The 142,158-nt window shown below is 40.4% G+C and overlaps 2 protein-coding genes, 1 long non-coding RNA gene and 1 other non-coding gene across 6 annotated transcripts in view; 1 reads left to right on the plus strand and 3 right to left on the minus strand.

Moving 5' to 3' along the window:
- The window catches only part of GSK3B (glycogen synthase kinase 3 beta), a 207,709-nt gene extending 201,235 nt beyond the window's left edge, over positions 1–6,474 (minus strand). For both annotated transcript variants that reach the window (XM_021692732.1, XM_021692731.1), the window contains exon 1: positions 5,528–6,474. In XM_021692732.1, coding sequence (XP_021548407.1) covers positions 5,528–5,615 — 88 coding nt within the window. In that variant the 5' untranslated portion in view covers positions 5,616–6,474. The remainder of the gene's footprint in view (positions 1–5,527) is intronic.
- Positions 6,475–53,297: 46,823 nt separating this feature from the next.
- LOC110582577 lies at positions 53,298–66,661 on the minus strand. The gene is made up of 3 exons (XR_002480454.1): positions 66,639–66,661; positions 55,508–55,567; positions 53,298–53,314 (listed from the first exon to the last, which is right to left on the minus strand). It is a non-coding gene; the product is annotated as an uncharacterized LOC110582577 (long non-coding RNA).
- A 72-nt stretch (positions 66,662–66,733) lies between these two features.
- On the minus strand, positions 66,734–121,490 carry GPR156 (G protein-coupled receptor 156). Of its 2 annotated transcripts, none has more exons than XM_021692560.1 (9): positions 121,398–121,490; positions 120,996–121,132; positions 88,852–88,987; positions 88,491–88,601; positions 83,346–83,459; positions 82,233–82,328; positions 78,697–78,933; positions 72,501–72,659; positions 66,734–68,086 (listed from the first exon to the last, which is right to left on the minus strand). In XM_021692560.1, the coding sequence occupies exons 1-9, from the start codon at positions 121,488–121,490 to the stop codon at positions 66,734–66,736; spliced, it is 2,436 nt and encodes an 811-aa protein (XP_021548235.1). The 2 variants fall into 2 exon arrangements, with proteins under 2 accessions (XP_021548235.1, XP_021548234.1); XM_021692559.1 differs by having other exon boundaries at positions 83,334–83,459.
- Positions 121,491–135,182: 13,692 nt separating this feature from the next.
- Positions 135,183–135,313, plus strand: LOC123327012. Its single transcript, XR_006539262.1, has one exon. It is a non-coding gene; the product is annotated as a small nucleolar RNA SNORA63 (small nucleolar RNA).
- The last annotated feature ends 6,845 nt before the right edge of the window (positions 135,314–142,158 follow it).

Genomic DNA, 142,158 nt, shown 5'->3' on the forward strand with positions numbered 1-142,158 from the left:
ATACTGAAATAATTTTCTGAATGTCCATTATGTGCTGGGTATTAACTCATTTTTAAAAACAGAAAACTCAGTAATAAACCGAATAGAATAAATGTCCCCTTTTAAAATTAATTTAATGGTAGAAATTTTTGGAAAAACAAATTGTTCTCCTTTAACTCTACTGTCAGTTTTTCCTTGTACTATTCACACAGGTCTTTATATGAATATACATTTCTACATCACATTCAACCAATTTCAAATACAATTCACATAACCAAGGAAGATTTGTACAATCCAAGATAGAAGCAAAGACTGCAACCTCTACTCTGAAACCAGTAAACCATAAAAATACCTCTACTCTTGAAATCATTGTTAAGATTCCCTTTCCACCACATCCCTAACCTAAAAATATGATAGAAAATGATGCTAAATGTTCCAACAAATTCATTTACTTATAGTGATTATGTTTTTAGAACAGTATCTGGGAAATCAGGTTGGTCCTGTTAGTACCAGCATATACTCCAGTCACACCCACGTGCTGTCCCTCCATTCTCCATTGCAGGGTGGAGCATCACAAGAGACACCACAGACTTACAGTCTGCCCATCCCCATCCCTATCCCACAATCCCACGAGTCTTAATAAAAAATATGAAACTGTGGCATCAGGTTAGCATATGCCTGTTTCACAGCATTCTCTATAGAGCACACAAAAACAGAGCTCCCCCAGTCTCAGAATCTGCTGCTGACACTTAAAAAACCCTGGCTTCACCAGCCTTGCTGTTTCTCCAAAACAGTATCTCACACCTGCAACTTAAGTCCAAAACAAGGGGCAGACGGCACAGAGTGCAAGAACTGATTTTCATGTGAACTATGCCAGTGAAATGAATGTCACCTCATTTTCTCAATGACATTCCCAATCAGCCATAAATTGATTTGTGAATCTCTGGGTTCCCTTAAAGTTTGTCCTAGTACCTGTGCCTTAAAATCATTTCACAATTAGCATTCTACAGATGCATGCAACAAGAAAGCATGCAATTCTTATATGAAACTATTAGTGTTTTAACAACTCTGGAAAGGTGTGGTCGGGAAAGGAATGAAAACTTAATGAAAGTAAGGCTTTCAGCCTCATACATGAGCTCTCATCCACATAAACATGGATGATCTAGAAACTGGCTAAATTCTAATAACCGAATTTTTAGATGTCATAAGGAAATGAAACTCCCCTGGGAACAGGATAACTCTAAGTTGCCACGTAGTTTTTGGTTTTAATACAATATAACTAAACACTGCACAATAATATGCAACTACTATTAATTATTCTCTCTTCACTAAAAAAAAATTGATGTAAAAAGTTTTATATGAGGAAATAAATGATACTGATTTACTTTCCTCTTTCTAAATCTTATATTTAAAACTTAAACCTAGCCAATTAGCTAAATTTTTGCCAACAGTATACCAAAAGGACTTATTACTAATATTTTAACCAAAATCACCATAGAAAGTCCTTTACCTTCTCTTTTTTGAGTAAAATATTATGCAATTCTACATACAGGAGGAACTGTATAGCTGCTAACATTTACTTAACAACACTTGCATCTGAATGTGAACCAAAAAGAAACACTGGTTTCACCGCAGTAAGTAAAAAAAAAAATACCTGAAATATACAAATATACAGGCATCTGTTAAGCGCCTGACTCTTGGTTTGGGCTCAGGTCCTGATCTCAGGGTCATGAGATTGAGCCCCATTTCAGGCTCTGCCCTCAACATGGAGTCTGCTTGAGTTTCTCTCTCCCTGTCCCTCTGCCCCTCCTGCTCGTGCTCTCGCTCTCTCTAAATAAATCTTTAAAATAAATAAACAAACAAACAAACTTGGGATGAATGCTTAACTCAACCAAAAAGGCAAAAAATATCTATTATAAAATCAACTTTTAATTTCTGCTGGAGCCTCCACAAACCAAATAAAGACTGCTATTATTACTATTACTATCATTATTTTAAGTTTACCTAAGAATAATCATTATTTATGAAAAACAGGTTTTAAACGTACCAAAGATTAAATTAAAGGCTATTTAAAATATCTAGTTTTGGGGCGACCTGGGTGGCTCAGTTGGTTAAGTGTCTGCCTTTGACTCAGGTCATGATCCCAGAGTCCTGGGATAGAGCCCCATGTCGGGCACCCTGCTCCCCAGGAAGCCTGCTTCTCCCTCTCCCTCAGCCCTGCAACTCCCCCTGCTTGTGCTCTCTCTCTCTCCCTCTCTCTGTCAAATAAATAAATAAAATCTTTATTTAAAAAAAAAAAATCTAAAGTTTCTACGTCACAGTTTAATCCAAAAAATATTTCCACTGTTTTTTGATAAATTACCATGGAACTGCTATAACTAGGGTCAAGGGTGAGGCTTTTGAATCTACATAAAAAATTTCTTTTTTAAGACTTTAATAGAAAGCATTTAAATAAAAACCATTAGTTTACTGCTCCCAAAAACAAATCTAACATTTTTAGGTGAAGAAAAATTAGAAACTGTGCATTTAATAGACTGTAAAGTTAAATATCATTGCCAGTAACCAAATGCTGTCTGCTAAACTTCAAGGGGACCTATAGTACGTTAAATTTTTAAAAAGTGAACTCATCTACCTTCTCATCTCAGCACTTTCTCAACTTTCCCATTACAATCGACAATATAACTCAGCAGTCAAGTCTTCCAGACCAACAACATAAGAATTTATTTTTAACTCCTGACTCCTTCCCAAATACTCCCCTTCCATCCAATCCAAAATCCTGCCAGTTCATTATTCACACTATCTCTCAAATGTGTTATTTTCATAACATTTTCACATTTTATTTAATACTTCTTCATGTTCACAACATACCCTACTATCTCCGTGAAAGGGCTCTAATGTCTACTGTAATCCATTAACCCAGCTGCCCAAATCACCTTCCAATATCTGTTCACCAATCTACAGTAAATCCCAATCTCTCTTGAATGACAACCAAACTCTTACAGGCCCCCTCTGCCCTCCATCAGCTATGGTTAACACATTTCCCAAACTATCTCTTCTTATTATCCTACTTAGGCCCCTTTAACTCAGATTTACCAACTTGCTTGGTAAGTACAAAAATCATCTAACTGCCACACAAAAATCACCATCTCTGTGCTTCTGTTCATTCCTTCCATCTAGAAACCTTTATGCTTCTCAATTCAAGCGACTGCCTCCTTTAACACCTGTCTTAAAACACATCTCTGCAGGAAGTCCTTCCTCTCCAACCCAGAGGCCTCACCCCTGTATTCTTCATCCCTCTGAACAAAGCTTTCTACTTGTATTTATACTCTTGCATTCATCATGATATTGTTTTCATAGTTTGTCCCATAACCTGCCTCTACGACTAAATGATAAGCTTTTGAGACCAAGGACTTTAATTTCTTTATATATTTCTCTCTTGAACAGGGGTCCCTTAGAACAGCAGCACTGTAACAAATGTTTAATGATACCCTTTTTCTTCTAAAATGTCCTTAAAGTCAAGGTTGTCAAAAACACAAAATTTGCACTGAACTCCAATTTTTTAAATGTTAAGTTGATCTATATGAGAATAGAAAATTAAACACTTTAACCTAACTTTACAAGAGTTACTCCGTCCTCAGTCAACAACCCCATTACCAAGAATTAAGGAATCATTTTCAAAGAAAATATCAGAAACAAAATGAAAAGTCCAAAAACTTAACATTATAAGCTATTCTATTTTGCTCTCTGAAATTGATCTAATAAAATAATTGCCTAAAATTGATTTCAAGTGGTTTTTAAACTATATTACCAAGATGAAAAACATACAAACACTCCAGTACCACAAGAGGCTCTTAAGTAGCTATTATAAGATTTGCCTCATCATAGCTGAAAATTACCCCAGAATTTTAAAATATTCCTTTCAAATGACCCCATGAAGTGCTTAGAAAGCTTGACTCTTCTCTGAAAAATGCATCATCAGCTCCCCTCTTCACATACCCAGCATTCTGTACTAGTCACAAAAATAAATAATAAATAACTTTTAAAACTGATCTGCCATTCAGCTACTACCTTAGACTACCCTGTTTCAGGCAAGCCCAAAAGCAAACATGAATTGAAATCCTGAGCTCAATTAAAAATGATAATTTTAGGTTGCTTAAGGATATAATCAATGTCACATTAACAGCATGTATATATTTTTTAAAAATAGTTCTTCAGTTCTCTCCTTCTCCTAGGCAACAAAATAGTTTTTCTTTGCCTTCACTGTGCCCCTTTCTCGAGGAATAAGGAAACAATGTAGATAGTTTTGTCAAATTCTGCAAGTATGGTTTAAATAAGCTGTCACTAAATACCACATAAACATATCTACAAATACAGATACTTTGGAAGAGTAGATACTTAGTATACCAAACACCTCAAGAACACAGGCTATTTAGCACAAATCTGGTACAGAAGTACATTCTAGCAACAACCCTAAACACAAGCTCAAATATCCCTATTATATTCAGGACTACAGCCTTCTGCAAAAGCTATGACAGAAAGGTCTAAATCCATATTGTTATAACTAAACCCATAGTTTTATCTCAATGTGGCAGGAAACCAATGCAAGAGTATTTTAAATAGTCCTAAGAAGGGACCCTTGAATAGATCATTTAACAAGTGCTGAATGCGATGGCACCCCAAAACTGAACTTAATGATGAGTCAGTGACAATTAACCTTCAACTTAGTATCTGGCAACATGACAATACAAACCTCAATCAAAACTTGGACCTACTTCCAAGTTACCTTTTGATTATACATAAATTATATAGTGGTAAATTGGTAATGTCAAAACGGGAAGGTTAAGAGATAACATTAAATCATGTGTCCAATTAAAACAATGCCTGTAGCGATACTACTGCTACTGGGTCTCTACCAGCTCCCACCGACCCTTTCTAAAGGGAGAACTCAAGGCTCTCCTCCAAACGTGAATGCTAGGTACTGTGCAAGTTCATCTCTGGATTAAGAACAAATACTTTGTAATCATACAGGCAAGAAACAAATGTTAGGAGACTGTGACATTTAGCCTTTCTAGCAAGTATACAAAACTATGATAACCCCTGAGACCTGAGCCAAATAAAATAACCCTCATTTCAAAAGACACATACTCTGCAAATGTACATAACGATTTGAATCGTCTTGTCCTTCTCTTTATTCGAAAGGATGAGCAAGGAAATACTTTCATCACTATTTTAACATGGAAATACTCAAGCACTTGATAAAGCTGACTACCAACAGCACAAAAAGTATAAGAAAAGAAACAAGTTTCAAATCAAATCATCCAAACAAAAAGCATATTCTCTCAATTCAAGGTTAATGAGACCGGGGGAGGTGATATGGGAGGAGGAAAGAGGGAGCTGCCTCATCCTTGACTGAGACAGGTTTTTGCCCTTTTCCACCACCTCTGATTATTATTAGCAGGAGGTTTAATATTTTAAGATCCTGGTTAGTAAAGGCTTTTTATCTTAAGGGTGAGGTGGAGAAGGGGTGTAAAATAAAATCAATACTCACTGCTAACTTTCATGCTGCCAAAAGCTGAAGGCTGCTGCACTGGCTTGCAGCTCTCCGCAAAGGAGGTGGTTCTGGGCCGCCCTGACATGATCACTCTCTTCCCGGATCACCCTCTTTTCCTTCCTTCCTCCTTGTCTTCCTTTTGTTTTATGTTGGGGTGTTAGGTTAATGATAAATGCAGCATTAAGTTCTCCCACAAGAAGATTTAAAAAAAAAAAAAAAGACTTCGTCCTCTTGGCTTTTCACTCCTTTTGTACAGCTATAAAAAAAAAACGAGCGATGTATTTCTCCTTCAAGACAGATCAGTATGGATATTTAACATATAGATGATTTGGGGCTGGAAAAAAAAATACAATTCTTTCCCCTCCCCTTCCTTGGAGGGGAAAAAGGAAGGGGGGAGTCTTAAAAAAAATATATCACGTGAAACGGGGGCAAATACTTGATTGAAAATAAGTACTTTGAATATTATATTTTCCTCGGGGATTTTTTTTCCGAGTCAATGAAGAAGGGAAGCGGCGGAAGGATCACGAGTCTCACGCTTGAAAAGAAGGGGGATGGGAAGGAGGGAGGGAGAGGGAGGGGGTGGCTTGGAGATGCGACGGGAAACGCTGCGGCTCCGGCAGCGGCGGGATCCGGCGGGCTGACGGCGGGGGCCCGGCGAACTGGAGGGAGGCAGAGTCGCGAGTCAGTCAGAGGCGGGCGGTGACGGCGGCTCCTCTTCTCATTGCGCCAGGAGCAGCTGCAGGCGGCGGCTGGATCCAGCGGCCATGGCGGCGGCTGTGGCGGAGGCAGCTCCCTTCAGACCCCAGGCAGCGGATCCTCGACTGCTCCCCATACGCCGGGGACATGGGAACCCGGCAACCGCTTCCGTCCCTTGGGGCCCCCTCCCCCGTCCGCGGCACCAGCGCGGCCGCCCTCCCGCCCCTCGCCTCTGCTCGGTGCCCGCTCAGGAAGTGTCCGCGCTTTGCCCCCAGCCCGGAGCCCTGTCAGCGGCTGCGGGGCCGGCTCCTCCTCGCTTCCTTCCTTCCTTTGTCACTCGGCCCGGGCGGCGGCGGCGGTGGTGGCGGCGGCAGCACAAGCCTGCATTCGCCCGGGTCGGGGGCTGCTCTGTGTGAGGAGCGCCGTCTGCGCAGCCGCCTAGCTCTTCCCCACTCCCCCTCCCCCCTCCTACTCGTCCTCCGCCTCCTTCCTCCCCCACCCAGCCTTACACCGCCCAGCGCCCCGCTACCCGCGTAACAGGCGTCTGGGAATCGCCGGCCGAGGTCCGCGCCCGCCCGCTTCGGCTGGGTAGCCGAAGCCGGAGAAGAGCCAATCACGGACGTCGATTGTTTGCGACTCCTCCCGGAAAAAGCCGATCGACCCGAGAAACCAATTAGAAAGTGTCCCTAGAAATCCACGCCCAAAAAAGCGGAAAATGCCGAAGATAGCCGAACGAGAAGAAGGTGGGTTCTCATTCCATGGCTGGCTAGAGGAGAAATTCGACAATGGCAGCAGTGGCCAATCACAGTGGCCGGACCTCACGAAAAAGCTTGAAGAGTTAAGGACAGTGAAACCCGGAGTCACTGGTGAAACAGCACGGCTGGGCGCCGCGGCCGCCTTGTAATTGGCCGAAAACTCCGCTGGGAGTGTACCTCCCTCAGTGATTGGTGAAGCGAGGGGGGCTTCCGAGGACTGGATGGCCAGTTAGAACGTCTCCTCCCTCGCCAAGGTGGGGAGAAGAAGAAAGAAAAGGGAGGGCGTCTATAAAGCGCCTTTTCATTGGCTTGAAGCTTTGGAACTGGAGTGGGGGCAAAAGGGAAAAGGAGGGAGGCCGAAACCCGTAGCGGCAGCCAATCAGCACTCAGTGCCGTCCAATCGCAAGACCTAGATGCGGTGTGATTGGCCTTCCCCCTCCGGCGGCGGTCCCAAGAGCGGAGAACCTCGCTAGTGGGGTCGTGGCGGGCCGTGTGATGGGCTTGTCTGCGGCTTATGTCAGCCGTTGTGGAAACCGCAGATAGGGAGCGCGGGCACTCTGCGCAGCCGGTCCGAAACTGCTGCGGTCAGCGGCGCTGGGCTCGGAGCGCTCAAGCGAACAGAGAGTTTAGAGGGGCTCTCCCCACCCACCAAGAGTCTCTCGGCCCGACGCGGCTAAAATTGCGCGCTGGAGCATTCCCTCCGCCCGGGATAGCGCGTCGGAAGAACCAGCGTCTTCCCCGAAAGGGCCTGACGGGTCCAGAGCCGCCTACCCAGTCGGGTGCGAACTCTCAGACGCTAAAGTAGGAACAAAGCTTCTAGAGAGGCAGCGCCTACGGGCGCTCGCGCGCTGCCCAGCAGCGGTGGCCATTGACAAAGTGAGGCCGATTGCGCCTGGTGTGCGCAGCCAGGCCGGGCCTTCTGGAAACGCCCCTGAGAAATGAGCTCATGCTGGATGCGCGCGCTCCTTGGGCGCGACTGCCCAGCGCAAAGCGAGCCCCGAAAACAGGTATGGGGAAATGCCGCCAGGCCGGATATCCTGAAGCCTCCGAGGAAACGGGGAGTCAGAATAGACCATAGCTTTCGGTCCTTTGGAACTAGGACAGTCTATAAATAAAAGTACTAGTTAAGCAGGTTTCTCACATAGGCCGGTGTTCATTGTTCTACTGAGAACCAATTCCTTAGGTTTGCCTGAGGACAGTGAGGTATGGATAAGCCAGGATAGCAGAAAAAGTAGAATGGACAGTTGCCATCCTGACTGTAATCCCGTGGTGCCTGTAATTTCCACCTGCAGAGTCATCCTTTTTATGAAGATACTATCTCCAGAAAGCACATGTAAAAATACTCATAGTTGATCAGATTACTTAGCTATTGCTTTGAAAAACTTGTGAGGGACTTGGAACAAGTAAGCTTTGATGGGAGACAGGAAAAGTCTAGGTAGGGTTTGCAGACTCAAATCTACGGGGAGCGGGCGGGCAGAAAAATAAAGCAAATGAATGAAACTGGCCTGGTGTAAAACAATGGAGAATAATAAGAAATGTGACAAATTAGTGTCCATGCTGTAACTGAAAGGAGCAGCTGTTAAGCACTAGCAGGTTGTTGCTCACAAGAATGTGGGTCCATTGTTCTGAGATATATGGTTTTTTCCCCCCAAGAGAAACCCTAAAGCTGGATTTTTGTGTGAAATCTTCGGATTTTTAAGTATTGGCAACCGATATTCAGAACCCTGCAGGCCAAACTAAAAACAACCAGGAATAGACATGGCCGGCATGCAATTTGTAATGTCAAACCTGAGCATAGGTTTTATAGCCAATAGAGGCTCTTGTTCTTTGCAGTTAAAAGAAAACATAAGGTCTCTGGATGTCACAGAAATGGATAAAGAATGTTAAAAGCAAACTCAGTGCATGGCAACTTTGTCAGGTAATGTCTCTCCGTGGCATTATGAAAGACCTTTGCCTCTAGCACCTAAAATGTTGTGAAGCAAAGCTTTAAATCCTGCCTTCCTCTTTACTCCATACCCCTACTTCCAGTTATACCAGCAGGAAAAGTGAATAACAAATGTTTAGGTTATACAAATTGGAAACATGGCTGTTCTTCTATATACAATAAAGTAGAAAAATAGACTTAAGCTTGATTAGTAGCCTTACTGTTACTGCCTTCAAATATTTTGAACTGATGCTGTTAAAAAAATCTGACTCAGGGAAATTTTAAGGAAAAGAAGTATTTCAGTCTAGAAGGGCTTAAGAAGGGAGAAGTTAATGAGAAAATACAGAACTGCTGAAATTAACATTCAGTGTATCTCTGAACTTCCAAACTCTTGCTTTACCTTCCACCTGTTGTCAACCACTGATCAGTTTATAATAATTATAATAGTTGATATTTACTGAGTGTTTACAATGTGCCAGGCACTGTTCTTAAGTGCTTCACACATATTATCTCAAATTTATAATACTATGATGTAAGTACTGTTACCACCTCCACTTTTCAGATGGGAAAATGTAGGGCCAGAAAGGTTTACTAACTTACCTGAAGTCAATTAGCTAAAGTAACAGAGCCAGGAATCAGATCTCCTGTTCCTAGCCTCTACTCCATACTTCTCTCAAATGCGGTCCTCACCTCTGCTGGTCTGTTTTGCTTTATCTTGAAGTCTAAGCCTTACATCTTGAACTGTGCGTGACTTGTTGTGAACATATCTCTAGTTTGGTTTCCTCTAGGGCTCATCAAATGCTCCCTTGCAGAGATCAGTGATTCTGAGCCACAGTAACAATAAACCAAAGGATTAGAAAAAGTTAAATGTAGGAAAGCTGGGTGGTACAGAACAGGTAGTATAGTAGGGAAAAAAAGAGGTTGATGAGTGTGTCCCCAAGATAATAATTATGAATTAAAATGCACAATGAGCTAACTTCTGTAGTAACAAATTTGTATAGCAGTTTGCAGTTAGGAAGTACTATCATGTTTATGAAGTTTAGGAAGTACTAGTATGAAACTATTATTCTGTTTTTATAAATGAGGAAACTGTACACTACAGTAAGTGACTTGCTTAAAATCACTTAGCTGCATTTTTTTTTTTTTTAAGATTTATTTATTTATTAGGGAGAGAGTGCCTGCATGAGCAGGGGGAGGGGCAAAGGGAGAGGGAGAAAGAATCTCAAGCAGGCTTCCTGCTGAGTGCAGAGCTCAACTTGGGGCTGGATCTCATGACCATGAACCAAGCCAAAATCAAGAATTAAACGCTTAGGGGCACCGGGGTTGCTCAGTTGTTTAATAGTCTGCCTTTGGCTAAGGTCATGATTCTGCAGTCCCAGGATTGAGCCCCATGTTGGGCTCCCTGCTCAGTGGGGAGTCTGCTTCTCCCTCTTCCTCTGCCCCTCCCCATTGTGTTCTCTCTCTCTGTCTCTCTCTCAAATAAATAAAATTTTTTAAAATAAAAAATAATAAAATTCTTTAAAAAAAATAATCAGACGCTTAACCAACTGAGCCACCCAGGCACCCCGATTTAGCTGCATTTTTAATTGAAACTAGGAGAAAATATAGGCAAGCTTAAGAATAAAGATGGCAAATAGGATATGAGATGCAGTTTAATTAAATGAACCCAGAGTCACCCATTCCAAATAGAAATCCACAGGGAAACTCTTCTTTGAGGACCTCATTTATTTAGCAAACATATATTAAACCCCTAAAGTTTGGGTGCTGGTCGTCAAAATTTAATAAGATATGGTCTCTTTGCTCCTTGTAGATACTTGTAGTCAAATACTATGAGGTAAACAAGAGTTGTTTAGTAATGAACTCTAGGAAAGCCCTCCAATATCAAGGTCAAAGATTAAGAAAAAAGGGAAAATAAACACATTTATTGAGTACTTACTTAATTTCTCTCAAAACCCCAAGAGATAGGTATTATTAGCCCTTCTTTTAATACACAGAGGGAAAGATAAGTACACGCTCAAGGTCTCATGATCAGTGAAGGCAGAGCGGGAGGGGCACCTGGGTGACTCAGTTGGTTGAGCATACAACTCTCGGTTTCTGCTCAGGTCATGATCTCATGGGTCGTGGGATCAAGCCCTGCATCAGATTCCATGGTCAGCAGGGAATCTGCTTGAAGATTCTCTCTCTCTGCCCCTCTCCCCACTTGCATTTGTGCATGTGCACGCACTCTCTTTTTCTCTCTAAAATAAATAAATTCTTAAAAATAAAAGAGCTGGGATGGGATTTACACCTGAGTGTCTTTCTGCTAGATTACTCTGCCTTCCATCAAAAATAACATTGTTTATCTCATTTACATAAAATTATCTGGCAAGCACACACAGATGTCTGGAAATACTCATTTTGATGGCATTTTGGATGATCTTTATTGTCTCCATGCTTTCCAGTAACATCTTCATTTTCCACTTTTACATAAGAAACAAAACACTTAAGAAAACACAAAGGTAGGATTGCAGAAGAACCAAAGAAAAAAGTGAAATTGCTCAATTTTATTAGGAATTAATAAACTGACACAGAGGCACCCTTAGTCAATAATTTTGATAAATGTTCCACAGGAAAATAATCTAACAGGAAAGGTAAGTAATTTTTTTTGGATGTTGACTTGTGTAAGTTCTTTACAGATTTTGGAGGCTAACCCTTTATCCAATATGTCATTTGCAAATATCTTCTTCCATTCTGTAGACTGCCTTTTAATTTCACTGATTGTTTCTTTTTTTGTGCAAAAACTTTTTATTTTGATGAAGTCCCAATTGTTTTTGCTTTTGTTTCCCTTTCCTCAGGAGACATGACTAGAAAGGAGTTGCTGTAGCCGATGTCAAAGAAGTTACTGCTTATATTCTCTTCTAGGATTGTTATGGTTTCAGGTCTCACATTTAGGTCTTTAATATTTGAATTTATTTTTGTGTTTGGTGTAAGAAAGTCCAGTTTCATTCTTCTACATGGTGCTCTCCAGTTTTCCCAACACCATTTGTTGAAGAGACTGTCTTTTTCCCATTGGGTATTCTTTCCTGCTTTGTCGAGGATTAATTGACCATATAGTTGAAGTTCATTTCTGGGTTTTCTGTTCTGTTGATCTATATGTCTATTTTTGTGCCAGTACCATACTGTTTTGATCACTATAGCTTTGAAGTATAACTTAAAGTCTGGAACTGTGATGCCCCCAGCTTTGCTTTTCAAGTTTGCTTTGGCTATTTGGGGTCTTTTGTGGTCCCTACAAATTTTAGGATTATTTGTTCTGGCTCTGTGAAAAATGCTGGTGGTATTTTGATAGGGATTGCATTAAATGTGGAGATTGCTTTGGGTAGTATAGACATTTCAGCAATATTCTTCTGATCCATGAGCATGGGATGTCTTCCTTTTCTTTGTGTCATCTTCAGTTTTTTTCCTCAGGGTTTTATAGTTTTCAGAGTACAGAGTACAGGTCTTTCTCTTTGGTTAGGTTTAATCCTAGGTATCTTATTGTTTTTGGTGCAGTTGTAAATGGGATTGATTTCTTAATTCCTCTTGCTGCTGCTTCATTATTAGTGTATAGGAATGCAATGCAATTATCGGTGTATAGAAATGCAACAGTTTCTGTATATTGATTTTGTATCCTGTGACTTTACTGAATTTATTTATCAGTTCTAGCAGGTTTTTCTTAGTGGAATCTTTTGGGTTTTCTATATGTTGGTATCATGTCATCTGCAAATAATGAAAGTTTTAGTTCTTCCTTGCCAATGTGGATGCCTTTTATTTCTTTTTGCTATCTGATTGCTGTGGCTAGGACTTCCAGTGCTGTGTTAAATAACAGTGGTGAGAGTGGACATCCCTGCTTATTCCTGACCATAGAGGAAAAGCTCTCACTTGTTCCCCATTTAGTATGATATTAGCTGTGGGTTTTTCACATATGGCCTTTATTGTGTTGAGGTATGTTCCCTCTAAACCTACTTTATTGAGAGTTTTTATCACAAATGAATGTTGTACTTTGCCAAATGCTTTTTCTGCATCTATTAAAATGATCATATGGTTCTCCTTTCCTTTATTAATGTGGTGTGTCATATTGATTGATTTGTGAATATTGAACCACACTTGCAACCCAGGAATAAATCCCACTTAATCATGGTGAGTGATTTTTTTAATGTATTGTTGGATTTGGTTTGCTAGTATTTTATTGAGAATTTTTGCATCCATGTTCATCAGAAATACTGGCTTGTAGTTCTCTGTTTTTTAGGGGAGTCTTTATCTGGTTTTGGTATCAGGGTAATGCTGGCTTCATAAAATGAATACAGAACTTTTCCTTCCTTTTCTGTGTTTTTGAACAATTTCAGAAGACTAGGTATTAACTCTTTTTAAATGTTTGGTAGAATTCACCTGTGCCATCTGGTCCTGGACTTTTGTTTGTTGGGAGTTTTTTGATTACTGATTCAATTTCTTTGCTTGTTATCAGGCTATTGAAGTTTTCTATTTCTTCCTATTTCAGTTTTGGTAGTTTTTATGTTTCTAGGAATTTATCCATTTCTTCTACGTTGTCCAATTTGTTGGCATATAATTTTTCATAATATTCTCTCATAATTGTTTGTATTTCTGTGATGTTGGTTGTGATTTCTCCTTTCTCGTTTGTGATTTTATTTATGTGGGTCTTTTTTCTTTTTTGACAAGTCTGGCTAGACGTTTCTCAATTTGATTATTTTTTTCAAAGAACCAGCTCCTGTTTTCATTGATCTGTTCTCTTGTTTTTTTAGTTTCTGTATCATTCATTTCTGCCCTGATCCGTATTATTTCCTTCCTTCTGCTGGCGTTAGGCTTCATTTCTTGTTCTTTTCCTAGCTCTTGTAGGTGTAAGGTTGGGTTGTTTGAGATTTTTCTTGCTTCTTGAGATAGGCCCGTTTTGCTATACACTTCCCTCTTAGGATCGCTTTTGCTGTATCCCAAAGGTCTCAGACTTTTGTGTTCTTATTTTCATTTGTTTCCACATATTTTTTTTTTAATTTCTTCTTTGATCTCCTGGTTGACTCTTTCATTGTTTAGTAGCATGGTGTTTAACCTCCATGTATTTTTGGTCTTTCCAGATTTTTTTCTTGTGGTTGACTTCTGGTTTTATAGTGTTGTAGTCAGAAAAGGTACATGTTATGACTTCAGTCTTTGTATTTGTTGAGGCCTGTTTTCTGACGTGGTATGTGATCTATTCTGGAGAATGTTCCATGTGCACTTGCAAAAAATGTGTATTCTGCTGTTTTAGGAATGGAATGTTCTGAATATATCTGTTAAGTCCATCTGGTCCAGTCTATCATTCAAAGCCATTGTTTCCTTGTGGATTCTCTGCTTAGATGATCTGTCCATTGCTGTAAGTGGGGTGTTAAAGTCCCCCAATATTATAGTATTATTATCAATTAGTTCCTTTATGTTTATTATTGATTCTTTTATATATTTGGGTGCTCCCATGTTGGGTGCATAAATATTTACAATTGGATTGTCTCCCTTATGATTATATAGTGCCCTTCTTTGTCTCTTCTTACAGTCTTTGTTTGTTTATTTATTGAGAGAGCAGGAGGGGAGGGGCAGAGGGAGAAGGAGAGAGAGAATCTCAAGGAGGGTCCACACCCAGGGTGGAGCCGACACAGGGCTCCATCTCACAACCCGGAGATCATGACCTGAGCCAAAATCAAGAGTTGGATGCTTAACTGACTGAGCTACCCAGCACCCCACAGTCTTTGTTTTAAAGCCTAGTTTGTCCAATATAAGTATTGCTACTCCCGGTTTCTTTAGACATCCATTTGCATGATAAATGTTTCTCCATCTCCTCACTTTCAATCTGCAAGTGTCCTTAGGTCTAAAATGAGTCTCTTGTAGGCAGCATATAGATGGGTCTTGTTTTTTATCCGTTCTGACACCCTATGTCTTTTTTTTTTTTAATTTTTTTTTCAAAGATTTATTTATTTGTCAGAGAGAGAGAGAGCAAGCGTGCGCACAAGCAGGGGGCACAGCAGGCAGAGGGAGAAGCAGGCTCCCCGCTGAGCAGAGAGCTGGATGTGGGGCTCAATCCCAGGACCCTGGGATCATGACCTGAGCCGAAGGCAGACGCTTAATGGACTGAGCCACCCAGGCATCCCCACCCTATGTCTTTTGATTGGCATGTTTAATCCATTTACATTCAAAGTAATTATTAATCGACACATATTTATTGCCATTTTAATACTTGTTTTGTTGTTTCTGGAGATTTTCTGATCCTTTCTTGTCTTTGTCACTTTTGGTCTCTCCTTTCCACTCAAAGAGTCCCCTTTAATGAAAATTATACCCTTTACCAACAATAAAAGTTAACTCATCTGAGGACCATGGTAGGTGTTTGGGGCACTAAGCCCTTATATAGTAGATGAAATTTTTCTTTATTTGACTGATGAGAAAACTGAGGAACAAGAGAAGTAACTTGTTCAAGTTTACACAACTAGAAAGTAGTTTTCAAACCTATAGCTTAATTCTTGTGCCCTTGCCCTGGGAATATCTCCTTAGAGAATCATCCAAAAGAAACAATCCAGAAGAAGCTTCACTCAAATCTATTTAGTGATCATTTATTCAGCTCCTGATCTCTCTGTAGGGCACTGTGCCAGGGCTAAGAATACAGAAGTATTAAGATAAAGCCATTCAGAGAGGACTACTGTCTTGTTCCAGTTTTAGAGGAGCTTTTGTGGAGTGGAGACATGTAAACAGACAACATCGTAGTCATTTGGGCATCTATGGACTAGCATGGGGGAGAGATGTCCCAGAGATCATTTTCTAAGCTGTGTTTAAACTACTGGTCTCCAAAATTGAGTGTATGCACCCAGAGGGTGTACAGGATAAACTTTTGTGGTGTTAGAACGATTAAAACTTATTTCTTTAAAAAGTAAGAAATTACCTTTCTAATGATTAATTAACTGGTAGATACTGGCATCGTTCTCAGACCCTGTGTCAGAGGAAGGGGTATCACATGGTTCACACTACAGCTATCCTAAAAGAAGAGGAGGAATCCACAGCCTTGAAGGAGTTGTGAATACAAGGCACCCTCCTGCTTTTTTAGGTCTTCAGCAATATATGGCACTTTATTTGTGCTTAATTAAGTGGATTTTCAGTCATATTTGGCTTTTAACTAAATCAGCCCTCACAGGTTGAAATGATTCCTACAAATATAGATGACATAGTTTACCAACAACACAAGAGTAAGTGAACAAACAAAATAGAAAAGTTGATGTTCTCCTACTCTTGGTAGGAACTCTTCATCATTCACATCGTTAGGTAAAAACAGTATGAGCTAATCAAATTTGACAAGAAATGGGCCCGAACATTTTGAAATTCTTGGGAAGAATTTTGGAAACAAGAAGTTATCATCTACTATAGGTAAAGACAAAGCTTACCCTAAATTTAAGTATGATTACAATGTAACTAATGGCAGTGTGAAGTCTTCACAGTTACCAAAATGTTTAAAGACTTTGCATCTGGGACAGTGTTACTGGTTTTGAGGGGGGTGAGGGGTGAGAACAAAAATGTTTGAGGCCTTAAATAAAAATCAATTTTTAAATATTGTTTATTATACCTTATCCTTTTTTATTCTTGTATATGTCTTATATGTGCATATCACATTAGGTCAAGAGTATATGTTTTATAAATATGCAGATTATATTGGAGCTGATATTAAAACGTTCTTTACTAGTAGGGTATAAGATCAAAAACGTTTGTAGACAACTATTTTAAACAAAGGTCAGTTTTTCAGATGGGTAAAGGGAAAAACACACAGGCAAAGAGAAGAGGTGATGTAATGCCAGAAATGTATGTAGCAAAGTGTTCAGAGAACTGGAGGTAGTTTGAAATTATGCATATAAGATTAGCTTATAGGATACAGACCTAGAGAAAAATAAGAGAAAACAGTATCAAATAATAGAGGTGTAGTTAGGTAAATTATATTAAGTCCATATTATGCAGCCGGTAATAGTGTAAAGACTAATAGCAACTCAGAAACAATACTAATTGAAAAATATAGAACTGTAGATTGTTACCATATTTCCAATTCTGCTAAATATACGTACATTTTGATCAAGATTGAAAAGGAAGACAAAAATTGGAATAATTTTGTTAATATAGTAGCATATTGGGGCACCTGGGTGGCTCAGTCGTTAAGCGTCTGCCTTTGGCTCAGGTCATGATCCCAGGGTCCAGGGATCGAGCCCCGCATCAGGCTCTCTGCTCAGCAGGAAGCCTGCTTCTCCCCCTCCCAACTCCCCCTGCTTTTGTTCCCTCTCTCACTGTCTCTCTCTCTCTGTCAAATAAATAAATAAAAAATCTTAAAAAAAAAATAATATAGTAGCATATTTAATTATAGATGAAAATATTAACTTTAAATGTTTTCATTTAATATTTTTGCAATAAATTCATTTGGTTTTAAAGGAAATTCATCCCCAAACTAATTCATTTCTTCACTGTGATTCACATATTCCTCAGAAAGCCTCTGATTGCATGGGACTCTTAACAAAGACTCCAAATTTCTCAGCAAAGCTATCCAACATTTTGGATAACATTTTTATTGATAATCTTTTGTAATGTGAGTTAAATTAATAAAACTAGCCAATATCTACTAAGTACATACTGTATGCAAGACATCTGTTAGACACCTGATATAAAGAGGTTCATGAGCCACATGAATGGTTCTGTGCCCTTGGGGAGCTTATCTTCTAGGGAAACAAACACATGGAAAGTTAAATAAATAATTATTTAAAATCACATTTTGAATCCATAAAAGATGTATGAGGCAGAACATAATTTGCTCAAACTAACTGTTCATGCTGTCCTACTTATAATAGGTGAGTGGAAAACACTTCAACCTAAAGTGGATCTTAAAGGATGAGTACTAGGATTTGAAGATGAAGAAAAGAGAGAGGAAGTAAATTATTTTCCACCACTTCATTTCCAATCCACCAAACAAACCCCCTTCTTAGTAAACTCTGAGGTGGGTGGAGCTATCAGAGCAACTAAGGGCAATGTGAGTCTGTTCTTCTGACTTCAGAAAAACCAGTTCGGCTAGAACAGAAAGTTGATAGAGAAGACTAATGGAAGATAAGGTTTAAAAGGTAGTTTGAGGCCAGATTTGACAGAGCTTTGAATGTTACACCAAGAAATCTGGGCTCTGTCTTGTAGACAGTAGAGAATTATGGGAGATATTTTAGCAGATATAAGAAATTGTCACTGTAAGAAAGCCTCTGAGGGAACACACTTGTGTGGTTGCTGAAATGTGCCCAGAGTCAAAAGACACAGCATACTTGGACATGCTTGTTCCAACCAATGAGGTATGCCCAAATGGGAAAGTAATGGGTGACTACCCAAAAAGAAAAAGGACTGTGTTTGAAATATTGCCACTGTGAAGTAGACTCTGGTTGTATTAAAAGTTTCATATCAAGCCTTTGACAGGTCATATATAAATACTCTAATCTTACTATCCAAAGGAGTGTACAATCTAAGATAAAAGGAAAACGAACCCATGATGAATCCTTTCGGTGTTTTATGCTTGTAACATATGCCCTCCTAAGAGAGCATAATTGTGTTGTTAATATATTACTGGGATTAGATTATTTTGAAATGTTTTGAAAATATTATTTTAGCCCATTTCTATTCACATTTTTTGAGAAGAGCTTTTTAGACCAGTGTGAGTATATTCACATGAATTGAATTAAAATAGTATGTGTTGATTGAATACTTTGACTTAAGCATACTTCTTTACAACAAATTTTAGGTAATTCAGCCTTGTTTTATGTGCATTAAAATGTAATAGACATATGCCTGAGAAGTTCTCAGTCAGAACAAAAGTTTGGGAACTCATTGGCCGGAACCAAATTAGAAATGGTCAAAATTTTCTTCACATGGAAATAGGACTCACATTTCAAATAGAATAAAAATCTTTAGGTCTTATGTATCATATGATCTCACTGATATGAGGAATTCTTAATTGCAGGAAACAAACTGAGGGTTGCTGGAGTGGGGGTGGGAGGGATGGGGTGACTGGGTGATAGATACTGGGGAGGGTATGTGCTCTGGTAAGCGCTGTGAATTGTGCAAGACTGTTGAATCTCAGATCTGTACCTCTGAAACAAATAATGCAATATATGTTAAGAAAAAAAAAAAAGAAGAAGAAGAAGGTAGCAGGAGGGGAAGAATGAAGCGGGGGACATCGGAGGGGTAGACGAACCATGAGAGACGATGGACTCTGAAAAACAAACAGGGTTCTAGAGGGGAGGGGGGTGGGAGGATGGGTTAGCCTGGTGGTGGGTATTGAGGAGGGCACATTCTGCATGGAGCACTGGGTGTTATGCACAAACAATGAATCATGGAACACTTCATCTAAAACTAATGATGTAATGTATGGGGATTAACATAAGAATAAAAAATTTTAAAAAAAATCTTTAGGTCTTTATATAATGTTGATGGTAAATGTGAAAGCTACAGTGGTGAGCGCTGTGAATTGTGTAAGACTGATAAATCACAGACCTGTACCCCTGAAACAAATAATACATTATATGTTAATTAAAAAATTAAGAAAAAAATGTGGAAGCTACAAGAAAAATGGCATTCTGTTTCTTAGCTATTGAATATCTTAACTCGGAAGGGGAAAAACTTGAAAAACAAAATATTAAAGTCCCATGGATTATCCAAAAAGAAATTCCAGAATGCAGAGAGGGCCTGTCTCCCTCATTTGGTTGTGGCCATTAGGATGGCCATCATTGCTCTGACTTCACTGCTGTACCTGTAAGATGGAATTCTGAAAGGGAATGGGAGAGAAAGCACAAGGCCCCATGGAATGTGTGTTCCTGTATAACATCCCAACCAGACGGTAGTAGAAAGTACCAGATATCAGACCAGGAAGGATTTTTGTGGGAGAGGATTTATAGCTCAGTTTTGTAAATCCATTAATATCTCACCATGTCTGTTGTCATTACTTTTATAATTTGTATTGTGTATTCATTAGTAGTGTCTAGTACTTGAAGATAAAAGTAATAATTTAGGAAAAATAACCACTATTTCCCTAAATAACTCTCACTACTCTTTTAGGAGCATTTGGGAGTCTGAGGAAAGTACTAACTCAGACAGTTTGTTAGACAACTATTTTAAACAAAGGTCAGTTTTCCAGATGGGTAAAGGGAAGAACATACAGACAAAGAGAAGAGGTTATGCAATGCCAGAAATGTATGTAGCAAAGTGTTCAGAGAACTGGAGGTAGTTTAAATTATGCATATAAGATTAGCGTATAATGGGGCTCAGTCAGTTAAGCATCTGCCTTCAGCTCAGGCATGATCCTGGACTCCCAGGATCAAGCCCTGCATCTGGCTTCCTGCTCAGCAGGGAGTCTGCTTCTCCCTCTGTCCCTCACCCTGTGTTCTCTCTCTCTCTCTCTCTGTCTCTTTCTTAAATAAATAAAATCTTATAAAAAAAAAAAGATTAGCATGTAAGATACAGACCTAGAGAAAATAAGGGAAAACAGTATCAGATAATAGAGGTGTAGTTAGGTAAATTATATTAAGTCCATATTATGGAGCCAGTAAAAACTTGGGTTTTTTTTTTTTTTCCTTTTTGAGGAATTAACAAGTCTGAGACAGTTGAGCACATCCTCCCATCAGTATTCTACTTTCTCTAGCCATTTTCTGAGAATTTGAATACAGTTTTCCCATTTAATCTTTTTATCAAAAGTGATCTAATTATCCTAATTTTTATCATTAAACTCTTTCGCTGTGATTCTATAAATTTAATAAATGTTGCTGGTGTGTGTTGGAAAACACACGAAAAGACCCAATATTGAATATCCTCATTCCAGTAGGAAGTGCTTATTGTGTGTCTGCTGTGTGCCCAGAACTATGCCAGATACGGTGGGAAACACATTTGCTTGCAGCAGATTGAGAAAACTGCTGTATATGTTTTAAAACCTAACTATGGTCTGTTTATCTGCATTTTTAAAATATTTTCAAGGTCAAAAGGGCATGGGCCCTTTTAGAATTACAAATAAATCTCTTACAGAGCCAAGTCAGCTGGAACTCTAAGTAAGTAAACTATTCTGTGGAGGTTAGGCTTTTAATCTGGCATGAGAGGAGTTAAAGTAAAGTACTTCTCAGCACCACAGAAGCCATCAAGTGAAAAAAAATCAACAGGAGTCACCCAAAGAGGACATCCTTATGGTTTGCCTTTATAGCTAACTTTCTTCCCATGTAAATGAAACTACATGGAGATGTAAAGCATTTCTCTTGATCTCAGTTGATGTTGTACACATAGTAGGAACTCAAAAAAATGTTGGCAAAATGAGCTATACGATTGCATTTGAAAAGTGAAACTTAATTATAATTATTAAAATTACAATTTTATAAAATATTTGCGTATGGACAAGGACTCAGCAGAAATGTCTAAAAATAAAAACAGTTTGACTCATTTGTTGGTTTTCTGAATTTTTTTCCTTACATTTGAAGTGTTTCCATTGCTGTCGCTACAATATAATTTGAGTATCTTTTTTTTAATTAAATGCATTCAAATATAACAGAGAAGCACAGTAGGACAAAGCTTTGTCCACCACTGGGGTTCAAACATGTCTTGGCATATCTAGCAAATCGGTGGGTTTAGGCAGCCAAGAGGTGATTTGCATAAGGGTTTTGGCAGAAAGACTCACATTCAAGTCAAGAAATTTGGGTATCACTGACAAGGGAGTTTGGCTAGGCTACTCTTTAGTCCGTTTGCACTGCTAGATTGCACTAGGCCAGTGTCTCAATTGGTCAGTGCCCATGTCATGCTATATCTTGGATGTCACTCTTGGATTGAGGGGACAATGTCTTACCTATCTGGAAGATTCATTCTTTAATGCAGCTTCATGGACTCCTCTTGGAAAGCACCATAAGCAGAAATAGGAGTGCATTAAAGTCTTTATTATGTCACAAAGTATAAGCCATAGGTGAGTGATTAGGGCTTGTTTCCACTTCTGCAGGAAATATGACATAATTTTGCAGTATTGAAGTCTCCAGAAAACACAGAAGCATTTTAAGTCCTTGAGGGCCATAATGGAGCTCATGAAAATGTCCAGTAGAAGGTGGTGGTGACCTGGTTTAATGGGACTGGCTCAACGATTAGTACCAGAAGTGTTCAAAGACAACAGAAATTTTAGCAACAGATATCCATGTGGCCACAGATAAGTCTTATTCTTGAACCCGTGTAAAACACTGTCTCAGGGCTCTTAGAAATTATGGGCAGAAGATTTTGCAAGGAGCTAGAGGTCCTATATCAGCAGGCAAAGGTAGGAGCCAATGAAATATGCATTATAAAACCATTTGTAAGAAGTTCATAATTATGGGTTTTAGTTCATGAAGAATATGAGATGTGAGAAGTGAATCTGCTATTCCTTCACTCAGTGGTCCCCATTCCCACATGCTTATTATTTGTGTGAGCATTTCAGGGAACTGAGGGTACTGATAGTTCTCTAGGGCATATTTTTTGTGTAACATGACCCATAAATGGAAATTAAATACAATTCTTCATTTGGTGTTCAAAGAAACAGTGATATCTTCCAATCCTGGGAAAAAAATAGCTGGGCTGAATTTATTGATATTTCAGTTCTTTTAAAGGGTAATTTTGGATGTATGTGATTTGCACCTAAAATACTGTTCTTAGAACCTAAACCTTGCCAAAAAGGCAACTCCAGGGTTTCACCTTTCATATAGTGCTTAATAGTTTATAAAGAACACTATAGTATTGGGTATGTAACAAAACCTATAAGGTAGATAAGACAGCTAATTCTCCTCCTGTTTTACAGATTTAAAAAATGGAGGCAAAGAGAACTGCAATTAGCTCTTCTGGCTCAACTTTACCACATTGATCAATAATTGTTCATTGTACAGCCATAGATATATGACATCCACTACATTCTCAGAATAATATTTTAAAAGATATGAAGGTATGCTCTGAACAGGCAAGAGAAGTCTCTCATGAAACAAGGGTAGTTTATAAGGTGATATCCTTTTTTAAAAAAATTTTCATGGGCCTTCTTTTTCTCTTCAGCCTATTCCCTTATGTGTTGTAGTGACTGGTGTTTAATAATTGCATAAAAATAAATAGATGCCTTGGAAACCAATACACTCAGAGTGTAGAGCAATGTTTATGGCATCTGATATATGAATTGGAGATTTTTTTTAAAGGAAAAATGTACACACAGGGTCCCACCAGATTTGACATATGGTTACAAATGGAATTTAATTAGTGAACAAACACTGAGCATCTATTATGTGCAAAGTATTGTTCTTAATGAAAGTGAATCAAAAAAGAACACAAGACATGATCAGTGCCCTTAATAATTTTTAATCTGGGGCACCTGGGTGGCTCAGTTGGTTAAGCGACTGCCTTCGGCTCAGGTCATGATCCTGGAGTCCCGGGATCGAGTCCCGCATCGGGCTCCCTGCTCAGCGGGGAGTCTGCTTCTCCCTCTGACCCTCCTCCCTCTCATGCTCTCTGTCTCTCATTCTCTCTCTCTCAAATAAATAAATCTTTAAAAAAATAATAATTTTTAATCTGCCTAGAAAGGGATAAGATCTAGACTAGGTGTATTGAAGGTCCTCAACAGATATTTAATGAATGATCAGATGGATGACTATAAGAGATTACTACTGGTCCAAGGTAGCATGTGATATATATCAAGAAAATGAGGGAATATGCGTATATGTCTGTATTAAAAAAAAAAAAAAGACTGCAGGGGCGCCTGGGTGGCTCAGTCATTAGGCGTCTGCCTTTGGCTCAGGTCATGGTCCCAGGGTCCTGGGATCGAGCCCCACATTGGGCTCCCTGCTCGGCAGGAAGCCTGCTTCTCCCTCCCCCACCCCCCTGCTTGTGTTCCTTCCCTCGCTGTGTCTCTCTCTGTCAAATAAATAAAATCTTTTTTTAAAAAAGACTGCAAAATGATATTTTATCTTTAAGAAGTCATTAGAGGCCTCTCTATATGTGGAGTCATAATTATGAAGGTGAGGTCAGGTTACAAAGCAATTTTGAATAGTTAAAAAAAATAATTAAGCAAAGGAAATCAGGGATTAGTAGTAGGTAAGAGTACACTATGAAGATATGGGCATACTAATGTTTATCTTAGAGGCAAAACTGTCCTGACTCCAGTGGTATCTTGGAGGAGCAACTTGAGCATGATGATCACTCAGGAAGCTAAAAGCTGGCTCAGAGACAAGTATTCCTCTAAGTTAAGATTCGCATTACTTGCTAATACAATGGGAAATTGAGCAGTAGTTTGGAATTTCCCTGATGAAGAAAGTACAAACTAAACTGAGATCATTCACACTGAGATTTTGTGCATTTGCAGGGACAGTGGTAATCCTGTAGGATTTTGGCAAAGATACATGAAAATTTATCTCCAAAGTGAATGAGTCAAAACTTGCAAATTTTAGAGACTGGCTGAAACCTCATCAAGCAATCAAATAGATTTTTTTTTTCCTTTGGAAAGTAGTCCGGAACCCAGTGAATTTGGGGACAAACTTCAGTGCTCTTGCCAGGTGGCCATTTAGAAGACCGGTCCCTTGCCTTGAACTTTACTGTTGAGGCTATAACCTATTGGCATCCAAATGACAACTTATGAAAGAGGCCTCATCATGCTCCCAAAAGAAACAATTTGTTCCCTGCCAAAATTAGGATTACCTTGCTTTAGGAAGAGGATGCATACTATGCTGGCAGCCAAATCATGATTTGCCAAAAATATCACTCCATCGTGAACGGCAAAGAAGCCTCACATAACCCAGAAGGGAGAGAGTATTAGAGATGGCCTTCCAGACAGTTGATGAGGGACCTGCTGAAGGCAATAGTAGTAACTGGGCATTGTACTAACTTAATGACCGGGCAAATTAGAAAACACCTTGGTGAAGGTAAATCCATGGGTGGGGTTATTAAGCCCTAAGGATAGGCACAGCAAAAACGAGTACCTGTGACACCATTTATTCCATTTCTATACCCATGGCCAACATGGATAACAGAGACTGAGTTCAGTCTTAGGGTCCTAATCAACTAACACCACACTTTAAGTAGACACACTTATCAATAGGAATTGTCAGGTTATTTAAAACCTATTTCCTTGCCTTTGGATTGCTCCCATGTGACAGATGCCTACTCCATCTTCAGATGAGAAGATAATGGCCCTGAAACGCACCAGGCTGTGGAAGAGGCTCTCATCTCCCAAGAGGTTGGGGCGCATAACTGAGTCAATATACACTCAAGAGGATGTCTAGGAGGTCAGGGATCCCATCTACCATTCAGCTGACCCCAGGAGGTAGACTTCCATGCGTCACTGCTCGTGGCTCACTGCCCAAGAGTACCTCTGAGTAGCCATCAGCTGAGCGAACCTTTCCATAATGAAATTCTAAAGCAGCCAGGTTGCCTAAAAGAGTCTGGTTAGTTGCTTCTTGGCCTTGGCTTAGGACTGTTTTCATTGTTGGAAAATACTTGGGTTTTGAGGGGGATGAAATGAGACAGCACCTGTGAAAACTGTTTGGAAATTTTAAAGGCCTGTACTCACGCAGGGGTATGGGTGAGGATGACTACTGGAGGATTCCAAGAAGTCAAGCCCTGCATTTTTCCTCAGGCTTACAATTTTTTATTTAATTGGCTCTTTTCAGTAAGACCAGAGTTAATCTTTTCCCTCATGGGAGGCAAAAATAATAAGATATTTGTCTGGACTTTCCTATCATTGTGTATGTGTGACATCCCTGAATCCAGTCCCACCCACTAGTCGGATTGATCTAACTCTCACACCACTTCCATTACTTCTCCCAGCTTCTCAGGAACCTGAACTGATTCCCCTGTCTGTTGTAGAAAATTCAAGCTCTTCAGTCATGCATTCAGAGGCTTCCTTCAACTACCCACCCCTGCCACTCACCGGTTGCCACCACCTTTCCAATCTCACCTCTTCCTGCTTCACAACGTAGAAGCAGGTACCACTGGAGCGGGCAGTCATCAAAAAGACGATGCTTATCCAATCCTTGCATTTCATAGTTAGGGAAACTAAAGTCCAGAGAGGGGAGGTGATATTTCCCATGCCACACACAGCTCTCCCGCTGTGGCCAAGATAACATGTTTTCCATTCCCCACGCAACTTGTTCCTTTGGTCCGAAGCACCAGGACAGGAGGTGTAGAACTGGTGCCGAGGGAACAGTGTGGTATGGGATAAATGATGCATGAAGCAATAATGAGAATTAAAAACTCAATGCTCTTGCAACATACTGTGTTTGCAGCAAATGACCTTTACATAGAATGTGCCACCTTCTTAACAGGGAATTCATTAAAGTTGGGAATTAATCTGTAAACTTTTGTTCTACTGACTTTGGAAGGGAAATTTGTGACAATTGTCTTCTATCTAAATAGAATAAATGGTTCAGGGCTAGAAATGATTAATATCATTTCTAGGCATGTCAGGGTTTCCCTGGGGAATGGCCCATTGGGTTACTGTTTGCCGAGATTTTCCTCTGAATTGAAGCTAACAAGGTCATTCCAAGGGTAACCGTATTGGGAAACCTTAGTACAATGACCCTGTTACAACTCGCCCCACTAGAAGCTAGGAAACCACACCTTCTTTAGAAGGTTTATGTGGTAGAAAATGGGAGGTGGTTAGTGATTTAAAACCTTAGTGATTATCACGAATGACAGGAAGGAAAAAAAAGTGAAGGAAAAGCCTTGATTATAAGAATATTGTTAAAGAAAATGAAAGGAAGTTTTGTAAAAGTTCAAATACATAATGCAATTCAAAATGAGACTGATCAACTTTCCACATCTACTTTGATGAGGAGAGAAGAATACTTAAAATTTGTGTATTAAGTATTTGAATATAAAGTACTCCTTATAGAGTGAGGGTGTTTTTAATAAGTTTTCTTTAGTATTTAAATCATCACCATGGAACTTAAAAAAATAAATATCATTTTTATATATACATAGACTATAGCACTTAATCAGATTATTAAAAATAATCTGCTTCTGCTTTTTAAACTACCAGTTCCCTTTCCTGGGGATAGCATCCCAGTGTCTTAAGCAAAAACTCAATAAATGTTTGTTAAATTGAATTTGTTGATTATTGAAATAATAACTCTTTGTAACTGAAAAGGTCTATACAAATATAATGTATTAATAATATAAAGATCAATATTAGTCATTCAATCCATTTGGTATGTAATTCTTTAAAGCCCAAGGCTCAAGAAAAGCAGCAAAATGTGCTTTGACCACCTCCTCTTCCTCTCATGTGGCCTTCAGTTTGTTTTCTCTAACCTCTGCAGTGAATATCATTCTTTTGCTTGAGATCAAAGTAACTCTGCCTCCTTTCAATTCTTTGTTAACATCACACCAATTCTCAAAGAGCAAGGGGCTGAGAGAACTATCCCTTCCTGATTTTTGCTTCTTCCTCTAAAAGATTGAAAATCCTTTTGCTTGTCTTGACATCTGGGTGTCACTTGATACATTCTTGGATTTGTCTTCCTGGGCATACTAGATGTAGAACCATGTAGTGTTCTCTTACTTCTTCTGGGTTAAATACACATCAGCTAGGCCTCAGACTCTCCATGTTTATCATGGCCCCAGCCTTTCACAGATGGAGCCCCACATAACCTCCACCTGCGGGCCCCAGCCTGTCTGAGCCGTGAGTCAGTTCTCCCTAAGGCTAGGGGAGTATCAGCAGCCTCAGCCCAATCAGTCTGAAATTAGGCTTGCTGCCCACAGAGTGCTAGCAATGAAGAACTGGGGCCTGCGAGGCTTTGGAGTAAGAGCATCTCGATTCTGGCCTCAGCCATGTAACTGGGAGGCAGTAGGGTGCAGTGGAAAGAGCAACAGCTAAGGAGCCAGGCAGACCTGGAAAGTTGTGAGTCTCCTCATTCTGACCTTAGCTGTATGACCTTGGGTGAGTCACTGAACTTTTCCAAACCATCTGTTTCTTTACCTGTAAAGGAGAGGTTGTCTTTAATGCCCATCACCTACAGGAGTTCTTGCTGGTAGCCATATTCAGTCTTTCTATCATTACACTATTTTCCAATTCAATACAAATAGAGGTTTCTTTCTTAAGTTATATCTCAAATTAATTTTGCCTGATAGGCAAACTTTGCCTGACTGAAACTTTACCAAATATAAAATCAATCATCTGTCTTCTTTTGTAATTTCTGTTTTTTCATACCCTTAAATGATACATTTAAACCAAAAATCTTTTGGAGGGGAGGAATGTCTAATCATAATCATAATAATTGCTAATTTATAGTGAGGATTAACTATATGGTAGATACTGACCTAGGTGCTTGACATGGATTGTTTTGTACTTAATCCTTGCAACAATATTAGGAAATAGATACTATTTTTTTTTTAAGATTTATTTATTTGACACAGAGAGACACAGTGAGAGAGGGAACACAAGCAGGGGGAGTGGGAGAGGGAGAAGCAGGCTTCCCGCCGAACAGGGACCCCGATGCGGGGCTCGATCCCAGGACCCTGGGATCATGACCTGAGCCGAAGGCAGACGCTTAACTGACTGAGCCAGCCAGGTGCCCCAGAAGTAGATATTATTATTATTGCTATTTTCTAGATGAAGAAACCGAGGCATGAAGATGCTAGGCAACATGTCCAGGGTCACATAGCTAGTGAGTAGAGAAGGATAGAGCAGAGCCTGGAAGAGAGGGTTCTTAGTTAAACCAATAGGTTATTCTTTTTCCTACTTCAAGCAGTGGTCATATCTAATTCCCTCCTGATAATAATGAGTACAGGTATTACTTGGTGCCATATTCATTTAATTGTTGAATATCTGCTGGGTGCAAAGCAAGACTAAGAGATTTGCACCTTAAAGCATTATAGAAGAAGGAAGCTATGGTTCCTGCCCTCAAGAAAATCAAAAGCTAGTAGGGAAGCCGACTGAGAAATAGTGAATGCCAGTATGAGTAAAATACAGTAAGTGTTTTAATAGTGCTACAAACTAAATGCCACTGGGCCCAGAGAGGGAACAACATAGTTCAATGCTTTCCAGAAAGCTTGATTTCCAAATTTATCTTTGAGTTGAGCCTTGATGAACAAGGAGGATTTTGAGAGGCGGAGAAGTGAGAGAAAGACATTCCAGGCACAGGAACCACATGGGTAAATACTCATACTGAGTCACTATTGACTCACTAACCTCAGTGCAGGGCTTGTTCCTGGAATAGCAAGGAGTTTGGGGCTTCTAAACCTTAGGATATTTGCAAGGAAGTCCTAATTTGGTAGATGATAGTAGAATGGCAGAGTCATAGAATCTTGGGGTTGAAGAGTTCCTTTAGGTCATCTAAGCCAATAACCCATCCTATACCTAAATCTCTTCTAAAACCTTCCTGCCAAGTGATCATCAAAGTGAGGCTAACATGTTCCTAGTAACAGATTTGCTATTATCTTCCAGGGTAGCTAATCTCATCACTTTCTGAAATTATATTACTCATTTATTTATTTGTTTATTCAATTATTGTCTTTATCAGACTAGAACCCAAGTTCCACAAGGGTAGGGACTATCTTACCTGCCAGGGATCCTCAGTGCCTAGCACAGAGAGGGCATACAATAAATATTCATTGAAATGAATGCATTCCATCTCAGGATAACTCCATCTATAAAATTCTTAAGTGATTTCCACACAATAGTCTTACATATGCGGAGACATCTGTAAAATCCCCCTTGCATTTTCTCCAAGTTACATATCTCCAGTTGGTTAACAATTCTTCATGAGATATAACTTTGGGATCCTTCACTATCCTGATTACTCTCTCAAATTCCCTTTTGTCTCTATCTCTTTTAATGTTCTTCCGCAATAACAGAAGGCGGTATTCCAACTTCGTGGCATCCTTCAACTAGAGAGGTCTGATCATTTCTCTTGTTCTGGGTCTCACAGTGTGACCCAAGATGGCGTTTTGTTGAGGCCTACTTTACTTTGTTGCCTCCTGTGTCTCTAATTGTCAGATAAATACCTTCCTTCCCACTCCCTCTACCCCCTGCTATGTTCTCCTGCTTGGAACATCTCTCCTGTCTTGACTTGTACAGATAGAGTTTGAAAACCAAGCCCAAGACCTCACATTTAGGGGGCGATTAAAATAATCCAGGACAAAAGACACAAGGTACTGAACTAGCACAGTGTGGCCAGAAAGGAAGAAACAAAACGAGAGACACACTCAAGGCATCATCAACAGAACTTGCAACTCATGGATTTAGTGACTGAGAGCTCACTGTCTCAATGGATGCCTCTCTCTACAGACTGCTTGTGAATTAGGAGTCAATTCCCAGCTTCTCCCTACCTCAAGGCCTCTGAAGCAAGCATACCACAGTCTTTTTAGTCTTTTATATGTATTTTTCCTAGTTCCAATATAAGCACATACTGGAAAAAATCAAAGGTAGCAAGATTTCGACCTAGATGATGGAGACAATGGTGGTCCCATTAACTGAGTTAGGAAATCCAGGGATAGACTTTAAGGTGATAATGAAGCATTTGGTTTGGGACATGTTGAATTTGAGGGTGTCTATGGATGACTTTTTTTAGTACTATGGATTTGGAACACAAAGCTGAAATACGGATTTGTGAGTAACCAGTGAAGATACTTGCAGCTTTCCCAGACAGTGAGAATGTTGAAGATCACCTGGACTGAAAAACAGACATGGCTAAGAACAAAACCTTTCACACTGGCCTCCTATAATGGGTATTTGGAGGAAGAATCTCCCAGAAAGAGAGAGAGGTATGCTCAGAGGGTATGAGGAAAACTTGATGAATTTAATGTTGGGTCAGCCAAAGCTGCACATGATTGCAGAAAGAAGATAACATCAGTCACATCAAAAAGAGTAGAAGGCTCCCAGAGAACAAAAATTCTTAAGATGTTACTGAGTTTGCCAATGAAGAGGTAGTCTGATAACCTTGAGGAGAATAATTCCAGTGAAGTTGGAGCCTGGGTGCAAGTTGCTAAGAAATAAGTTGAATAAATTGTAACAATGAAGTCAAAGCAGTAAATCTAGATTATTTTGAGAAGCTGTTATACAATACATGTAAAATAAAAAGAAATAAATCCATATAAGATTCATATGATCCATATAATCTCGGATATAATATGAGGTTAACTACCATTTCACTGTAATTTCCAACTGGCTTCAAAATTAGGCACTTTACAGGCCTTCTGACTGTATCAGGGATTCAGCAGATCTCATTATATTAAAAAGAAAAATGGAAATAGATTTTTATGGATAGATTTCATTGAATTTGAATGGGGTTACAGGTAGGGACACCTGGGTGGCTCAGTTGGCTAAGTGTCTGTCTTCGGCTCAGGTCATGATCTCAGGGCCCTGGGATCAAGCCCCACATCGGGCTCCCTGCTCAGCGGGGAGCCTGCTTCTCCCTCTGCTTGCCACTCTGCCTACTTGCGCTCTCTCTCTGTCAAATAAATAAATAAAATCTTTTTAAAAATGGGGTTACATGTATTTTCTTGGTTCCCTCTTAAGTGTCCAATTATTAGATGTCTAATAAATTTCTTTGAGTTCAGTTCTCACCTAATTCTGCTCAGGCTGGATGGCAGGTCAAGCTCTTTGGAATTTAACCCAATGCAGATTCTGTTGGAATTACCACTAGGTCTAATGAATTTCTGGATCCCTTCTATATTGTCTTCTAATGCCATGGGGTGTGAACCTCTGGGAAGACTGTTTCGCCCCAGCCCTGATCTCCACTGCACATAGACTCGCAGGATGTCAACTCTGGAAATGGCTTTATAGTTCTCCTTGTTCATCTCCCTCTATTTCATAGGTGAATAAACTGAGGCCCACAGTGGGGAAATGACTTGTTCAGGTGAAGATTATTACAGCATGACTGTAGCATGATCTTTAGAGTCAGAGCTAGGATTGAATCCTGGATTCATTATTACCTAATTTTATGACATTAGGCTAGGCTCTTCACTTCCTGAGCCTCAGTTTTCCCATCTGAAAATGGGGCTAATGATCATCACACCTGCTTCAGACGGTTGCTGTGTGACTGAATAACATGTGGAACATCTAGTCAGTACCTGGCACATGGTAGAAGCCCATAAAATGTTGATTCCCTCCCCGTTGTGCAAGTTTCCATAGCCAATGTGACAGAAACAAAACTCAAGCAAACCCAGGTCTTCTAACTTCCAGGCCAGCACCCTTTTCATACATAGGGGTCTTCAAACTGAGGTACCCCTGGAGGTATGGGAAGATTTTCTGAGGGATACAAGGGCAGGGACAGTTTCCAGAGAGCTGACTTCCAGGTCTTCCAGTTCCATACGAACTGTTCCCTAAAATTGCTCTGATTATGCACCTGCAGTTGAGAGTCTCATATTCCTCCTCATATTTCACAATGATTTTTCTACTTTGTAGAAGATATTTCAAACCGAAGTTGCACATCGCCCCAAGGTGTTGAATCTCCTAAACAAAAAAAAACAAACCAAAACAAAAAGAGACTTTGTGGCAATTCCTTTGGTCAGGACACTATAAACTGCAACTCAATCTCATTTAGAGGTGCAGTTCCAATGAAATTTTACTTTTAGGTTTAGGAAGATTATTAAAATTTGTGATAATGTAGTCTCTTTGCTCAATTGAGTGATTCCAATAATTGTTTCAGTGCTCAGTGTAAAAGAAAATTTTAAACACTTAGACCTTTATGGTCACAAGAAATTTTTTAAACTTTAGTTCACACACATGTATATTTTTGTTGGAGAATGTATAGGGTGGCCGATAAAAGACTTCCGAATATAGAAATATGTTACATTAGATTAAAATCTGTGGAGGAAATGGAATGGAAATACAAGTTCAAGGAGAAAAAGGCCATATAAAATATTCAACTGTCAAAAAAGAGCTTGTTAGAAACTTTTAAAATGGATGAGGTGGGTAGCAAGATACCCTCATATCTAAATGATATCATTGGCAAAACTTAAAAGAGTGATGAGATGGACTTATTTATAATATGCTAGAAATTATATTTTTTGACTTCTATTTTTATGGAAAAATTTAAATGTCACCTTAAAAATGAATTAGAAAGAACATAATTTTTCAAAATTTTTTTAGGGTGTATGCCTAGACTACCCTGGAGAGGTCCACAGCCATTTCAGAGTTTTTCCCTTATTGAGGGAGATCTTTCCTTTTTCTGATTTTCAAAAAGATAAACACACACACACACACACACACACACACACAAGCAACATATCCCCAGGGCTCCAGGTCTTCTTCCTTTAACCCCAAGTCCTCTCCTTTGCCCTTTAGGGGTATGTCTTTTGCTCCCAGCCCTATAACTTTACACTTTACCCTTTTCGGCCCCATGCTTCCCCACCCACCCAATTCCATACACACACACTTGCCAATTTTCTTCTGAACTTTCTATTTCCCGTAAAGCTGTTGAAGTTGCTCTAGCCGCTAGGAAACTGTTGGCTCCTTCCTTCATCCGTTGCTCCAACAATAATTCTGAACTTTCAGCATGCATCAGAATCACCTAGAGGGCTTGTTAAAACACAGATTACTGGGTTCCACCTCTAGAGTTTCAGATCTAGTATTTTGGGAAGGAGGCCAGAAAATTTGCGTTTTTAACACTGCCAGGTGTTGCTGATGCTGTTGGTTTGGGGACCTCACTTTGAGAACCACTGCTCTATGCTAATGTCTGGTCAGCTCCCCAGACATCATGTCCAAAGCTAAGAGTGACACCAAAAGAGATATACCAGACAGAAGTGTATGAGGTTTCTCAAGCAGATTTCTCATACAATCTAAAATTTCTTCAGGATTGGACTGATTTTGAGTAAAATTCAGAGCAAAAATGCCACAAATAGGAAAATATTGACAAAGTTTCATAGCATACACCAAAAAAAAAAAAAAAAAATAGAGGAATTTGCATTCATGGTGGATCTTCTATATCCCAGGCATTTTTCTAGGCACATTCTCACATCCTATCTCATTTAATCCTCACACCATTTTTTGCAATCTGATTATTAGTATTTATCAAGTATTATACTATTTATATACTGTATATTATACATAAATAACATTTATTACTTTTCTCTTTACCCATAAGAAAACTGAAGAGCTGAAAGGTTAAATCCATTAGAAATTGTCCTTTAAACTATTCACTAATTTCAGGTGACCATACAGAAGAATGAAACATCATCAGTTTGTCAACCTGCTACTATAAGCAAGTAAATACTTCAAGAAAATTATGTGAAATCATTTAAAGAGTCAATAAAAAGAACAGGCAGATTTTATTAAAGGATAAATGGTGGGTCCTACCCAGATCATTCATCAATCAACAGAGAACAGAAGAGAATCTTCTGGCATCTTTTACCACCCACTAGCCTTTATTGATTTTAAAAAAGAGGCACTGGATTCCATCAACCATAACTCAGTTTTTCCAACACTATTGGCAAAAATAAACCACCAATAATAGTGTATTATTTTAAAACCCAACATATATAAAACACAAAAGAGCATTAGATTATAGAATATTCTAGTATCCTAGAGAATGGGTTGATAAAGACTAATAATTAAAGAATGTTTTCCATTGCATGGAGAATTTGTATAGTGGTTGTGTGTGTGTGTGTGTGTGTGTGTGTGGTGTGTTCTCCTATCATTATAATTCTCAATTTCTGGAATCCAATACAAAATTACCAGGCATGCAAAAAGGCAGGATACCTTAACCCCTAAATAACCCCCTGTATTTATCAAAAGATATATAAATCAAAACCAACCCAGAACTGACATAGATTTTATAATTATTGGATAGAAATATTAAAAAGGCATTCCATAGGTTCAAAAATTTAAGTAGAGATATGGAAGTTATATATTAAGAAAGATCAAATCAAACTTTTATTTTTTTATTTTTTTAAAGATTTTATTTACTTATTTGAGAGAGTGAGCAAGCACAGATGGGGGGAGGGGCAGAGAGAGGGAGAAGCAGACTCCCCACTGAGCAGGAAGCCCCATGTGGGGCTCTATCCCAGGACCCTGGGATCATGACTTGAGCTGAAGGCAGATGCTTAACCAACTGAGCCACCCAGGCGCCCCCAAATCAAAATTGTAAAGATTGAAAGTATAATGTGTGAGATGAAAAATACAATGGATGTGACTAAAAGCTGATTAGATATTGCCAAAGAAAAGATTAGTGAATTTGAAGACATAGCAATAGCAACTGCCCAAAATTAAACAAAGAGAGAAAAGAGAACTGAAAAAATATGATGGAGCATCAGTGGGCTGTGGACAATTTAACAGTAATTGGACTTCCTGAAGGAGAGAAGTGGGATGAACAGAAAAATATTTGAAGAAATAATGGCCAAAATTGCTCCAAATTTGATGAAAACTATAAACCCACTGGTCCAAAAAGCATGGCAAATCCTAAGCACATAAAAACTCATAATAAATTGTTCAAAACCAGTGATTAAGAGAAAAACTTAAAAGACATCAGACATGTTATAGAAACAAAGATAATAATTCCAAATTTCTTGTTGGAAACAATACAGGTGAAAAGAAAGTGTAACAACATCTTTAAGGTACTAAAAGGGAAAAAAATAACTGTTAGCCTAGAATTCTCTATCAGGGAAAATATCTTCCAAAAACAAAGGTGGACTTACACTCTTGGTGGGAATGCAAACTGGTGCAGCCACTCTGGAAAACAGTATGGAGTGTCCTTAAAATTTAAAAATAGAACTACCCTATGATCCAGCAATTGCACTACTAGGTATTTACCCAAAGGATACAAAAGTACTGATTCGAAGGGGTACATGCACCCTGATGTTTATAGCAGCATTAGCAACAATAGCCAAATTATGGAAAGAGCCCAAATGTCCATCGACTGATGAATGAATAAAGATGTGGTATATATGTACAATAGAATATTACTCAGCCATCAGAAAGTATGAAATCTTGCCATTTGCAATGACATGGATGGAACTAGAGGGTATTATGCTAAGTGAAATAAGTCAGTCAGAAAAAGAAAAAATACCATATGATTTCACTCATGTGGAATTTAAGAAACAAAACAAATGAATATGTGGGGGAAAAAGAGAGAGGGGCAAACCAGGAAACAGACTCTTAGCTATAGAGAACAAACTGAAGATTGCTGGAGGGGCAGTGGATGGAGCAGGGCAGATGGAGGATGGGTTAAATGGGTGATAGGTTAAGGAGGGCACCTATTGTGATGAGCACTGGGTGTTGTATGTAAGTGATGAATCACTAAATCCTACATCTGAAACAAATACTACACCGTATGTTAACTAACTTGAATTTAAATAAAAACTTGACCACAAAAACAACGGTGGAATAAAGAATTTTTCAGACATACAAAAGCTGGAGTTGGAAGAATTCATCATTGGCACACACTCACTATAAGAAATAAGATTTCTATTTCTACCTTTCCAATCCAGAAGCCTTTTATTTCTTTTTCTTGTTTTATTGCGCTGGGTAGAAACTCCAGAACAGACATCCTTGTCTTGTTCCTGATCTTTGTAAATAGTCCTTTTATCCGATTCTCTTTAGTCATGCATTTTGAATGTACTATTTCGTGTAAGGATCATACCATTTTTTTTTCCCTAGGTGGAAGGCAAATAAGAATCTGAGGATAGAAACTGCAGAAGACAAAACATGACTTGACATTAAAAAACAGAATAAAAACAAAAACAAAAATATACTTTCTAACATGAGAACCATTAAGAAATGGAAATGGTTGAAATGGAGAAAATACCTTTCTTGAAGTTCCAGAGGACCACATGCTATAAATAGTGTCGTAGTGGTTTTCATCCTACATGGGAAAAGAAACCAGTTGCCTTCTGCAGTTTCTGCTGTTTCCTTATGGGTTGTGATGATCCTGTGATAATCTGAGGCCATGTGATGTTGTCTCAAAGAAGGAAAATTATAAACAAACTACGTATTTCAATGCTTATGTACATTGTGTACTTATGTACAGTGTTACGTATAAACAATCCAATATACCACTATTTTTTCCCGAGTTTCTCTATAGTTTATTAAAGGCAAAAATTTCTGTAACTAGATTCCATCTTTCTTTTAAAAGACGTTATTTTTTATAGAGCAGTTTAGGTTCGCAGTAAAATTGACAGGAAGATTTAGAGAATTTCCATATCCTCCCTCCCTCCACACATGTATAGGCCCCCCCTTCCCCATTATCAACATCCCCCAGCAGAGTGGTACATTTGTTACAATTGATGAGCCTACACCGACACATCATACTCACCCCAAGTCCATAGTTTTACATTAGGGTGCACTCTTGGTGTTGTATGATCTATGCATTTGGATATACCACTAGTTTTTACAAAAATATGTTCAAACTGTGTTTATTTTTTTTCTTTATTTTTTTATTTTATTATGTGATGTTAATCACCAGACATTGGGCAAACTGTTTAAAATGCCCTCTTGAAATTATTTTCAGGGAGTCTTTAGCAGCTAATTCATTATAAATTCTCAGTGTGTCACTGCTCAATAAAGAAGTTCCATTGCACAGTGTTGTACCTGCTAGGATTCATGAAGCTGCTGGAAGAAATTCTGGTGTTCTGATGGTGCTGGGTATGTTTGTTTATTTGCTTTGGTGGGTGTCTCTCTGACCTCTTTAGGTCAGTGGGAAAAGAACAAAGGCCTCTCCTCTTCCTGATTACACCACCAGGAAGCCCCAGGTAGCTGAAATGAGCATGCTTCAAGATACAGGAATAGATACATTCCCATAGAGAAAATAGGACAAACAACCAATTAAGCTCTGAACACCGGAGGAAAGACCAACCTAACAGCCCTGGAAACCAAGCCAGTAAAGTGAACGAGGCCTGCAAAAGATTTGTAGTGAGTGTCAAACTTAAATCTGGGTTGACATCCCAGATAATTTGGTAATAATTAATAATGGATGAAATTTAGGTAGATTGGGATTCCATTTGTACCTACTTGTTCATATTTTCTTCTTTAAGAATTAATACATGCAAAGGTGCATAATTAAAAGTCAATCTCCCCTTTTACTTAATCACTGTAACCTTAATCAACCAAGGCTGGTACCCAGAGGCAACTATCGTCACCAGTTTCTGACGTCTCCTTCCCGAGATAACCTATGAATATACAAGATGGGGGTGGTGGGCGGTGGGGTGGGGGCATAACTGCAACACAGTGGACACACTGTTCTCTACTTCACATTTATCTTTTAACAATGTATCTCTGAGAAATGTCCTATTTGTACATAGAGTTCTGCTCCATTTTTTTTAAACAGCAGCATGGTTTCCATTGTGTGGAAATACAATTATTTATTGACCAGTCTGAAAATGATGGATATTTAGATCCTTTCTAGTCTGTTGCTAGCTTTTTTCCGCTTTTTAAAAAAGTGTGCACCTTAATGATGCCTTTTAATGAATGTGCTCAATAAAATGGATCAGCTAGGAAATAATACTTCATACCTACCAAATTAGCTCAAATAGAAGGTTAGAATACTTTATTAAAGGGACTATGGAAAAACAGGCAAACTGATTGGTTCTAAGAATATATACATATTTGTTGAAGTATCATTGCGATTATTCTCAAACATTGCCGTTCATCAGAATTTCTTTAGTTTTCTCTCAAAACACAGATGCTTGGGTTCCTTCTCAGAAATTCTGATTTAGAAAGACCGAGTTAAGTTCTCTGTACCTAGAAGCAGAGTTGAAAGAACCACTCTACTATCCTAACCCCAGACTCAGATGTGCACATATTGGCAGCTACCCACACTCCAAAATTAGTTCCTAGAAAAAAATGGCCTTTATAGACCTTGCCTCATGAATTCAGTCTTATTAAGGGATGATATACTTCACTCTCTTGTTATCACACATTAAAAAATTTTTATGGAAAAAAAACACAAAGAGTTGATCTATTTACATAAATCTTGATTGTTAATTATCTTTGCCAAAGTATAATATATAGTTTTAATGCCTATGTACATAATAGCTTGGTTCTTTTTCCACTTAGCTTTATTGCAGATGCACATTTGGATACACAAATAGATCATGAAGTTATTATTTTAGTAGTTCTGTGCTTACGTTGTTTTACCTTATATTTTGCAAAACTGGTCCTTGAGACAAGGCATTTGGGTTATGCCCAGTTTTTCCCTATTATAAATGGTACAGATTTAAAATCATTATTCACAAACTTTTTAAAATTATTTCCTTATGTGTTACTAAAAAAAGCAGTTGTACATGAAAGGCATAAACAGTTTTAATACTTTTGCCTGTAGAGATTGCTGTACAGAAAGATTCTAAGTCACTGTGTTCTGCAGAATGGACCAGTATGCCTGCCTTCCCATAAGCCCCTCCAGTAAGGGCTCTTATTCCTTTCATTTTAATCTAATAAGTATTGTTTTATTTCATACCTAAAGAATTTATTGAATGTATTTATAAAAATGGTTTTATTTCTTTCTCATAAATTTGTTAAATGGATTTGTTTGTTTGTTTGTTTGTTTACTATAATGGTTTAAGTCGACTGTGGCACCAGACCTGCCTGGGCTCAAATTCTTGCTCTGACATATGACCTTCAGTAAGTTACTTACTTTCTTTGTGCCTCAGTACTTTATGTTAAAAAATGGCAACAACAAGGGGCACCTGGGTGGCTCAGTTGGTTAAGCGCCTGCCTTTGGCTCAGGTCATGATCCCGGGGTCCTGGGATTGAGCCTCATATTAGGCTTTCTGCTCAGTGGGGAGCCTGCTTCTCCTTCTTCCTCTGCCACTCCCCCGGCTTGTGCTCTCTCTCTCTGTCAAATAAATAAATAAAATTTTTTTTAAATGGCTACAAAAGCACTTTGTGAAGATTAAATAAGTTAGATCCTGGGACACCTGGGTGGCTCAGTCAGTTGGGTGTCTGCCTTTGGCTCAAGTCATGATCCCGGGGTCCTGGGATAGAGCCCCGCACTGGGCTCCTTGCTCAGCGGGAAGCCTGCTTCTCCCTCTGCCTGCCGCTTCCCCTGCTTGTGCTCTCTCTGACAAATAAATGAATAAAATCTTCTAAAATAAATAAATAAATAAATAAGTAATACCACTGTTGCTGGTATTTGATAAGCACCATTTAACAGCAGACCATTGTGAGTGTCCATGAATGCCAGGAACAGTGTTAGACTCCAGAAAGAAACCTGTAAATGCCCCAGATACAGAAACAGTTTCTAGCTCACAAAGCTCACAGACTACTGGGGATACAGGCAATTCCAATATGGATAACAGGCATGTGAGAAGGGAACATGGGAAATTCTTCTAACCTTTGATTAGATTTGATTTTTGCATTAGAGGAGCTAAGCTACACAAATAGTCTGAAAGGTTGGTGTGAGGTTATATTTTTTCTCATGTGAACTATTTAGTCACTGTCATAGTCTCCTTGCCCATGGAGTCTAAGTATTTATTACTGATGTGTAGATCTATGTTTTTAATTTATAAAAGCAATGCTTATCCTGCTCAAGACACGCTGGCATGCTCCATCCTCAGAGACACTGATGTGTTGTTCTCTCTGTCTGGAAAGCTCTTCTCCCAGGATCCACGTGGCGTGTTCCCTCTCCTCTCTCAAGTCTGCTCAAATGCCACCTTCTGTGGCAGGTCTTCCCTATCACCCTACTTAAAATTGCAAACTTCGTCTCCCAGACTCTGTTCTCCTTCCCTGATTTATTTTTATCCTTCATACATTTCACTTCTGTACTAGAAAACTTATTTTATTTTCAGTCTCCACCATTAGAGCTTAAGACCCACAGAGTTAGTTTTGTCTATTTTATTCTTCACTAGATCCCCAATATTTAAAATAGTGTCCAGCACTGAGTAGGTGCTCAACAAATATTTGTTGAGTAGATAAATTGCCATTTACACAAATGACATTAATATCATAATATATGTATCATTCTGGAACTTATGTTCTCACTGGACGATACATCTTAAGTAACTTTTCATGTAAGTACCTATAGATATGACTGTGTAATTGTCCAAAGTAGCATAAACCATAGTTTTTTTTAGCTTTTCATTAATAGACATTTGAATCATTTCCAATTTGTTGCTATCACAAACCCTGCTGTAATAAATAATATATATGTATACAAGTGTGGTTTTCTTGTAGGAGTTGAATATTGAGTTTTTGTCCATTATATTTATTGCAAATATTTTTCTATTGCTTACATTTTTATGTTCCTCATGTGGTAAAAACTTCAAACTGAAAATGAAAATAAATCTCCCTCTCCATTCCCCCAGTTCTCACATATCTCAGCCATAGTGCATATAACAAGTTATGTAACTGAAGCAAAAGTTTTTGTGAAAAATATTTTCCTTACTACATTCAGTATACTTTGATACCTTCTGTTCTGTTCTATTAATTTCATTAGAAAAATGCTTATAGAGACCTTTTAAATTGATTTTAAATCATGAGTTCATTGAGACCCACAGTATGAGAAGCTCTGTCCTCTTCTCCCCTACCCTGTGTTGAGCTAGCCTATGGAAGCAGGCACCTGTTTGAGTTTCCCTGTTTGGCAAGCTGGTAGCCTATCAGAACTGAGACCTCCCTTGAACCCCTGCCCAATTAAGGTCTAGCTTACTTTTCCCAAGAGTTGAGACCCAGCCACCCTACCTGCCAAAAATGAACAGATGGTCTCGGACTAAGCTGCTGTTACAGATGGCAACTGCCTGACTTTGAAAGTCACTGTCTGTCACCATGCCTTGTCCACCAGATTGATATTAGCTCTACTCATACCCAATCTCCCTTGATAAACAGGGATATCATTTTAAGACTGTTGGCTCATTTCCATGTTGATACTTAAGGGAGTTCACTCTGTAGGATGGAACTGTTTCCAGGTATTGCTAATACTTAAAGTCAGGAAGGGACAGAATCATAACTTTCAAAGTTCTGTTTATTCAAATCCCTGCCCAGCCTGAGTTTGGAGGTACAGGGGAAAAATGGAAAAATGCTGCTAGGATCTAAATAGAGTTGGGGTTCTGGTGAAATGGACTAAATTCAGGACAGAACTCTGGGCAAGCAGGACGAGGTCAAGTACAGATGGGTACACGTGGTATGTTGGAGTATGCAGTAGCAGAGTGGACACTTGGGTTGCTCATGCCCACCTGAGACTCACAACAAATGACAAGACTGTGTTTAGGCCCCTCTAGCTGATGGGGCTAGTCTCCTGTCTTGGTCAAGATCAGCTCAAGAACAGGGTGACTCTAAGCCTATAGATTAGGAGCATCCATGCCTATAGCTGAGAGTGCTAGGTCATGCAGGGACTCATAGGAAATAATCAAGAAGAAAGACTCCTTAACTCCTATATTCAATCCAGCAGAGAGCACAATTCCTCTCCTTGACATTTGACTCGGGACCTGTGGGGAGATCATATTGGGTAAATGATTTAAATGCAAATTGATATGACCAGCACTTGAGCAGATCAGATCAGACAAGCAGATTTTTCTCAATTAGTAAAAAAAAGAAACATGTTCTATTCCTGGAAAGGGTTTCCTGAAGGGTGGGCTTATTCGCTCACTCACCCAATCATTCATTCATGTATTACGTGGGACGCGCTTCCTCACAGCTGTCTGTCTTGTGTCACTCCTGAGCGGTCAGATGCGCGCATTCCCCTATTATCTGTCTCTTTGGCTATTACAGGCAGAGAGGCAGGGTTAAGGTACTTGTACAACTGAAATACACAATTTCTTAGGCAAAATTGTTTGACTTTAGTGTCAGTGGGGCCCTGATGACCAGTGAAAAGTGTTCTAGAAGTCAGTTCTACATGACAAGTTTGTTAATTATGCTTTTCTCTGTTGGCTAGGTGACTCCCTATGTGGCAGCACAATACAGATAGAGATAATGACAAGCTCCTGAAAAAGGAGATTGTAGGAGGTGAAAATATTCAATACCTAAACCCAGATGCCAGCAAAGATGACTGTCCTTCTAGATTTAAGAACTATCTGACCCCACACCCTGCTTCCTGCCTACATTCTATGGAAGCAGCTCTGCCCTCTGCCATCCTGGGGTACCAGGGGCAGGGAGCTCATATTGTCATGGTCACCTGGCTTCAGTCTGATTTCTAATGTCTCAATTTCATCTCACCTTTGGCAGCTCTCCCTTCCCTGTGTTCTGTCTGACCCAATGTGGAGCTCAGTTCTGTCTCTCTCTCTCTTTTGTGATATCTTCCTTCTCTCCCCCACCTCCCCAAATCTCACATGAGACATTTGAGTATGCAGTAGAATCCTTTGAAGATTTGGGGTGAAATGGAGGCTTATACAGATACTAGATATTCCTTATCCTACTCCCTTATTCTCTCCCTTTGGCTCCCCAACCCAAACTCAAGGATCCTCAGCCTGGGGGTAGGGGAGATGTTGGTGCTTATTTAAGCTCATCAAAGCTGCCTAAAAGCTAAAGCAAAGGGTCCCTTTCTGCAATTAGCAGCACCCAACAACTGATAGAGGTTTGGCCTTTCAATCTTTCTTTCTATCCTTCCTTTATGAATTGGAACAGTTCATGCCACCCTGTAAAAGGGGAAAAAAACGGTCAGTTGGGTATATTTTTTAAAAATCATGCTAATATGGATAAACCATATTTAGTTGTTAATGGATTACATATGGTCATAGTTATTACACTTAAAAAATATAAATTTTTGTGTAGACAACTGCAAAGAGGAAAACTAAAATTGGCTCATAATTTTCCCAGATTGTCTCTGTTGATATAATACCCAGATTTTGATGATTTCATTTTCTGCTACTTTCTTTTTCCAAGCTTGCCAGAATTATAGGGTATTCATTGGTACAAGGAGAAATGGTACCTTGACCCAATTCTTGGCACGAGGTTCAGGGACCACAGATCCTGAGCTGGATCGGCAGTAGGACCCAAAACAACAAAGTGCAAACCAGGAGCTGGCTAAGGTAAGGCAATGGAACAATTAAAGGTGGAAATTCTGTGAGAAAAGGGTGGAATTTAAATGTGGTGCTGGGGAGTTTGGGTGGCTCAGTTGGTTAAGTGTCCGACTTTGATTTTGGCTCAGGTTATGGTCTCAGGGTTGTGAGATAAAGCCCCGTGTTGGGCTCTGTGCTGGGCATGGAGCTTGCTTAAGATTCTCTCTCTCCCTTTGCCCTCCCCGCCGCTAAAAAAAATGGTGGTCCAGGGACAGAATTTAAGACAATCGTAGAAGATGTCAGGCCCAAGAAAGGACAAGCTATGGGAATCAAGATCGGAGGGAAACTCTTAGATCTAAGCAGGAAGGGTGCAAAGAGACCAGGGAGGAGAACCAGAGTGGGTGTCATAGAACCAGATGACATGGTCCAAGGAGGGGTTTGCCATGACAGAGTTCATCCTCCAGAGGGTGGATATTTGTTGGTCCAGATAGCCTGGGGCTTTGTGGGCAACTGCTGGTACCACACTCAGTCAGGTGGTAGTCACTGTGGTTACTGGAATCCAGGACCCCCTGACTCTATGAAATGATATTGGTAGACTCCTAATAGGCAAGCTAGGATCATTAAGGATGTCTAGGAGGTCAGTATGTATTCTTCAGTCTCTGAGGCCTAGGTAAGTTTAAAGGCCAGGATGCCAAGAATAGCAGCTGGGTTATAAACAATTTGAGTTGAGTTTTCTGTTACTTGCATCCAAAGCACCCAAACTAACTCTCTCTATGTGTGTTAATGTATATAGGTGTATAAAACAAATTCTGGATGGTTATAGAAGCAATGTTAAAAGTCGTTATCATAAAGGAAATTATGAATGATTTTATTTTTTGCCTTGTCCATATTTTCTCTTCTTTTTAAATTTGAACAGTGAGTTTGTCTGGGGCGCCTGGGTGGCTCAGTTGTTAAGCATCTGCCTTTGGCTCAGGTCGTGATCCCAGCGTCCTGGGATCGAGCCCCGCATCGGGCTCTCTGCTCTCTGCTCTCTGCTCGGCGGGAGGCCTGCTTCTCCCTCTCCCACTCCCCCTGTTTGTGTTTCCTCTCTTGCTGTGTCTCTCTCTGTCAAATAAACAAATAAAATCTTAAAAAAAAAAAAAATCTGTTGCTGTTTTAAAAAAAAAAAACAAAAAAAAACCAGTGAGTTTGTCATATCAGCCAAAGTTCTTGTAAGCTTGAAGCTGACCAAGGCTGATTTAGATGGAAGAGGAACTCATTGAGAAGATATTTGGAACTCAAAAAACCATTCGGCAACCTGTAAAGACAAGTTTGAAAGGAAGGCAGTTACCAGGGAGCCCAAAGCACACCTTGTCCTTACCAGAACCATTCTGGTAAGGACACTGCTGTTGCATTAACCCCTGGCCACCACAGCTCACAGTGCTGTCCAGTTTTAATTGCTGGAAGCTCTCTGCCTTCTCCTATCTCCAAAATGGATACCTGACTCTTTTTGACGATAGTCCCTGCTTCAAAGTTCAGGGAGTTCACACCTGTTTGACCAAGCTTAGGATACTTTCGCATGCCCAAGGACGAAGGAGTTAGAAAGTGAGGATCTTAACTTACAGCTTCTATAGTGAAAGGCACATTATGCTCCTGCCAAGACTCGTAGGTAGGCAAGGGGTGCCTGGGTGGCTCAGTTGTTGGGCGTCTGCCTTCGGCTTGGGTCATGATCCCAGGGTCCTTGGATTAGGCCCCGCGTTGGGCTCCCTGCTCAGTGGGAGGCCTTCTTCTCCCTCTCCTGCTCCCCCTGCTAGTGTTCCCTCTCTTGCTGTGTCTCTCTCTGTCAAATAAATAAATAAAATCTTTAAAAAAATGTATAAGACTCATAGGTAGGCAAAATAAAAATTAAAAAATTCCTTTACTTTTGTAAAATTTTTGAAAAAGTAATAAAGTAAAACAAAAGAGCCCAGTGTATACCCAACCAAATCAAACCAAACCAAACCAAAATAAAAGTTTAACATAAATGTAAGTTCTTTAATAAAGATCACTAATTTTTTAAATAGGAAAAATGGATGCACACATATTTGACACATCTGAGGACAAAAAAATTTTATGAAGCCATCTGAATTTATGTACCTTTCATATTTGAAACACATTTATCTCATATTTTATGGTTTCCTAGCCAAAAGTTCCATTCAGAATACCTGTCATTTTGTCAATCTTTTTGATGAATTTAATGTTACTAGAAGCTATTTATTCTAATGTACCAACAGGTAAATTAGATACAGTAAATTACATATAGTCTAATAGTCTGGTAAATTAGACATAGTCTGATGTTTTAAGCAGCTGAGCTTCCTATAAACATCGTTAGTGGAATAACAAAGAGTGCTTCTTCATGCATATATCTTTTGTTACCAAATATAGAATTTTTTAGATTGTCAAGAATAATATGTACTCAATGACACATTTACTAGCATTAGCAATAACTATATTTAAACAAGCAATTTAAAGCAAGGCTCGAAGAAATCCAAAGACTTAGGTACAATTAAATATATTTGTCTTTATCTCCTTCGGATTTTCTCTCCTCTATTTTCTGAATACAAGCACCAGAACAATTTTCTTTAAATGCCAATTCCATCATGTTATTTATATGTATAAAGTATTTCAGTATTTCTCTGTGCCTTCAACAAAAATCCAGATTCCTGAGCTGGCATTGAGATTTCTCTTCAGTGTGGCAGCCCCAAATCTATCCTTCCCCAGTTGCATCTACTACCGTTTCCCCATGTGAACCTATAGTTAAAGCCACATGGGTCACTGACAAGCTTTGTACTTTCTTGCCTCTGTGCCTGTGTTTATATACCATCTTCCTCACAAAAAAACTTTCACCAGTTTTTCTTACCCATAATCAATTTTACTTCTCTCTAATAATGAGTTCTCATGTTCTGTATGAAAAGCCTGTTTTCCTAGCCCGGTTGAGTCAATCATTTGAATTCCTATAGCAAAAACAATCCAACTTTCCAGTTCTTAATGGAGATGTCAGGTTGTGAGGGGTGTCACCCTTTGTTACCACTAATCATTAAAGCAGGAGATCATAAATCTTAAAATAACCAATTAGAAGAGGCAAGTTTATGATTCTCTCCCACATTAACACCACCGTCCATCACTTGAGTCTTCATAGGCTTTCTGGATGGGGAGCTACTTCTATAGGACTGGTGATTAGACACAACCAAGGGTCTGCCTAGGAGTGTATCCACTTGTATGATTCTAAGTGCAGAACCTCATCATTCACTCAGCCTGTCCTTTAGCCTGATACTTATGGATCATGTTAGAGAACCAGAGTCTTGTGAGAACATTGAGAGCTCATGCAGGGATGAAGGGGAGGGGAGGATCTTTGAGATGACTCTAAATCTATAATGAGCCTGGTAGGGCCCTATGGGGTGGAGATGTTAGGGAATTAATTACAGTTTGGGTGTGCAGGCATGTAGGAAGTTAACACAAACCTTCCAGAACACGGACGGGTGGAGGGATGGTACAGATCACTTTGTAACTAAAAAAACCTTGTTTAGGAAAACACAAGAGGTCATCCTCATCTCCATTCCTGGTTAGTTAGGGACTCCCAGAAATAGTTGGGTGGAATTTGAGAGTGGTCAGATTTCCCAAAATTGAAGGTGACAGCAGAGCCAGAGAAATGCCATTTTTACCATTATTGACTATTCTATTTCAGACAGGTGTGGCCTGGGACAACATGGGTTATATTCAGATGTGTTTGTCATTTTCAGGCACACAAAAATGACAGATAAAAATGGTTGTATTTAGGTGAAGGGGTTATGGGTAATTTTTGTGGTAATAGTTTAATAAATATTGTTATTAATCTGTTACCACAAAATTAAGAAATATTAAAAATATGAAAATGTTATTAAACTGTTATCATAAAATTTATGTATAATAGATATTTATATATATGTATATATATATGTATAGTTACACATGTGTTCCCATTGGTCCAGGACCAATTTCTGACTGGTCACTCCATGGGTCAATGACAGCTTCCACACTAGGGACAGTTGGCCCCCTTCAGATTCTGTTAGGAAAAGCCAATGTGGTTGGAGACTGAGGAAGAAAGGGTTCTGTTAGGACCTGAGTTGGGAGAAGAGAGGCAAGGAGTCACAGCCTGCACACCAAGGTAAAGATAAACAAGAAACTAAAGGATACAAACTTTCTAGAGACCGAGGTCAACACGTGATAAGATCGAGCTGCAGATGGAATAGTTTTCAGTTCCAACCCCATCCTATGTTTTCCTCCTTTGACCTCGTTTTCTTCCATTTCTACTTTTTATCTTTATTAAAGTTTATGAAAGCACGTTTCATTTCTTTGCCTTACTTAGTTCTGTGTTTTGGAACTTTCTTAGCACAGCTCATTTTCTGCCTGTATCCTGAGCGTCAGTTCTTGCTTTATTGTCAGGTGCTAACTGGCCATGAACACACTGGCTGCCTATCCCCCAGGCTGCCACCTGCTGTCTTGCCTTGTGGTTGTTCATCTCTCAGGCGTACACTTTGGTACAAACACTGGCTATGTACAGTTTCATAAATGGCATGGCCTCCCTTCCCAGATGGATTCCATTCCTATCATCCCTGAGAACATGCTCTGCTCTGACCCATAAGTCATCTGAACTTAGGAAGACCTGGGAACAGTGTCCTGCTCCAAATACAGAAGGCAGAGTGTGGCTGAAGTCAAGCCCAGGCCATCCTCCCTGGACTTACTGCACTGTGGAGGATTTCTGGCATTTACCATAATTTAGTCAGGGGCCTCTTCAGACTTCATGAGTGTGAAGCAAGCCCAGTCAGTATCAAATGACTCCTTCACTCCCACCCCAAGTGGCTTGCTAATTCTCAGACTTGTCTGCTATAGCTACTAAGAAAACCTCACCTGGACTGTGGTGGTTCTTCAGAGCCTATGAGAAAGCCTTCATTTTGTCTCTATCTGGTCTATACACTACCCCAGGTGACCTAGTTACTGTGGGGGAATCTTTGGAGAGCCTGACAAAGACCTTGGTCTGGGGTCCAGGTTTCCATCAGTGGGGGCTTTATGTTTTGTTTTGTTTTTAAGATTTTATTTATTTGACAGAGAGAGACACAGCGAGAGAGGGAACACAAGCAGGGGAGTGGGAGAGGGAGAAGCAGGCTTCCCGCGGAGCAGGGAGCCCGATGTGGGGCTCGATCCCAGGACCCTGGGATCATGACCTGAGCCGAAGGCAGACGCTTAACAACTGAGCCACCCAGGCACCCCTGGGGGCTTTATGTTTAACTCCCAGTATGTTGAGGAAGTGTCAGGGCTGTTTAATGCCCCAGCATTGCCAAATAATGGACTTTCTGTTAAACTCTCAAGGCGTGAAGAATTTGACCGATCCCACTGTGACCCTGACTTTTTGGGACAAGCCAGAGTGCTTCAGAGTTTACCAAGATACCACGCTCCCATGAAATACTGTGGCCTTAAGGTATGTTATAGATCAGTCTGCTCACACTTTAATGTGCATGTGAGTCACCTAGGGATTTTGTAAAAATGTAGACTGTGACTCAGCAGATCTGGGTGGGGTCTGAGATTCTGCATTTCTAGCAAGTTCCCAGGTAATGCTCATACTGCTGGTCCGAGGACTACACTTTTGCTGCATGACTTTGAAGGATGCAGAGCAGAGGAAAAACATTCCAGGACATCATTCCAAATTATGACCTTCTGTGGATATAAGTTTCTTGCTGCTGGAAGGGAAGTCACCTTTAAGACAAATGAAAATGGCCTTAATCCACTTGGCCTTTGTAATCTCCTCCCAGACCAATAACATTTCTTTGTGAGCAAGCAGAGATAAGGGACCTGGTTAGTGTCCAAGAGGAATCCAGACATCTGTCAGTATTTGTACCCCACTGCACATATACTTCCTCAAATACCCACCTAAACACACACATTCCTCACCCACCCACCTAATGATGCCGACAGTGATTCAGCTCTTCAGGTCCTAGGACAGGGCAGAAGAGATGATGTGAAATTTCTCAATGACTGGATAATGGTTAGTTTTGGACAGCTGGGCCTTTCAGAGAAGGTAACAGGTTCTTTTATCTCTACCTGCTGTCTAGGTGGTAGTTGGCAGCTTGCTTGGCTGGGCACTGTGGGAATCAGAAATAAATACATAAAACCTTATCCCTGCTCTCTAGACACTTGCCATCTAATGAGGAAGACACATGTGGGCAAATAACAATGGAATGATGTATTAACCCTTTAGTAGTTGTATGACAAATATGGTTTGAACATAGGTGGTAAGAGGGTGGGGCTAAGGTTTGGGAAAAGACATAGGAAAGAAGAGTGGCATGGGAGCGAGGACTTTTCCAGCTGAAGGAGGCATGACAGGGTAGTCTAACCAGAGTATCCTCACAGGCTTTCTTGAGGGAAAAGCTGGGAAGAAAAAGCACCTCCAAAGAGGAGTTCCCAGGACCAAGGTTTTCCAAAGCACACAACATGAGAAAGGTGATTGAAAGTGGGGCAAAGGCTCTTGCTTAATATTAGATAAATATTTGGTCAGATGGAGCTCCTGCTGAGGTATGAGGGAAAACCCTCTTATCACTTTTAATGTTTCTCTGAGTTTTTTATAAGTATCCCTAGTAACGTTAAAGGTAGATAAGAAAGAGTTGTTGCTGTAATGAAAGGGGTTATTTATGAGCTTGTCAAAGATCTTTGCACCAGAAAGACATCAAAGTGCTCCAGGGACAGGCCTGTTGTCTAGGGTCAGCTGCAACAGGGCAAAGGGCATAATTGCCATCTAGTGGCTCAGACCCACAAGTGGGAGCTCCCTTCTAGGCATCCATAGTTTCTTTCTTTTTTTGCACTTTTAGAAAAACTTATTCAGGTATAATTGACATACTCAGGTGTACAACATAATGATTGATCTTTGTATACATTGCAGAATGGTCACCACAAGTCTAGTTACCAACTGTCACTTTACAAAGTTAATACAATATAATTGACTATATTCCCTACACTGTACATTGCATCCCCACAACTTATTTATTTTATAACTGGAAGTTTGTACTTCTCAATCCCCTTCATCCATTTTGCCCAACCCCCACCAACCCTCCTCCCCCCTGGTCACTACCAATCTGTTCTCTGTATCTATGAGTCTGGGTTTTGTTTTGTTTGTATGTTTTGTTCTTTAGATTCCACATATAAGTGAAATAATGCAGGATTTGTCTTTCTCTGATTTATTTTACTTAGCATAATACCCTCAAGGTTCATCCATGTTGTTGCAAATGGTAAGATTTCATTCTTTTTTATGGCTGAGTAGTATTCCATTGTGTGTGTATGTGTATGTGTACATAATAATATGTATATTCATCCATCCATCAATGGATGAATGGATAAAGAAAATAAAGAAGACCTCTTTATCCATTCATCCATTGATGGACACCTAAGTTGTTTCCATATCTTGGCTATTATAAATAATGCTGCAATGAACATAGGGATGCATGTATCTTTTTAAATTAATGTTTTCATTTTTTTCAGATAGATACCCAGTAGTGGAATTGCTGGATCATCTGGTAAATTTTTTGAGGAAACCCCATACTGTTTTCCATAGTGGCTACACCAAGTTACATAACCACTAACAGTGCACGAGGGTCCCCTTTTCTCCAATACTTGTTATTTCTTGTCTTTTTTTTTTTTAAAAAAGATTTTATTTATTTATTTGACAGAGAGAGACACAGCGACAGAGGGAACACAAGCAGAGGGAGTGGGGGAGGGAGAAGCAGGCTTCCTGCCGAGGAGGGAGCCCGATGCGGGGCTTAATCCCGGGACCCTGGGATCATGACCTGAGCCGAAGGCAGACACTTAACGACTGAGCCACTCAGGCGCCCCTCTTGTCTTTTTTATTCTAGCTATTCTGACTGGTGTGAGATGATATCTCATTGTGGTTCTTATTTGCATTTCCCTAATGATTAGTGATGTTGAACCTCTTTTCATGTGCCTATAGGTCATCTATGTATTTTCTTCGGAAAAATGTCTGTTGAGATCCTCTGTCCTTTTTCTTTTCTCTTTAAAAAAAAATATTTATTTATTTCAGAGAAAGAGAGGGAGTGCGTGAGTTGGGGGGAGAGGGAGCGGGAGAGAGAGTCTTAAGGAGACCCTGCGCTGAGTGTGGAGCCCAACATGGGGCTTGATGTGGAGCTCAATCTCATGACCCTGAGCTCTCGACCTGAGCTGAAACCAGGAACCAGATGCTTAACCAACTGTGCCACCCAGGTGCCCCTCCTCTATCCTTTTTAAAATTCGATTATTGGGGGGGTTTTTTTGGTTATTGTTATTGAGTTGTATGAGTTCGTTATATATTTTGGATACAAAAACCTTATCAGATGTATGATTTGAAAATATATTCTCCTGTTAAATGGGTTGTCTTTTTGTTTTGTTGATGGTTTCCTTCACTGTGGAGCTTCGGAGTCTGACGTAGTCCCATTTGTTTATTTTTGCTTTCGTTTCCCTTGTCTGTGGAACCAGATCCAAAAAACATTGCTATGACTGATGTCAAGGAGCTTACTGCCTATGTTTCTTCTACGTGTTTATAGTTTCAGTACAGTCCCTTCAGGTATGGAACCATCATGGTCTCTACAAGCCATTTAGTATAACCTCTTCCATCCTCTTCCAGCTCCCAGAGCCTCAGTTTGCTTCCTGGAGAACATTTGCTCAATGATAAAAATGTTAAATGGGCAGTAGCACATGAAAAATTAATTCATACAGGAGTGTAAAGAATTACTCAGAAAATGCCCATGACTGCTGCTGGATCCTCGTAGCATCCTGTGTCTAATTTGGTCGAGGAGAGGAACTGAGGGAGGGACGGCGGGGAGCAGGAAAAGCAGGGCTGGGGGTCGGGGAGTGGGCTGTCCCTGAGAGACAAGAAACAAATACAGGAAGAAGTGGCTGGGCAGCAGCTGCCTTTGAGTTTACTTGTTTACCTTCTCCTGGGAAGGAGCAAATAGAAACTGCTCAAGATATTATTTTTAGAGCTATTTTCAGTGTGGCTAGAAAGGGCTGAGGTACTAGTTGGCTATAAAGAATGTTTAGCATGCTTAGCTTTCTTATTGAAGAGCTTTGTTTCTAGGTGCACCCACATGTTAAATTAAACGTTCTCAAGAAAGAAATCCTGTATCCAGTGCCCCTTGGATGACGTGGGGGGCTCTCGGGAGCCGTGAGGGGTCCGGCATGGCTTTCTTGTGGTGCCGGTTTTTCTTGCTGGACTCCACTTCTTTGGGGGTCCTGGTTATTGGCCAAATTCTTACATTGCTCAGAGAGAGCCCAAGGGCTCCTTCAAGGCTGTGAAGAGGTATTTTCAGATGAAGAGGCTGATGTGTAGCGAGGCAGAACCATTACAGAGCAGGTGAGAGGGAGGATTAGAACAAGTCCACGGTGGACAGGGAGGAAGAAGGGGCAGAAACCAGGATTTTGTAATCCGACAGACCTTGTTCTCATCCTGGCTTCTTCTGAGCTGTGCGGCAATTTAGGCAAAGTTAGCTCTGGCCTCAGTTTCCTTTTCTATAAAATGGAGATACAAACATTTAATGTTATTGGGAAGATTTTTAAAGGTGATAAAGAATGTAAAGCACAGAGTCTGGCACCTCATTCCCTTCGAATGCCTACCCTGGAATCTCCCTTCTAATTACCACATTTCCTTCACTGTGCCTCCTCCCCTCCCTTGGAAAGGTACCTCAGTTTCCAGTGTTGCTCAGAGATACCCCTCTCCTAGAAGGAGGAGTTCCCATTTGGTGTGGGACAAAACCAGAATGAGGATACGGCAAGGATGAAGATTCTGAGTGCCTGCGGGTAGATGGCCTTTCAGAATGTCTGGGCTTCTCTTTGGAATCACTTCCTCCCTCCCATGCTCAGGGGCTGTAAGGTGCCTGTTACCAAAAGTCCAGGGGTGAGTGGTTCAGGCTGGTGCTGCTCAGAGTCTGAGCAAGAGAGCAAGAGATGTTCTTCCCCTGGGCACCAATTCTTTGGTGCCCTTTACAAAAGGGCTCTATTCACCTTTGAGTGTAAAACCTCAAAGGTCTAGGTTAAGCATCTAGGCCTGAGGGGAAATGTCCTGGGGAGACTCTTAGTTGCTTTTCGCTTGGGCTGGGATTTGGGTAAGGTACTGGACTCTCTTTTTAAATTTGATAAAGTATAAATAACATAAAATCCACCATTTTAACCATTTTTAAGTGTAAAATTCAGTGGCAGTAAGTGCATTCATATCGTTGTACAACCATCACCACCATCCATTTCCAGAATTTTCTCATCATCTCATACTGAAATTCCATACCCATTAAGTAATAACTCCCTGTTTCCTTTTTTTTTTTTTTTAAGATTTTATTTATTTATTTGAGAGAGAGAGAATGAGAGACAGAGAGCATGAGAGGGAGGAGGGTCAGAGGGAGAAGCAGACTCCCCGCTGAGCAGGGAGCCCGATGCGGAACTCGATCCCGGGACTCCAGGATCATGACCTGAGCCGAAGGCAGTCGCTTAACCAACTGAGCCACCCAGGCGCCCCTCCCTGTTTCCTTTTATCCCCAACCCCTGGTAAGTCTATTCTACTTTCGGGGCGCCTGGGTGGCTCAGTCGTTAAGCATCTGCCTTCGGCTCAGGTCATGATCCCAGGGTCCTGGGATTGAGCCCCACATTGGGCTCCCTGCTCGGCGGGAAGCCTGCTTCTCCCTCTCGCGCTCCCCCTGCGTGTGTTTCCTTTCTCGCTGTGTCTCTCTCTGTCAAATAAATAAGTAAAATCTTAAAAAAAAAAGACTATTCTACTTTCTGTCTCTATGAATTTGACTATTCTAGGTACCTTATGTCAATGGAATCATATAATATTTGTCCTTTTGTGTCTCTACAGGCCTCTTTTAAAGGGAAAAATTATATATTACAGATTTACTCTATCATCTATTCTGATGTTGCTTGTGTGCACACATACACACATGTAAATGCAGGTATGAATCCTATGCTTACAGCTCTATTTGCAGCTTACACAATTAGAAAACCAAATTATCAAACTAACCCTAAAAATCCATAAAATCCTACATGATTAAATTTAATGTGAGAGATGATGTTTTGCTAAAACAAAACCCCCAAATTGGTTAATAATTGAAAGACTTTTGGTTCTGGCTGTATATTTAATTTTTTTCTGCATTTTGACTTCAGTTGTTTTAATGCAGAGAATAAACTGTTTGCATAAGTGTGTTATAGAAAATGTCACTAGTAACATCAAAGCTCGGTTTGATAGTGCAAGATAATCAGACGACACACTTACCCATAAGATGACAGCAAGCAATTCTTGAAGACCAATTTTAATTGTTACTAGATAATAATATAAAATTATCTTTTCTTGGAGATAAGATTAGCATTGTGATGTTATTAAAATCTGAATTACAGGGGGCATCTAATCTAATTCTTATTAGAGTTGGGAATGGAAAAATCCTTTATTGCAATTATCTACTTCTTGCTGCTAATGAACTGCTGCAAGTTGGTAAACACAAAGATAAACTCTAAGCAGTAGAATCTGAATATGGAATAACCTACTTTGGCCAGGTCCTCTTGAATAGAGCATGCTTATAAAATTGTTCCAGTTATCTATTGCTATGAAACAAGCAATCCCAAAATTTGTGGCTTGAAACAACACTTGTATTGCTCACAGATCTATGATTTAGGCAGAGCTTGGTAGGGATGGCTCATCTCTGCTCCACTAGGACTTACCTGAGGTGGCTTGAAGAATGGGAGCTAGAATCATCTAATGCAGAGGCCAGTAAAGTTTTTCTGTAAAAAACCAGATAGTACATTATTTTCACCCTTGTAGACCATATAGTTTGTTGTAACTACTAAACTCTGTCATCGTAGCTAAAAAGAAGCCATAGACAAATAAATGGGTATGGTAGTGTTCCAATAAAACTATTTATAAAAATGGGCAATAGGTCAGGTTTGGCCAGTTCAGAAACTGCCAGCCCCTGGTCTGAAAGCTTACTTGCTGACATGTCTGGCAATTGACACCAGCTGCTCACTGGGACCTTGTCTGGATCTTCTAGCCAGAATACCTAGATGTGGTCTCTTCACGGGTCCTGAGCTTCTTTGCAACATAGAGCTATGTTCCAAGGGCAAGTGTTCAGATAGAAAGAACCAAGAGAAAGCTCTATCTTTTTTAATAACTCAGCCCGGGAAGTCATGCAGCATCACTTCTACCACATTCTATTTGTTGAAGCGGTCACAAAAGCCCACTGAGGTCAAAGGGGAGGAAATACAGACTCTACCTCTTGATGAGATAGTGACCAGGTTCTGAAGGAGCATGTAGAACTAGGAATATTGCTGAGCCCATTTTTGGACAACACAATCTTCCACGTTTGCCATTTGCCATGTGATGACTTGTTCTCCCACTACTTTTTTACATTCAAACCATCTCAAAATCCTCACTTATATAGCAGGCCTTGACGCCATTTAAGCTCTGCTTGCGCAAACCTTCACAAAGCACAAACTTAGGTACTGAAATTGCACAGAGCATTCTAAAACAGTCATCCAGATGATCGAGAACAAGCTAAGAATTATTTTTTTATTATCTTTCAAATAAAAAGCCAAATTAAAAAAAAAATCTCAGAGAGACCTTGTGATTCTCTGAAAACATTTTCTTCATTTGAGAAACACTAACGTAAGCCTTTGGCTAGAGTGGAAAACCAATTCCTCCCAGCTTTCACAGGGTCTAGTCCAACTTCCTGGAGTGAAGGTTGAGTGTCCTGTAATCACAAGCTGTGGGCATTTGCTGCAAGAGTCCTCTCCCCAGAGCTCCCTTGGAAAGCTGTAGTTCAAGGGTTTGGTCTTGGCCATCTCTGTGTCTTTCCCTCAGAGGCACTGCTGACAGCCCCGATTTAATGGTTTTTAACTGTTTTCAGCTGCACTGTGGCTCTTCAGCCTCTTTGCAGCAGTATGAGGAAAGATTATCTTCTTTCTTCAGTATTTGGAATTCTGGTTGACCTGTCTTAGCTGTGTGGATCATCTTCCAAAAGGCTTTCGTAGGGTTTTGTTTGGTGTCCAAACTGGAGGACTGGACACATGATTCAGGCTGCCGGTTGGTAGAAGAGAAAGCAGGGGAACCCTTTCCTACTTAACCACCTGGTTTCTCTTTCTAGGTTTTCTGAATAGATCTCAAGAATGCCGTCCACTCTGATAAAGCTTTGCTGAGTGAGATCTTCACTCAACGCTTTTAGTGATAGAAGAAGACATGGGAAGCATGCCCATTTAGTGATGGAAGAAGACATGAAACATTCCTTCAGGTAAGGAATACCCTCAATTCAGAGAATCTGTGGTGGCTAGATTGAATTACCCTATCTGATCTGTAGGGAACAGAGCAAGCACACAAGGGGCCTCAAGGAGTCAATGACTGTGAGGCAGGATGGTGCTAAGAGCTCACACCTCTCACACCCACCATGTGTTCTTTCTGGGTGCTGGATGTTGAGCTTTTCACAGTTGGTCCAGGGACTGAGGGTAAGGGCCCAGTTGGTATGGGGCTTTGGAGACCTTTTTACTGAGCTGTTGAAAGGGAGGTAGCAGCATATATCTCTGAGGTGGGCTTTGGAGACCTTTTTACTGAGCTGTTGAAAGGGAGGTAGCAGCATATATCTCTGAGGTGGGGAGCATATATCTTTAACCAAGCATATATCTCTGCTTGGTTAAAGCTATTTTGCTGTTTCTGTTGCATTTGTTACTGAGAGGCTGAGCTGTGGGCCCTCCTTTTCTCCTGTACATCCATAAGGGGTCTCTATCATAAGATGCTTTCCCTCTCTCCTGCTGTTCATTCCCCCCACTGAGAGTCAGACCTTCTCTCTGTGACTCATGCAGCTGCTGTAGAGATAATTCTGATGGCAGAGGCAGAGGCCATTGATTTGAGAGGAGGAAAGCAAGTCTCCTCTCATCATGCAAATACCCCTAATTAAGAAATCTAGAGAGATTCTGTGTCATGGAAACATAATTTCCTTTGACTCAGAGAGTTTCAGGAATTGCTGCGGGCTATCAACCTATTTTGATTTCCTGGGTTAAATGGCTTCACCCTTTGCCCTGAGTTTTCTAGAATGAAAGTGAATTCAATCTAACATTTGTGAATTATCTTCTCTGTGCCAGGCGTGGTCTTAGTAACTTGAGAAATAGGTATGAACAACAGAGTTCCTGCCCTCAAGGAGGTTACAGTTGGCTAAAATAATCTTTAAGTGGTAAACCCCAGTGGTATGCAGATCTTGACAGAAAGGTGAAAACTTTGTTTGGACACTGTTATGAGCTGAACTGTGTTCCTCAAAAATTCGTATGTTCAAGTTCTAACCCCCAGTACCACAAGTGTGACTTTATTTGGAGGTAGAGCTTTTTGACAATGGGAATTAAGTTATAAAGTAAGGTCATTAGGATGCACACTAGGGAGAGAGGCCTGGAACAGATCCCTCACAGCCTGTAGAAGGAATAAATCTTGCTGACATCTTGAGTTTGGACCTATAGCCTCCAGACAAAAAAGTTCTGTTGTTTAAGCCACTCAGTCCATAGTACTTTGTTATGACGGCCCTAGCAAAATAGTATAAACACTCAGTGGCTCCCTTCTACTTTGTACAATCTGGTGGAAAACCCTGGGTGGATAGAAATTAAATGTTGGTGGAGTTTGAATTTACTAGACATTTTTTTTTTTAAAGATTTTATTTATTTATTTAGCAGAGAGAGACACAGCGAGAGAGGGGACACAAGCAGGGTGAGGGGCAGGGGGGGAAGCAGGCTTCCCGCCGAGCAGGGAGCCTGATGCGGGGCTCGATCCCAGGACCCTGGGATCATGACCTGAGCTGAAGGCAGTCGCTTAACCGACTGAGCCACCCAGGCGCCCCGAATTTACTAGACGTTTGATAAATTCATTCATTTATTCATTCCCCATGTCTTTACTGTGATTTATTTTTTATTACACTTTATCTGGGAAATTATTTTATCTTTTGTTTAGTTGTTTACTATTTCTCCACCTGCTTTATGATAGATGTGTAATACATATTTGTTGAATAAGAATTTATCCCTCCTCATTCTCTTTATTCTCTCCCTCTCTATTCAATATTCAAGCACCTTTTATGTCCATTCCATGTTCTTCCCTGTCAGAACAAAAAGAAGTTCAAAGGGTGGCTGTTGACTCTGAGGAGCTTGTGATTTCAGGAGAGAGATAAAGAAAGCCCATGTGAGGGGCTGCATTCCAGTGCCATGTGATGAGGAAGTATGTGCTGGACAGGTGTTGGATCATAACTATCACAGAGGGAAGGTGCAGTGGGCCAAAGTGTACAGGAAAAGGCTCATGGAGGAGGAGGAATCTATGCTTGAGATGAAAGAAGAGCCCAGGAGAGAGTATAGGGGAATCCAGAATGTACACAGTCCATCTGCCTTCGCTAACACCTGGGAGCTGTGTTTAGGGAAGAGTGGGATTGCTCCAGACCAGGGGCTGAGCAAGGCATGGGGATGAAGATGATGGATAGAAGCTGGAGCTTCCTTCCGACATCCTGGGAGGCCAGAGCCAAAGCCCAGTGGCTCTCAACTCTGGCTGCACATGAAAATCACCTTGTGAACTTAAAAAAAAATGTTAATATAAAGACCCTACCTTGATCTGGGATGTCCTGGAAACTGTAGGCAGGGCTTTAGAGAGAAGAAATCCCTTTAGGATGTGGATTGACAGCAATGGCTTATAGTGCAAGACCCAAACCACTCTGCCCAGTCATGAGACTCTTGCAGTTCTGGAGTAATTTTGGGATCACTGCTGGAAATAAGACATCTGGCTGCATTCCACTGGTATGGCCTCCTTTTCCTGAGTGTAAAAGTGCCTGCTTGTGACATCAGAATATGCTGACAGGTCTGTATCCTGTTTCCGATTCTCTGCTATATTTTATGGTGGGAGCAGTAGCAATAGCAGCCGAAATAACCTGGTCTCCCTCTTTTTAGGAGCCTTATGTTTCCTGAGGGTGTTCATAGGAACCATCTAGAGAAGTGGTTTTTGTTGTTGCTTGTTTTTATTTATTTGTTTGTTTTGAAGATGTTGGGGGAAATTAGGTCCAGAATTTTAGGGATCTCATAACTTGGGTCTTGTTAGCTTAATTTCATCCGGCATTAGCTGTAAGGCCCTATCCTAAAGCTTGGCATATATAGTGGACTTTCACTCATGACACAGCAGAGATCCTCTGAAATGCTAAACCCCAGGTTCAGTATGAAAGAAAAATACTGCCAAATTTCTTTTCATTTGCATACTCTTGAGCAAACAGAAAGGGAGGAGCAGAGAGAGTTAGTCAGTCTTTAAAAACCTAGATATGTTTTTGGGATCTACAAGGCAGCAGGGACCGTGCAAGATATTGTGGACATGAGATGATAAATTAGACATTGCTCTTGCCTTCCAGTCTCTCATAATTTAGTTGGAGGGGCAAGAAATGAACATGTGAAAAGTTAACAATAAACGATTTATAAAACAATGCTCCAACAATACTGTTGTCAGGGGCATCACAGGAGTATATAATTTATCACCAAATGAATTCTGAGGCCAGTTGGAACTGGCCAGAAGAAAGTGAGCTCACTTCAGGCCGGGGTAGTCAGGATGAGGGAGAGAAGGGTTGGTGTGAACAAAAGTTAGAGCCTGAGGTAGTGCGGGCATGCTCTGATAGCAGACAGAAACCCATTTGGCAGAAGCAAGGAGGAGAGTTTTAGGCAAGTGGAGAATGAGGGAGGGCAGAACTCCATAATGGAGGGCCTCGAACCCCAAACCAAGATGAGATTTCATCTTGAGGAAGTGGGGGCAATGAAAGGTTTTCAGCAAAATGGACTTGAGCTGAAGAGATTCTACGGCCCTCCCTGCGTCTCAGCAGAAGATCTGTGGTTCTGGAACCCTTGTCCAGCTTCATCATTTTGTGCCACCTCAAGGGCACAGTGCTTGAGAAAAGACTTCCAGCTTGGAGGTCTGGCCATAACTTTTTTAAACAAAGGAGTTCCTTCTTTTTGGCATCAGGTGTCTATGGCACTGACCTTCCTTCAGGGGGCTGGAGTGGCCAGGTAGCTTTAGAAAGCTCCCTTCCAGCCTCCAGGACACTGCTCAATGACTCAGCAATGGAGGTGTTGCAACAGGCGTATAGAACTAGACCAGCTTGCTTTTCCTAAGGAAACTGTGGTGTCCTAAGAAAACCTCAGCCTGGGCCCCTACCCTGCCGGGGTGAAATTCCTTCTGTCTTCTGCTAGCATGCCTGTAGCACATGCTCTGGAACGAGTGTCAGGGAATCCAAAAATGGCTTTGGAATCAAGTCAGATTTCCGCTCCTGCTCTGGCTCTGCCTCTACCCAGTTGCGCGATGTTGGCCTGGTTGCCCGGCCTCTCCCAGTTACAGTTTCCTCATCTGTAGAACAGAAACAGTGACTACTTCGCGGGGTGGCTATAGGTCTTAAGTGAGACAGATATTAAGTGACAGATAGTAGGTATTTTTTCTATTACAAAGTCCATAATATTTCTATCAAGGAAATTAGTGTGTCTTTTGGCTCTCCCCGAAGCAAAATCAGATTTCCTGACTTTCCAACTACACCTTTCTTCTAGGTCTGCCCTGATGTTTGAGTCCTATGGGTGGCTCTACTCCCCAAGGTGTGCCTGACCTACAGGGGGTTCAAGGAGAAATTTCTGGAGCCCAAGAAGTGGGCTGAACCAAGGGGTAACCCTCACTTTGCCAGGTCTATTTTAGAAGACCCTTCCCTCAGAAACAAATTGAACACAAAGAAGGGGGATTTGGGCATAAAGCAAGAAAACAGGATTTCTAGTTGTAAATCTGTGTTTCCCAAACAACTTCCCAAGACACAAGCTTATATAATGTTTACTCTGTGCCAGGCACAGTTCAACCACTTTACAAGCATTAATTCATCGAAGCTTCATAACAACTGTATGAGGTAGGTGTTATTATCCCAGTTTACAGTTGGGGGAACTGAGCCACAAAGAGGTTATGCAACCTGCTGAAAGTCACAGACACCTGAGCGACTTTAAGTCCTGGCATTGCCGTGGGGAAAACTATTGTACAAAAATTAGAAGAGAGCTCATCTAAAATGCCTTCTTTTGACAAAGCTTTCAGGTGTTATGACAAGGGATTTAAACTCAGGTGAATCAACAATACTGTCATCCGTGATGAGGTACCTGAGCCTTGCTTCCCAGGTGACCTCAGCTCTTGTGAGTGGCTTCCCTGGGCTCCCCCTTAAGACCGCTCTGGCTAGGCTGCTCTTTTCTTGATTTATTCCTTTTGACAAACATCTGTTGAGCATCAGTCATGCACTGGGCACAGTGCTAGGTGCTGGGGACACCAAGATAATTACAAACAAGTTGTAGGCTTGAGAAGCTCACAGTCTCGTGGGGAAAGTCGTGAAATGAACCGATGGTCACATACATACGGAAGAAAGGGCTCTCCAAGGCTATCCCTGCCGTTCCTCACAGAAGTGAGCCTCATTTTCTCTAACTCAGAACTGGAGCCAGCACATTCATTTACAAGAGAGGCAACTGGCACAGTCTGTCCACTGACAAAGCTAAGCAGGATGCCTTTTGTTCTTTGTCTTCCTCCCTCCTTCACCACATCTCCCTGTCACTCTTTGTTCTTTGAATTTCTTGTGTTCCTTCCTTTCCTTTTTCCTGTCCTTTTGCTTTTCTCTTAGTTACCTGCAAAGCTTGCCAGGGCCTCTCCCAAGCACTTATTCTCTGAGCCTGTCTTTTTAGTATATTTAGACATGCAAAGGTAAGTCAAAGAATGAAAAGGGTTGGGAAACACTGACCCAGATCTTGTCAAGCTCATAACTGGTTATTCTGTCTATTTCCTGCCTCTTTGTGACCTCAATAGTGCGTTGAACGTCCCAAGATGCTCCCTTATTCAAATGTAGTGTGGCTGGGATTGCTAAGATGAGGAACATTTCAGGAAGAAAGAGATCACAGTAGGTACCAGAAGTGAGGAAGAGCCAAGTCTGAGTAAAAGAGTAATCTCTCTCCTTGCTTTTAGCCCTCAAATGCCGTCTCTGCACTAGACCTCCCTTGACAAAGCCCAGATGGTGTTACTGGGTTAAATGTAGCAGCCAGAGGGTACAGAGAAAGTGCTCTGTTTGGGGCTCTGAGAAAGGAGACTAAGGAAGCTGATGGTGTGAAAGATGAACAGACCATCCTCCTACTAATGCTGCTTGTTACTCAGTGACAAGCCTGTGAAGAAAGCATCTTTAAGAGAAGACCTTAATCACAGGAACTTTCTTGCTTCTCTTCCATTAACGCTATCATTCTATCACCCTTCTCCTTAAGAGTCTTAAAGTACTGTCATTTTAAGAATTCAGTTATTTCTGGGTCTTTGGGTGATATTGTTTCTTGTTTTTAATTCATTGGAAAGCAGTGAAACCAGATGGTTCTGCCTCCCTTTCTGCTGCTTTGCTAGCCCCAGAACTGGTTCTCTGCCTTCCTTTGTTTCATCCACTTATCTGTCCAGAAATCCATCCATCAAACATTTATTGTGCTTATACTTTGTGCAAAGCTCTCTGATGGCTACTCTGGAAGACACAAAGATGCAGAAGACAAACTCAATGCTTTTAGGAACTTGCAATCTGTGCAAGAGACACATCTAAATATAATAAAAATAAATACAGATACAGGAGAGATTTTGTGGAACTTGCATTGACTTTTCTCTTTACCATTTTAGAAGTGATATGGTTCTTTAAAAACAAGCCTCCTACATTCTGATGCTTTTTTCTCTGCTATGAGCTCCAGGAAGGCCAAGTTGATCCTTTAAGGAAAGAGTTTGTCACAGGCCAGGAGAAAGAAACGGACTTTGGGATCAGGATGGGCACCTTCAACCCCAAGATTTTAATCAGCAGGACAAGATATGCTTGGGTCAGAATCAGGCCTGGCTCCATGCCAGACCTTAAAACTAAGAGAGACATACATAACCCAGAGCACAGTAGTAGATGCAATGTTTCCTTCTGCAGGATTCCTTTGTACAAGTTACTGCCCTTTCTCCAAGAGCCTAACAGTCAAGAGCATCCAAAAGTCATGACACATTCATCCCTTTAAGAATTTCATCACTAGATTAGTTGGTTTGGAATAAAAGATCTAGGAAAGGAGCTGGTGAGGAGTGGGGATGAGTACACCAAGTAAACAATAGATTTGGAGACAGTATTTGAGGCAGGCGGTCATGATATTTGGCACATAGTTTTGTTTTGTTTTTTTAAAGATTTATTTACTTGAGAGAAAGAGAGAGAGAGAACTTGAGTGAGCATGATGGGGTGGGGAGGAACAGAGGGAGAGGGAGACAATCTTCAAGCAGATTCCCTGCTGAGCTTGAGCCCAACTTGAGGCTTGGTCCCACAACCCATGAAACCATGACCTGAGCCAAAACCAAGAGTCAGATGCTTAACCAACTGAGCCACCAAGATGCCCCATGGCACATAGTTTTTGAACCAAATGATAACCAAGGAAAATTCAGGGTAGATTCTCCATCTCTTCAATCAAGTCTATCAAAGATTACAAAGTCATTCTAGGTAAAATGGATAATAGAAACCTCTATATAACTGAGTTCAAAACATGGACCCCAAGATATCCTTCTGCATTTAACTAGGGGATCAGTCCATTTTATTTGGGGGTGTTCAGACACCGAGTCTTGAAGGATGAGTAATTCACAAGGTGTACAAAGTGGAGAAAGAAATTCTAGGTAGAGGAGGGATGGAGATGTGCAAGTGCCAAGATGGTGGGACTGGAGATATAGTTGCAGAGAGAGAGGAAGAAGCTAGAAGGAGTGCCAGATTTAGAGCCTGCATAGTCCACATTAATGAATGGGAGGCTGCTAGAGGTGACATACTAGTAGGAAAGAAACTGAAGGAGGTAAAGCCCAACTACAGGACCCCCTGCCATGGGTGGGAAGAGTGGAGGGTCTCCAGAGTCCAGAGTTTCCTCTATCCACTGGGGCAAGTGTTTCTGGGATAGGAAGCTGCACAGGGAGACCACGGAAGAATCTGTTACAAATGCAAGTTTGGTAGGAGATACACTTGGAAGCCAGGGCAAGCCAGTGGCAACTCTGACGGCTGCTTCGTGTCCGCTCCCTGGGTGGTTCAGTCTTCTTTGTCTCTCTCCTCCGCCGCACAAGGCTGCAATTTCTAAAGAGACTTGCTTTGGGAGCCATTTCTGGTTTATTAAGGTGTCATTTGGATGGCATACAAACAGCACAAGTGGAAACTACAAACCCACACACAGAATAAATTACGACATTTGCATTTAAAAGTAAACAGTAGAGGAACCCGTGCTACCAGGAGGGTTTCCCAGTCCAGTGTCTGGAGATTCACGTAGTGTCGGCAGCCCTGAGAGTTCAGGATCAATCTTCTGTGAGATGTTTGGAGCCAATCGCCCCCCTGCAAGCATATCTAACGAGGCCCAAACTCCTGCACACAAACATGTATATGCAAAGACGAACACAAAGGGAGTGGGGGCGGGGGACGGCCTGTAAACAACAATTGCTTAAAGCAAAGTGGACCCAGTTGTGCTTTCCCTGTGGCACTGGCGGTGGTTACGTTCTCAGCCCTCACTCTTCACCAACTCCCTGGCTCCCTTGGGAGGCGTGGACGGGCGCCTGGGGCAGTGAGGCCGTGGGGGGGCTGCTGCCTGAGGCCAGGAACCCAGGTCTGTTACCTGCAACTGCAGGGTGAACACCTCACGGCCTTCCTACACTACCTTGCTCTACTCTCCGGCCATACCCAAGAGAATGAGTGAAGAGATGTGCCCCCAGGGAAATCTACCAACTTGGGAGTCCCATGAAGTGTGGGCAAGTCCTATGTGGGCCACTCTCTATCAGTGTGATGTCTGGGGAAGTTACCTCAGTTCTCTAAGCCTCAAATTCCCCATCCATGAAATGGGAACAAGAGTGCCTACTTCACAGGGTTATCATAAGGAATTACTGAAATTTTATATTGCCAAGTACCATGCTAGAGTCAGGTTCAATATTCAAAACCTATTCTCTTTTCCTGCCTTCTCCCCCATTTCTTCCTTTATATTTCCCCATTTTCTATTTCCAGGTTTATGTAGCTGTTGGAGCTCACGTAATCCCAATGGCACCAAAACCACCTCTTGACAAACAGGGCCTCTCCTACCCCATCAGAAATTGCCACTGTGTGCTTCTCCCACACCCCCCCACCCCTGCCCAGCACAAAACTGTACCACTGGAAGAGTCAAAGGGATGGGCCACAGGGACCAGGAGACAGTCTGGGCCTCTGGTGTCATCTGGGCTCAAGAGCAAGACCTGGGGAGCCTATGGGCACATGGAGACCTGACAGTCTCAGGGATGCTGGTGAGATGCCGTAATGGTGGAAAGACATGTGCACCAAACAGTGGTATACAGGTGACTCTGAGCTGAGTCTGGCCGGAAGCTGGAAATGAGGGGTGGTGCTCACAAACTTCAGCAGAAATACAACCACCCCCTGCCAAGAGTGGGGCACCCAAGAATGTAAGAGACTTATCTTCCTAGCAGGTCTGTCCACCAGAAGGCCAGTTTGATGGGTCACAGTCTACAACTCTGGTTCTGCAGAAACTTTCATCTCTCCATCTGTGTGTCCGCATAGTTATCCACCTGGTATATATTAAGAGTTTTGTAGAATACAGACTGACCAGGACAGAAGACCCTCTGTGCTCATTTAGCACCTTTAAGTTATTTTTTATGGTCACTCAACCAGAGTCTTTTACAGGAATGCTGTGAGGTAGTAACAAGACAGGCAATACCCCTCTTTTGATAGATGGAGAAGAGCTCAAGGTAGCACAGTGCTCAAGTGAGCACAGCTGAAACATGGGAAAGGCTTGATCAATTCAGGGCACCGACCTGTTTCCTGAAGGCCAAAATTGGCCTTCCACCTAGAGGCCTTGGTATGGCTTGTCCTGAACCGACCTCTATATCCAGACCCACTCTGCTGCTTTTCACACCAGTGTGGGTTTCAAGTCATCTTTGAAGTTCACGATAGGCTTTGAGCGGGCCCACAGCTTCTCCCAGGAAGCCAGCCCCACAGCAGGGTCAGGGTCACTGTCTGATGAGCCACTGTCACTGGAATCAGAGGAGCTCTGGAAGCAGATTTCACAGTAGGGCCGGTGGCAGCGACAGAAGAACTCGTCTGAACTGCTGGACTCAGTGTCAAGGTAGTTGCATGGAGGGGACATGGAGGGACAGCGTGGGAATCCCAGGGGCAGCAGCTGCCGCTGTTCCAGAATGTCTGGTGAGGCTCTGGATAGGTGTGGGGCAGTGGGACATGGTGCCTGGTCAGAGCCAGAAGGCTGGTGGGGAAAGGCTACATGGCTCCCTCTGGCACCCTGGGGCTCTGTCTGGCTTTGTTTGCTGCCCTCCACAGTGCCCGGCTTGCCTTGAGGATTGGGTAGTAGTGAAGTCTTCCTAGAAGAGGGATTTGGGACTCTGGAATCAGCAGTTTGGGGATCCAGGCAGTCACTGTCCCTATTGTGCACATTTAGCCGCTCACTGTGTGCCCCAGAAACAGTCTTATTTGCACGATGCCCCACATATGAAGGTATAGAGCCTGGAAAATGTGAGCGAGCCTGCAGTGCTGCCTGCCTTCTCCTCACCATGTATGGGCTGAAGCCCAGCTCATTGGAGAGGGGAATCTTCTGGAAGCTGTGGGCAGCACTGCTCTTCCAGGGCTGCTGGGGATAGGACAGGGAAGAGGGGAGGGGAGTCTCAGGGCCCAGGCCCAGATCTTGTAGGACTTCCTGAAGCTTCTCCCTGATCACTGAATTGACCCTTGACAGCCGCTTTTGGGGCTCCTCTGAGTTCTCCAGCTGCCCCTGTCTCTGGGGAATGGGGCCTTCTCCCCCTGGTATGAGAATCTGGTGGGGGTTCATGGGTACTTGGTCTTGCCTTTCTGCACCTCGGCTTTGCTCAGGCCGTGGCTTCTGGCTGCAGCCCAAATTTAAATGATCTGAAATGTCTTTCAAGTTAGACATTTTCTCCTTCTGCCCTGGGGAGGAGCTGGTGTCCTTCACAGCCTGCTCCAGGCTTTGTACACTTGAGGAAGGCACTGAGGTGCTCTGGGAGTCCTGGGCAACCACACTGGTATCGTTCTGAGAGCCAGAGAGGCATTCTGAAGGCCCCTGAGCTACCAGGCTGTGGGCAGAGGCTGCAACCAGGGTGTTCTTGCTGTGGGAAGAGGCCGGAGGGACAGCCCACTCTGGGGGGTCGAAGGTGCACTCAGCTGACATCAGCCTCACTAGCTTCTCTTTGGCGTTGTTTACTTGTTCCTGCAGCCTTTCAATCATAGCATTTTTCTGTAAAATAAAAGTGAAACCATCAATAAAGGATGCCTCTGAGGGTTTTTACATTGTTTCCCATGGTGGAGAAAGCGTGGCATCAGAACCTTGCTCTAAATCCCAGTTCCTCTGCATGTCAGCTGGTGATCTCAGGCTCTGGGGATGTGAGTGAAGCGCTTAGCACAATAACTGACAAATGGTGCTCAGTAAAGGTTAGCCATGATTTATTGTGGGGTGATCTTAATCCCCGCCTTACATCCGCCGAGTGTGTGGCTTTGTCAGTGAGAAGGGAGGTCAGAGGAGGCAGAGTATTAGCTGTTTGCTGGCTGCAGCCACCCCTCTCCCCTTTCCTCAGAACTTAGAGGGTCAGGCCGCTCTGCGGGACACCACTCTGACAATGTCTGAGATGGCCCAACTCGGGGTTTGTCACACTACCGCAAAATACAGATAAATTTCAGGCATATCTCAAGGGGATGAATGAATGAGGAAATACATATTTTGCCTCTTGCTAAACAGACTAGAACATTTGGGAAGAACAGAGAGAAGAGTGGAGATTCCTGCACCAAAGACACAAGACCCAAGCTGGGGGTTGGGACGGGTGCAACAGGGATTCTCAGGTTGGTGTTATCACCTCCCTTGGCGGGACCTCGGGGGCGGACGCCAAAGCTACCATGTGGGGCCATTAGCTGTCGGTAGCTCTTAAAGAAGGGCAGGCACCAGAATCACTGGAGAAACTTTTCTTTTCTTTTTATTAGAATAGTTGGGACTAAATCTCTGATCGCTTGATCTAGTAGATCTAGCATGGAACCCAGGAGATGACTGAGCCCGGGGAGCAGCCTACCTCCTGCATGGCTGTGAGCTGACAAACAGGTTGTACTCAGGAGGGCTGGCAAGTGAGGGCTGCAGGGGTGTGCCCATATTAACTGTAAGACTGGGGGGGCATGAAGCAGGAGGAAGGGTGGTGGTGGGAGTGCCCTGAACATCCTCTGCTGGTACAGCCAGTGATTGTCTAGCTCAGAACTTATGTCCACCCTCTGAGATTTTTGAATTTCAAAAGTAGCGGAACCCAAAGGAGAAGTGATGGTCTTGGGGCAGATGATACAGGGTCCAGGGTTTGGGAGTAATAACACAAACATTGCATTCTAGGAAGTGCTTGTCCAAATACCAAAACGCAACCTCTTTGTCGTCATCCTCTCTAGAAGCTGAGGATGAGCATCTGGACATCCATTTATTGTGCCCTAGAAATAAAAGCATGTTTCCCTCCTTTGGCTACCTGAAACAAGTTGCCTGTGGACTGAACCTGTGGTTTTTTTCTCAAGTTGATATGGGAGTGTTGCCCAGAAGTGACCCTTTAAGGGAGCAGTAACTTAAGTAAACTAGTCCAGTAATAGTCCTCTGGCAGTGACTTCAAGCGGATCTCCTGTTCCCTCTTTATAAGCAGGAGGGTGATTTTCCAAATATTGGTACTCCAGGTTCATCCCGGCTGAGTCTTCTTCTTTTATCATCAGGAGAGAGCCCAGGACCAGTGAGTAACTGGTGAATAAGCGGAAGGGGCTTGCAAGTTGAGCTCCTGTCTCCCCATCCTCCCTTTGCTCACCTGCAGAGTGGTGAGGCCGGGGAGCTGCCGGGGAAGCGTAGATGACTCAAGGACTCACCAGGAGCAGAGTGGATGAGTAACACGATGACATTCATTCGGGCTCTTCATGATATCTGGGTGGTGCCAGATATCTTTCTGAGGATCTCATGGGCATGACTGAGTTGGCTGCACAGGAGGGACCCTAACCCTCTTCCTCCTCACCAGCCCCTCCTCCTGAAGCCCTTCAGGAGTCTCCACTGCCCCACAGAGTTAGGAGGAAGCCACCAACTGATGACAAGTACTCCAGCAAGTAAACTCCAAGTGCTGACTTTTTGTGCTCCCAATTCCTTTGAGTGTAGAAAAATAGGGTAAACACGGAGTTGGAAAGAATACTTTTCTCCCAGCAAACCAAACATCTGAAGCTGACTGGTGACGGATTTAGAAACGTCAGCCTAAACAGTAAATTTCCCTTGTTCCAGAAAAGGAAGTGGGACTCTGTCTTCACCGTGGCTGCATACTAATTAAAGGCGTGGTGTGAGGCGTTGCCATTGTGAGACCGAAATCTGACCTACCACGGCAGCTACATTTAAATGAGCTTATTAATTATTACTTTTGGCACATCTGGGGAAGAAAAACATCCATCGGTGTGTTTTATAAGGTGCAGGCTATAAGGAGAAATGGAGTCACCCTCTTGTAGGTGAATTTCCTCTGCTGCAGAGTGTACAAGGGAGGTTCTTCAACCTCCGGGAAGGTTCCGTCTGCTGGCCTTCCCACAGCCCGGCAAGTCAGTGATGCATGCTGCCTGAACAGCCTCTGGAGGACCTCTGGCCATAGGGTCAAGGAGGGCAAGAATGGGGAGATGGACTGTCCACCTCATGGGAAAGCAAGAAGAGGACAGAGGAGACAGAGGGGGCTGCGGAGGGGGCTGCATAGAGGGCACCAGCAACCGGGGAGCTGGAGTCAGGGTCTGTGCGCATAGGGAAGCAGGAGGGATACTTGTGTTTATCTACCAGGCAGTGCTGGCACTGGAGACTCGGATACTGGAAGCTCTCTAGGCCTGTGGAGGGGCCCTAGGACAGGCTGCTTGTTCTCAGGCCTGTTCCGGGCAAGATGTTCCAGGTGTAGGGCCGCGGGAGGAGAAGGCCAGGATTTTACTGCCTCTGCATCTGCTCCCTATTAGGGCCCTTCCTCCGCAGTCTCAAAGCATCTTTTTGGATAGAGCAGATTCAGTTACTGCGTGGGAAACAGGGTAGCATGGCAGAAATACAAAAAGCACGTCACAAATTACCATGAGGCTAAAGAGTCAGGCCACTTGGCTGTTCCAACGTTAGCTGATTGTGAATAAAAACCATCCTGGCTGTTCTCGCCAAGTTTCCAGCCTTCTGTTTAGCTGGAAAAAAAAATGCTTCTTTGAAGACTTCACAGAGATTAAAGGCAATGCTACTTACACCCTTGCCAGGTAGGAAGGACTCTGGCTTTGAAATAAGGTCCTGAATGCTTCATGAATAGTAAAGAAATGGAGAAGTATTCCTCTGGTGGATTCAAGAGCTCCAGACCGAGGGCATGGTGAGGGAGTAGAGGAACACAGGCAGGGGGTGCCTGGGGAGGTTAATGCCTTCCCTGGTTGTGTTCCTTAGGTCCCCATCGCACCCTTGTCTCACACAGGGACAACTGATACCCAGGTGTCAGGCCAGTTACAAATAAGTGTAGTTTCCCACATAGCACCGACTCAGGTGTGTTCTGTGCTGAAAAAGTATGAAATATAAGTTAGTGAGTGTGGAAAACTGATTCCTTTGAGTCCTGTGCCTCCTTTCTGAGGCAGTGCAGCTCAAGCCTTTCCAGGTGCCTTCTTCAAGCCCATATCACACCGCCCAGTTCTGGGAGAGGTGCCAACTCTGGCTCAAGAACAGAGGAAAAAGGGGCTTGAGGTTGGCCCAGTCTTCCCCTGATGCTACTACGATATTCAGAGGCCCTATTAAGCCCTCCACCCCATTTTGGACACCTTCTGGGTTGGTAGGATGATTGAAATCTCTAGTTCAAACCTGGAAAGGACAATAATGGGCCCCAGAAGATCTTGGAAATGAGGGCACTACTCTAAGTAAAGAGAATGTGCACCATACAGAAGAACCTAGGATCCACTACTGCTCAAGGCCTTTACAACACTGTTCCCCCTGCTTGGAATGCTTTTCCCTGCACCTGGTCAATTTGTACTTAACCTCCAGCTCTTGGCTCAGAGAGTCTTTTCTGACCATTCTAACTTAGGTTCCCTTGCCCTCACTACCCATTATTCTGTCTTACCACTCTGATTTCTTCCTTCATAATTCTTTTTTTTAAAGATTTTATTTATTTATTTTTGTGAGAGCGAGAGCGCACGAGTGGGGGGTGGGCAGAGGGACAGGGAGAAGCAGAATCCCCACTGAGCAGGGAGTCCAACACAGGGGCTCACTCCCAGGCCCCTGGGATCATGACCTGAGCCAAAGGCAGATGCTTAACTGACTGAGCCACCCAGGCGCCCCTTCCTTCATAATTCTTATCACAGTTTATAATTATACGTTTACTTGATCAACATCTATTTCCTCCAATAGACTGTAAGCTCCATGAGGGTAAGGACTGTATTTCTTGTGTTCATCAGTACTTTGCACAATGCCTGGTACATATCTGGCCAGTGGACGAATGCAGTGGGTGAGATCAGCGATGGGAGGGTCCCTGGGGAAATGCTGAGCTTTCTGCCTGGGGCTGAGGGAAGTGGGGGAATGGAAGAATAAGAAAAAATGTTAGCCATGAGACATCTGGGGTCCACCACACATGACTGGAGTTTTGCTGACAGAGAATCCACCAGGCAGGGGTATAGCTTACTTCTGTGAGGAGTCTGTCCATGGAGTTTCTCTCTCCTCCGGCGTGGCAGTTCTGCTCCTCACCATACTGGGTCTGGAAGCTTTTGCTGGGAGTGCTGAAATATTTGGCCATGCGTCTGATTGTTTGGTTTTCCTCTTCAAATGCCTTCCACTGCTTCAGCTGTTAGATAAAAGAACAAATGTTATTTATTTAATTACACTCCCAGAAACACATTCTCTCCCTTTTTTTCAAAAACATCAAGGCATGAGAGTGTCACAGATACACACATATGTATAAGCTAGTCTCTCCTCAAAATGTACTTTGGAAAGTTCACAAACAGCAATGACAGAGGGTATAGAGAAGGTTAAGGTCATTTTTAGTTTAAAAAATGCCGAAGGAAGAAGATGACAGGTCAATAAGATAGAATCATCTTAGCTTGACCCATCTACCTACCTATGGCCAGATGCCGTCAGGGTGAACCAGAGCTGAAGTATGCTTCTAGAGCCTATTCTCAAGCCAGAGGTTAGGAGCTTTCACAGGGTGAGGCGATCGAAACATTGTATGTTTCAAATGAAACTGCTTTTAGTTGTGAGTAGCTGTTCTTAATTATTCTCATTTGTGGAGTAATTGTGTGCTTACTGCTACTGAAAGCCCAGGCCCCGCCGGAGGACTTCTCGTCCAAATCAATAATCAGGTCTCAGACAGATAGAAAACCACAAATGTCAATAAAATTCAATAGAAATGACAGAACATTAGGTCTGGGAGCTGACTGTCCTTTTTACGTGACAAATGAGGGAAGACTCAGAAGGAGTATGGCCTTTCCAGGCCCCACAGCTAGTTAGCAGCACGGCCCCAGCTGTCACCAGGCCCCGTGCCACACCACATCTCGTCAGCACGGCAGCTGAAGACAGAGACTGAGAACTGGGGGGGTCCTATGGAGGCTTTTCCGGGAGAAATTGGTTTTGAGAAACAATCTGTGGAAGCCTGGGCTGGTTTAATTTCTTCAGAATGGAAGTGAATACAGAACATTCACAGACAGGGGCATGTTCCTGGGCCTTTGGGATATTGTCTCCATGCAGTGAATACCAGTAATGTGAAGGCCAGGGGTGGAGGGAGGGGGGAGAAGCAGCAGTTCTGGATGCTTCTCTTTCTCCCTTAAGGAATTCTCATCATTAAGGGTCCTAGTGATGTACGCTGGCTCTAGATAGGATGCTGAATGGTCTATGGGGAGCCTCACAGGGATCCTGGAATTTATTTGCTTACTCGTCAAACATTTATTAAGCTCTGACTATGGAGTGTAACCCAAATTTGGTAAAGCAGATAGGATTCTAAATTCCCACCATCAACCGCAAAAAATTCTCACCCAAGTCCTCCTGGGTCCTCTGTTGACTCAGCATGAGTCCTTTATGGTATCAGGAGTCTGGGTGATCTGTGCTGGGTCGGGCTAGGACCCTCCCCTCCTGGAGGCCTTTCTTGAAGTCCCCCTCCCCAGGGGCCATCAGCTCAGCTGGGGACTCAAGAGTTAGGAGCCTGGCACTTTGGGGTCACTCTGTGGTCTTCAGTGGGTGGAGCAGACCTCCAGGGTTCTCCTAGCACTCACCCTAGCAGGGTTGCAGTATCTCTGTTCCCTCCCAGGGCCCCCTCGTTTCCTTAGCAGCATAGCTTTACCTTTCTCTCCCCCAGCACCCCCAGTCTGAGCCCTCTCTGCAGGGCTGCTGGAAGAACTACTCAAAATTGGTGTAAGGGCACCGCTGGGGCTTCTGGGCTGTCTCACCCCAAGCTGGAGGGCACAGCCAGGGTGCCCCTTGACTAAATCCTCCTCCTCCCCTTTGTGGGGATGCTGGTCCCTAAGACTTGACCCTTCTGGCTTTCTGAATCATGGCTATAAATTACCCCCAGGTCACAATTTCAGGACCTCTCCATGGCACTTCCTCCAGAAGGCAAGCATTTTCTTGTTTTCTCAGCCTCTGGGCCGTATGGGTGTGGTAGGATGAATAATGTTTCCCCAAAGATGTTCTTCCCCTCCTAATCTCAGGAATTTGTGAATCTGTTACCGCACACAGTGAAAGGGAGTTTGTAAATGTGACTGAGTTAAGGATTTTGAGAAGGGGAGACGGTTCTCGATTATCTGGGCAAGGCCAATGTCATCGCAAGAGTCCTTATAAGAGGAAGGCAGGAGAGTCAGAAGCAGAGGTCAGAAAGAGAGAGAGAGATGAAGATACCACACTGCTGGCTCTGAAGACGGAAGAAGCAGCCATGAGTCAAGTAATGAAAGCAGCCTCTCGAAGCTGGAAAAGGCCTGGAAACACATTCTCCCCTAGACCTTCCAGAAGGAACACACACCTACTGACATCTTGATTTTAGTCAAATAAGGCCCATTTTGGAAGTCTGAGCTCCAGGGCTATAAAACAATAAATGTGTATTGTTTTAAGCTACTCGATTTTTGGTAATTTGTTACAGCAGCAATAGGACACTAACACAGCGGGATTGACTCTCAATCTCTACCAGGTAAACCAGGGCCTTCGGAAGCTCAGCCCGTGTGCCTCTCTCACCTCCTGCCACTCTCCCCTTGATTCAGTTTGTACTTCAAAAAGTGCAAAGTGCACAAGCATACCCTGTTCTGTCTCCTATATATCTGCCTCTGGTCATGGTGTTCCCCCATCAAAAATGCCACCCACTGTCCTTCCCCAATCTGCTCAGTGAACTGTTATTCCTCCCTCAAGACTGGGCCCAAACACCCCTTTTCTGAGAAGGTGTCACGGAGTTCCCAGACAGCCTGAGGCCCCCTTCCTCAGCATTAGGTAACATGCCTTCTTCCTCAGACACTTAACGCATGTATTATAATTCCTTTCACATCTGCTCCCTACTAGACTTGGAGGTGGGGCCATGTGCTGAACTACATGTTTCCTGCAGTTAGTAAGTGATGGGCAGATACGTGAACAAATGAAGGACGCTTTCCTCTAGAAAGCTAGGGGGCACTGGGATGTATACAGAGGACTATAAGACAGAGTAGAAATTCCTAAACACCTTCATGGAGGAGCAGATGAAACATTTGGGGGATGAAGAGGAAAAAAAACCCCACATCCTATCTCAGAACCCACCTGCCTCTCAGAATGAGAGGGATGGAGGAGGGATGTATATAGGGTTGGGTCACGTTCAGGTCACAAAAGCCGAGGCTGGCTCATTGCTGGGGATGACCTCAGTGTTTGGCATAAACACTTAGGCATTTCCTGAGGGCCTGTGTAGAGTGCTACTTGGCCCACTTGCCTCTTCAGCAATGTCATCCATTTCACTCAGCTTTCTAGCGCCACCTGGCTGCCCTGGACGTATCAGTGCCTCGGCTTTCATAAGCCCCTCCCATCAGTCCAGTCTGAAGGCTTAGCCACAAGAAGGCAGTCCACCTCCTGCTGCCTCCCCCCCCCCCATATAGCTCTCCTCACACACCTTTCCAAATTTGTTCAGCTGTCCTATTTTCCTGGAAGACACAGTGCAGGTATCACAAGGAGAATCTTTCTTCTACCAAAGGCCACCGAGCCAGAGAAGAAAATCAATTCAGAGGCACACAAAAAACTGACAAGCCTCAGTTACTTTTATATTTTGAAATAGCATTTACCCCCCTAAACTTAAACTACAATAAACTATAACATATCTTTTTTGGTTTTAGATCATGGTCAGTTCAAGAGGAGAAAAAGCATGAGACAGAAAATAGAAGAGGAAAGACTGTAAGAGAATGAAAGCTCAAGACAGCTAGGAGGGAAAAGGAGGGGGTGGGGTGAGTCAGAGAGAAGGAAAGAGAAAGACCCACACTGTCTGTCCACCCAGTTCCTAGTTCCTATACCCCCTAATATTTCCATTTTCACTCCTACTTCAACAAACCAAGTGCTTAGGTCAAAGCTAGAAGTGAGATTCCAAGCTGAACTTTGTCCTGCATGTTTATGTCTGTGTGTAGATGGGAGTGGACCTAAATATTACCACTGAGGATTCAAACACCAGGGACAGTGGAAGTCTTGCGACTGAGGCTCAGGATGAGAAAGGGAGAGAGGTGGGTGTGAAGGGGAAGTTACAAGTACGGCCACACCACGGAGGTTGCAGATTCACTCCATTTTTAGATAGAGGTCTTGTTTAGGTCAGGAAGGCTTTCCTCTAATAATAGTTCCTACGTGATTATTTCTGCCCCAAATTATCTTGTTGTCTTTCAGAGATTCTTACTAGTTCGAAGTTGTATCCTAGATCTGTTCTCCATATTTTCTTAACTAGTCTCTCATTTTTTTATCTGTCTCCTTGTTTTCTGTTTCCTTAAATTAATTCACTAATTCAGTATTTTGCCATGTCCAATTGTCTATTCAATGCTTTTATTGGAATTTTAAGTTTAACATAATATTTTTCATCCTTATTCAGTATTTCATGATCTAAGATTATGTCCTTTTCATGATGGTTCACTTGAGTTGAAGAGAGGCAATGTCCTTTGAATCCCATTGACAAGACAAATCAAATCTCTTCTAAAAACTATTTTACTTCAGGGGAAGGCAGCTTCTCCAAATCTTCAGAAGTTTGTGGTCCTGTTCTTGTGAACTGCAGCATCTCTTCATAGGTCCTTTCCTCCTGAATTTATAGTCTTACATGAGAAGAGCTATAGTTTCCTAGTACAGTAAACATATTTGCTTTGCTTTTCACTCGTGGTCACAAGATGGCTGCCATAGCTCCAGGCATCACAAACATTCAAGGTAGGAAGAAGGTAGAATAGGTGATGCCAGCCATGCCTCTAGATGTTTTGTTTTGTTTTGTTTTTTAGGAAAGCAAAAGTTTTCTCATAAGTCTTCCAGGAACCCTTTAGTATTCAAAACGGTATCACATGGGCACCACTAGCTATAACGGAGGTTGGTAAAGCAAGTGTTGAGCTCTTTCAGCCTATGTAGTGGAGATGAGCAATGAAGAAAGGGGTTAGCAATGGATGGATGGGTTACCAATCAACAACATTGGCCACAGAGCCTAAGGGGTGGGCCACGCAAAAGACCGCTGCCTACTCCCCTTTTCCCATCTCCCAGAGAGGAACAGCCCTTTTTGCTACACCCCAGACAAATAAGTCTCAGCTCTCATGGCTTCCTTCCATCTAGTTCTTATAACATAGAGATTTCAGCAAAAATTCCTCTAGTTTCTATCAGAGATGCAATACCCATCCTTGGTTTTTAGTGCTGTTGCTACAGGTTCTTCCATATTTGTTTATTCTGTAGACTATTCTAATGAGAATTTATGAAATGGAAGAAGAGTAAAGGCCTTTGCCTGTGTCACACCATCATGCCCCAAAGGGCAGTTGTAACCCTCCCCTGCCAACACTTTATCAGTTAGCTCCCTCATGAAGTCATTCATAGTCAACTTCAAGCAGCAAAGGGAATCAAGATGGAGTCTAGAGGGAGTAGTGGGATGGGGGGGCTCAGGGGAAGAGAAAGAGATCTAGAGGGGAAATAGGACAGGTGCCTAATGCCAAGTTCATTAACTCAGATATATGTGGCTCAGTGGTACCCTAGGGCATAACATGAATAATTTAGCATCACTTTCAGAGCCCATGTATTCCTTCTCCTTTCCCTCTGACTCCCTTTCTTTCTCTTCACTGTCTGGATATTTCTGTTTCTATCTTTCTCCCTTGTTTGATTTTTTTTTTTCTTAATCCCCGTAGTGTGAAACACATTTTTATTCAGTTTTTATTTCTCTTTATTGTAAAAAGAAATGTTCTATATTTTCTTCTAATAAAAAGAAAGAAAAAAAAAGGCATTTTAAATTGCATAAATTTCCAAATGAGTTTTTCTCTGTGAATCTGCAATCTCCAATAGGAAAGAAAGAAAAGCTCCTCATTCCCAGGCTAGTGAAAGAATTGACATTATCAAGAAGGGGGTACTGGGGATGAGTGAAATCGACGGGAGGGCAGGTGGACAAGCTGGCCTGTGAGGCAGCCTGCCAGGGCTGGAAACATGCTGCCATGCCCACTCAGCCACTCTGGTCTGCCCTCCTTGCTGACGGGGAACAGAGTTGTCCTCTTCAGGAGAAGAGAGGAGGGAAGAACAGAGAGAGCCTGCTCGCGAGGAACTTGCCTTCCTTCTGACTCTCCAATAAATGGTATCTAAAAGTCTTAGTAGAAAACAAAGCAAGCAGTTTATCACACCCAGGGAAGCCTCTGGAATGACCAAGAGGACTAGCCTGCAAAATTCTCCCTAGAGCATACCTGGGGAACGAAGATGAAGCAGTTGATCGTGGTTGTGCAAACAAAGATACCTCCAGATGTGAGTCCAAAGACCAGGTTGGGCCAGGAGTGCAAGTATCTGGTGACCACGAAGAGAAGCCCTGCAGCCACTACTACGAGGTTGACCCCAACCATGATGGTTAAAGACTGATTCACGGGAGGAGAGCTGACGTGGTCAGTCAGGCCAGCCAGGTAGGCACCGTAGAGCAGGAGCAGGCCCTGGAGATGGAGAAGAGAACCGGGCGCTGAGAGGAGTGTAACTATGGGCTCAGTGTCAAAGAGCAGGATGGTTGGGACCAATTTCCTCACCTTTAAAATAGGGATAATCGGACCTACCTTAAAGGGTTGTTATGAAGATGTACTAAGATAGCACATGGGAAGACCCTAAGGGCAGCCCCTTACACCTAACAGGTGCTAAAGAAATGTGATTTTCCTCTCCTTCCCTGGGAATTCATTTATTGGAGGTCAGCAAGTCAGCCATCAGACAGGGCTGTGCTGGGACAGGGCACAGGACAGGATGGTGTAGGTGGGTAGGAGCTCTACAGGACGGGCTGCTGGGCACTCGGAGGGCAGTGGGCACACCGTGCTGTCGGTGGTAAGGACTACCACACCTGCTGTGTTGTTTTGCACTACGTGGAGCTGAGGGGCACGTATAAGCGGAAACAGCCCTGTGGTCTGCTTGTCTAGCCGTGTGCCTCGGCAGGGGCAGCGCCCTGAGGAATGGGCTTCCCCCCGCCCAATTTTCCCAAAAGCACCATCTGCTTGCCAAGCTCTGCACCTGCAAGACTGCATCTGTCTAGAAGGGATGCCTTTTTCTAATTCACACAAAGGATCTCTATAGGCTAGCAGCGGCTCTGTGCCAGTGGGTGTTTATGGGAGATGGAAAAAGAGAACAAAGGCAGGCTGGGACCTAAGCGAGGCTGTGGAGCAGGCACATGCAAAAAAGACTTCATCTATACCCTTCATCCTCTGTGTGACGTTCCCTGCCCCCACCACCAGGAAGCCAGTGCCCTATTCTTTCCTCTTTCCCATGAAAATAAAACTGCTCTCAGATTTCTCACTTGTACTACAGAGAAAATTACTCACGGCACTTTAAAGTGCTGCCTCTCCTAGAGGGAGCTGCATTGAAACAGAAATCAAAGCTGTAATCAATAATACATAATATATAGATTCAACATACGTTCATCTGACTATGTACAAAGTATGATGTTAGGTGCAGGGTAGGCAAAGGTGTTACAAAGAAGAATAAGTCATGGTCCTAGCTTTCGAGAAGCTCAGTCTGGTAGGGAGATTTAAGGGAAGCACACAGATGTCCATGTTTTGTCACACAGAATGTGAAGATGCCATGAGGATTGAGGTGGGGGTGGGAAGTATATCCAGAGGGAGAACTAATAATGAAAGCAAGGCCAGGCATCAGCAGGGTATCTGCCAGTGACCCTGAAATCATACGATCTGACCAACTCCATCTGCAAGGACAGCTCTAAAGATAATTTTTTGGAGGCCTGGCTGTGCCGACAGTGAAGGAGTCAGCATGGCAGGAATGTCTTCTGGTCGCCCCTAATGCCCAGTGTCCCAGGAGGGGCTTGAGGGCCAAAGGTGGCCACCCTGAGATCTGCAATAACTAGAAGACACAAAGTCAGGCCAATGGAGCTTGAGTTTTGGGTAACTGACACCATCAGGTGGCATCTGGCAAACTGGATCCTTAGTGATTTAATCAAAAGTAAATGAAATTAATTCTATGATTTTGAGATGTTCATATCTCATTCTTTTAAAATGTCTTAACTCCATCAAAACTCTTGCCAAAAGGGAACTAGGTATGAATAAAGCCTGTCCACATCCATGACTTGTGTTTGAGAAAATCATATCTAATACTTGTATGTCATAGGCATTCACTGCTGAGAAGTGTGGGGTGAGGGCAGTTGCCAGGCTTGGGTGGGGGTCCTGGAACTTAATGTGAAGATTTAAGTCATCCTCAGGAACTGCTCATTGACCAGGGAGCCCATAAGGGGCTGGCTCAGTCAGTTTTCTGATGCTTAGCACTCTTTTCCTGTTTTTTTCCTTTGTCCTTCAGAAAGATTTTACAGTGAAATAAAATAGAAATGGGATTATATAAAAGGCAATGGAGAAAATAAATCAACTTGAGGCACAAAGTGAGCTGCTATGGGGAAAGTGCCAAGTTTCTGTCCTGGGGAGGACGTGTTTTTCTATAGGGCTCAAGAAATCGAACTGTCCAGGGGGCAGTGGAAGATTAATAATAATAATAACATCTAACATTTATTGAGCTCTTCCTATGGACCAGGAGCGGTTGAGAAAACTCTGATCATGCACTAACTCTTTTGAAATTCAGAATAGTTCTTAGAGGATGTGGTCATCACCCCCATTTTACGTATGAGGGAACCCAGGCTCAGAGAGGTTAAATGAGGTTCAGGGTCAGCTACGAAGGCAGAATCAGAACTCAAACCCTGTTCTGTCATATTCTGAAGTTCATTTTCTTAACTGTTAGCAAGAAGCTAGAGATCAAGAGCTGTTTACTGCCCAGTGTTCTCTCTTAAAAACATTTCTATCAAAGTAATATATGCACATAGTAAAAAAGCAATATTTCCCTATCCCAGCCCTACTTCTCAGAAGCATCCACTTGAACAATTTCCTGGTGGTGAAGTGAGTAAAATTTACCTTTAAAGACCACATATTTCTACAAAAATTCCTTCTCTTCTGCCAGCTATCAGTCAACCAGGCCTCCCTGTCCTGAGGATCAACAGGTAGTCTCTTACCACCCAGGGCTTGCCTGAGTGAAATAAGTCTGCCCTATACCCCTCACAGCCAGATTTTCTGTTTCTCCATGCTGAAAACCAGCTAATAGGATAGTTGGTTCTAAGAACCTCCTTTAGTGCCCTGTATAGGTATCCTGTACTTGCTGGAAATAATATCCCACTTTTGCCATCTAAAAGAGACAAATGAGGCTAATTGTGGGAGATTCAGGGCAGTATGGGGACCCTTTGAGACAGCTGGAACCACTCAAAAGACACCATGGATGTTGCCATCTGTCTGAGGGCCAGCCCTACTTCTGATCAGAGTAAGAAAGGTTGATGGAAGGCAGCAGGATACCTTGACCCAAATCTTGAAGAAAAACACAAGGAGGTTAATCAGGGCACTCAAGAGAACAAATAAAGCTGGATAAAATGTCTTCGCATAATCTCCCTTGCAGGGATTTGGGGAGAAAACTGGTATTGCCAAATCAATTAAAAAAATTAAGAAATGGGAGAAACAGTGGGTGAATTTCACATGATTTAGGGGAAAATTGAATGAGGGGGTCCAAAGAGTTGGAAAAGTGACCCCCAAGACAAATAAAGAGTAGAGAAATAATAAGGTCGTAACTTTGAGATTTATGCATCAACAGAGGTTTCCTCTGATTTCAAGATTCTTTGCAGAAATCACCTCATTAATTCCTCTAATTCCCTTTTCATGGCTATTTCATTGGTGACAGATAGATTATATCCCAAGGATATGTGGTTACCAACCTTGCACACCAAAACAAGAGCAATCCAGACATCAGAGTACCGGGAAGCACAGAAGTGTGAGCTGGTCAGAGAGCAGGACACGTCTCTCCCTGTCACCTAGGAGGGACAAAGAGGATGGAAGGAACCCACAATTACCAGGAACGCCCAGGAGATCTTTGGGGACATCTGGAGCATGAACTCTTCTACAGCATGTAATTTCCTCCTTAATATGTAAAAACTATAACATTTAGGTGACTCCATTATAATCTAAATGAAAGTGACTATGAGTTAAAGGAAAAGATGATAAAGTCCGGCTGACATGTGGATGCTTGGTGGTGGCGGGGCTTACTCCTCAGTTATGTGCTTTGCTACCACAGTGACTCAAATTAGTGTATCAGCAAAATTATGAATTATTTCACATCTTGTTTCTGCTTTTTGTTAACAGTTGAAATTGTAAATACTGAATCTGCAAAGTCAAGATTCCACTGTATTCTTCAGCCCCTTGCGAGGCTGGAGACTTAATAATACTTCCTGTTAATCGAACTCTACGTAGTAGGCACAGTTGAGCCCTTTCCCTGCATTTCCCTTCATTTTTTGCCACAGCCCTAGGAAATAGGAAACACTATCATCGCCACTTTACCTATGAGGAAATAGAGACTGCGAGAGGTTTAAATGACTCTCCCAAGGTCACATGGCTGGTAAGTGGGATTTGAAGGAGGCTGACTGCCTCCCAAGACCACCTCAAAATACCCCTTTTACTTCTCAATAACTAGGGGAAGTCAACTTCCTGTGGCTGAAAGTTCTCATTACTGATCATGAAATAATCATGAAAGCAGAGATAACCGCTGGGCAGTTCTCATGTGCTGATATCTCAGTGGATGCTGCTGGAAGACACATGGAGCAGGAGCAGGGGCAGTGGCCACGGTAGCACCCCCTGCAGACAAGGGGCAAGGCATTCACTGCAGCCACAGCTCCCAACTCTCCCTCCTTTTTGGGTCATTTATCTTCTTGTTGGGAGGATGACTGCAGAGTGAGTACTGCTCGGAGAATGACCCTAGTGTACCCACAGAAGCCAGTCCTCCCAGTTCGGGAAATAGGTTGTCCAGGGATTGGGCCCCTCACCGTCATACTGACACCGAGAATCTGGAGGCACTGGATGGGATCAGTCAGCACCCACGTCACAAGCAGGATCACATCAGCTATCACCAGGGCTGCCACCAACCCCAGTAGCTGCAGGTCTTTGATTATCTGCAAAAGAGTCAAGGTCATAACATTCCTTGGCTTGCTGGCTAAATGAGAGAGGGGCTGGAGTACATTGTGTGCTCCAGGGTCAGCCCTCCCAGGGGGCTTCACACCCAGCCATCAAAGATGAGACACACACTATAGATGTACAATGGTGTCTATGTCCATGTCATCACCATCACCATTAAATGTTTTCATTTCTTTATCTGCTCCATATCCTGCCTTTTCTCACAAAGGATTAAGGAATTTTATAAAATGAATACACTAATATTTCTAGATGTGTGCATATGAGCATATAGAGAGATATGAAAGTTTTCACATAAAACGGTTAACAACCATTAACTTGGAGGGTGGGATTGAAAGATGAGGGTGGTGGAAGAGAGATTACTGGCATTTTCTTTATACATATATGAATAGTTCGACTTAATACAAAGAGGATGTATTACTTTTGTAACCACAGAAAGGATCAAAAATGGAAAAATATCAAGGAAAAGAGAAAAGCAGGAGAATTAGGATGAATGGTCAGATGAGGACAGTACATAGCCCTCATGAATTGGGGCAGAAATGTGCATCTGAGTTTTTGACAACCAATGAAAAGAAGAGAGCACAACTAGTTACATGATTCATGGTGTCTGTAACATAAAAACACATCAGTCATCAGTTGCTTCATCAAACTGCTTACAGTCAGTGATAATAAGAAAATCTTCAAATCAACCAGCAAAAAAGCACACTATGTGTAGAGGAACAAAGACAAGGATGACATCAGATTTCTTATCAGATAAGGCCAGGAGAGAAGACAGTAGAGTGAAAACTTCAAGGTACTGAAAGAATAAAAGAAAGCCTCAACGTGTAATTCTATATCCAGCAAAAGTAGCTTTCAGAAACAAAGGGGAAATAAAGACTTTTTCAGGTAAACAAAAGCTGAAAGAATTCAGCACTAGCACACCTGCATGAGAATGTTAATATTCTCAAAACAAAAGGAAAATGATATCAGATGAAAATATGGACCTATACAAGGAAATATTAACTTCATGGAAAAATATACATTGATTTTAATTATTTAAATATCTTTAAAAGATAACCATTCAAACAAAAATGAGCAACAATTGTGTGGGGCTTATAACATATGTAGAAGTGAAAACAACACAAAGATTGGGAGGGGGGAAATGGAAGCACACTGTTGTGAGATATTTATATGTATGTGAATGCCAACTGTAGCATTGTACACAAACACTTCCAGAAACTGAAGAGGAGGGAGTGCTTCCTAATTCATTCTATAAGGCTGGTATTATGCTATACCAAAACCAGGAAAAGATTTTATAAGGAAAGAAAGCTAAAGAACAACATCCCTTAAGAACATGAATACACACATTATAAGCAAAATCTTATGAAAAGGAGTTCAACAATAAAAGAAGAGGTTAATACATCATGACCAAGTGGAGTTTGGAAAATAGGATTGGTTTGAGATCCTAAAATCATTTAATGTAATATGAACAAATGAAAAAAGAAAAAAAAAAACATATGATCAATAGACACAGAAAAAGCATTTGACAGAACCCAACATCAATTCTTTAATAAAACCCTCAGCAAAATGTGAATAGAAGGGAACTTCCCCAACTAGCTAAAGGATATCTATAATACAACTATAGCTAACATACTTAGTTTTGAAATACTGAATGTTCTCCCCATAAAGTCAAGAAAAATTCAAGGATGTCTGTGCTCAGCATTTGTATTGAACACTGTACTAGTGTTTCTAGACAGTGCCATCATACAGAAAATTGGAAAGAAGCTCTTTATTCACAGATAATATGATCATCTATGTAGAAAATCTGATGGATCTACAAAACGATCTGATGGAACTACAAAAAATATGATGGATCTACAATAAGTAGTTCAGCAAGTAGTTTAGCAAAGTTACAACATACAAGATCAGCATATGAAAATCAATTGTATTTCTACATACTGGCAACAAAAAAATCAGAAAGTGAAATAAAAAACAATAACATATAATAGCATAAAAATTAAATACTTAGGAAATGAATCTGATAGAAGATGTGAAAGCCCTCCACTGAAAACTATAAAAAATTGCTGATAAATATTAGAAAAGACCTAAGTAAATGAAGAAATATATTGTATTCATGGGTTAAAAGACACAACATTGTTAAGAAGTCCACAATTTGATCTACAGAGTCAACACATTCTCATCAAAATCCCGGAAGAAATTTGCAGAAATTGGCAAACTGACTCAAAAATTCATATGGAAATTCAAAGGACTTAGATTAGCCAAAACAATATTGAAAGAGGACAAAGTTGGAGAACTAATACTCCCTGACTCAAGGTTTTATATAAAGCAACAATAATCAAGATAATATGGTAATCAAGATAAACAAATACATCAATGAGACAGAATCGGGTCCAAAAATAGATCCACATATGAATGGACAACTGATTTTCAACAAAGGTGAAAGTAATTCAGTGAAGAGGACAGACTTTTCAATAAATGGAGCTGAAGCAATTTCATATCAGTATGTAAAAAAAATTAACTTTGATCCATACATCACATCATATTCTAAAATTAACTCAAAATGGATCATAGGCCTAAATGTAAAAAACTAAAACTCTAAAACTCCTGGAAGTAAGCACAGGAGAAAACTTTTGAGGCCTTGGATTAGGTGAAAGTTTCTTAGATCTGACACCAAACATGATCCATAAAAGAACAAATTGGTAAGCTGGACATCATCAAGATTAAAAATGTCTTCTCTTTGAAAGATACACTTAAGTGAATGAAAAGAAAGGTCAAAAATTGGAAGAAAATCTTTAAAAATCATTTATATCTGCTGATGGGCTTGTATCCAGAATATAAAAAGAACTCTCAAACTCAATAGTAAGAAAACAAACAAATAAATTTTTAAAAATGGGTAAAAGATTTGAGTAGATACATCATCAAAGAAGATATATGGTTAGCAAATAAGCATGTGAAAAGATGCTCAACATTGCATTAAGGAAATGCAAATTAAAACACAATGAGAGGGGCGCCTGGGTGGCTCAGTTGGTTAAGCGACTGCCTTCGGCTCAGGTCATGATTCTGGAGTCCCTGGATCGAGTCCCGCATCGGGCTCCCTGCTCGGCAGGGAGCCTGCTTCTGCCTCTGACCCTCCCCCCTCTCGCGTGCTCTCTCTCTCTCATTCTCTCTGTCTCAAATAAATAAATAAAATCTTTAAAAAAAAAAAACACAATGAGAAACTACTATACACAACTATTAGAATGACTACAAAGAGCAACCAAGTCAAATGTTCGCAAGGATGTAGAAGAGAGGGCCTCTCATACACTGCTGGTGGAATGTAATAAGGTACAACCATTTTGGGAAAAAGTCAATTTCTTAAAAAGTTAAACAGACACTTACCATATGATCTACCCATTCTACTCTTAGGTTTTTATCCAAGAGAAATGAAAGCATATGTCTACACAAACACTTATACATCAATGTTCACAGCACTTTTACTTTTAATAGCCCTAAACTGGAAAGAAACCTAAACATCCATCAACAGATGAATGGATAAACAAACTGTATGTCTACACATTGGAATATTACTCACCAATAACAAAAAAAGAACCACTGATGCATGCAACAACACATATGAATCTTAAAATAATTATGCCAAGTAAAAGAAGATAGGTTAAAAAAAAAAAGTACAGGGGCACCTGGGTGGCTCAGTCAGTTGAGTGTCCAACTCTTGGTTTTGGCTCAGGTCATGATCTCAGGGCCGTGGGATTGAGCCCCACATCCTGGCTCTGTGTTCAGTGGGGAGTCTTCTTGAGATTCTATCTCTCTCCCTCTCCCTCTACCCCTTCCCTGGCACGCACCTACTCTCCCTCTCTTTCTCTCACTCTTAAATAAATAAATAAATAAATCTTTTTTAAAAAAAGAGTACATACTGTATGATTCTATTTATATAAAATCCTGGAAAATGCAAACTAATCTATTGTGACAGATAGCATATCAATGGTTGCCTGGGAATAGGGATGGATGTAAGGATTGGACAGGAGAGAGAGATAACAAAGATTCATGAAGAAACTTTAGCAGATCATACACCACATTTCATGGGTGTATACATATGTCAAAAGTTGTCAATTCACACACTTTAAATATGTGCAGTTCATTGCATGTCAATTATGCCTCAATAAAGCCATGTTTTACAAAGAAATCTGTGTTCTAGAAGGATAGATCAACTTCTTGTCCTTTAGTCAATTTTTTTTCATATTATGGTTACTCACAGCTGAGCTTTTTATCAATATTCACTGAATAATGACTGAATAATGTTTGCAAAAAAAAAAAAAAATCACTCCAGAGAAGTAAACTCCAATTGGGTGATACACTGGGTCTGGGTAGGACCTATAGCCAAAGAATTTGATGACCAGACTTTGAGGTTTGGGCAGGGAACCTGATAAAATGGGGAAATGTGGTCAGGATTATATCTGATGTCAGGGATATAGGTGATCTGGCTGCCACACAGCTTTTAGGATTGATTCTATCTGCTGAACGGATGTCCTCTTCTTTGCTCACTGTTCCAGGCCCATCCTTCTTAGTGCAGAGAACGGCCTTCTACATGGAAAAGAACTGGGCTCCAGTAAAGGAAATAACTGCTTACTTGCTATAGCTTCTCCATGATCACTGTCCCTCACTCCACTTTCAGCTCACACTTGTGCCAAGCAACAGTCTCTATGGGCATCTTGTTCTCCCTCACACTGTTTCCAGATGTTGGCCAGTTCACACAAAACCACCTGTACTAAGGCCTGGGGTACATATGAAACAGAACTATGTTCAAAAGCCTACCTCCCAAGAGCACTGGCACATAGCCTTCCAGGCTTGGGGACTTAGGAGGCCACACCACTCCAAGATTTGAAATGAGGAGCAGAAACTTCAGATTGCCATAAAAAGGCCTACCCAGTAATCTGACACAAACTTACCTAGCTTATAATCAATAATAAAGCTGCTGTTTGCAATCAAGCATTGGTAAGTAACTGCTGCCTACTCACCACTCTCTTGTCCGGGACCCTCTGGGTAAACACCTTGTAGAGTCTCCAGCTTTTCCCTAGAATGGGACCAAACACAAGGGAGGTCCCAATGCACAGCATGGATAGTCTTATCTATAGGGGGAAAAGGACAGAAGCAAGAGGCATGAGAGGGACCTTTGTTGTTCTCCACATTCTGATCTGCAAAGCCTCAGTCCACACAGGGCATGGGGCAGGATGTGGACCACATTAAACATTCCAGTGATCACCCCTGAGAGTGTCCATTCCAAAGATAAAGGTAGCCACCACTACAGGAGATGCTGATTTAAAAATATATCAAAAGTTGGACATTTTGTTCAAAACAAAAACTTAAGATTTAACCTACCTGAATGAGAGTTTCCATTGAGCGTCCCTCTAAAGCATCTCGATCTTGAATCCCAAAGAGGTAAACACTACTGTAAGTCAGACAACTGCCAAGTAAGGTCACAATGTTCAGATTGGGACTGGACATCTTCACAATCCTAAAGTGAATCAGGAAGAAAGACACTTAGAGTCATGACCCTTTGGCATTAGAGTGAACAGAGCTTCCTCACCAGTATAATCTCCAATGTAACCTCGGAGTGAAGGGCCACTGGGAAGAAACCACTTTATAGCCCTGCAAAAAACTGTTAGGATTTATTTAAATTTATTTTCAAAAAGAACTAAATTCTGGCATTTCTCCAAGTCTTTAAAAAAAGGCCAACTTCTAAAAAACAGGTGGTATCAGAGAAGAGTTAGGACTTTTCCATGAAATTTATGGTTGCTAAGAGACAGCTATATGCAACCTAGTGAATAAATAACTAGCAGGTAGTTACCTAAAGAGATACAGCTTGGAGGCTTTAGAAATGAGCTGTAAGGTAAACTACTATTTGGAAAAGCTTTGTGATTTTTTTCACAATTTACTCTGCTTGATATGTAAAATTGTTTTTCCTTTCTCTGCTTGACCAAAAGAGAAAAAGGAAGCAGGGATTGAAAGCAGGAAATTTGGGAAGGGTTTTTGTCAAACAGTTTTAAATGAGTTTACAGAACAATTCAAAGATTAGAGGGAGGTGTGGACAATCTGGGTGTCAGACAGACCCTGGGCACCAACGGAGGCTCAGGACAAGGTAAAAATGTGTGAATTGGTTAATTTAAGGGGAAAACCAGGCTTATTCTGGACAGTGACTGATAACAATTAAGAAGGAATGTCATCGTATTTAAGAGTTTTAGTCTAAATAGTGTATTCTACATAAATTCAATATTTACATTAATAGTCACTGGATAATTACACTTAGTTATACTTTTGTTCTAAAATAATAACTGAGGAGGAAAGCATTCTTATCTATGTACCTGGATTACCCAGCTGACCACTTTAAAGTCAAGAGCCAAGGCAAAACCAGCTACTTAGTGCAGCCTACTTTAATGACAGGCAAAGTACTCAGAGGCATTAAACAGTTTGGCAGTGCTAGACTTGCAAACATCATAACCAACAATGGCCCACCTTGATTACTTTGTGGCTGGCATCATAATTACATCCACACACACAAAAATACCAAGCCACTGCCCTGGGACTCAGACCCCAAGTACAGATAATGTAGACTAGTAAGTCCAGCTGAGCTTTACCTTGTCTTGGAGCAAAAACCTTGATTTTTTTTTTTTCTTCCTCTAAAAATGAGAACAAGTTTCATGGATTCCCCTTATAAAAAGGGGATAACAATAATACATCCCTCTCCCCCTGCCAGAGTTGTAAGGATTCAGGGAGGTAATATAGCAAATTGTGTGGCACAGCGCCTGGTGCAGAGTAATCATGTAGCCAACATTAATTAGTGATATTATTAATCTCACCATCTTCAGACTTTAGAAGCCTATGAATCACCTTTTCCTTTCCTGTTTCTTTTCTTTTCTTTTTAAAAGATTTATTTGTTTTAGAGAGAGAACGTGCATGTATGAGCGAGGTGGGGGGAGGGGCATAGGGAGAAAATCCGCAAGCAGACTCCCTGATGAGTGGGGAGGCTGACCTGGGGCTTGATCTCATGACTCATGAGATCATGACCAGAGACAAAACCAAGAGTCAGTGTTCAACCAACTGCAGTACCCAGGCACCCCACCTCTCCTGTTTATCACCTATACCCAATCAATCTATATCTGTAGAACCTGTATAAACCTGGATTATCAGTTCAAAAGTCTTTAATGAATTCTGATGCTTATATGACATCCATCAGCTCACAGGTATGATGTTTTAAAAGTCTTCATCAAATATCGGTTTCTGAACTTAGCTGAAACTCAGCTGCACATGTCTCACAGCCACACATCTGTGTTGTCCAGATCACTGATGGGGAGGTTTCTTTCTTAATTCTTCTCTGGGGCCATTTTATTTGAACACCACTCTACAATCAGATCTTCTTTGTGTTATTAAGTACTGCATGCAACCTTGATTTAGAATTTCTCACCCTCCTGACTTAGGAGGACCTGAGTTTATTTATTTTCTTTATTTTTATTTTTAATTATTATTTTTTATTAACACATAATGTATTATTTTTTTCAGGGTCCGTTTAGTTATTTTTGACAAAATATACATTACATAGTCTTCACATCTCAGAAGTTGATGCAAATTCATTTTCTAAATGGACATGTGGACTTATATATATATACATATTTATATTTTTCATAAAAAATTTTACTTAAAACTTGCATCAGAAAAAAAAATGAATAGAAGATGATTTACCTCTTCTGTTTGGTGAAGTTAACACCTGTGAAGTCACTGAAAGGTGAATCATCTCCTATTCAGCAGATGAATTACGTATGTCTGGGGAATGTCTTTGCTACTTTCATAGGAATTCAACCACCAATGTCACTTATATTTTTCTGTTGAACTAAAAGATGAAACCTACACATGCTGAATATTTTAATTAACCACAAACACATAATTTCCACAAAGCAAGAAGATTTCAATATTATATACTTAATTATAAATATTCAGTCCCATCGAGATTACCTATGTTGCGTTTATAAAGAGATAAAAGCTTGGACTGGGTTACTAGCACTCAGAAACAAGGGTTTTTTTTTTTTTTTTTTAAGGATTATATAGCTATCTAATCTTTTTCTCTTCATTTATTAATTGGCAATGTAAGACAAGAGCTTTCTTGATTTTTCTATTCTCAAGTAAGTCTCAATATAAATAAATATCCACCTATATCTGCAGAGACTGTATAAACCTGGATTATCATTTCAAAAGTCTTTAATGAATTTTGATACTTATGTGACATCCATCAGCTCACAGGTATGATGTTTTAAAAGTCTTCATCAAATATAGGTTTCTGAATTAGAGGTTTATTATACTTGCTCTGGAGGACTGACTGGGTCATCCTATTGTTTCTTCTTAATTCTGGTTATGAACTGAATTTGGAAACATGGCTTGCAAATAGGGTTGAGGGTATTTCTTGTGGCTATTAGAAAAGTTTCCTAAAATGTCACAGGGCCATGGTTTCTAAAATGCTATATGGGGGTCACTAAGCTTTAGACATAGCTAAAACCAAGTATGAATGTCTTTCTAAAAAGATTTTTAATAAAACACTTAAGATTAAATTGTGAGAGTTAATTGAATTTCTTTTTCAATCCACTGTTTTTGATCCATGCTACAGTGGGATTATAAATCTACTTCAGCTGGATATGTTCCAAACTGCTTTATTATAATGTTGTCCCGTGTGTTTCAGCAAATAGTGATTATTTTGGGGTGCCTGGGTGGCTCAGTTGGTTAAGCGACTGCCTTTGGCTCAGGTCATGATCCTGGAGTCCCAGGATCAAGTCCCGCATCGGGCTCCCTGGCTCAGTGGGGAGTCTGCTTCTCCCTCTGACCCTCCCCCCTCTCATGCTCTCTCTCTCTATCTCATTCTCTCTCAAATAAATAAATAAAATCTTTTAAAAAAATAGTGATTATTTTGCTACTTTGCTTATTTCTAATGTTTTAGGTTCAAAATCTAAACCCAGTTCAAATTCTGTACACCTCAAAGCAATATTTATGTGACTTCTAATCATATGTGTTCTAATTCTGTATCATAATGATGAGAGTAGCACAGGAGAGGAAGGAACAGGGCCCTCTCCTGTGTGGGCCACCATTCTAGGAGGCCATCCTAGGAGATTTCATTAACCTTCCAACCTCCAGAGTTCTAAATTCTTTTATCATAATGACTTCACTTTATTCTGCTTTTAGATACCCATCCCCAGGGTTGCATCTTGGATGTTACAATCATTCAGAATGATTCCACTTCAGAAATTTTGAAAACCAATATTCCCCTCTTTGATCCAAAATTGAACTCTTACTCTTCTCCCTGGACCTGTTCTTCTCACATTCTTCCCCAGTTCAGATAATAGCAATTCCATCTTTCTATTTGGTTGGACCAAAAATCTTGAAGTCATCCTTGACTCTTGCTCACCACCCACATTCAATCTGTCATGAAATCCCCCTGGTTCTATCCTTGAAATACATCCAGAATCCAACTACTTACCACCTCTGTTGCCACCACCCTGATCAAAGTCTGACTTTGCATTTCTCATTTGGATTATTACAATAGCCTCCAAACTGGTCTTCCTGCTTACTCTGGGCCCTTCCTAAGTCTATTTTCAACATAGCAGTCATAGCAATCCATTAAAGGTAAATCAGATCATGTCACTTCTCTGTTCAGAAGGCTGCAGTGCAGTGCCTTTCTAATTCACTCAGAGGAAAACTCAGTCTTTACCAGAGTGTACAAGGCTTATATATTTAGGTCCCCATTATCTATCCCATTTCCTACTTCTTCCTCTTGCCCGCTCCACCCCACACAGGCCTCCTTGCTATTCCTTGAAAACACCAGGCACTCACACACTTCAAGGCTTTGAAGTGGCTGTTCTCCCTGTCTAGAATATTCTTTTTTTTTTTTTTTTAAGATTTTATTTATTTGACAGAGAGAGACACAGCGAGAGAGGGGAACACAAGCAGGGGGAGTGGGAGAGGGAGAAGCAGGCTCCCGGCCGAGCAGGGAGCCCGATGCGGGGCTCGATCCCAGGACCCTGGAATCATGACCTGAGCCGAAGGCAGAAGCTTAACGACTGAGCCACCCAGGCGCCCCTAGAATATTCTAATTCATATATTTGCATGGCTCATTCCCTCTATCCTTTTATGTCCTTGTTCAAAAGTTACCCTCTCAAATGAGGGCTACCACCCCATTTAAAATCACACTCTTCCTCAGAATTCCAAATCCTTTTTAACCTGTTCTATCTCCATCCCACCACAATACTTACTACTTTCTAAACTATTACATAATTTACATATTTATTATTGTTTATTGTCTTCTCCTCCCAATTAGAATTGTTCATGATGTACTCCCAACACTAGAACACTACATAGCATTTTGAAAGCACTCAGTAAAGGGGCGCCTGGGTGGCTCAGTTGGTTAAGTGTCTGACTTTAGCTCAGGTCATGATCTCAGGATCCTGGGATCAAGCCCCACATTGGACTCTGTGCTCAGCAGAGAGTCTGCTTCTCCTTCTCCCTCTGCCGCCTCTGCCACTCATGCTCTCTCTCTCAAATAAATAAATAAAATCTTAAAAAAAAAAAAGAAAGCACTCAGTAAATACCTGACGAATGAATGAATGAGCCCCCTGCTCTCCAGCCCTCTCATATGCTCACTTTTAACACACTTGCTCATTAACAGCCTGCAGACCTCCTGTTCCCTGGCTCTTCAGCTTCCTTGCAGTCTGCCAGTCTCTCTTCCTTTCTGTACCCAATGTGAAACCTCTAGTTGATCATGTGAACTGTTCTCTCGGCAACACCCACTTCCTTTTCCAAACAAGCTCTTTCGCTGCATCTATCTGACAAAACTCCCATCAAAATTTCAATCCATTGTCTGCCTTTATATCCAAGAGCTGAATGTTGGAGAAAATTTTATAACCTTGCAGACTGTTGCCACCAAAATCAATGGCCTCTAAGGTTAATTAGCAGGGCTTACTGTACTACCAATTAATCTTTTTATTTGTTCTATGAGGTATGCTTCACATTTTCTTTGTGGGTGACCCACCTCATTCGATTCAAAGAAATAAGAGCACATATCTGTCTGGATGATGCCCTCAGTCTAGGTTTGGTGCCCTCCTCTATGGCTTTATAACACCCCAGGGTATATGTGCATCACTACAATTGTTATGTTATATTAACAGCTTTTTATGTTTGTCTCACTAGACAGTTTCTATCCCTCAAAAGCCAGACTGTTTCTTATTTATCTGTATCTCAGCTCCTAGCACAGTCTTTGCAAAATGGCAAGTGTTCCATAACCATTTGTTGAATGAATGAATGAATAAATTCATTGATAGATATGAAAGACACATCACTTCTTCCTTTCTTTGTCCTCTTGTCTCATCTCATTTTTCCTTGGCAATGTTCTCCTCTGTTAGGCAGAAGGATGAGGCTCTCATCCTTCCAAAAGGGTGCCAAATGGCTCTAAAGCAGCAGAGATCTCTGACAATCAGAGGGAAAGTCAAGAGTTGGTTCAATGTCTGTGTGTTAAGACAAAAGGGGCACATTCTGGGTTATGGTAGGAGTTTTAGGAAGCCCCTCCTGCAATGGCTGAGATCTTCCTGGCATTATTGAACACAAAAGGCCCAAGATATTTTGGGTGCCTTGGACTTCCATAGACACTGGGTTTTGACAAATCTCCACACCCCAAACTGTCACTCAAAAGCCTTGTCGTTCGGGTGATCCACTCCTTTGCTTCCCCACTCAGCATGGTGCTGGGAGAGTCTAAAAATAAATGAGAGAAAGAATCCTCACAGGAGGCTGGTGAAGCGTCTCTTTGTTCCTAGGAAAGTGCAGCATCTTGGGGATGTGTATATTCATATATGCATGCACACATATGTGTTTACTTGTCTCCAATGAAATCAGGCCACTTGAAAGATTCCTTTCCATTGGCTGAATTCTTCCTGGAGAATTCCCCCAGGAAATGCTTTTGTCCAATATATCTCTTACATCATGTGTCGAGGGCTATGGAGGCCCAGTGATATGATGACAGGCCTTGTCAAGCAGTTGATGGATGAGCCCTCATCTTCACGACCGCACAGATTACAGTCTCAGCTGACATCTGCTCAGAGGTTAATAACATGCATCCCATTCCCCGATTTCAGAAAATCTGCTGATCTTGGACTGAGCTAGGCCAGGACGCATGCCTTCTCTTTACATCCTTGTAGCTACTAAATTATGTTCTGTAGCAAGCTAAAACACTCAGTCCTGCCTCTTGTCCAGGGTGGGCCAGGCCTCTCTAAATCTGTCTGCTTTCCTGTAGTTGTAAGTGCTTGTATAGCTTTGTTTTACATGGAGAGCAGGCTCCTACTGCTATTCTGTCAGTTCAGGCCTGCAGCTGCTGAAGCTGGAGATGAACTGGAAGAACAAAGACATTCTGCCTGCAAGATAGCTAGATGATTAGCAGTGGTTGGACTCGATGACATCTACTTTCCTTTCCAGCTCTCCCCTTCTAAACTTATTACAGAGGCAAGTTCTTTTTCCGCTACTGCTGGCTTATTAATAAGCCAGTCATACTTTGTATTTCTGCCTCTCTACCTTAAGCAGGAACAAGAGGCTGACCTGGTTATCAGAGATGCTTTAGAATTTACATCTCAGTCAATCAGTCGATCAATCAATTAATCACCAAAACATTTAGCTATTAAGTGCAAAAGAAAACTCGCTAACGAACCTGCCCCCAAGTTTCCCTTTAGCAGATGACCTCAGTGTTTCCATATTTTATTAGTTATTATCTTTTTAATGATCTTCCTATGTTAAGCATTAACTAAACAATTCCTAAATATCTATTTGTTAAAGTATTAAGAACTGGAGATAGGAAGGCAAATGAGGTTTAATTTCTATCCTCAGCTCATTTGGACACTACCTCCTGGTTTCTAACTTTTTCACTGCAAAGACAATTTTCTTATTCTGCCTTTTTTCTTTTAGAATAGAAAAAATTTTAATTTAATATTAGCAGTTGTTTTCGCAGTATCACTGGGCCATTTAATAAAATCTATGTATATGAATGTATGCTCATTATAAATATTTGTATGTGAATATGCATATAAATTTCCAGAGAACAAATTTCAGAATATATAGCTCTCCTAGACTATGTAAATAGGCCAAAGGATCATTTTTAAAATGCGTTCTTGCAAATATTTTTAAAGCTGAAATGTGGAAATTTAGATATAAGGCCAAATGCCCATTACTTCATTTTACCAGCTCATGTTTAGGACAGTAGTGAAAAAGCATACTGATAGATTCAAGATAAGCTGGTGATGAGAGTGGGAAAAAAGCCCCAAAGGGTACCCTTACTAGAAAGGAGCTTGTATGGCTTTAATTAGGAGTATTATGGCCACATTCCACATCAATTTAAAAAAATTAGTTTCTAAATATATTTTTGCCCATGTCTCATGCAATTGTAATATATCTTAAATGTGTTTTAAAATGCCAGGGGGAAAAACGCTAGAAACACAAAAATCCTCTCCTCTCATATAACCTCAGACCCTAGAGTGTAGGCATGTGTTTTAATTTATGAAGCAGTGATTTCAACTTCCTTTCTCTCCTTAGCCGCAGGGGAAGGCCTTGAGCAGTCCCTAGACGGAGACTGTAGCACTTCCAAAAGGGCACAGCAGATGCCCTGATTTTAAGTAGAGCATAAAGCACAAGCACATTTGGCTCCATGAAGCAGCCAATCACAGGGAGTCTGCTGTAAACCAGAATATTATCTATTGTCTACCAGGTGACATGTCCATCGATGTCTCCGAGGCATGGAGCATTCGCCAGCCGTGTTGGGAAGGTTTCCTTCCCTTCCTTCCCCTTCTTTCTGGTCCTCAGGGTTGTGGCAGGAAAACTTGGGGCTTTGGTGAGTCTGAGAGGAATCCTGAGCAGCTACAGCTGCTGGAGTCACTCTCTGCTGGGCCAGAATCTGGGAATCCTTGGCGTGGGGACTGGGTTTTACCTAGCTTTGCCCCGTAGTGCCTGACACAGGGCCCTGAACCTCGTGGAAACTTACTGTTTGCTATCCTGGATAAATCATTAGAGTTAGAAGGCTCCTAGAGGTCCAGTACTTAACAGAGATAAAAGGGAGACTGCCAGCAAGGCACAAACGGCTTGTTCCCCACCACTCTGCCCCCAGGAATTGCCGAAGACAGGATTGGAGTCTGAGGGTCATGAGGAGCACTGTTTAAACCAGGGATTGGGCCTGACCTTCTCATTTTATGATGAAGGGACCCTGCATGGCAGTTTTGTACCCAGATAGGGACCACAATGGGACAGCTAATGCAGATGCTCTGACTCCTGGTTCCCTCCCGTGTTCTTTCACTTCTGCCCTAGGTTACCCTGGCCACCTGGGACCCAGTGTCCACCCTTCTGATAATGAACTTCTACTAGGGGCCTTCTTGACCCTGGTTTCTTTTTTCTTTTTTTAAAGATTTTATTTATTTATTTGACAGAGGGACACAGTGAGAGAGGGAACACAAGCAGGGGGAGCGGGAGAGGGAGAAGCAGGCTTCCCGCAGGGAGCCTGATGTGGGGCTCGATCCCAGGACCCTGGGATCATGACCTGAGCCGAAGGCAGATGCTTAACGACTGAGCCACCCAGGCACCCCTTGACCCTGGTTTCTAATGTCTAGCGGTAGCACTGGTGGTAGGCCAAGGGTTTGTACCTGCCTCCTCAACCGAGGCTCCTCAAAGGCTCCATTAGCTGGCATTTATTGTCAAGCGGACAGAGAGGAAATCCTGAGTCCTCTGGAGTGCCTTCTGCTGGGCTTTGCCTGCCCTTTCCAATTCTGAGTACTGGCCTGGACCTTGGACATTGTCATGGCTCCTGACTTTACCTCTGGCTGGAACCCCACACTGCATTTTTGCCACAACGGGCTTTGGGCTCTTGGTTTTCATCATTGCCTAGAGTCTCTGAGTCTTGGCCCCAGCATGGCCTAGAAGTGTCTGCCCTAGGCTGTGACAGGAGTTGTGTGTTCTGTCCTGTAATCTGATGTGAAAGGAACAACTGTTAGATAATCTGTGTGTGTTTAAGCAGCTTTTGTGGATTAACGTTGAAGTTAACATGATGTAGTGGGAAAAGCATGGGCTTTGAAATCAGACTGACTAGACTGCCTAGCTGTGTATGGTGGATGATTTGCCTAACCTTGCTGAGGTGGTTTCTTTATCTAAAAATGGGAAAAATAATATTTATCCTCTCGAGTGCTATAAAGGTCAGAGATAATGTATCTAAAATAAAAAGCACGTAAGAGGCCTGTAATAGAAAGTAACAACTGTTCATTTTAAGTTAAATGGTCTGAATTTACACATATAGGGACTAAATGCTGATTTTTATGATGAGTTTGAAGTACTGAAGGATCTTGAAGTACCTCTAAATCATCAAAAATTATATTGCAGTCAGAATCATTTGAATGTATGTTTTTTCTATTTCTTAGAATATTGACAATGATATGGAATAATATTAAAAAGAGTAGCCAACATTGATTATATATCTAATATTTGCTAGGCAGTTGCTAAGGGGTCCACATACTCTATCTAATGCAATCTTCACAGCATTCTGAGATACATAGCATCATTACCCCTACTTTTAAATAGGGAGATGGGATTCAGCAAAGTTCAATAAGGCGATCGAGTCACATGCCTAGTAAGAGATGGGGCTAGGATTGACATGGAGTTTGATTCCAGAGCCTGGGTTCTTTCACTGTTGACACACTTAACCTTTTGTAAACATTGTTAAGGAGTAACCCTTATCCCCCCTCTCTCTGATCTCCCACTGAGGCCTATTGAGGAAAGGTTTTCCTCTCTCTCTTCCCACGTGGGAAACTGCTGAGGAGGAAGCTTTCACCTCCCTTTTCACCTCAGGACCCACACTCCCCCAGGTGGGCAGCGTTAAGCACTCAGACTGGAGAGAGGTGAACAGGCCTAGGCCAAGTTCTACCAGAAGGTCTCCAAGGCAGGAATCTCTCCTCTTCTCTTCTCCTTCCCCATCTCTACCAGACAATGAGCTCTCCTCCTCTCCCTGGCCCCCATTTTAGCATCATGTCAAGGAGCGCTTTCTAATTTGGCTTTCACCCGCAATCCCTGTGCTTTCTTTTCCTCAAAAAACTTTTTATTTTGAAATTATCTGAGACTCATAAGAAGTTGCAAAACAGCTTGACCTTTAACCCAGCTTCCTTCAAAGACAACATCTTACATAACTAGATTACATTATCAAAACCAGGAAACTGACAGTGGTGCAATACTATTAACTAAAGTATAGAGTCTGTTTGAATTTCACCAGTTTTTATATGTGCTCTTTGTGTGTGTGTGTGTGTGTGTGTGTGTGTAGTTCTATGAAATTGATCATATATACAAATTAGTGTAACTACCACCATAATCAGTATACTTAACTGTTTCATCGTGCAACAAAACTACCCTCAGACTATCCTTTATAGTCACATCCTCCCTCCACCTATAACCTCTGACAACCTCTCATCTATTCTTTATCATTATAAATTCATCTCCTGATAATACAATATAAGTAGAATCATACAGGGTGTAACCTCTTGAGATTGGCTTCTTTTATTCAGCATAATGCCCTTGAGATTCATCCAAGTTATTGAAATGTATTAATAGCTTGTTCCTTTTTATTGTTGGGTAGTGTTCCATTATATGGATGCACCACAGTTTGTTCATCCATTCACCTGCTAAAGGATCTTTGGGTTGTTTCTATTTTTTGATTATTAAAAATAAAGCTGCTGTAAACATTTGTTTTTGTGTTTTCACTTTTCTAGGAGTAAATACTCAGGAGTACTATTCCTGAATTACACAGTGAACATATGTTTGATTTTGTACAAATTTACCAAATTGTTTTCCAAAGTAACAGTACCATTTTTTTTCCTTTTAAGATTTTATTTAAATTGTAGTTAGTTAACATACTTAACTATGTTAACATTAGTTTCAGGGGTAGAATTTAGTGATTTACCGGTTGCATATAACACCCAGTGCTCATCACAAGTGCTCTCCTTAATGCCCATCACCCAGTTACCTCATCCCCCACTCACCTCCCTCCACCAACCCTCAGTTCTCTATAGTTAGAGACTCTTACAGTTTGCCTCCCTCTCTGTTTTTATCTTATTTTATTTTTCCTTCCCTTCCCCTATACTCATCTGTTTTGTTTCTTAAATTCCACATATAAGTAAAATCATACGATATTTGTCTTTCTCTGACTGACTTATCTCGCTTAGCATAATACCCTCTAGTTCCATCCATGTCATTGCAAATGGAAAGATTTCATTCTTTTTTGATGGCTGAGGTAACATTACCATTTTACATAACCACCAGCAATGTATGAGACATCCAGTTTCTCTGCATCCTGCTGACAGTTGGTACTATCAGTATATGTGCTTTTGGCTTGTGTGACACATGTAAACCTTTAAGAGTAAATATATCATTTGATTATCCAGTTCTGTGTATTTGTATGTACTCTAACTGGACCAAACCCTGGAGGGGAAGGGTATGTTTTAGGCTCTGAATTCTTATCAAGCATCTCCTATGTGCCAGACCCTGTGGCAGGTGATGGGAAATACACAAAATATTGTATTTGACTTTGCAGACTCAATTTGTAGCAGAGATGGATAAGTGTATAGGTAAATATCATTATGAAACAATGTAATAAGTGTATATAAAGTACTATGGGCATTGATAAAGGAATGCCCTTAGAACAGTGGTTTTTAGATTTTAGAATTGGAAGAATCACCTGAAGAGCCTGTTAAAATACAGTTCTGGTCATCATCCCCTAGAGTTTTAGATTCAGTAGGGTCTAGGGTAGGGCCCCAAGAATTTGTATTTTTAACAAGTTCCCAGATGATACTGATGCTGCTGGCCCAGGGCCATTTTCATGAATAAGAGTTTGTCTTAAAGGATGAAGAGGAGTTTGTGAGGTAAAAAATGTGAAGAGTCATGAGACAAGGAAGAGCATAAACAAAGGTGTGTTGAAAAAAGTAGTGGTGTGCTCGAGAAACAGCTACTACCCTGTATCATGCAAGCATAACTTACTTTAAAGGGAATAAGCAGAAATTGTAGATTAGGGCTAGACTACAAAAGATCCTAAATGCTTATCTAAGGAGTTGTAGAAGCAGTAGAAATCTATGTTTGAAAATCAAGTCTGTGTTTGTGGAAAAAATGCTGGCAAGAGAGCAGTAGCTAACTTGGAAATGGGATAGAGCAGCGAGGGGGCTACCGCAATAACCCGGATGGAAAGTTGATCAGGGCTACACTTGGGCCATGGAGATGGGCAGCAGAAGACAGACTTAGAGACATTTGAGAAGCTAACATCTAAGACTTGGTGACTAATTGGATGTGTAGGGAGACAAAGGAATCCAGAATGAGGAGTGGGTGGATGGTAATGCTATATTAACTGAGATTGGAACTACACAGAGGTAAAGCAAGATTCATGGTAAGGGTTGAGTCTGGTTTTTGGTCACTGAATTTGAATTAACTAAGGAAAGCCCATTTCAAAATATCAACTGTAAAGTTAGAAAATGGGACTTGAAAGAGGCAGGGCTTGGGGATATGTTGCAGGAGGGATTAAGACCAGGGGGGTGTATAGCATAAAAAGTGAATGTAGACTGGAACTCAGGCGGATACCAACATTAAATGGGGAGGCAGAGCATGGGAGCCAATGGAAGCAGCCGTCAGGGAGCAGAGAGGTAAGTCAGGACATTCAGGCATGATAAAGTTAAGGAAAGAGAAGGCTTCAGAAAGGAGGAACTGAGGAGATGGTTAAGTGTTATATGGCTTGAGGCTAAATAGGATGAAGTCTAAAAAGAGATCCGTTAATTTAATGACCTGCTCAAGGGGTCATTTCAGTGAAATCAGGGCATGGGTTGAAGAATGAATGGGAGATGAGGAAGTGGAGGCGGCTAGTGAAGACCACTCTTTTCAGAGGCTTGGCGGCAAGAGGAGAGAGGCATGACCAAGGGAATAATTTCTTCTAGAGGACTTCAAAAATCTCAAGACCAACACCAACAGTTTCCAGCAACTGGTCAGTATGCATTTGTCTACCTGACTTGAAATATGCAAAACACAGAGAAAGACTGGATCAGCTTCTTCTGATCCACTTGTAGGGGACGATTTCAGTGTGGTAATCACTCTGGTATCTTTCTCAATACATTCAGAGGCACATAATTAGTTTAGTCTTATTGTCGTTTGGTCTCTGACCGCTCCCTGTGCCCTACTGTTAGCAGCAGAAGAGTCCACTGTTATTCTAGCTTCTCCCTTTTAATCCATTTAAATAATCCCTTTACGTATTTTGGACTTGCTTCAAAGGTGCTTCTCAAAGTCTTTTTTCCTGTTTCCTACCTAACCTGACAAACTCTGTGGGCTCCCTGCTTTCCTCTGGGGAGGTTTTTACATTCTTTGAGAGATGTCATTTTCCCTCCACTGTGACTGTCACATTTTTAAGTGCTTGGATTTTTTTTCTTTTTTATTCTCAGTTACTCTTTCCCTATACTTCCAATGAAGTCTCTTAAAATAGGCTCCAATCTCCTTCTGACTTTCAAAAGCCTAGATTTCAATTTTCTCCTAGTTAATACTCACATTTTGTCATAGTTTCCTTTTGAACACTGAATAGTTGCGATAAATTTTCTGGGCCTACGGACTTAATTGTGTCATGATTAGTCACATTTATTGGCTCACCCATGGTAAGATCTAGTCCTAGTCAGTAGGCAAGAACCACAGCCAGAACATTTTCTCTGTCATTGGTTTAAAACTTCCTGTTATAGGAAAAATCCTATTTTAAAAATCCTTATTAAAAAGCTCACCTCTACCTCTTGACCTGATTAGGCTTTTCACAATTCACATTTAGTTCAATTTATAATACCTGGTATAATTTCTAAGCCTTTAACATTTTTTTTTTAAAGATTTTTTTAATGTATTCATTTGAGACAGAGAGATATGGGGCCCGGGGGTGGGCGGTTGGGGCGGAGAGATAGCATGACCAGGGGGAGAGGCAAAAAGAGAAGGAAAAGCAGACTCCCTGCTGAGCCAGGAGCTCAATCCCAGGATCCAATCCCAGGACCCAGAGATCATGACCTGAGCTGAAGGCAGATGCTTAAGCACCCGAGCCACCTAGGTGCCCAGCCTTTAACATTTCTCTATTGGTATCATCAGCTTGGTCATCCAGTCTATAACACTGATTCCCAAACATTACAATCACCTGGAGAATTTTTTTTTTTAAACTTGCTTTTTAAAAAATATCTATCTACCCATAGATATTTTGATTTAACTGGCCTAGGGTGAAGCATGGGTATTAGGATTTTTAAAAGCTCCTGAGCAGATTCTATTGTGAACCAACTTTGAGAAATCACTGGTTTAAGTATATTCCTAAGATAAATAATCTAAGTTTAAAAATTGTCAAGGATCTGAATAACTATTTTTCCAAAGAAGATTTACAAATGACCAATAAGTACATGAAAAGATGCTCAACATTATTAGCCATCAGGGAAATACAAACCAAAACCACAATGATTTGAGTAAAATCAAAACCACAAAACCACTTTATATCCATTAGGATGGTGACAATAAAAAAGACAGATAATAGTAAGTGTTGACAATGATGTGGGGAAATTTAAACCCTCATACATTGTTGGTGAGATTGTAAAAAGATACAGCCACTTTGAAAAACAGCTCAGCACTTATATAAATACGTTATAACCCAACAATTCCACCTCTAGGTATATATACTCAAGATAAAGAACAACACATGTACACACAAAAAATTGTACATGAATGTTCATAGAGCATATTATCCATAATGGTCAAAAAAGGGGAAACAACCAAAGATCTATCAACTGATAATGAAAAAACCAAATACGGAATACCCATTTAACAGAACATTAACAGCCATAAAAATGAGTGAAGTACTGCCTCCATGGATGAACCTTGTAATCATTATGCTAAGATAATGCTAAGTGAAAGAAGCCAGACACCAAGGACCACATGTTGTATAATTCCAATTATATGTATTGTCCAGATTAGGCAAATCTATAGAGGCAGAAGGTAGACCAGTAGTTGTCAGAGGCTTGCAGGGAGGAAGGAATGGCGAGAGAATGCTAATGGGTATGAGGTTTCTTTTTTGGAGTAATGAATGGTCTGGAATTAGACAGTGCTGATGACTGCCCATCCTTGTGAATATACTAAAAACTACTGAATTATCTATTTTAAAAACATGAACTTCATGGTATGTGAATTGTATCTCAAAAAGAGAATGTGTTTATTCCTATTATTACCTTAATATGTCTAAGAGAATCTTACCCACAGAGATTTGAGTAAGACTCCCTTTGCCAATAACATTTCTATTGTACTATTGTTTGTTGTAAGTCTCACACAAAACTAGGCCACCTCCTCCCCCTTCTTCTGAGAATCTAAAGTCCAGGGTAAAGTCTCATACTGTACCAGAATAAAACATCTGGCTTCGGTAATATGAGGAATATAAATCAATTCTAGAGAAGGAAAACTGGAATGGCAGGGTCTTTACTAAATGAGGACAGACCATTCTGCAGCCTGGACAGGGGAAGGCCAAAGGAGGTGTGAACAAAACCTACTAAATCATTAAGAGATCTTGAGTATGGTAGAATGAAATCTTGGAATACTTGAAAGAGAGGATATCAAAGATTCAGATATGCAAATCTGGGGCATGAAAAATAAAGTAACAAGCTACAAAACAGGCAATGATTTAAGAATGATCATTATCTCTTAAGAGATGGTGTAAGAAATAAAAAATAGTTTTAAGGAAATGGATCTGTAATAAATTATTTGACCCAAATGAGTTATTTCTAATAGGAGTTTTTGTTTCTTTCTCTTTAAAATTAAACAAAATGTTAATTGCGGTAAAATACAGTAAAATTACATATAATAAAATAACATAAAAATTACCATCTTAACCATTTTTAAGTGTACAGTTCATTAGTATTAAGTATATTCACATTTTTGTGCAACCAATCTCCAGAACTTTTTCATTTTGCAAAACAGAAACTCTATACCCATTAAACCACAATTAACTGAACATTAACTGAACTGTACCCATTAAACAATAATTTCCCATTTCTCCGCCTCCCCAGCCCCGGCAACCACCATTCTATTTTCTATTTCTTTGAGTTTGATATGCTAGATACCTTATATAAGTGGATTCATATAGTATTTGTCTTTTGTGATTGGCTTATTTCACATAGTATAAAGTCCTCAAGGTTCATCCATGCTGTAGCATGTGTTGAAATTTCCTTCCTTTTTAAGGCTGAATAATATTCCATTTTATGTATATAGCACATTTTGTTTATCCATTCAACTCTTGACAGACACTTGGTCTACTTGTTTCTCTTTTTCTGAGAGATGGGCCAAATCACTAAGATTGACATCTAGAGGATTAACCTGTCTTCTCTTAATAACGCACTTAGTATCACTACCAGAAAAAGAAAGACGGTCAGAATTGGGGCTCAAATGGTGGCTGAAAATGTATGCCAGAGGAATTTGAATTCAGGAGTCTAGGCAGACACATAAGATTAAGACACATAAACCAGGGGCGCCTGGGTGGCTCAGTCGTTAAGCGTCTGCCTTCGGCTCGGGTCGTGATTCCAGGGTCCTGGGATCGAGCCCCGCATCGGGCTCCCTGCTCAGCGGGAAGCCTGCCTCTCCCTTTCCCACTCCCCCTGCTTGTGTTCTGCTCTCACTGTGTCTCCCTCTGTCAAATAAATAAATAGAATCTTTAAAAAAAAAAAAAAAGGACACATAAACCAGATGCTAAGAGCATGAAAGAAGGTACTAGTAAATTAGGGGTTGAACATGCAAGGATGTCTAAAACCTGGAGATCATTCTGAGGAAGAGTCAACAAAGAGTAAACTGTGAGAGAGAATCTAGCTGGGTCAAAGAGTGCAGAAAATAAGCAGAAGTCCCAGTGAGTGAAGGGTTGGTATCAGAGACCTGCAGGCTAAGGTACATATCTAAGGCTGAGGTCTTGGATTCTGGCAGGCAGTGGGCCACCAGAAAGGAACAGACTCCCAATAGGCACTGGCTGCTAGCCCTAAACCTCTGCCCCAGAGCATGCTGACTTGATAGAGAGAAGGGGGTAAAATGAAAATAGATAGACCAGGCCCTAGAAATTTATACTGGATTTTAGAGGTAATTCCCAATATCCAAAAGAGCGTGGCTACTTTGATTTCCATCCCGGCTGTTGTCAGTATCGTCAGGGGTTAGATTTGGAGAGGTTGCAGGGATATCTATGTAGTGGGGATGCTTGGTGTATAGAGAGTGTTAAGTTCTGAAGGTTATAGTGGGGGTCTGCTATAGAATGAATTTAGTACAAATTTAAAACACTTATTTTCATGTGCCTAGAGTCAAAGTATGCCCAGATTCTGGGAGTGGGACTAAACTAAAAGTTGAGAGTTAAGAGGGGGCTGGTTGCAAAAAGAAGAGTATAGAGGTTAGAAGACAGTTCTTTGTAATTGTAGGACACAGGTCTAATGTGAAATTTCTCAGGATGGGAAATAATTGGGTATTACATAAACAGTATTACCAGCTTTTCTTTTCTCTTTTTCTTCTTTTAAAGAGTTCAGAGTATATAGGTATGGATGTGTAGGAAAAGACACGTTTCTAAGAAATTATATTCACAGATAAGCTTCTCTAATTTGCCAGTTCTTCTGTGCTGAGGCATGTTTTCTAGCAAACAAAATACACTAATAAATCTATCAGGGGCAGAAAGGCAGTGGGGGACAGCTGTAGCCACAGCATCCAGGAGTGACAGTGATTAATTCCTACATCTGCTCAGTCAGATAGAAACAAAGGTCAGTGTGCATAGATTAGCATGCTGAGCACCACCTCCTCCTAACACACAAACATGAAAGAATAGCATCTTTCACCACTGAAATGGCAAAATTCAAAATGCCTGAAAAATGTTTACCATCTGACACCCCCCCACCCCAAAAGCAAGCTTTTAGTGGGATGGAGATGGAATAAGGCATAGAATAGGATCAAATAGTGATTAATGTCATATTACTGTCTAATCTTGTTAGCGTCCAAATTATGTGAAATTTCGATGCTCAACTACATTTATGAAAGCAAAAGAAAACAAAACTTAAGAACAAATCTTAATGAGGTAATTTGGTCAAAGTAAGAAAGGCTATTATGGTGAAGCAGCTGAACACATGTGGACATTTGATATTATGTAAATAAGGTATTTGGAAGTTGACTCTGTCCTCATGTTCAAAGTCCCCTGAAGACATTGCCACTTCCTATCCATGACTCCTGCAATTATAGATCCCTGACAGGTTGAGGCTTTTTGTTTTTGTTTTTTTAATAATCTTGGACTAGGAAAGGTACTTTTTAAGTGCAAAAATTATAAATATTTAGTTCAGTTAATTATCACAAAGGATATATCTATGCAACTATCACCAGAGTTAAGAAAGAAAACATTATAACATTTCAAAATCTCTACTTATAATTATTATTCCTTACTTTCCCCCTAAAAGCAAACCACTATCTTGACTTTCAACACTATAGTTATGTCTGGTTTTGAACTTTATATTAGGTGAATCATATAGTACATGCTCTTTTGTGGCTAGCTTTTAAATTTGATGTTTGTGAGATTCTTCTGGAACTTGCCATTTTCGGTGCTGTATAGTATTCCATTGCAAGAATATATCACAACTTAATTATTTCTTCTACTACTGAAGGACATTTGGGATGATTACAAATAATGTTACTGTGAATATTCTTGATACAACTCTTGGTACAAAAGTGCATACACTTCTCCTAGGTATAATTTAGAAGTGGATTTGCTGGCTCACAAGATGTATGTGTTGTTAATTTTAAAAGATGTATCAAATTATTTTCCAAAATGGTTATACCAATTTGCACTCTCACCATGAGTCGATATGAATTTAATAACTTCACATCTTTATTTTAACATTAAGTTTTAAGTCATTGGTGTATGTTTCATAGTTTTAATTTGCCTTTTCCCAGCCATAAGCAACCATTCATCTACCTTCTGTCTCTGTAGATTTATCTGTTTTGGACATTTCATATAATTGGAACCATACAATTTATAATCTTTTGTGATTGCCTTCTTTCACTTAACATAATAGTTTGAAGATTCATCCATGTTGTAGCATGAATCAGGGTTTCCTTTTTTTTTTTTATTGTTGAATAACATTCCATTGTATGGATACACCATTTCATTTTTCCATTCATCAGTTGATGGATATTTGGATTGTTTCTGCTTTTGGGCTATTATAAATGCTGCTGTGAACATCTATATGCAAGTTTTTGTGTGGACATATATTTTCATTTTCTTTAGTATCTACTAAAACCTCTAGCTACTGGGTAATATGGTAACTCTGCATTTAACATTTAGAGGAAGTGCCAAATTATTTTCCACAGCAGCTGCACCATTTTACATTACCACTAGCAGTATATGAGGTTCTAATTTCTACACATCCTCACGAACACTTGTTTTTCTCTTTTTAAATTCTAGATGTGTTAGGGGGGCATAAAGTAGTATCTCAATGTGGTTTTGATTTGCATTTCTCTCATGGCTAATGATGTCATACATCTTTTCATGTGCCTACTGGCCCTTTACAGATCTTCTTTGGAGAAACAACTATTCAAGTTCTTTGCTCATTTTAAAATTGGGTTATTTGTCTTTTTTTTTATTATTGAGTTGTAAGCATTCTTTATGTATTCTAGAAACAAGTCCCTTATCAAATATATGATTTGAAAATATTTTCTCCCATTTTGTGAGTCCCTTTAGTTTTATTGATCAGTGTTTTGAAGCACAAAATTTTTAATTCTGATGACACTGAATGTATTTTTCTTTTTTTTTTTTTTTAAGATTTTTTAATTTATTTTATTTGACAGAGAGAATGAGAGAGAGAGCACATGAGAAGGGGGAGGGTCAGAGGGAGAAGCAGACCCCCTGCCGAGCAGGGAGCCCGATGCGGGACTCGATCCCGGGACTCCAGGATCATGACCTGAGCCGAAGGCAGTCGCTTAACCAACTGAGCCACCCAGGCGCCCTGTATTTTTCTTTTGTTGCTTGTGCTTTTGGCATCATTTACTGATGTCCTCCTGATAAACAGAAATTTTTATTTTTTTACTATTAGCAATGGTACCATAAAAAAGTCTTATGCAATTCACCTTTGCATTTACAGTAAGCCTATCCATTCTAACCATCAATGTTCAGGATATAAAATTGAGAATTTTTTTCAGAAACTATTAAAAAATAGTGCTGTCTCTACTGATAAAATGGCACACATCTTCCTTTTAGATATTTCCTTTTTGTTTTTTTTCTTTTAGGAAACTCAAAGATAATTTTTAACATTTTATTGAAGAAAAATATGCATAAAGAAAAGTGTATATAAATGTATAACTCAGTGAATTTTTTAATACTGACACACCTGTGTAACCAGTATACAGATCAAGAAACAAACATTACCAGTGTTCCAGAAACCTTCCTCTTGCTCCCTTCCATCACTGTGCTCCCCCAACTTGCCCCTCAACCTCCAGGGTAACTACGATCTGGACTTCTAACATCATAGATTAAATTTGCATAGTTTTGTATTTCATATAAGTAGAACCATATAAGGTCTCATCTTTATGCCTGGTTTCTTTTGCTTAACATTATTTTTGTGAGTCATCCATATTGTTGAATGTAGTTGTAGACTGTTTATTCTCATGGTTGTATAGTAGGCAATCATTAAATATACCATGATGTGTTTAGACATTAAACTATTGATGGCTAGTTGAGTAGTTTCTAGTTTGGGCCTATTAGAAATAGTTTTATTCAGAACTATCTAGTACATGTATTTCAGTGAATATATCCATGCAGTTTTTGCTAGAATTGCTGTGACATAGGGTATGAATATGTTCAGGTTTAGTAGATTCTGCTGAACAGTTTTCTGAAATGATTGTAACATTGTAAACTCCCACAACAATGCATGAGAATTCCAGATGCTCCTCATCCTTCCCAATACTTGGTTTTGTCAGTCTTTTTTTATTGTAGACATTCAAGTGAGTACATAATGTTATCTCACTGTGGCTTTACTTTGCATTTCCCTGATGACTAATGAAGTTGAACACTTTTTCATTTGTTTATTGGCTACCTGGATATATTCTTTTATAAAGCGTCTGTTCATATCTTTTGCTCATTTAAAAACAATTGTGTTCTCTGTGCCTTTCTTATCTGTTCATAGTCCTTTATTCTGGATAAAAATCTTTTGATGATACATGCATTGTAAATATATTCTCCCATTTATGGCTTGCTTTTTTCCTCTCTTAGTGGTGTTTTTAATGAACATAAGATGTTCTTAACACTTATGTAGAGCAATTTAACAATCTTTTCTTTTATGAATAGTGCTTTTTGTGTCCTATTTAAGATGTTTTTCTGTCCCAAGATTATGAAGATATTCTCCTATTTATCTTCCTGAAGCTTTATTGTTTGACTTTTGCATTTTGATCTAGTCCACCAGCAGATGATTTTGTTGAGGAAGACTGAAGTTGCATTTTTTCCCCCCATGTGGATAGCCAACTGACCCAGCACCGTTTATTAAAATGTGTCCATACATGCTCTGTTTCTGGATTCTCTCTATTCTGCTCCATTGGTCTATTTGTCTATCCTTGCCCCAAAGGCATACTTAGCACGTATGAATCACTAGTTTTTTAATAAATCTTAATATCCCAAAGTAGAAATCCTCCCACCTTGTCCATTTTTTCCAGGCTATTTTTGGCCCTTTGAAGCTCCATATAAATTTGAGAATCAGCTTGTGGAGTTTCACCAGAAAAGAAAAAAAGTTGGATTTTTACTGCAATTACACTGAATCTATATATCAATCTGGGGAGAAATTATATATATCTTTACAATATTGAATCTCCTAATCTATAAACATAATATATCTTTTATTTATTTAGAACCTCTTTAACTTCTCTCAAAAATGTTTTATGACTTTCTATGTAGAGATACTGCATATCTTTTCCTAGTGTATTAGTAGGGTTCAATCAGAGAACAGAAGCAGTTGGAGATACAGGGATTTGTGGCAGGCAATTGGCTTATGCCATTTTGAAGGCTGGTTAAGCTGTCTTAAATTCCACTTTTAGGCGTTTGTATTCTTGAATTAAGGCACCCAAGAAACATGACTTTATTTAAAGGAGTGCTACAGGTACCTCTTTCAAATGTTAAAGATCTATTCTCAAAAAGCAGCCAGTTTTCCTGTTAAATGTAAGTCAGGTCATGTCATTCCTCAGTTCCAAACCCTATAATGGCTCCCCATAACACTTGGAGTAATGTCAAAGTCATTACAATGACCTGCAAGACCTTACATGATCTGCCCCCCATCCCCTGTTACCTCTCTGATCTCATCTTTTCCTACTCTCTGCCTCATTTACTCAGTTCCAGCTACACTGGTCCTCATTCCTTCCTCATGGCCTTTGTATATTCTGTTCCCTCTGCCTGGAATGGTTTTCACCTCATGACTTGTTTCTTATGCCTTTCAAGTCCATACTCAAATGTTACCTTCTCAGTGAGTTCTTTCCTGACCAAACTCTAAAATAGCACCACCACCCTGATATTCCCCATCCACTTTCCCTGTTTTCCTTTTCTTTCCTGCACTTATCATTAATATTCCATATATTTAAAAGCTGATTTGTTTATTGCCTGCTCATCTCTGTAGGAAAGCAAGGTCCATAAGGGAAGGGATTTTTTGGCTACTTTGTTCTTTGATGCAATCCCAACACCAAGAACAGTACCTGATAGATTGTTGACTAATTCAATAAGTATTTGTTAAAGTAATAGGCACATTTGTAAGAACTTAATTATGAGAAGGCCTTCTAAAAATACAGTACTCTGTGGCCAACAGGGCATCAAAGGCAAACAGATTTTAATGGTATGACAAGACTGAAAGGATAGTTTAGAATGAAAGGCCACAACCAGGAGCAATGGGAAACTGAGGCTCTGGATGTCATTTCTTAGGCTCCTGCAGGGACAACCACCATGAGGGAGAGAAGAGAAAAATGGAAAGCAATTGCTTACCTATGGCATAATTTTATATAGAATTGCTACCATATTAAAGTTAAAGGATGAAAACATCCATCTTCTAAGAACTTACCTTTATTGTCATAGTCTATATTCTAATCCATTTAATTAATTCATTCAGGAAACATGGAGTATAGTCTAGGCACAATGGAGATACAGAGATGAATAAGATGTGATCCTAAGCTCAAGGAGCTCATTATCTGCCAGGGGAGACAGTGCTCTCCTCCTTCCAATCCAATAAGCTGTGATGGGTCAATGACATGCTCAACTGTAACAGTGGGTATGCAAAGGGGGGTGTGTCAACTTCATCTAGAGGTCGTAGTGATTTAGGCCTGACTACAGGATGGACAAAGAGCATCAGAGGGCTGTGTAGAAAACACTCCTATCCATTAACCCTGATCCTGCCTCATTAACTTCTTGCTGAATCATCCCTATTCCATCTCCCAGCCAGTACCCAAGAAAACCTCATCTCTGTTCATGATCCTAGATCTTGTCACCTTATTTCTTTTTCTCACCTCTTTTCCAGCACCATTCCTGAATGCCAATGTCTTTTGACCTCATGATACACACTGATTTTTGGCTCTATGCTCAAACCTTTGGAAGTGATGATGGATACAATTTTTTTTTCAACTATGAACCTTAGTTTTCTTTTTGGATAAGTTCTTGCAAGATATGCTCCTGTCTCTGCCTCAATTCAATCCTAGGCTCTGCAAACCTATCCCCAAATCAGCTATGTGGGTGGTATTTATTCTAGGCCTGACTGGCTCTTCCTTTTTGGCCAATAACCACCAAACTAAGGATTATAGAGAAGATACCAGAAAGGTTTGTAGGGCACAATATTAGTGCAAGCTTTCTCATAGCCAACAAGATGCCAACTGCTTTCCTTTCTTCCCCATCACCTTCCCTTCAGCTCCAATTACTCAAACCACAAAGAGGGCAGACCTGAAACAATCAATATGAAAAGAACATAGCTTTCCCTGCAGCAAGACATTCTTTTTTGAAAAGCTATTTTTAAAAAACCAGAATGTATTTTTTGGATTTGCTCATGTGTTTCCACCTAGGTGATGCATTTGAAGCTCCCAGGAACACTTAAATTACATTTTACACAGAATCCTGAGCACAGTAGGTGTTCAGCTCAGCAAATATTTACTGAGGTAACATCTCTCCCCAGAAAAAGACCAGGCTTGTTATGACTCACTATAAAAATGGGGAATTCCTCAGGTTCAGATTCCTCTCCTTTAATGACAGCTCCCCGTGTGTTCAAGCCTCCATCGTGGGCCCTGCATCATCCTCATGGGATTTGGGGACATGGTAACCAGCACAAATGCAACATGAAGCTCTGACTACTGTTTTTGCCATGAATAATGAAGTACTTTGTCTCTGAGCCCGAGTCTCATGTCTTTTGCTAGCATCTATAAGATAGTAACAGGTTAACTTCTTAACCTGCAAGGAGGGCAAAAGCTTATTCCTACACAATTCTTATTATTCAAATTTCTTGATTTCCCAGGCAGTAAAATACAAGACACTGGGGATTATTGTGCAAATGCCACTTTTATTCTGAGAAATAACAACATGTAAATAACAACTAGTATCTATACTCATTTTCACAAGTGACAGTAAGTTCTTGGAATAAAAGTTCTGTAATTGAACAAGTTTAGCTTCATACAGAACTTAGGACATTGCCCTTATTTTATGCATTACGTTAGAGGCACCAGGAGAGTCTTTGGGTCTGAAGTACCTGCTTTGCTCCAAGTTAAGTGATTATTAAACTATAAGAGGAATCTAGAAAAAAATAATGCATTCTCCCATAATAGTCATTAATATCTAACACAGTTATCAGATGGGTTTCAGGTCACCTAGCAGGGCCCTTTGAAGGACACCAGATATGGTATACTTTTTTTCCTTCATGGGAAACTTCTCAGAAAAATAAGAATGTTTGTAGACAACATTTTGAAATATAGCTTTAATGAATATAACTGCCACGCAATAAATTGCACATAATTAAGATACAAGATTTGGTAAGATTTGATATATGTAAATATCTATGAAATACCACAATCAAGGTAATGAACACATCCATCACCTTCAAAAGTTTCCACATGTCCCTTGTAATCCTTCCTTCTTGCTTCTCTGTGCCACCCCCCCCACCTGCAGGCAACCACTCATCTGATTTCTGTTACTACAGATTAGTTAACAACAGATTAGTTTAATTTTCTAGAATTTTGTATAATTGGAATTATATAGTATGGGGCTTTTTTTGCCTGGCTTCTTTCACTCAGCATAATTACTCTGAGATTCATCCATGTTGACCCAAGTATCAATAATTCATTCTTTTTAATGCTGAGTAGTATTTTATTTTATGGATACACCACAACTTGTTTATTCATTCACCTGTTGATGGATATTTGTTCTATTTCCAATCTTTGACTATTAAAATAAAGCTGATATGAACATTGGTATACAAGTCTTTGTACAGACATTTAATTTTATTTTTTCTTGAGTAAAAACCAAAGGGTGGAATGGTTGGATCCTAGGGTAGGTGTGTGTTGAACTTTAAAAGAAACTGCCAGACTGTTTTCCAAAATGGTTGTGTCACATTGCAGTTCGACCAGCAATGTATATCAACACTTGACTTAGTCAGTTTTTAAAAATTGTAGCCACTGTAATAAGTGTGTAGTGGCATTTAATTGTGGCTTGAATTTGCATTTTCCTAGAGGCACCTGAGTGGTTCAGTCGGTTAAGTGTCTGCCTTTGGCCCAGGTCATTATCTCAGGATCCTGGGACAGAGCTCCACATTGGGCTCCCTGCTCAGTGGGGAGCCTGTTTCTCCTTCTCCCTCTGCTGCTCGCCCTGCTTGTGCTCTCTCTCTCTCTCAAATAAATAGAATCTTTAAAAAAATACCAGCTAGGAATGTGATGGTAATTGGGCTTAGTCTATAGATCAATTAAGAGAGAATTAACAATACTGAGTCTTCCAACCCATGAACACAATATTTCTCCATTTATTTAGGATTTATTTTCTCTCAGCAATTTTATAGTTTTCAGCATGTATTTCACAGTATTTGTTAGATTAGCGATGTTTTGTAGTTTTTAGTGTACAAGTATTTTGCATTGTTATATTTATCCCTAAATATTTCATATTTTTGATGCTATTGTAAATGGCAATGCATTTAAGTTCACTTTTCAGTTGTCTGTTTTTAGCATTTAGAAATACAGTTGAGTTTTGTACCTTGATCTCATATACTTCAACCTTTCTAAACTCATTTATTAGTTCTGGTAGTTCTCTAAAAAATAGTTTCTATTGAATTTTCTACATACACAATCAGGTCACCAGAGGGTAAAGCCATTTTAATTCTTCCTTTCTAAACCAGGTGCCTTATTGTCTTTTTCTTATCTTATTGCACCGGCTAAAATCTCCATCATTGAATAAAAGTGGTGAGAGCAGACATCTTGTCTTGTTTCTGATCTTAATGGGAAAGCAATCAGTCTTTTACCATTAAAAATTGGTGTTGGCTATAGTTTTTTTTTTCACAGATGCACTTTGTTAGGTTGAAGCAGTTCTCTTCTATTGCTAGTTTGTTGAGACTTTATCAGGAATGGATGTTGAATCTTGTCAAAATCCTTTTTCTCTCTCTAGAAAGATGATCATTATTTTAAGTTGGTAAATATGGTGAATTATATGATTAATCTTTGGATGTTAATTCAACCTTTCATTCCTGGGATAAATCTCACTTCATCATGATGTATTATCCTTTTGATATTTGGTTGGACTCAATTTGTTAAAATCTTGTTTAGAATTTTGGATCTATGGTCATAAAGGGTATTAACTTAGAGGGTTTTTTCTTCTAATGTCTTTATTAGGTTTTGATACCAGGGTAATGCTGTTCTCATAGAATGAATTAGGGAATGTTCCATGATTTTCAGTGTTTCAGAAGATGTTCTGTAAAACTGATAACACTTCTTCAACAATACAGGCACAGATTAGCTGGGAGTCTCTAGCTCAGGATCTTGCACAAGGATGCAGTCAAGGGGCCAGCCATTGCTGCAGCCCTCCAAGGCTCAACTGGGGTAAAATCTGCTTCCAACCTCATTGCTATTAGCACATCTCAAAAGATGTGTTTTCAAGTTCATTGACATGGCTGTTAGTAAGCCTCAGTCCTTGCTGGATGAAGACTAGAAATCAGTTGCTTGCCATGTGAGCCTCTCCATAGGGCAGCTCGCAACAAGAAGGTGGCCTCCCTCAGAGTGACCAAGTGAAAGAGTGAGAGAGATCCAAGAAGGAAGCCAGTCTTTTTGTAAACTTATCCTAAAAGTGATATCACATTAATAAGCATGTCAGTAATTCCAGCCCATATTCAAAGAGAGGGGATTTCCCAAGAGTGTGACTACCAGGAGGTTGGAATTAATGCAGAACATGTTAGAGACTGCCTGCTACAGTTGTTCTTAACATTACCTTGTTATCCTTCTAATATCTGTAGAATCTTGGGTGATGTCACCTCTCTTTCCTTATTCAGGTCATTATATATTCTACTCCCCCCCGATCATTTGAAGTAGAGGTTGGTCAATTTTATTGATCTTAATAAAGAGCTTTGGTTTCACGGTTTGTTTCTGATTTTGTTGTTGTTGTTCTATTTCATCAATTTCCAATTTCATCTTTATTATTTCCTTTCTTCTGCTTATTTTGGGACTCAATTTGATCTTTTTATTGTTTCATAAAGTAGATCTTTCTCCTATTCTAATATGGATTTTAGTGTTATCATTTCCCCATAAGTACTGCTTTAATGGCATCTAATAAATTGTGATATGTTATATTTTCATTTTCATTCAGTTGAAAATACTTTCTAGTTTCTCTTTTGATTTCTTCTTTGACCATGAGTTATTTTAAAGTGTTCTATTTAGTTTCCAAATATTTCAAAATCTTCCAGAGTTCTTTCTGTTATGGATTTCTAATTTAATTCTATTGTAGTCAGGCAACATACTCTGTATGAATTGAATCCTTTTAAATTTAATGAAACTTTTTCTATGACCCAGAATATGATCTATCTTGGTAAATGTTCCATGTGTACTTGAAGAGAATGTGTATTCTGCTGGTGTTGGGTGTAGGATTATATAAACATCAATTAGGTCAAGTTGGTTGATAGTGCTGTCCAAGTCTTCTTTATCTTTACTGATTTTCTCTTATAGACTACATTTTAAAATCTTATCAAAAATGTAGTATCTGCATCTGAACTTGAACATTACTATAATATTTATATTTTATTAAAATATTTTTCTTCCTCTGGTGCTACACACACACACAGTTACAAGTTTAGAGACCAAAGAACTGAAATGAAATGAAGCATCTGTGATGCTGCACCTTTGAACAAATTTTATTATTTAAGAAAGCACTTTGAAACTGGGTTATCTTATCTTTCCTTGTCTGAACTTGTAAGCTACTTAACTGCAAAATGTGTTTTTATTCACAGTGGCTCTTACTATTTTATTCTTTATGCCAAGTCATGCTCCCACTGCAAGCAAGACAGGCAGCAAAATCTTTAATGGAATGAAAGAAATATAGATGTTTCTACTATAACACTGTTTACAAGTGCGCCTATTTTAACAGGATATACAAATGCTTTAAAAACCCTGCATCCTACAAAATTGTGTATAAAAATAATGGGTTATGGGGAAAATAGTATGGGGCCATAACAGTTGAAAAATACTTAAGTTTGTAACCAAAATACCAATAAAAATAATGATTATCCAATTAAAAAACTAGCACTCAGCAAATGTCAATTACCACCATTTGTACCCAGGTCACAGTTGATTTTTGCAACCTTAAATCTGCTAGATGTAGGTACTTGGGGCATGCACTTCCAATAGATAACATTGTCATCCAAATTAAAAATCTGCTCTGGGTTTGTGCTTTCTTCAACAATCAATTGTTTTTAAACACTTGAGAAATATCTTCTCTACTTCTCCATCTACTCCTAGATGGCTTCATAACAGGAAGTACACCAGTTCTTTTTTTTTTTTTTTAAAGATTTTATTTATTTGAGAGCGAGAGAGAGAGAATGAGAGAGAGAGCATGAGGGGGGGAGGGTCAGAGGGAGAAGCAGGCTTCCCATGGAGCAGGGAGCCCAATGCGGGACTTGATCCAGGGACTCCAGGATCATGACCTGAGCCAAAGGCAGTCGCTCAACCAACTGAGCCACCCAGGCGCCCGGAAGTACACCAGTTCTTGAAGCCATTAAACGAGCTACTACTTGCACTGCCACAGTGGTGCAGTATTGTTAGCTTAAGGCTTCCTTCTTTAACTGTAGGAAGGCTTGCCTCTGAAATCTTTAAACCATTGATGTGATGGGGGAAAATTACATATGAACCAATGATATTATTTTCTTATTTTCCAATTGGGTATTAATTTGCACTGTAGAAATGTGTTGCAGCTGAAGACTGTATTCCATAGTTCTCTAACTTTGAAATGCATGATTTCCCCAGTCATTTTCTTGGCAGCAGCTACCATTGGGATATAAGTATCTTTCTTCCCAGGGTCACTGAAAATATATTTACTGAGAACCTATTATGTTCCAGAATCTGTTCTAAATGCTGGAGACAGTGGTGAGCATGATAGACAAAGTCCCTGTGTCCACAGACTGTACATTTTGATGGGGGATACAGACAATAAACAGGCAAATCAATAAATATGGTAATATCAGAGAGTTATAATTGCTATGAAGAAAATAAAACAGGTGATAATATATGGATTGAGATACTGGGACTGGATGGCCATTCTGTAGACAGGCTACTCTGGATAGAATGATCAGGAAAGAGGTGACATTTGAGCCAAGACCTATAAGATGGGAAGGAACCAGTCACGGGAAGATCTGGAGAAGACTGTCAGGCAGTGGGAACAGAAGGGGACAGTAAGTCAAAGGCCTTGAGATGGGAGTAGGCTTAGTGAATTTGAGGAACAGAATGAAAAGTGGCTGGGGCAGCATCAGAGGTACACTAAGGTTTGATTGCCCTGCGTCACAGCCAGGCCGAGGTTGACACAGCCGTTCAAGTCACTGTTCTTTAACAACTCCATGTCCTCCATGCCTCCAATGGCCAACTGTGCCCCAAAATGCCTGCTAGACAAATCCAACTGACTGACCCTCATCTGAGCGCCAAACCCAGGGAATGGAGCACAGGTGACCCCCACAAAGTATAAGGTTGGAGTGGGGCCGGACGAGTCTGACCTCTCTGAACCAGTTGTTGAAATCTGATGTGGGCTCCTTGTAGAATTTAGCTGTGGGCCACAGAGAGATAGCTGGAGCAGGGCTTCTCAGGTGGCAGGCTGGGACAGTAGGGGCAGGATGATGGTAAAGAGTATTGGCGTGGGAGATGGGGTGGGCCCTGAGAGAAGGATCCAATAGCAGTGAAGGCAGAATTTTGCAAGTCCCTTCAGAAAAAAGTCTTCATTTAGTTTCTTTTGCCAGCCCTGGAAGCCATGGATACTTACTCTGATGAGCCAGTGACTTTCTTTCTTTCTTTCCTTTTTTTTTTTAAAGATTTTATTTATTTATTTGAGATAGAGTGGATGCACAAGAGAGCATGAGCTGGGGGAGAGGCAGATGGAGAGGGAGAGGCAGACTCCCCGCTGAGCAGGGAGCCCGATGCGGGACTCTATCCCAGGACCCTGGGATCATGACCTGAGCCAAAGACAGACACTTAACTGACTGAACCACCAGGCGCCCTGAGCCAGTGATTTTCTAACCAGCCAGAACTTATCTAACAGATCAACAGGATAGTAGGGCTCCACTATTTTTTCAGAAACCTTGGCCCACCCAGGCTGATTCCAAACTATATTGGCCATAGACTCTAATGTTGCTTTGGAATATTTCTCTACATGCTCTCTGTTTTTAATACAAATACCTCATTTTCTATGATGAAAACAGAGAGAGAGGGGGAGGCAAACCCTAAGAGACTCTTAACTCTAGGAAACAAACTGCGGGTTGCTGGAGGGGAGGTAGGTGGGGTGGTGGGGTAACTGGGTGATGGGCTTTAAGGAGGGCACTGGTTCTGATGAGCACTGGGTGTTACATGCAACTGATGAATCACTAACTTCTACCCTCAAAACTAATTAAAAAAAACAAACAAACAAAACCCCCCAAATACCTCATTTTGTCAGAAGGATCATACCTTTCCTTTATGAGGAGAGACTCTTCATTCTCCTCTTTGGATATCCTTGTAGTAGTTACCACAATACTGGGCTAGACTGTTTTTCCTCAAGAGGCAACTGTACTGCGAGGTCAGGATGATTTCAGGGCAACTTCTCATATCGCTTAATGCCACAGCAGGAGATAAGTTTTACTGATACCACCTAACAGCTCATGATGTCAAAATGATACTTATACTCTGGGTTTCCCGATTCAGGCTATAGGGGACGAGAAACTAGGTATGGGGCTACTTACCTGTTATTCCTGCAGCGAACTGTGAAGCCAAGAAAGAAGACTATCAGAAGAAGTCCACAGCTGAGAAAGGTCCAAACAACACCCAAGAGGACAGGAGACAATGAAGAAACGGTCTTACCGCTGTAGTGCGAAGAGGTCTATGAACAGAATAAAGAGAAGCTGTTAGGAATGAAGGCTCTTTTATAGATCAAACATGAACTGCCCCACCATCCCCAAAGCTAGGAAATATGTGTCCGGCATGAACATTTCCTCCTCCTCTTCCTCCCCCCATTTCCTCTTTCTCGTCCTCCTCCTCCTCACCACTACCACTGCACCCACCACCACTAACAACGACAATGACAATGACAATGACAACAACATGTATATCTGAGCAGCCCTGACACCCCCTGGCTATTCACTCACAATTGTCCTGCAGAGATCATGAAGAGGACTCCGACCCAGCTCCTGGCCAGGAATACCGTCACACAGTTCGGAACAGTTTATTTCAGGCTCCATGTCATCACGTGCCCCTTTCGGTGTGCGCTTATTCAGTCGTGGTTACCTGCTGGTCGTTAACCAGCACATCTTAGACCAAAACACAAGAACAATTCAAATCTTTTCTTCAGAGGCACCATTTTGGAGCTGGCTCTTGGCTCAGAATCCGGGATGAACAACTAGTTCAGGCGGAAGCGAAGGGTTATTTCACTGGGCTCCTTCATCAGACACCCTCCAGGCTTTCCTTGTGCCCTGGCAGTGCGCACCATGGGAGTCAAGAGTGGGCATCTTTGTAACCATTAGAATCACACAAAGTGATGATTCTGGCTTGCCACCAGATGGCAGTCACTGCTCCAAGTACTCTCACACAGGTCCAGAAGGAAAGGAAGGCAATTAAACCTGTGAACAAACAAATTATGTGTGTGTGTGTATATATATATACACATATATATGCACACACACATTACATATATAAAAACATATATAACACAAATTATATCTATTACCTTAATATAGAATACATAACATATATATAAATGGTTTATTACAGAGGTTTAAGAATATTATTTTATACATTTTAATTATACATAGTTATATTTTCATTTTATATATGTACTTTATTACATATAACAATGGCTTGACATATATTTAAATAAATATATTTTAAGCCTCTATAATAAAAACATTTTAAAAGCAAAGACAAAGCTCATTTAACAATTTATAGATATAAAGTTCAACAGTCTCTTTCCAGATCCTATAAGACCTTTAGTTTAAACATGTGAGGCCCATCTCCCTTTTTTCCCTACTGGGAAATCCCCTGTCCTTCCAAGATCTTTCCATGCAACTCATGGCTTAAGCCCTGTCTGATCCTGAGTGGCAGTGGCCTTGGGGGACCCATGCTGTCTGCATGAAATGTCTTTCAGTCATTGGAGTTCTTGTTCACTCAGTGAGTGGAGGAACATTCCATGTCCAGGCAGCGGGGGTCTCAGAATGATACAGAAACCCTTTGCGAAGAGGTTTTTGTTTATTTTCAAACTTGTAGACTCCTAAAAGTGGGACAGTGTACTCAGGTAATAGGGAGAGAAACTGAGGAGCTCTAGGAATTCCCACAGTGTGAATGAGTGGCCAGAGGACGGTGTTATTTCTCTTAGAAGATGCTTGCAATATGACTATTGAGATCTAAAAGGAAGCTCAATTTACAGAACAAAAGTAGAAATGCAGAAAGGCTCAGATTAGCCTCAACAGAAAAGGTAGACATGTTTCTAATTCTTTAAAGCAATCTATCCCTTGAAAGAGAAAACAGATTAGAAATTTTACCAATGGGAACTTGAAAGAGGGTGCCACTTCTGTTTTGTGTTTCTGAAACAGCTTAGCACAGTTTTCTCTATTGTGGAGGGAACTGGAACAGGAAAAAATATCAATTATTATTATTTCAATAGCCACTGAACATAGAACTTGTGTTTAAGCCAGAACAATAGTGACAGGTGTAGAATGCCATCTTTGGATTCTGCATGCTTAGGCATGAACAATATAGCACCAGGTGTTGCCCATTCATTGGCCTCTCATATGTTCCTGAATTATTTACCAGGTTCATTACAATGAAATCCCAAGAGAACTAAAAGCCACGATCTCCCATCAAGACATTTAAATTCTTGTACAGACTGTCCAATTACTGAATGCAAAATTAAGAACTAAATATACAAATGTGGCTATTTGCATCTTACTTTGGTTGAAATTTTATTGCTGCAAAGACTATTTTTTTTTCTTTTCCTCTTTTTAAGCTTAGACATCCCCTATTGTGTCTTCTAATATTGTAAGCCCAAGGAAACTATTCTACATAATGGACTGAAAGATTTATTTTTCCTATATTGCCCTTTTAATCATGCTGACAAATAAATACTTATATTTTAATCATTAATAAGTCCATGCTAGTTTATCTTTGCATCATATAGAGGTACACATCAGTGTGTGTGTGTGTGTGTGTGTGTGTGTGTGTTGGTGTATAAAACCCCATTCATTTTTACTACAACAATGTCATGTGAGGTAAACAACAGCATTCCTCATTTTTAAATAAGGAAATTGAAGAGCAAAGTAGAGAACCTGATTCCACACCTGCAGAGGCAGCACTTGAACACAGGAGTTTACATTCCAAGGTCAATATCCACACACTGTCCACCCTACATGGGGCAAACTCTCTAAACTGACCTCTCCAAAGAAGACACCAAATGGCCTGCTGCGGTTCTTCAGTTCCCTGAGCTTAACTTCTAGGAGTTCCCTGGAGTATGGCACATAATAGGGTCTCTATACCAGTAGATCTCAACTGAAGCAATTTTGTACCTCCAGAGGATATTTGGCAACATCTGAAGATATTATGGCTGTCAGAACTGAGATAGGATGCTACTGACATCTAGTAGGTAGAGGCCAAGGATGCTGCTAAACATCCCATAATTCATAGGATAGTCCAAACAACAAAGAATTATCCAGCTACAAATGTGAATAATGCTGAAGTTGAGAAACCTTGGTCAACACTGTGGATCCTAGAAGTACTACCAATCTTAAGCTTACATTATCTTAGGGAGATTCTGTGAACATGATGGGGTAGTCCATATGAACATAAATTTCCTGGGGGATAAATTCCAATGGTTCCCTTGGACAGACTGAAATCATTGGCATGGACCTTTGAACGTTAAGCCCCCATTCGGTCCATGGATATCTAGTGTAGGAACTTACATACCATGATACTGGGTTCTGCCATGGAGCAGGCATTCAACTCCAACGTTAGCACACATTCAGAGATTCACACATGAGGAGCTGGTGAAACAGTGCATGACTTAGTCACTGAGAGGAGAGTTGAACGATTTCAAAAAGTGTTGAGAGACTGGGAAATTGAGTGGGGAGTAGTATGTCAGATAGGGTAATAGTGAGGGATTTGACAATAAGATAGATACAGAATCTAAGGCACAAAGAGAAAGATCTGCTGGGATCCTCCAAGAGCAACCCTTGCCTGGCCTCTAAATCTCTAGAAGTAAACTGTCTAGGCCACAGACAGTAGGAGACACAACACTATACACAGTGGAGCTTATAATTTATTTGACAGAGTCCTGCCCAGTGATTAGGATCAGGAAAATAGGTGATGCATTAGCTACACCGTTGCCAAGTGTAAGACAGTCTATTATAGGTTCACAACTTTGAATGGCCCCATGTCTTTCCATAAAATCCCTCCTTATTCTTCTATACATTATTTCTGGCTATTGAAAAACTAGTCCTACAACTACTGTCTTTTAGAAAGTTGTTGTACAGTTGGTGGGACTTCTGCTTCATGAAGAATTAACTGCTATAGGAATTGCCTTCCTACTGTAAGCTATTTGAAAACTAGACAGAATACATGAAACTGCTCTTTTCAGACACTGGATAGCAGATATAGAACTGTGGAAAGCAAGTGAGGTGAACCCTACAAGTTACTGACATATATAAAATGAAATATAAAAAATATTCTTTCAATGATTATAATTGACCCAAAGTTACTGCCTAGAGGCAGTTTCCAGGCCACATCCCAGGAAGGAAAGCCAAACATAGCCTAAGTCTTGCTGAGGTAAGGAGAATAGATTGGAGTTTGGGGAGGTCAAAGCAGAGGATTTGTGAGGCACAGGAATGAAGAAGAGGGAGATAAAAAGAGAGAGAGGGCTTTGGAAATCTGCAGGGTAGCTCCTCAGTCTTTTTCTGAGTACTGAACTAGACATGAATGAGAAGAAACTACTTGAAACGGAAGACAACCACTGGTAGGCAGTAGCTGAACAATTCCTGGAGCTCACACATAATGGAGAAGGCTCATATTATATATGACATTGGACAGAAGCCTCATATTATATATGACATTGGATGGAATCCTCAGAAAGGTCATATCTTAGTAGTGGAACTAAACCCTAGAAGCTACTCTAGTCTAGGTACTACTGGACTCTAGTCTAGTCTTTTGGGAAGACCTGTCCTAATAATACTTAAAGGAAAGCCTCAAAAGGATCAAATTCATCCACAAAAAACTGAACTGCTTTCCAGAACACAACCCAATGCCCTTTAAAGGAATACAAGATGTAGCACTCAAAAACATAAAATTCAAAATGTCCATCAGCCAATAAAAAATTATCAGGCATGCAAAGAAGCAAAAAATATCCTATAAAATGAGGAGCGAAATGAACAATACAAAAAAGACCCAAATAGAATTCTAGAGATAAAAATATAATTCTGAAATTAAAAATACAATAGATTAGACACCACAAAGATAAAATAATGGTTACAAAGCATTAGAAATTATCCAAAATGAAGCACAGAGAGAAAAACAATTGATAAAATGGACACAGCCTCAGTGACTTATGGAACAATAACAAGTGCTCTAATATACATGTAATTGGATCCCAGGGGATAAAGGTGGGGGAGGGAGGAAACAGAAAAAAAAATTTGAAAGAAATCACCAAAAATTTTTCACATTTGATGAAAAGTATATACCTACAGATCCAAGAAGTTCAACCAAACCCAAGCAGAATAAATGTTAAAACACACATACATACAGTAATGCACATTATAAGGAAATTACTGAAAACTTGCAATAAAGATAAAATCTTAGATGCGGGTAGATTATGCAAAGAATAACAGTAAGACTCACAATAGATTTCTCATTTGGAAATTATGTAAGCTGTAAGAGAACTGAAAGACATCTTAAAGTAATGAAAGAAAAATAGAGTCAACCCAGAATATAATACCCAGTGAAAATGTGTTTCAGTGAAAAGGTAAAAAAAAAAAAAAAGACATTTTGAGATAAAGAAAATCTGAGAGACATGCACTGTAAGAAATGTTAGAGTGCATTCTTCAGGCAGAAGAAAAATGATATCAGATGCAAATCTGGGTCTATATAAAGGAATGAAGGGTGCTGGAAATGGTAAATGTGTTGGTAAATGTAAAAAAAGTGTTTTGTTATTTTTTAAAGCAATGTCTATAAGCATGTACCTACTGCAAAAATACACATATACTGAATTCTCCTTTACACCCGTATCCTCTATACCCTATCATTTTTCAAACACAACTGCCTTGGTTCATATTCGCATAGCTAGTTGAGTTGGTGCCTGCATTACCAACAATAAAGCTGAATCATAAAAGGCTTCTAGGGCCATGAAGCTGTGAGAGGAATGTGAAAGGGAAGGTTGCATATACATTTATGCAGAACTCTATGGTTACACATGCCTTTTTCCCCCAATTCTTTTGCTAATATTCATTCACTTAATTTTGTTTGAACACTAACAATGTCACAGACACTGTTCTAGGCATCTGGAATACACTGGTGAACAAAAGAAAGATCCCTATCTTTATAGAATTCATATTACAACACAGGAGATATCAAACAATAACCAGTGTGCATGATAGCTAAACAAATTAAACAATATTTTGGAGGTGTTAAAGACAATGGAGTGAAAGGTAGATCAGGGCAAGAGCATTTGGAATTGTCACAGGTGGAATGAAGCAATTTTAAATGAGGTTGCCAGGTTTGGCCATATAAAGAAAAATGTCAAAAGTTAATTCCATAGTGAAAATTACAAGAGCTCTCTACATTAATCTATTGCTTTTGTATAATAATTAGTTTTTAAAAATAAAGACTATCTCAGTTTTTAGAAAAGAATGAGAAATTATCTATATACTGCTATTATTTCCAGGACAGATTGTTTTTAAAAAAAGCAAGATGCAACACAACATATATAGTGTTCTGCCTTTTGTGTAATAAAAGACATGAAAGCCACATAGGTCATTGGATTATTTTCAAAAAGAAACAATGGGAGAATAAAAGTATTACCTATAAGAGGAAGAAAAGAACAAGGGGGAGGGGACAGGGAGGTAAAATAGACCTCTCAATGTTTATAGTTTTGACTCTACAACTATGTAAATATTTCACTTAATTTAAAAGCAAAATTAAATCAGAAAGAAGAAAATCAATCTCTAAAAATTAAAAACAAATTGAAATAAATTTATCTAACTGTTGATGGTATAACTTAATCTAACTATATCAAGTTGATGGTATAACTACATAAAGGATTTAAGTAACTGTATTTTGATTATACTTCCAAAGGACAAAAAATACCCACAAAGAAATCTTAAACTGCATTAAATGGGTAATATTCTTATTTTATATATATGGTTACACACACATATATACATATACCAACATATAAGTATCTATTAGGTAAAGCAAATAAGTAATTATGGTTATGTTATTAGTAACTAAGATTTTCAAAGTGAGAGAAAAGAGATTCACATATAAAAATAAGTAAATATCTTTCTATCTTTAATTTAAATTAGAAATACCAAGCAATGACGTGGATGGAACTAGAGTATATTATGCTAAGTGAGATCTCAGTCAGAGAAAGACAACTATCATATGATTTCAATCATTTGTGGAATTTAAGAAACAAAACTGATGAACATAGGGGAAGGGAAGGAAAAAATAAAATAAGACAAAAACAGAGAGGGAGGCAAACCATAAGAGGTTCTTAACTATACGGAGCAAACTGAGGGTTGCTGGAGGGGAGGTGGGTGGGGGTGTGGGGTAACTAATTGGGTGATGATTAAGGAGGGCACTGAATTGAATGAGTACTGGGTGTTATATAAAACTGATGAATCACTAAATTCTACTCCCGAAACTAATAATACACTGTATGTTAACTAAATCTAAAAATAGTTTTAAAAAGATTAAGTACTGTTAAAAAGCTAAAAAAATAAATTAGAACTACCAGTATGATCTTAGAATTTATTTTCTTCTTTTTTAAAACAGTCATATTTTCAGGGGCGCCTGGGTGGCTCAGTTGGTTAAAACAGTCATATTTTCTAGTCTGTTAACTGAGGCTTGGGAGTAATTACAACCCAATAACAATAAACACTCTGAGTGCCCAGATTGTGGTCTCTAAAACCACTCACTAAAAGGAATCGGGTTTCTTTAGTGAAATAGCCAATTTAAGTTATGGAGATGGAAATATACAAGATCAATCTGGGATATCCTGTCATACTAGAAAATAAAAAAGTATCAGAGATAACAGAATCATGTTGAAAGGACACAGGAGTCAACTGGCTCCCCCTGGCCAATGACAGGATAATTTGAGCACCAAAAAGAATTGCAGCTGTAATGCACTGAAACATATGGCACTCACAGTAGGCACTCAACAAATGCTTATTTAATGAATAAATTAATTTAGCATTGTAAGTATTAATAAGATATTGTTGATGGTGTAATTTACAACATTGACTTAGTGGCTCCTCCATAAGGACACATGGTATAAATTTCTCCTCATCTTGAATACTAGGAAAAGTTAACTTTTTTCTGGAACATTTTTATGTCATGCATAGTATGTTCCTCTCTCTCTTGGCCTCTGTGAAGTGCGGAACCAAATGTGTAGCTCACTTACAGCAACTATGCAATGTTAGGTATCTCTGGCTTATTTTATTACCCTCTATTTTCCCTTTGTCCTGATTTCCTTACCTCTTATTTTTCATCCCACTACATGTTTTATATTAAAAGAAGGGAGAGAGACAGTTGGAGTAATAGGGATGTTTCTACCCAATGTGAGCAAATAGATATATTATTCAAAGTACCTCAGCCTCAGGTTAACCACTAAAAGAGATAAAACAGAACCACATACAAATGCATAAAAAATGTATTAATCAAACCACCACCAACAACAGCATTGTACTAGATGTTCACTAAGATTCCTTCTGGTCCCAAAATCGTCTGAGGTATTAGCTCTCCATTAACTATGTTAATACAGGCAGCAGATACACAGATAATTATAAACAGCAGGGAATATAAAATGCATTTTTAATTGCCTTTGAATGCATTGTGTTATGTTCTGGTAGCAGGTTTATAAACATCCTGAATATGGGTCACTTAACACTAAGAGTGTAACTCACTTATATTCCTGAACATGCACTACTCTTCAAAAGGGCAGCAGGCAGGGCAGAGGGTATTCAACCTCCCCCAAGGAGCACCTGCCACATAGATCCTCATATAGGAGATGGCTCACAGTTGTAAATACTTTCTAAGAGAGCATGAGCATGAGATTAGGGTGGGAAAGTATTGCATATATAGGAACAGATATTTGGTCAGGGTTAAGTCACAGAATGGTGGAGCAAGAAGCAACTGCAGATATAAAGTCCAATCTCTTCATTTTATGGGTGAGGAAATAGCCCTCAGAGGTTGAGAGGCTCAGGATCACCTAGTGGTAGGAAGACAATCTAGGTCTCTCAAGTTCAGTACTCTTTCTATACTACTTTAAAGACCTTTAAAGGAAGTTGTGGTTGACCTGTCACACATTTGGGACAGCTGGGCAAGGCATGGATTTGGGGAAGCAGGCAGGGTCACAGGGGTAAGAACTCTAGGGCTGTTGTTAGAAGGATGTGGAGGAGGTCCAAGAGAGAAAAGGAACACAGGGGAAAGAGAAAGAATATTCTCTTGGGAGAATATAAATTTTGGAAGAACTTGTATGTTTTCTCCCCAACAATGTAAAGAAGATTGAATTAATCTGCTTCTCAGAACCTCAGATTTGCCTTGTAAAAGGGGGAGAGATGATAAGTTTCTTTTTGAAGCTTCTGAAGTTCCTCCAATTAAGTTTTCTACATGGTTTCTGAGTGATCATTCCAAAAGGACCCTGGGGCAGGGCTTGTATAGGAAATCCTGATTCACTGGAGGAAAGGTCAGGGAGAGATGGCTGCTACAAACACATCTCTCTTAGGGGATTTTAAAAGCAGAATGGAATCACAGGGTGTCCCTTGGCAAGGGTGGGACGTGGTCAGGGAGTGAGGAAGGGGAGTGGACTTGATTCACTCCCTTAGTCTGGTGTGGATCTCAGAGAAAGCAGAGCTTTGGAATCGTTGGGATTTGTATACATTCTTGAACTATACCACCATTCTTTCCTAATTCCTGTGTCCCAGAGCCTCTCTCCTGTGCTTCTCAGCCCACACTTAGTAATCTTTCCAAAATCTGGAGAACATTTTTGCTCAACATTATAGAAGATAATACTGAACCTTTAGTTTCATACTACTTATAATTTTTCTTCCAAATCTGATTTCTCCCTTTACTATATAGTGTTTAAACTTAACTGGCTACTTGATAGAATTATGCTGAATCAGACTGGCTACTAGATTGGGTCCCCCACAGGATATAGGAAACAGTGTTGTAAGTAGTAAGTTTACTATAAACATAGGTCAACTGAATACTGGGCACATCCCAGGGCCCTCAGGCCAATTCAACCCTCCATCCCAGTACTTGGGAGTTTGGTTTCACTTCACATATCCTAGGACCATTGGCAGTAATAAGTGGCACTGAAATGAACAAAGCTGAGGCTGAATTTAAGTCTCAACTACATCACTTTCTAACTGTGGTGCCTTAGGTTAGTCACATCTCCAATTCTTAGCTGCCTCCTCAATGAAATGAAGATACTATCTACACCTCATAGGTTTTGCTGATGATTAAATCATATGATGTATAGGATGTATGCAAATATAACTGATACATACTAGATCATCAATAAATAGTGGTTTATTTCATTTCCATGATACAGAAGGGTCATTTGTACAGGAGACTTGAGGGTGCATAACTGAGGTTACTCTTGTTTCTCTAAATATCCTAACAGAATTCCAAGTTCTGAATCATTAATCTTCTAACATTATGAGTAATGATCTTTATACTATATTTACAATCAGATTTTGTAAAAAAAAAATAATGAATTATATATCCCCAGTGGTAGAGGCCATCTGCATTAATTCAATAAATACTGATTGATCAATTATTATGCAACAGTCACTGTTCTAAGAGCTAAGGTTGCAGCAGGGAACAAGCCAAAGTGTCCTTGCTCTAGCACCTAGCACGGTGCCTGGTACACAGTAGGCGATCAATATATATTTGTTGAAGTGGACCCAGAGACATTTACAAAACATCACAGAGCATAGGAGTCCTAGATTTCTAGGAACAATCCTCAGGACTGTCTAGATACTCCTATAACTCAGGAGAAGCAGGAGGTTTGATTTATGAAGGGCTAGACCACCCCTCTCTGACTACAGTGGGAGCATCTCCTGCTTTTAGAACCCTGCCCTGATGTGTTTTTCTGACTCTCTCTATGCTCTCAGTATAAGCTGGCACAACCACACAAACTGAGCAGTGAATAATTACTGCCTTATAGACAGATCTTAGAGACTCCTTACAGACGGATCCTAGAGACCTGTTAATATTCCAACACTATTGCCAGGGAGTGGAGCTGGGAATTAAACCAAAAAAACACAAAAAACAACATACTAAAACCCTTACCAACTTCTCAGAGTTGCATTGTTACCTAAAAGCACTTAGGTACTATTATGCAAATTATACATGCATGATTTCCATAAAAACCAGTCACAAATGTCAATTGATGCTCATTAATATGCAATAAAATTCTCATTTGAAAACTATTAAGAGCCAAGAATGAATTCCACTTGGCTGCCCTCCTTTAATGAGAACTGCTGTGAAGTGCTCTATGCTATTATTCTTCAACAAAACAGTAAGGTGTCATAAAAAATCAAGCTTCAGAAGGTAACAGAAGGACCTGAGAATGATCATTTGACATTTCAGAGGCTAGTTTTGGATAGCTCAAGTTTTATGCTGCTACAGCTAAGATCTCTCCGTTTGGCTTCTCAGAACATAGGCTGAGTGAACTCTAGATTATTACCTTGCAAACAGAGCCGTGGTGATACTGAGCACTCCTTTAAAGGACATTTGTGAGGGTGCCACACAGCTGGAAAAAGGTAAACAAAACTTTGTTTCTGAGGTTCAATCAGTTTGGGAGACTGAATGTTCTCCTCCTCAAAAGAAGTAGAGATCCAAGGCCTTTGGAATTACTGGGGCTCTTCTCTGAAAACCCTCCTGGTCAGAATTTTTATGAGTGAACTTTCATGCTGTGTCTCTAAATTCCTTCAGTTAGACACTGATTTTCTCTAAACTGTTGTTTAGTGTTGCTGCGTAACCCAGTATACTTGTATGAGAGCAATTCTGGCTCTGTGAGGATAAAGAGATGGAAAATATAAGCCACCAAACTAGACTGTCCCTTCTGCAGCCACTTCCTTAACAAACTGTCCTAAACTTGGCTTGGAAGCAGGGGGTAGAGAATGGGCTTTTCTAGGTATAGTTTAACACAGTGGTTCTCAAACTTCAGTGTACGTCAGAATCATCTAGAGAGCTCCTTAAAAAACAGATTGCTGGCCCCCATCTCCAGAGTTTCTGACTTAGTAGGTCCTGAGAATTTGCATTTCTAGTAAATTCGCAGGTGATGCTGCAGCTGCTGGTGTGGAAATCATACCATGAGAATCGTAGTCCAACTAAAGGAAATACAGGGCTTTCATGAAAGTTTAAATCACACAAACCCTTGAAGTAACCTGTAATTTGTTACTTCAAGCTGCTGTGATGAGGCTCATGTACACATTTATAGATCAAGTCATTTGACTTGTTCACTAGAAATTAATCTCAGAGAAGTACTATTAAGAAATTAGACACTTAAAACAGCACTCATTTTTTTCATTCTTTGAACGATTCTTAAATATTTTTTTGGACATGAGATACTGATGAAAGCTATAGACCCTCTCCTGAGAAACATACAAATATGTAATATTTTACATGTAAAATCATAGGCAGCCCATCAACCACCCCCATAAACCTCAATCATCCCAAGTGAAGAGGCTCATTTCAAACTACAACTCAGCTGAGGCCAGGGATAAAAGAAAGTTTTTGTTCGTTTTTATTGAAGTATAGTTGACATACAATGTTACATTAGTTTCATGCATACAACATAGTGATTCCACAACTCTATATTCTATGCTCACCACAAGTGTAGCTACAACATTATTACAATACCATTGACTATATACTCTCTATGCAATATCTTTCATTCCCATGATTTCCATAACTGGAAACCTGCACCTCCCACTCCCCATCACCCATTTTGCCTGTCTTCCTACCCACCACCCCTACCCACCCACCCCCTCAGGTGGTTTCTGTCTTGGTGAGTCTGTTTCTGCTTTTTTTATTTGTTCATTTGTTTTGTTTTAAGTAAAATTGTATGGTATTTGTCTTTCTCTGACTTATTTCACTTAGCAGAATGCCCTCTAGCTCCCTTCATGTTATCATGAATGGCAAGATTCCATTCTTTTTATGGCTGAGTAATATTCCATTGTATAAATATATACATGCACATCTTTTTAATCCATTTATCTATCGATGGACACTTAAGTTGCTTCCATATCTTGGCTATTGTAAATAATTCTGCAATAAACACAGAGGTGCATATATCTTTCTGAATGGGTGTTTTCATTTTCTTTGGGTAAGTACCCAGTAGAGGTATTACTGGATCATATGGTATGTTTATTTATTTTTTTAAAGATTTTATTTATTTTTAATTTTTTGAGGAAACCCTATGCTGTTTTCCACAGTGGTTTCACCAACTTACATTCCCACCAACAGTGCATGAGGGTTCCCTTTTCTCCACGTCCTCACCAATACATGTCATTTCTCATCTTTTTGATATGAGCCATTTTGACTGGTGTGAGGTGATATCTAATTCTAGTTTTGATTTGCAGTTTCCCTGATGATAAGCGATGCTGAGCATCTTTTCATGTGTCTGTTGGTTCTCTATATGTCTTCTTTGGAAAACGTCTAATAAGATCCTCTGCCCATGTTTAAATTGGATTTCTTTTTTTCTTTTTTTTTTTGGTGTTGAGAGAAAAGTTTTTAATTAAGTTTTTCCTTATATTATTCTCATAAATCAAATATTTCTTTGTGGCTACCCACAAATAAAGTGTGGTTCACTAAGATATTAAAGGCTATGACAAACTGTGTCAGCAATTAAAATATTTTTTTTTAAAGATTTTATTTATTTATTTGACAGAGAGAGACACAGCGAGAGAGGGAATACAAGCAGGGGGAGCGGGAGAGGGAGAAGCAGGCTTCCCGCTGAGCAGAGAGTCCGATGTGGGGCTCGATCCCAGGACCCTGGGATCATGACCTGAGCCGAAGGCAGACGCTTGACGACTGAGCCACCCAGGCGCCCCAGCAATTAAAATATTTTAATAATCATTTTTAATATGTTTATTCTTTAATACAATAATTTTTCTCATTTAATTAGAATATTATTTTTATTAAGATAATTATTGACATAAATGAGTTAAATATCTATTATGTTAGTATTTGTTTTATTTTTCCAGCTTGTTCTATGTTCCTTTTATTGTATTCTTTAACTCTCATTTTCCCATCCATTAGCTTTTTAAAAAAACAGCTCTATGGAGCTACAAATTCCATATAATAAACCGCCAATATTTAAAAGTGTCAATTTGATAACTTTTGACATGTATATACATCTGTAAAACCATTCTTGCATTTAAAATAATGAACAGGTAGTAAAAGTCCCAATTTTGTTTCTTAAAAACAAAGTTGTTTTGGCTATTCTAAATACTGCATATTTCCACATGAATTTTAGAATGAGGTTATCAATTTCTATAAGAAGGGCATCTGGGATTTTGATTAGGATTGCATTACATCTATAGATGAACTCAGGGAAAATCAACATCTTAACAATATTGAGCCTTCTACCCCTTGTCTTAGTCAGCTTAACTGGTACAACAAAATACCATAGACTGGGTGGATTATAAACAACAGAAATTTAGATGCAGGATCTAGTTACAATGTAGCTGTAAAGTGCTGCCTTGGCTTTGCCCCCTGCTCAAAATAAAGCTGTTACCTTTCTAGCCCTGTCTGCCATGGTGCTTAGCAGCCAGGGATGCATGGTCTCAGACATGTTTACCAAGTAAAACACTGACTTGAGGGGCGCCTGGGTGGCTCAGTCATTAAGCATCTGCCTTCGGCTTAGGTCATGATCCCAGAGTCCTGGGATCGAGCCCCGCATCGGGCTCCCTGCTCAGCGGGGAGTCTACTTCTCCCTCTCTCACTCCCCCTGCTTGTATTCCCTCTCTCACTGTGTCTCTCTCTGTCAAATAAATAAACCTTTAAAAAAAAAATAAACAAATAAACACTGACTTGAATAAAAAAAAGAAAACAACAGAAATTTATTTCTCATGATCTTGGCTGAAGTCCAAGATCATGGTACAAGCATGGTTGAGTTCTAGTGATAGCCCTTTTCCAGTTTACAGATGGCTGACTTGTATCCTCACATGATGGAAAGAGAGTTACCTAGCTCTCTGGCCTCTTCTTATAAGGGCACTAATCCCATTTATATGGGCTCCATCCTCATGACCTAATTATCTTCCAAAGGCCCTGCCTCCAAATATCATCACATTGAGGACTAGATTTCAACAAATGAATTTGAGGGGACATAAACATTCAATTCATATCATCTATGAACAAGGTGTATGTCTCCATTTACTTAGGTTTTCTTTCTCTCAGAAGGGTTTTGTAGTTTTCAACGTATAGCTCTTGCATAATTTTAATCAGATTTATCCCCTAAGTATTTCATATTTTTTAGATTATAATTTTTTTTACTTTCAATTATGATTGTTTAACACCATATATCTCCACAATTAATATCTGTATACTGATATTGTATTTTGCAACCATGCTAAACTTATTTAATAGTTCTAGTAGCTCTTTTGTAAATTCCATTGATTTTTCTATATAGATGATCAGGTCACATGCAAATAAAGGTAGTTTTATTTCTTTTTCCAAACTTTTCATTTATTAATTTTTTTTTTTTACCTTATTGTACTGGCTAGGACCTCCAAGACAATGCTGAATAGAATGAGTAAGAGAAGTCATCTTTCTCTTTTTCTTGATCTTAGGGAGAAAGTATTTGGTCTTTTATCATTAAATATAATGCTAGATGCAAGTTTTCCATAGATTCCCTTTATGAGGTTAAGGAGGTTCTTTTATTTGTTTGTTTATTTATGGAGATAGAAGTTTATTGCAAGGGAGTAGAGGCAGGACGCAAAGGAGACTGTCTGCCATGAGGCAGTCGGAGTGGGGGCTCTAATTAAGGGGCAGACTGAGGAGGATATGGGAACATATGGAATCTTCCTGTAGCTGGTTGTAAGTATCCCATTGGTCAGCTAGGCTTATGGATATTTTGAGGTGGGTTGCCTAATGAGCCTGTTTGTATTCAGCCCAGTGGTCACTGTGGGCTTTTTACTTAGGTTTCCATTGCTCAAACCTGTTGCCTAAAAGTAGCCTCTACATTCCCCTTTGACAGATCAACAACAACAAATCTTTGGCATTTGGGCGAAGGTCTCATCTTCAGCAGTTGCTTCATGCTGGACAGGGGGCATGCTGTCCCTACTTAAACTTGTCAGTCCCTCAGGGGTTCTGTGCAGTTATAGACCAGAGCATGGTATTATATTAACATGCTGACAGGCAATGTGAATGAAATTCCCTGATGGCCAGGTCCATGGGATTTAGGGGGAGGGGACCCTCTGATGGTATGGGCTGGGATCCTTGTTGAATCATAAGTTGTATATAGAATTGCTGGATTCACTCAGATGGGTAGGAACGTATTTTGCCTGTAGATCAAGATGGTGGCTGGATCTGCAGGAACAAAGGAAAAAAGTGGGTGGGGGGGAGGCTGAAAGAAGCAAGGTGACTGAGAGTCAGCCAGTGTCAGGAAAGGGTCCCAACTGAGTCCATAATGTGTGTGGATTCACCCTGGATGAGCTTCCACTGCCAACTGCTGCCCACGTTGAGAATGGAGACCTCAGGGGGATGGAGTAGGAGAGGAGAGGAAAGGGTCCTTTGCCTTCACAGGCATGGGCAGTCTGACCTGTTCACCCTCAAACCTTTAGACCACATGGGGAGCTGCCCTGGCTAGAGATCTTCAGTTGTCTGAGGAGTACTAGGGTTAGACCTCTGAAGGGCTGAAAAGAGAAAGGAGAGAGAGGGAAGGATCCCTCAGAAGGGCAAGAGGGGAAATCCCTCACTCTTCTGGGCAAGGGCAGTCCCGCTGGTTCCCCCCTGGGGTTTTGTATCCTCACCAAGGTATAACCTCTGCCAGAGGCTGTCATTTTCCCAAGGAGTACTGGAGTCAGTCCACTGAGGGAAAGTCCCAAGAAATTCCCAGAGAATTCAAGGAAAGTCCTAGGCTGGCAGAGGGTCCCCATATGGGATCCACCCAATGTGGGGGGACCCGAAGGGGTGAAGACTGGTGGTGTGGGTTGTGAAAGAATTCACCCAAGGCAGAACAAAGGGGACAGAAGTTTACTGAAAACACTGCAAAGAAGCACCAGGCAGGACAGCAAAGGAGAGATTGTCTGCAAGGAAGTTCTCTTCCTAGTTTGCTGAGACTTTCTTTAATAGATGTGGGCTTTCACATTCTCTAATATTTCTTGAATGAACTTTGGTAGTTTTTCTCTTTCAAGGAATCTGTTCATTTTATCTAAGTTGATAGAATTATTCAGATAACGTTTTTGTAATATCTGTAGAATTTATAGTGATGTCACCTCTTTAATTCATAACATTAGTAAATTGTGTCTGCTCTCTTTTCATCCTATCAATCTGGCTAGAGGCTTATTGATTTTATTGATAGTAACAATCAATCAACATTTGCTCTCATTGATCTCTACTGGTTTTTTGTTATCTATTTTATTGATTTCTGCTCTGATATTTATTACTTTCTTGTGCTTACTTTGGGTCTCATTTGCTCTTTTTGTTTTAGTTTCTTAGGATGGAAGCTGAGAATATTAATTTGAGACTTTTCTTCTTACAAACCCTCAAGTACTATAAATTTTCAGCTAAGTACTACTTTTGATCATTTCCAATTTCCCTTTTGATTTCTTCTTTGACTCATGAGCTATTTTGAAGTGTATTATTTAGTTTCCAAATATTTGATGATTTCTGTTATTGATTTCTTAACTAATTCTATTGTGATCAAGAACATACTTTGTATGACTTGAATCCTTTTAAATGTACTGAGAATTGTTGTATGGCCTAGAATATGGTCCATCTAAATATTCCGTGTGCACTTGAAAGGAATGAACATTTCGTTGTTGAGAGGAATAGTGCTCTATAAAGATCAATGAGGTCAAGATGATTCTGTTGGCTTCTTCTTCCATATCTTTAATTATTTTCTGTCTTCTTGTTATATACATTACTGAGAAAAAGTCAATGAAATTTTGAACTAGAGGGGTGCCTGGGTGGTTCAGTTGGTTGAGCATCCAACTCTTGATTTGGGCTCAGGTCATGATCTCAGGGTGGTGCGATGGAGCCCCAAGGGCAGCTCTGCTGAGCACGGAGCCTGCTGGAGATTCTCTCTCTTCTTCTCCCTCTTCCCCTCCCCGTGCTCACACTCTAAGCAAATAAATAAATAAAATTAAAAAAAAAAAGAAAATTTTGGACTACAACTATGAATTTGTCAATTGCTCTTTGAAGTCATACCATTTCTACTTCATGTATTTTGAAGCTCTGTTGTTAGGTGCATAAATGTTTAATATTGTTATGTCTTCTTGATGAATTGACTACCTTATCATTATGAAATGATTTTATCTATAGTAATATTCTTTGTGCTGCAATCTATATTTTGATTAGTGTGTTAGCATGGTAAATCTTTTCCATCCTTTAATCTATTGGTGTCATAATATATGAAGTGTGTTTCTTGTACATAGTATATTGGTGGCTTTGCTTTTTTTAAAATCCTATCTTTTTCTTAAATCCTCAACCGTTAGTTAAGGTGTTGAGATCATTTACATCTAAAGTAGTTATTGGTATATTTAAGTTAAATATATTATGTTGCTGTTGTTTTTTATTTATCTCATCTCTTCCTTGTCCCCTTTTTCCTCCTTTTCTGACTTCTCATAGGCGAACTGAATATTTTTATGTTTCCATTTTATCTCTTTATTGGCTTATTAGCTATGCGTCTTTGTTTTATTTTCTTTGTGATTGTTTTTGTGTTTACAGATACATCTTAATTTGTCATAGTCTATCTTCAGATGATACCATATCATTTCACATGTAGTATAACAATATACTTCCATATCTCCATTCTTAGCCTTTGTGCTCATTGTCATGTTTTTTTAAGCATCTGCTTTCTGTTTGGCTTGTTTATCTCTTGGTCTGTGCTACTTATAAACTGGTGAACAACTTGGAAGGAAAATTGCTCAGATCATTAGGCTAATTCTCTGTCTCTTCTTTCCATAATCCGGTCTCTCTCATCAGGCTGTAGAATGTTCTGCTCAGGTTTTCTGACTCTTAGCAGCTGCTTTTTGCTTGGGTTCTTAGCTCCTCCTCACCTGCTACTTAGTAAAAAGTAAATGTCTCAAGGGAAAAGCAATCTAGTATGTGGGACACTCACTGAGTTTCTCTTCTTTATGAGGTCTTAGCTCTCAAGGTCTGGTTGCCTTAGTAGGTCTTTTACAAACTCAACTAAATTTTAAAAATCTAGCTTTTCAGGGTGCCTGGGGGGGCTCAGTCAGTTAAGCGTCCGACTTCATTTTGGCTCAGGTCATGATCTCAGGGTCGTGAGATTGAGCCCTGTGCCGGGCTCCACACTCAGCAGGAGTCTGCTTGTCTCTCTCCCTCTAATCCTCCTCCCCCCACTTGCTCTCTCTCTCACTCTCTTTCTATCTCTAAAATAAATAAATAAAACATCTTTAAAAATATCAAAAAAATAAAATAAAATCTAGCTTTTCTAGATGTCCTCTATGGGAGCAGCAGTCTACTACCAGATAATCCATCACAGCCAGATGCTTAATGCCTTGTAACATGTTTAACCTTAAAATCTTTTTTACTGACAAGACCCAACTGTTTAAAGATAATCTTTACAGACACAAATGATAGTGCAAACAGTATAACTACCCTTACTATTAACGATGAGACCAATTAAGATACATTACAGAATTCTTAAGTTATAAAAGACAAACCTATTACAGGGACTGGTTTTACTATCATTATTACTGGTCAGTGTGTATTTGAAAATTAAAAGTTTCTATAAAAGTATGTATTAACACAAAGGCTAATGCTTATTCTACAGCTTTATACATGTTCAAACTAAAGTTAAAATTTCTCCTAAGAAATTCATTGCAATAACTTCTATTCTGGTTTTCTTTTCTTCCTTTAGTTTTCAGTCTAGGGCATAGAAATCCATTTCAAAGCTATTGAGTAAAAGTTGCAGCATGTGTTATGGGTGCCAATAGCAAAATGTCTGCCACAAAACTTCAGCATTTCTTTTCCCCTATTTAGCTAACATTTGCATTCTGAACACAGACTCACAGCTGGGTTTCTAATAAGAACTAGAGATCACAAATTTCTATAAAGTGTCTATAAGCTCACAGGGCCCTGGTCACACAGCAGCCTTTATCTGAGGGTTTTAAAATCTCATTTACTTCTTACTATTTTGTTAGTTTGCATTTTGTATTTCACTTGTTTGTACTCACCAGCTTCCCTTCGTGCTTCTCTGCTATTTTTCTCCAGTCCTGGTGTGGTGGGAATCCCACTCCTCTCTGGTCTGGTGGACCAGATTACAGTTTTACATCCAAACAAGAGCAAAACTAAAAATGAAAGCCAAGTAGTGCTGGGAAGTTCACTCCTAAAACATTTGTTAAAATCATTTGTTTAAAAATGTTCACATCTGTTGCTTGGCACTGATCCTTAAGCTCCACGACCCCTACCTTCTTAACTAATTATCCTCATGTCAAGTAATCAGTTGTAGTAGATTGCCTATATACTCATAAAACTCCCCACACCCAAATCCCTCAAAATAGAGGGGAAACAACTGGGATAGAATCTAAGAACTTTTCTCAATTCCACTATTAAAGAAAAGGCATAAAGAAATAAAGAAAAGGTATAAAAGGGAACATAACAGATATGGTGTTGTGAGAAAGCCTTGTAACAGCCTATTTTCTCTAAAAACGACCCCCCCCCAACTGATCACACTGCTCCTGCCCCAGACGAAGACCATGTATAATCCACAGTAAGGAATAAATGAGCAAGAGGAACTGTAAACAGTCTGGCCAACCAGAAGCAATAGAGATACAATGCAACCAAGACACTGCAGACCCCGTTTCCCACTGAGCTAATATAATCCACACTTGGCAAGGAGGAGTTCTCACTGCAGGGCTCTCCTGCCTAAAGACACAGGCTCCCCAGGAGAAAGGCGGTGGGAGAGGGGAGAGGAAGACAAAAGAAGAGAGGGAAACAATTGCTATAGGGGAGACTCACAGTGAGAAGTAAAATTGTGTGCATTCCCTTTGACCCAGAAATGCCAGTTTGGGGAATCTTCCTATGAAAATGGAAACCAAGTGTAAGGATGAATGTAAGATGTTTACTGTGCCATAATTTGTGTAAAAAAAAAAAAGCTGGAGTGAAAACTGGAATATCTATCAATACAGAAATAACAGGAAAAATTATGGAACTTCTACAAAGAAATATTAAATAGCTATTAAAAATAAGAAATTGGATCAATTAAATTTATATATGTAGAATAATGTACATAACAAATAAAATGAAACAAATAACAGAGTAAATGGTATTATATGATCTCATTTACATATGAAATAGAAAATAACTACATATTTGTTTGAACATAGAAAAGGAGTGAAGGAATTCACACTTTTTTTTTTTAAAGATTTTTTTTTATTTATTTATTTGAGACAGAGAGAACGAGAGAGAGAGAGAGAGAGAGAGAGAGAGAGAGAGAGAGAGAGAGAG

The sequence above is a fragment of the Neomonachus schauinslandi genome, chromosome 1 (genome assembly GCF_002201575.2).
Source record: "Neomonachus schauinslandi chromosome 1, ASM220157v2, whole genome shotgun sequence".
Taxonomy (NCBI): Eukaryota; Metazoa; Chordata; class Mammalia; order Carnivora; family Phocidae; genus Neomonachus; species Neomonachus schauinslandi.

Bases quoted from the DNA above. Each gene is read 5' to 3' on its own strand.
- GPR156 (XM_021692559.1), bottom strand. From the start codon at position 121,490: ATGGAGCCTGAAATAAACTGTTCCGAACTGTGTGACGGTATTCCTGGC. The intron at 121,133-121,397 runs GTGAGTGAATAG...TTCTGTTCATAG, and splicing joins ATGATCTCTGCAGGACAATT to ACCTCTTCGCACTACAGCGG. The intron at 82,329-83,333 runs GTGAGGGGCCCA...TGTCCCTCCTAG, and splicing joins TTCTCGGTGTCAGTATGACG to GTGACAGGGAGAGACGTGTC.